Raw genomic sequence first — 141286 nt, forward strand, 5'->3', positions numbered from 1 at the left:
ATGGGACTGACTCCCTGTCAACGTGCTGCAGTTGTGGAGGCCAAAAGAAGAAAAGGCAGGTGTAGGAATGGAAGCTGGGGAGCTGGGACTGAGCTGAGCGTGCCCTTACAGAACAGCCAGCACTTCTCTGCCTGCCTCCTCAGAGGCTGCTGTGTGTTTTGTCTGAAGCCAGTCTCCCACTGGAGCTGCTTGAGAGCAAGCACTGAAGAGCCCCTATTGTAAAAGCCACACAAAAACACAAAGGAGAGAGCCCAGAGTAAAAAATATTTCCCTAATAAAACTGTCAAGGGGAAATGAGAGACTAGAAACCTTTGTACTGCTGAGTAATTAGGAACAGTGACTCCTCTCTCCAAAGCACTTGAGATAAACTGTCTCCTTGGAGAGGAGCATTTGGGGTGAGATGCACACATGGACAAGGGGAGTAGATGACCCAGGGAAGAGTGCCCAGGAGCTGCAGGGGATGGATACGTGGCTTGAACTCCTGCCAAGGAGCTCAGAAATTCCCACTTCCTTGTAGTCTTCCTGATGCTTCTCCCACAATTTCTCCAAATTAGATCACTCCCACACAGCCTACAAGTCAGAGCAGCCAGTGCTGGCCCACCCAGGGCAATGGGGAGGATGCTAAGGATGATGAAGCAGTGTCCACACTCCAGTGGACAAGGGGCAAAGAAAAGTGCCAGGTGATGGTGGGATGTGGTCTCTGAGTTGTGGCCCAGCCTAGGTGGGAAGTGCTCGTGTCACTGTGCTCTGTGCATGCACTCAGCCCAAGCTGGCACACTGGCACCCGTCTGTGGCCTCGCTGCACCTGTAGCATGCTGGATCCTCAGCTGAGGTGTTTCTCTGCCAACAGAGCAGAGCTGACTTTGCCAAAGTCATATTTGCTTTGGCCAGCTGATAGAGCTGTTCCCATGCTTAGCTTTCCACCAGCAAGAAATGAAATGTGGTGTCAGAGCTCCAGGTTATTTCTCAGCTAAACACTGAGAATCTTCCTCCTTCTATGAACTGTCTGGGATTCAGTCTTCCCAGCACTGGACCAGTGCCTGTTTCCCTGCTGCTTCTCCCAGTCCTTTTCCTACCCACACTGCTTTTACCAGAGGGCTGGCTGCTTGTGACAGTGAAGAATGACAGGAGCAGATCACCAAAATTCAATTTCACATCCTCTTTCTGCTCTTACTTCACAGGTCACAGGAAGCCCTACCAAGAAGCTGCCAAACAAGAATCAGGCCTTTCTAGGGAAAATGGTGATGAATTCCAGATCTGGATGGTCTTACAGACACTCAGAATAATTCAGTTCACATTAGGGTTTGCAAAGTGAGTCTGTCCAACAGGCACAGGAACACCTTCAGGCTGATTATTCCTCTTCCTCACTGTAATCAGGAGAAGGCATCTAGCTAATGGAGAAAAATCATGTTTGGTTCAGCTCACAGAGCTGAATGAAAAAGTCTGTGCTCCCTGAAAGCCATTCATGCACCTCATGGCTCAAAAGAAAGACTGTGGTTCTAGCAAGAGGACCCATCCCTTTGAACAAATCACCTGCTGTTTTTAGCCCAGACACTGAGACATAGAAGTGCACCAAATGAAATAACAGATGAAACACAGATGTGGAATCCAAGACAACCAAGAACTGATGGAGTTCAAATGACAGAAATAACCCTAACAGATCAATACCAGACTAGGCAGCCTGGAAGAACGTGTGGTCTCAAACACTTGTCTATCAGACTGAGAGCAGGAGGTACTTTCATTTCAGAAATGGTGAAGTCATTCACATGCCAGCTATAAAACACAACTGCCAGACCCTTGGCATTGTGCAGCTACCTGACAAAGGCATTAAGTTAACTGGACTCATTTGAAGCAAGCCTTTTTATATTTTCAAAACACCAAGTTCTGTGCAAGTATTCAGGCTGCCATGGCAACGTGGTACATTTGTTCCCGAGTGTCATTTCCCATCACAATTGGTTGGGATTTTTCTTCAGAACTTTGCCCAATTTCAAAACTTTGGTTGCTGAGGCAACATCTCTCTTTAAAGGGAAGTGATTGGCTCTGCCTACCTGTGCCAAGGCAAGGGCTCTTCTGTGGAGACCAGCGTGCTATGGCAAGGGCGGAGGTGTTTGGGAGGTTAAAAAGATATCCAGGGAAGCGGGGGGAGAGGAAGGAAGTGTGCTGAGAAGGGCAACACACACCTTCATGTGAGGCAGGTGGGATGGGCTCTGAGTGGGAGGCTCCAGGCTTAGCACAACGAGCTAATGTGCCACATTACATCAGTGAGGAGATTAAATGAGGTCTCGTTGAGAAAACACTTTGCCTTTGATATATCCCGTGAGGATCTTGTGGAGATGCATAGTCCTCACAAGACCTCTGCAAGAAAGGAATTTGTCACTGGGCTCGTTTGACAAAAAAACTGATGGAGGCAGAGAGAGCTTGAATGAACTACTGAAGGTCATGCAGTAAATTAGTGGCTGATACAGGAATAAGCCCCTGGAGGTGTTATGTTTCATTTGTAAGATCATCATTTCTCTGATATTTAACTTATGCTTAAACAGAAACCAGTTTTCCTTCTGCAGAGAAGCACTGCAATCCCTTTTTCTCTCACTAACATGTTACAGTGCTCACCTCTGCTATTTGTCAATGTGTTTGGCTGAAATGCATTGAAGCAGGGATTGCTTTCTTTCCAGATAGCGAGTCAGGGATCCGGACTCTTCCTGACATCCTGCTGCAAAAATGTGATTACTGCCAATGAGCATAACACACCTGGGCAACAGTTTGGGAACCAGGTTAGGGCTGGGAAGTGGGGTTGCCCTGGCACTCTTTACACAAGAGCTCCCTTCCCAGCAGCTCCCACTAGCCCTGTGTTTCCCTTGCCTCCACCAGCACACAGTGGTGCCCTGGGCAGCCTCTCACTGTTCCTTTTGTGCTGCTGTCACCTTCACTTGAGGGAGGCCACAAAAGGGGCCAGAAAAAGCAGAGAAATTAACTAGCAGAGAAGTTACTGTCATTTGGACTGCACAGGTTTCACCTACCTCTTGCTGCTTGCTGTGACCCAGAACAGAACCACTCACATTATTTTTATGTCATAAGCAGGCAGATGCTTTAAACAAATTACCACTTCAATAGGAGCTCTCCAAAGCCCTTGGCTATTGTCATGCCTGTGAGCCAGCACCTTTTCCAGCCTGGAGGTGCACACAGGATGTGCTGCTGAAAAGCAAAGCCAATGAGTAAATATATTGGGTCAGTACCAGCAAAAGCTTGACCAGAGGGCACAACTGATTCATTAGGCCAGCTCTTGCCAAGTCTCCACTTTTCAGCCTGTATCGCAGTGCTCCAGTTCCAGACTGATGGTGACTCTGATGCCTGTGTATGGGTCACTGGAGATTAGGCTTTGATTTCTTTCAATTTCAGCATTTCAGAGCTGACTGCATAAGTAGAGTCAGACACAAACCCACTGCCTGGATCACCACCTGCCTGTTCCAAATCTGGGTCAATGTAGCATTAAAAAGCACAAACAGCCAACACAGCCCTGGCAGGCAGATGCAAAGAAGAAAAGTAAATATGAGAAGTGCTCTCAATGTCAACAAAGAAACATACGGAGACAGGGGGCATCAAGCTTTGTCTTTCTCTTGCATTTAATTGTCCTTGATGCTTCCTTCCCATGGGTATTCAGTTTGAACTGCCTCTTCCAAGCTGATGGAGGAGATCAAAAATGGCCTATGGTGACAGCATGTCTGGCAGAGAACCTCCTTGGAAAAGGTCCCTCCACATCTGGGACATTTTCTTCTGTCCAAGTGACCACAAAAGTAGCCTGAGGAGTGACTCCCATTGTGATAATAATTTTGGGGTTGTCTACGCCCCAAGACTTCTCTTGCCTGTCTGGGCACTGACTGCAGGAATTTTCCCTCACTGGTCCTGGATGTCTCATAGCCTTGGCTGTGAACCCCAACACATGTGTAGCAGCATTTACTGAGGTTATGAGACCCCGAGGCAGAGCATTGCCTCTGCTCTCCCAGGGGTAACACAGAACATCTCTGGGCCACACATGAACCAGGTGAAGAAGTCAGAGGAGGACCTAATAGCTCCTAAAATACTTCAGCACATGGCAGATCTTGAAAAAGACCTCAGGACCTCTTCCCTGCCTGCTGATCCCAGTGTGGGGGGAACAAGTCCTCTCCCATGCTTTAGCATTTGAGAATTGCCTGGGAGTCTCCTATTCCCAAAGACTGGACATTCAGCAGCTGCTGGACAGCCCAGCAAACAAACAAGCAACTTCTGCAAAACGTGTCCATGTGCTACGTGGACGTCAGCCATATTAACCATGAGTGTTGCTCTCCCCTGTGGATACAACAGCTGCCCCTTGAAATAAACAGGAAACCATTTAATCCTCTGAGGAGCAAGAAAGGTGAAGGGGTCACGACTGTAAATTGTGTCTCTGGATTTGGGGCGTGCAGCATGAGCCACAAACAAATAGGTCTTCTGGTTTTTCTCATAGAGAAGGGACTCAAATGCTGGGCTTCTCCTTCTGAGCTGGTTCTCTCACCTAGCATTACCCTTTTCTCCAGTGCAAGAGATGCAACAGCAGAAGCTTCACCCTCTTTGCATGGGATTTATCTATTACTCTAAGCTGCATTTGTACCTGAGTAGGGTACAGTAAAGTGATGTTGGTGCAGAGTGGCAGTAGTGATGTTACTGTGGAAACCGTGATATTTTAATTGCCTGACTCAGGAGAAGCCAGGTAAATCAGACATTGTAGTGCCCCCATTGCAGCAGCTGTGCTGCCAAAAGATCTGGACTGGGCATCAGGTATGTAGGCCTCTGGCACTGAGCAGTTTGTTAGAGCCATGTGGTGCTGGCAAAGCTGTTTTCCTCTGTATCTTTGGTTCTGCCCAGCTCATGCCCTCACCCTTCACCTGCTGGAGCCACATGAATGACAAACCTCCCAGACTGGTGACAGTCTGCACTCCTGGGCACACCACCAAACACCTCCTGGTTACAAAACACAAATAGAAGATAACTGATAATGTATACTGTGCACCTTATTCTGGTGCAAGGGTCCAGGACAGTGATATTACCTATATGCCTGATGAGCTGTCAACTGTTTCTCTAAAAATCTTGTGAATATCTTTAACGTTATGCACTTAGCTCCAGAGTCCTAGTGAAATATTGAAGTTCATCTCTTTGATCTTTTGTGTCAGAGTCTAAAAAGTACCAGGTGCAGTTTGAAACCTGGCAGACTCTATCAAGTGAAGGATTTCTGGAAAGGAAGGATGCCTGGGCATCTGTTTATAGATGCCTATTTAAACTGCAGAGGTGCTGGGTGCTGACGGGCACACAGCATGTGGCCAGCTATGCACAGACCTGCTTCCCACTCAGCAAGCAGTCCATGGGCACTGGGATCAAGGCAAGCAGGATAGTGCTCCTGCATTTGTTCTGAGGGTCCAAAAGGCTTATTAACCAGTGCTGCCTGGCTTTCCTGGCCAGAGATCTGTGGGATTTCTGGCCAAATTACCCACACCCTCGTCTGAGAAAAAGAAAAAACAAAAGCTTTATGAAAAAATAAAAAAGGAGGCAAGATAAGGTGAAGATAAATAATGGGGAGAGGAGGTAGTGAAAAGCATGGTGAAAGCTGAAGGGCAAGGAGAAGAGGAACGGCCAGGAAGCAGCAGATAGTGCAGGGAGTGTTCTCTGAGGAATGTCCCTTGGTGTCCTGTTCCTAACAGGCAGTGCTGAGAGTTGATCCAGGAAGTGATGCTGATGTCCTGCCTGCCTGTGAAGCAGGGAGGCTTTTGCTAAGCACTCTGTAAGGTGGTAAGGTGGCATGGGACAGACCACAATGGCCTGGAAGGGAAATGGGAGGGGATGACCATGCAGATGAGAAGACAGAGCAGGCATGAGGCATGAAGAGGAGGGGAGGAGTAGTAAATGGACTGCCTGGAATTGCTGTGAGAAACCTGGAGCAGAGGTGTCCAGGAAAGAGCAAAGGATGTTACAAAAGAATGGCAAAACATGACAGAGTAGTCACAGATATGGGTACATTGCTGCTGTGGGAGAATGAATGGTTTGGGCTTTTGAAGGAGCCTAGCCCAGAATTAGGGGGTACAGGCTGCTAACCAAACTTAGAGGACTTGAGACTCGGCATGAGAGCCCCACCCAGCAGAGCACTTCACAGGCACCCCAACCCACGACATGTGAACTGTTCCACATGGCAGCCCAGCACTGCTGTACCAGTCTTCCTGGATTTCTTGGTCATTTCTAGCATTGCCCAGAGCAAACCACAGGAATTTCTTTGCCTGCAGGAAAGAAATCCAAAATTTCTAATCCTAACAAGGGCTGGAGAAGCCCGAGAATGTATTAATGTTACTTAAGCCAGCAGGTAAACTCTGCCACTGAGATTGGGCTACCAGTTCTCTCAGGCACTGCATAAAATCATGGTAAGAAGTGATCTGTGCTCCAAAAAGGTTATTATCCAGAACAGACAAGGAGATAAAGTCACTTGCTCAACTAAGTCAGCAGCGGAAAGGGGGAAGGAGTCCCACCTTCATTTGTCTGAGGTTGGTGCTTGCTGGACCAGATGAGATTATGTCTCACATTGCCCATATCAGCATATCCCACTCTCCAGTGTTTATCTCACATCCTTGAGCAATAGCCCTCAGGACTCTGCAGTTCAGTTCTGTTTTACTTTATGGAGGAAGTGACACTCACAACATGCTCAGAGGTTATGTTGCTGCATTGCAACAGCTCTCATCCCACACAGAGATGGAAGAAATCTGAGTGGTGCAGATGTGATGACTCAGCTTTGCTGGATTTTACAGTAGTGGAGCTCCACTGACATTTCACAGAAATATTCTGATGAGCTTCACAGAATCACAAATCCACTAGATTGGAAATGACCTTTGAGATCATCAAGTCTGACCTATGACCTAATACCACCATGTCAACTAGACCATGGCATTAAGCACCATGTCCAGTCTTTCCTTAAACACCCCTCCGGGCAGCCCATTCCAAGCATCTCTTCTGTGAAGAAATTCCTCCTAATGTCCCACCTAAACCTTCCCTGGTGCAGCTTAAGGCTATGTCCTCGGACAACCAAAAAATGCTGGCAAGAGCCCAGTGGACTGGATCTCTTTGGAGTGATCCACTGACACAGCTCAACCCCTCTCATGCAGAATTAGATGTAGTTTACAAGTTCTTTGGGTGCTAATTCATTGGGGCAAGAGGTCTTCTACAGCAGCCCAAGCTTTGACTCAAAGACACCTGATCCTTGTTGGTGCCTGCCCAGTTTGGGGTGATTACATTCATCCAACTGGGCTTCCCAAAGAGACAAGCCAGGGGTAGGGAAGGGGCTTCCTGTGCCAGAGACAGCTCTGAGGTGAGGAAGGGACAGGATCAGGTGAGCAGGCTAGGTAAGGCAATGCTGTGCTGCTCAGATCCAACTGGCTAAGCCTGACTGGTTCTGCTCTCTCTGTTAGTATTTTTAGTCATCTGATCACACTTGGACAGGGACTTTATCCCCAATCTCAGCATGCCAGAACTCCAGATGAGACCAAGACACCTTCACCAGGAGGATGATGGTCCTTTATCAAGTATATCACTGTGCACCTACCCAATTGAGAACTGCTGTTCCTCACACAATTTCCACCTGCAGTGCTGTGCTCAACACAAGTCAGCACTAAGCAGTGAGCTCAAGTTCCAAACAATACCAGTTGTGCACATCCCAGCTCCGCTCTGTGGGATAACACTGCATGCATTAATTGCTAAACGATGTTGTTTCACGTTGTATGTACACTTACATAACCTCATACCATATCATCAACACATTTCTTGGCACAAAGAGATCAATCATTCTGATCCCCAGCACAAAAATCTACCTCAGCTCTTATCATGTCACGAATACAACATTAAAAAATTAGAATTTCCAACCTCCACACCTGCCAACGCCCAGCACAGCTTGATGTTCTTAGAGCTGATGGCTCATTTAAAACCTCTGAATGATACGTGACCACCTCTGGCAGCCAGCAGCAGCCAAAATCCAACTGTGTCCTATTGCTCCAGCACAGAAAAAAAATTGTGATGATGAGGGGGTGTCTGAGGGAAGAAAGGAAGCAAGGAGGGAAGGAGGGAAGGAAGGCACATGAGGGAAACAGAGCCCTTTGCACTGTGTTCCCTTACCCTGTTCCTCTCTCCCCCTGCAGCCCCATCACTGGGTGTTCTTTTCCAGCCTGGCAACAGAGGCTCGATCTCCTCCAGAGGCAGCATTAACAGCAGGCTGTGGGCACTGATCCTGCACTCCCACTCACTTCCCTGTTTGCTGGGTTCTTGTGCACCTCTGAAAGGACCAGACAGATACTGCCTGCACCTTCAGAGCAAGGACAGAGGTACCTGTGGGACAGTGGCAGGGGCTGAGAGACCTGCAGGACCCATTACTACAGCTCTGCAGGGGCCATGGCAGAAAAACAGCCACAACACCATGCTGCTGCCTCAGGCCTGTGCTGACCCTGCCCTGAGAGCCCCTCCTGATGCTGCAGGCTCCTGAGGAGGGCAGGATGCTGTAGACACCTGTAGTTTTGAGAACTTTGGTTTCTAGGGGAGGATGTGGATGTTATTCCCCCATCCACTTTCACTTCTTCCTGGAGATGATCCCCTCCATGGAGCAGCAACATCCCTCTCTTATTTTCCCATCCAGGGAGCACTGTGACAGAAGGTGCCTTTTTTATTCCTGAGGGGAAACAAAGGAGCCCTCTTCTGCCCCAGCATTGCTTGTTGCAAGAAACACTGCAAGGTTCTTGGCACATACAAAAACATGGGGCAATAAAACCACCAGAATGAGACACCTATCCTGGTCTATTCTTTGGGAGTCTAGGCCAGCCTTCTCTTCCTTCTAGCTCTCCACAGAGGCTGTCCCTAACCAAAAAATTGGGGAATGAAGAGCAGAAGGCTGTTTCTCTAATCTACAGCCAGTCTTTCCCATGCCACCACCACCCAGCCCCTCCAGACTTCCAACTCCACAACCACATAAGGAGTGCACCACGTGCCTCTCAAATCCCAGCAGCAGAGGGATGTTGCTGGACCCCCAAGTGCTGCAGTGGGGCCCAGCCCTTGTGTGGCAGTTGCCAGACTGAGTGCACAGCCCAGCCCATTGGGATCCCTTGGTTTTCCCTCTAGAAGGAGGCAGCAGCACAAGCAGGGCCATACTCAGGCATCCTCAAGGCTCTGGTACCCTCTGCTGGCCCTGAATGTTTCTGTTGCTATTGAAACATCTCCTGTGGTTTTTCAGCCTGAAAGCAGACCCAGGCACCAGCCTGCCCACCTCAAGCAGCAGCCCTGCTCACCCAACACTCTGGGGTCTCCAAAGGCCCCCACCACTGTTCTCACAGGCAAGGTGGCCCCAGGCAGCTGAGAGCAGGGACCTACCAGCACCATGCATCTTTGTGAGAAGACTTGAGAGAGCAAGTACTAATTTGCTAGAAATAAGAAAAATCTGCCAAGTTTTTAAAGTGCAAAGTTGTGCTGCAAATGCAGAAGGGTGAGTAGCTGCACAAGGGCACCCTGGGGCAGTGTCCAGGAGAGGCTCCTGGTGTGTGGGACAATCTTCCCCAAGGCCATTGGCATAAAGGAAGAGGTGGCAGGGACTACTTGGAGGACAGCACACAGCTCATGGGAATTATCCTTCATCTCCATCCTCACTGGAGCAAGCAGGGAACTCTGCCCATGCCTCAAGCAAGACTTTCACACAGCCTTTTAACACTGCAGGGTAAAGGGTGTCCCTGCTGCAGCCCTGGAAGAGAGCAAAGAGGGATTAGCAAAGAGCAGGGGACAAACAGCAAATAATTTCCTTCACTGCCAGTGGCTGAGGGGGAAGAAAGCAGCAGACTGCACACAGGAGTGGTGAAGTGCCTCCTGCACTGCTGAGCCCCACTGGACAGCTTGTGCCAACAGGCTGTATGCCTTAATAGACAGACCCTCAGTGAGAAATGAGTTTCTGCCTTCAGGGCTGCTGAGGCTGCACATGAGGCTGGAGCCTGAGTGAGAGTAAGTGCATAAGAGAGGGCAGGCAGGAGGGACACCTTTCTATCCAAAATTCTGCACCTGCTTCAAAGGAGGAAGGAGATCCATCCCCTCTGCCCCTCAGGGGCAAAGATCCCAAGCTACCAATATCAGGTTTTATTTTAATACAAATTAAAAGCTTTCAGAGCTCAAAGAAACACAGAAATGACACAGCAACAGAGCACACGAGGGACACCCTGACCACCACAAACTCTGGTTCAAGATGAAGGCCTGGGGCTTTTTGGCTCCCCAAGGAAAAGCTTCTTTCAGGAGCAGGCCCCAGCTCCCAGGGGCACTCTGCCTGCTCCTGGGCAGGTGTCAGCAGCAGCAGTTCTCTCCTGGAGCCTGGGACAGGGAGGTCACTTGATGCGGTACAGGACCTTGCGCTGCATGCGGTGCTGGATCTCCCCCCGCCGCATCATCAGTTGCAGCACCTTGTAGATGGCGTGTTCTGGGTACTTCTGCAAAGGGGACAGCGGGGAAGATGAGCCAGCACGGAATAGCCAACAGGAGCTCAGCAGGAACCTGCAAGCTCTGCTAAAGCCTGGCTAGGACTCTCTAAAAGGAGGAAGCCCAATAGCCCAAGACACTGATGCTTCCTTCCCCTTTCCCTAATTTAGATCTGACTGCAGCCAGTGTCACAAATCAAACAGTTCTGGTCAAGGGTAGGACCCCAAACCAGCCCCAGCCCTCAGAGCTTTTGCAGAAAATTACCTCAGTATGCTTAAACTCTGCTATCACATTGCACACCATTCCCTACAAACAACTTCTAAAGAAAAACCAAAAGGCTCGCCAGTCCGCTCTTGAGGAGGGGGTTTCATGCCCCCAGCAGCAGCCTGCGGTCCCTGGTTTCACAGCCCAGCCCTCCATGGGGTCCCTGACCCACCTGGCGCATGAAGTCCTGGACAATGCTGTGCTCGGACACCTGGGAGCCGATGGCAAAGCGGCGCTTGAGCTGCTTCTCAATGCGGGACAGCATCTCTTGGTCCTCTTGTGTTGTGAAGCCTTCTGCCCCTGCAGGGAGACACCGAGTGAGCTCTCTGTGCTGCCCAGCTGTCACTCTCCAGGACACAGTGCTCATCTCCAGTGTCTCCCACCACACCTGCACAGCTTACAGACTTTAGGGAACCCATGAACAAGGCTGTGGAGCTCCAACCACAGAACTGAATGCGGACCTGACTGCTGGAGCTTTCTTCAAGCCCTTTGTTCCATGCTGCTGCCCAAGGAAACATTGTCTTCACCCCCACAGAAGAAGATCTTAGAGGATTGATAGGTTTGGGGAACGATGTCCAGCACCAGATTCTGCCCTAGGGACCACAAGGGGACAGACCACCCCCCCTCCCCTGAGCAGCACAGGAGATCCTCAGTGTCATTTGCCTTTGCCCTTCTTGTGAGGCACAGCCCCACAGCCACGATGGCTCCTTGCTGCCCAAAGCATCACTTTGTCTTTGCTCAGGAAGGAGGTCCAGCACCTGCCCCTAATAGCCAGGCCCTGAGAGAGAAGCTCGTCTCTCCCTGCCCTGACAGCCAGGTCCAGCATGTCTCTCCTACCCCCAGCACAGAATATCTCCTCCTCACCTGACAGGTTGCCCGACATGGCTGCATCGAGCGTGGACACATGGAAGAGCCGCAGGGCCTCCTCAACATCTGTCTCGGTGGCAAAGGGCTGGAGCCTCATCTTCGCCAAGGACTCCGCAATGCGCACAATGGCCTCCAGCTGCCTGCAGCCACCAGAGACAAACCCTGATTTCTACTGCAGCTAGAGGGGTGTTTTCTTCCCCCCAACTCCTGCCATCCCCACCTATCCCACTCCATGGACCTCCTGCCTCCCCCCACAGCACTTTCAGGGCTCGGGGCCACACCCTCACACCCCAGCACTGCGACAGCCCCTTCCTGGATTAGCCCAGTACTGCAGCCCTAAGCCCAGAGGCGTGGGGGGCGAGGAGGGGGTGCTGCTCACCGGACAGTGATGGGGATGCTGGAGCGGCGGTCGCTCTCCTGCTCGTGCTGGCGGGTGCCGCTGCGCATCAGGATGTAGCGGTTTTTCAGCTTCTCCGCCGCCCCTGCCGACAGCCGAGGGCCACACTTCCTGCAAGGGGGGACAGGAGCTGGAGGCAGCAGCCAAGGGGAGGGTCCCCTGGGCACCGCTCTCTTTCTTGGGTGCTGCAGCACCACTGCGAGCTCCTCTTGCACTGTTTTCCCAAGGCAGGAGTTAAGAGAAAGGGCACCCACAGTGCCGGGTGGTTTGTCTCCCACCACGGCCTCCCACTACACAGCCCGGACGCTGCCAAAGACACGCCCATCACTCACGTCCGACAGAAGGAGATGAGCTTCTTCAGCTTGTTCAGCTCGATCTCGCCCTCCACGGCCTGGGTCTGCGTCAAGGCACTCACGTGTAAGGCCATCACGTGCTTGGCCAATGTCTGGGAAAGCACAAGGCAGTTAGAGAGCAGGAATGCCCCTGCCTCCTCCTCCTCCCAAAGAAAGGGGCACCGTGAGTTGCAGCTGCACCCACGCAGCTCCACGCACCATGTCTCGCTCCTCATTGTGCTCATCCTTAACAATGAAGATCATGTCAAATCGGGACAGGATGGTGGGCATAAAATCAATGTTGTCCTCGCCCTTGGTATCATCCCAGCGTCCAAAGACAGAGTTGGCAGCCGCCAGAACTGAGCAGCGGGAGTTGAGTGTAGTTGTGATTCCTGCCTGTGAGTGAAGGCAAAAAAAAGGATGGTGTGAAGACCCCCTCCACGTCACAGCAGGTAATTATTCAGTGAAAGGTTGAAAGCCATTTTCAAGGACTCACTGTCAACCACTTGCATTTAAATAAAGCCCCATAAGTAGCACTCAGTTGCTCTGTAATGGTGGGACAGGACCCACATGTCCTTCTGGAAGGGGACTGGCTTCAGCTGACACTTGAGCACTGAGTAATTTCATTTAAAACCTCTTGTCGAGGGCAGAGAAAAGAGGACACCTCACCCCAGGTCTGTGATCTGTGACAAACACTGGGCAGACAGGGCTGAGTCCTTCTGGGCAGCCCTGGCACAAAGCATGGGTTTGCAGGTGCAGCCTGACAGCCATCAGCAAGGAGAAGCCATGAAATTCAGGCTGCCCAAAGCCTCCAGGCAGGGCTGACTAGTCTCAGACCAGCGACACCAGCAACCCTCAATACCACTGTCTAGGCTCTAAAATGGGCAGTTCTGGCAAAAGATGTGTGACCACCGGTTGCTGGGCTCTCAGATTCCCACCTCAGGGCAGCATGCTCAATCCACAGCTCACCTTGGCAATGGAGATGGTCTGCTGCTCCATCGCCTCATGGATGGCCACACGGTCATCCTCCCGCATCTTCACATCCCAGGTGAGAGAAACCAGGCAAGGAGAAAGTCACCATCAGTCACCTCTGCCACACACTGAAGTGACCCCCAACATAAAGGTCTGTGAGGACCTCTGCCCAAGAAGGCAGGATGTAACTGAACTTCCTTGCAGCCCCATCCCCCTGATCTTCCCAAAAGGAAGTGAGGGAGTCTCAGAGGAGTTGCCCTTCCTCCTGCAGCTCTGGGGTCTGCTGGGACAGGCTGGCATTCCAAGGGCTCTCCTTCCCACTCCCACACAGGCAGCCCCACAGGTACCTTGTCGAACTCATCAATGCACACCACTCCTCCGTCTGCCAGCACCATGGCTCCTCCCTCCATGAAGAAATTCCTGGAGACAGGGTCACGGATCACCGAGGCTGTCAAGCCAGCAGCGCTGCTGCCTTTTCCTGAGGTGTACACCTAGTGGCACGTGGAACAAGGAAAAGGACAGTACATCAGCTGCAGTGACACCCAGGAGCCCACTGCTCCAGCTGAGAGGCAAAACATCCCTGGCACCACAAAATTCAGAGCTCCTGGGGGAAGAACCTCCAGGAAAAGCCCTCAGCACATGTAAAAAGCATATGTACTGGGTAAAGAGCAGGCCTATTGCCTCATCCCAAGCCTCAGACTAAGCAGCTGTGACACACCGGAGGGCATGCAGACACAAAACACAGATATTAAGTACAGAAGAGGGAGTGATTCATTGTTTGGTGGGCTGCTGCATTAGCTTTGTTTGCCCCTGGAGGGAACAATACGGTCAGAGGCTGAGTTTAATAGAGACTACAAAAAAACATAGACTACAGCTGAAAACATAATTCTGTGCCTGGGCTCAAGCTGGAGGTCCGTGCCTGAGATGCAGTCAACTTAATTTGTCCTGACCAGCCAGCCCCTCTGCTAATCAAGTCTCAACAATAAACAGCAGCACCGGGCACGTCTTTGGACGTTTGCAAACAGTCTGGCTCACAGCATAATAAAAGGCATGACCTTCTTCACCTTCCCTCCCTCCTTCACCATCCCTTCTAGGTTAGTACCGGAAATGGCAGTTCGTGCCTCTGCCAGCAAGCCTGCTTGTGGATGCACAGGCAGGTGACTGCCATGACCACAGTCTTGTCTCTGGGGCTAGGCAAGGAGCAGAAGAGAGAAAAGGGGTGCACTACAAGTGGGCACCTCAAGCCACGTACCCCAATGGGCGAACACTTCTCAACAAACTTCAGCAGTTGGGATTTGGCCGTGCCAGGGTCCCCCAGCATCAGCAAGTTGATGTCCCCTCTGCGGGTCAGGCCATCCGGGAGCCTGGAGTGATGGGGTTGGGAAGAAGAGAGGGAGGAGGGATGGTGAGCATTTATTTTGATAACAAAACACTGACTTTGGAAACAGAGGCTGATTCTTCCCCACCTCTTGCGGGAGCCTCCAAACAAGAGGCAGGCAATGGCCTTCTTGATGTCAGTGCTGCCGTAGATGGAGGGCGCGATGCTCTTGGCAATGGTCTCGTAGATGTTGGGCATGGCAGCAAGGCGACGAAGTTCCTCCTCTTCTTGAGGGGTCACTGAGCCACTGAAGCTATGTCCTGTACAGGGATGAGGGGAATGATGTTCGCCACAGCAAACAAATAGAGGTCTTAAAGGCAATTGTATCACTCTCCCCACACACACTACAACCAAAATCCCCTCTTGAAAATCATGCCAAGTACCACCAGGTGGGAAGGGTGGAGAGGGCAAGCCTCTGCTAACCCAGCAAGGCAGGCCGTGTCCTTAGAGGCTGATAAGAAAAAGCAAGGATCTTGGGCAAAGCAGCTCTGCAGGAACCAGAGGGAGAATTACAGTCAAGACCACGTTTTAAATACAATCTTAACCATGGACTTCAGCTGGGATCCTCAGGGATGGCTTAGCCCTGAAGGACCCAGGCTGAGACCTCATTTAATCTGACTGAGGAAAAAGCCTTATAGGACATGACTATAGAGAGCCCAGGCCAAGTCAGACACTGGAATGGCTTGAACCTTCTGTTACATAAACAGCAGAGAAGGACGAAGGCTGTGATTTCAAACAGTTCTTGCTGAGGGATCACCTTGTTCAGGAACAGGGTGGGGAATGTCTCCTGACACTGACCAAATGCACACCAAAAGCATCCCTCACCTGAGCCCTCCGTGTCCACCTGGATGCCCACCACACGGATGTAAGCGCTCCGGATGCCCACCCCCACGTTGTAATGGCTTTTGTTCTTGCTCTGTGCAGATTTCTTGATGGAGTAGATCCCCATGATAGTGACTCTGTTCCCTGGGACAACTTTGTCACACAGGTACCTAAGAGGAGACAAGGGACGGCAGAGGATGGTGGTGGGAAATGATGGCACCAGCAGCAGCCAGCAGGGGCAGGGTGGGAAGGCTGTGCCAGTACCTGTCACAGTAGAGCTGCAGGTGCCGGGGCATCTCCCCGTGGGGCACGGCATCTGGAGACTCCTGCAGTTTCAGAACCTGGAAATCCACGCACTTGCACTTATCTGGCATGATAAAGTAAGGGTCCAGAGGGCACCTTGGGCGGCCAGCTTGTTCTCTGCAGAGAGATCAGTCAGGGGAGGCTGTTAGCACTGAGGAACCACCCCTTGGAGCACAACTGTGGAGGGGACAGCAGCGACAGCAGGGGGCACCTTCCAAGCAGTGCCACATCAGCAGCTAAGGGCAGACACAAGGGGCCAGACCAAAGGCCAGCAAGCTCTCCGTCCTGTGTTCTACAAGTGCCAGATGTGTACATGAGAACAAGCCAGAGACAGTGTGACACTTGTCTGAGCACTCTCTCTGCCTCCCACCCCTCCCCTGCTAGCTCTAAGCAGGGGAGATAATTCATTAATTACACAGAAGGTAGCAGCACAGACCCAGTGACATGGCAGGGCATTTGCAACCTCATGCACGAAGCAAATGTTAAGTGGTTTCTGGTGAGAAAGCAATTAGCAATGTGACAAGGCTGACATCCACCTCCCAGTCTATCAAGCCATATCTGCCTAGCTAGATGACAAGTTCTCTGAAACAAAGAGCAGTTCCATGTCCTGCTGCTGTCTCAGAGTGGCACAACTGGGCCTGACTCCATGCAGGGCTTTCAGGTAGGGCAACAGCAGAGAGCAGATGCACTCATGCAGTCAGGGATCAGGAGCGAGGTGCTGTACAGACCATACACATTGGGAAAGATCCCTAGCCCAAACCCCTCTCAAGCTGCATTAGAGTTCAGGGGCAGAAAATAAATACTGGCAGGTATGAGCCCAAAGACACAACCCACCAGGACTGGTTGCCTTGAGAGCTGCAGCATACTGGAAGTCTAATGCTCACAGTTCTCAGAGACTCTAGGAGCTGTAAAGCAGGATAAAAAGGCTAGCAGAAAATCATCCCTAAGGTAACACAAAACAGCCCCCTCAGGAGTGGGAATGTGGAAGCAAGGAGTTTGTTTGGAAAAGAGGAGAGCAATTTAACACAGCATTATGGGACAGCTGGAGGCAGGAATGATCCTTTAGGTACAAGAGGCGAAACTCCCTGTGGATAAAAGCAACTCCCTGGACACAGTCACTCAACACTGCATGCAGCACTGACCGTGCAGGGTCACATACAGCATGACCGGAGGGAGAGCTGGAACTTGGCAGCCAGAACTGCACACTGGCACAGGGGCAGCACAAAGGGTGGAGGCAGAGCAGCACAGATGCTGCTGCCTTGTGGAACAGGGAGCAGATTCCGCAATGCATGGGACGCAGCAGGAGCAGGAAGAGGGAATGCAGTCTTTTCTGGCCCTCCAGCCTGCTGGTGCATGCCCCTGTCAGTCCTTACGTGTTGCACTTCCTGGGCAGAGCGTAGCCCTCCAGGCCCGGGCGCACCGCGATGTTGCTGATGGTGTTGCGGCAGCTGCGGCACTGGATGGTGATTCTGGTGGCCTTGGCTCTCACGGGGGTTGCTGCAATTACAATCCCAGGGATCTTCACAAGGTGGGACATCTGGTCAGACTGAAAAGGGAAAGGCAAAGGGAAGGTGAGGAAACCATCAATGGAAGATGGATGGGAAACTACAAAGCACGAGAGCAAATGACAGAACACCTGTGCAGAGCACCACTAACAGCAATAATGTCCCTGCAGCAGGACCCAGCAATAACAGCCCTCTGCGGTCAGATGCTGGTAAATTAGTGAGAGACCTGTTGTGGTGTTACATTTCAGTTAAATGGTATTCTCTGTCTCACTCCTCAAAAATGTAAGGTTTATTCCAAGCCTGTGATCCTTCCCTGCAGTATCATGTACCTGCAATCCCATTGGCCCAAGGCTTATTCCATGCCTGTTAAGCTGTGGGGGGAGACCAGACTCTCTCTTGGCCCTTTTGTCCCTAGTCTCTCCCTCTCTCCCCCTCCCTCCCCTTTCCCCCCTTCTTCCTCAGAAACCGTGCTGTTCCCAGGGGTGGGACCCCCAATAAACCCTCATCTAATTAGCACCCTCAGAAGCCGTGTGGAGTCTCCTTGCCTGCCTGCTGCTACCAGCTAACATGCGGCTTAGGGGGCCACCCGGGGACTCCCTGGGAACCCTCAAAGGAACAGTAACAACCTGTGTCCTGAGCCATGTGACTGGATCCCCAAAGCTCCCCTGCAATCACACCCACACGCTCCACCTCACCTTCAGGCTGCGGATGTTGGCTGCGTTGGCATCTGACCTCAGCATCACTTGGATGTCTTGGAGAGTCTCCTCCCCTGAGGGACGAGGACGAGTGACCTCATCTGCAACTTCTTTTGCTGCTTCTTCCAACTAGAGAGGGAACAATGGGCTAGCTATCAGTGGGTCTGTTACAGCAGAATATCAGAGCTGCTCTCGTGGAGGTTGCCAGCCTCCATCCTTACCAGCTGCAGGTGCTCTGTTGGCTGCTTGTACAAATAGTCTGCGAGATCTTCATCAAAGCTGGCCAAGTCTTCCATCTCCACCTCCACCCAGTACTGCCCCCGGTTGTAATGCCGCTTGAGCTCATCCCTGGAAGGCAGGAAGCGGCAAAGTTTTGCAGGGCAGAAAGCACCAGTCACCCACAGTGGCCTTAGAACAAGCAGGGACCAGAAAAGGCAGGCTCTGCAGGGAGTCCTTGGTTTGGAAAAGCAAGCAGGGAAAATCAGGTGAGTTCCAGGAGAAGCACAGGGGAAGCTGGGCAACCTTTCACCCAAGCCCATGTTGAAAGGTGACATAAGACCAGGGACAACAGTGCTGCAGTGGCAATGTAAAGTATTTACTGGAGACACGTGACCAGATAAACAAGGAGAAAACTTCTGTGTAGAACAGTAACTACTATACATAAGATGTGGTTTAAAACAAAGGAAGTAATAACAGAACAGACAACATTTTCCTCAAAAATGCCAGGATTAATGAAATTCAGGGGTGAAAGCCTGTTGTAACCCTTGATTATGATGTATCTCCATGTTTTCTCAACATGTGTTGAGCTGTGTCTCCAAATTGCATAAGCAAAAGGCAGCCAAAGGAACTTCACAGAGTTGGAAGGCATATGTGGAGAGTGGTGCACTGATTTGATAGACACAGACAATTCTCCAAACCAGAAAGCACAACGACTTCAAAGACAGACCTTGAATCGCAGAACTAAGTGCAAGCCTGGCAGTGTGGATCCCTCTACTGCTATCTTATCCACTGGCTGGCTGCCTAAAATTTTTTGAGAACACCAGACATCTGCTTTTCTATCAGGTTAAATACAAACATCTCTTAATCCTGAGCTTTTTATGGCCTACGAGAAGAGACAAAACAGCTGTTGGGTTTGTGAGGTGTGCACTGCAGGAGGGAGGTTAAGAGCAGAGTGGATGTGCAGGTGGGGATGGGCAAGGCTTAGAAGGAGAAAAGGGGCCACAGCAGCACCTGTATTTGAAAGTGAAGCCAGTCCGGTCCGTGCCCACCCGGTACTGCCGAAGGAACTCCTTGAACCGCTTCTGCAGCTGCGACTTCCGAACCTGCCCCTCGTCCACGGACGCGTCTCCCCCAAAACTGTCGCTGTAGTAAATACCGGGGTCGTCGAAGCCGGACATCGCGGCCGCTGCTCCGCTGCAGGGCGAGAGCGGTGGCTCAGCCCCAGCCGCCTCCTTCCCCCGCCCCACGGGATCGCCCCTCGCCGAGTGCCCCGCACCGCACCCCACGCACGGGCCGCGCTCTTTCCCCGCAATGCCCAGGGACAACCCCACCCCGACCCCAATCCCGATTCCGACCACGATCCCGATCCCGATCCCGACCCCCTGCCGCTCCGCACTTCTCTCCCCGCCGGAACCTGCTCCCAACTTTTTCGCGGCAAAAGCGGCGCGCGGCGGAAACCGAACCGGGGCGGGGAGCGCGCTGCCGCCGCCGCCGCGCGCTGCGATTGGCCCGCGCGCCGCCCGCCACCGCCGATTGGGCCACAGCCGCCCCCCCTGCCCCGCCCCGAGACGGAGCGCGCGGGTCCGCTGCCGCCGCTGATTGGCCGGAGCACTCCTCCCCCTGCCCGCCTCCAGCGGTGTGGCGCGAAATCTGGGAGCGAAGGGCGGAGGGAGGCGAAATGGCGGGCGGGCCGCACCATTGCCGCGAGGCGCAGAGGGGGAGCGGGCGATACCATTGTGGACCCGGACGGTGCGGGAATACAGTGAATTAATTAGTGCTGCAGGCTCCTGGGACAGCTGGGGCCCGTCAGTGCTTCGGGGCGTCCGGACACGAATCCTCCGGGATGCTTTCCTCCTGGCTATTTGTGAACTTAGGGGAAGGCAGGCAGGTGGCTGGGTGCTCAGTTTGGCCCTTGCAAGGCGCGGTAATGCGCGGCCGAAGTGCAGAGTGAGCTGTGAGGCGCCGTGCTTGGCGACGGAGGGTTCGGCTGCAGCCCCCGGGAAATGAGGAGGGTGGCGTTGCTGCCCAGAAACCAGATGTACTCATAAAGATCATAGACAAGTACAAACAAAGCCTCGGTCTCCATTTCTGCGGACTTGAGGCACAGTCTGGAATCTTCTGTGTGTGACAACAATGGCTGTCAGATCCCAAAGCGCCCTCTCTCTCCTGGCATGAGCAGGGAGGGTAGGATACCAGTCAGAACCCATATTTCCCAACTCTGAGGTTGCACCCAGGCTCTCTGAGGAGTGGAGAGGGGCTGAGTGTGGTACAGTGTGTATGTGAGCTCATGGGCATTTGTTTGTCTCTCTGGGATCTTAGCTTCCTGAGCATGCTTGAGTGAACAAAATGGTTTAGTTGGGGTGCTTTGGAGTGACTCAATAGGTTGAACTTAATTCAAATCGGAACGAACAAGTTCTTGTATTTAAATAGCTATCAAGCCTTGTATTCCTGCTCTTCAAACACCTGACTATCTTTTTCAAGAATAAACTATTTTTTCTGGCAGGTGGATCCAAAGAGAGAACTATTAAAGGACTGGGGAAGGGAGGCAGAGTAGAAAGAGCCTGAGAACTGTCACAGTCCTGTTTTCCCACTGCTCATTCTCAGTGGGACCGGCCTTCTGATTCTTGTTCTTTGAGCAGGTTCAGTGCTGACATTAAAACAGATCAGTAGGAACATGTTTCTTTGGGATTAAGGTCACAGCCAGAAGAGGCAGATCATGGAGACAGGTTGATCACAGAGGCTTTCTGAAATAAAGGGAGGACTCTGCGGTGATAACAGGGCAGTTTTGTCAGTGCCATACCTGAACTGCAGCCTCTCCTGTGCTGGGAGAGCCCCTGGAGCAGGCAGGGCCTGTGGCTGGACACAAACCCAGCCCTCCAGATGTGCCTCAGCAAAAGGCAAGGAGAGCAAGCTGTGTGCATGGGCTACTCCAGTAGTGTTGTGTGTTTGGAGTGCCTTTAGCAAGGCCACGTGTGCCAAGTCCTGGGAGCGAGGGGCTGGTTTGCCACTCGGGCGAGCACCGTGCTTGATGCCTCCCATTGAGCCACCTTGACCAAAACCTAGGGCGTCTTTAACTTTTGGGTGGTGAAAACACACTTGGCAATTCTGATTCACGCTGAAGCTCTTGCAGAGGCAGCCTGGTAACACAGCCCTTTGCTGGAAGCTGGGAGAGCTTCCTGGTTTCAACCACCTGAGGGTCCCATCACCTTTTGCTTGTGATAGAATAGCAACTAGCTCTTATGTACCACTTCCACTCCTTAAAAATACTTTGCATGCTCACTGAATTTCATGCTGTTTCCAGAAACAGAGAGCAGTGTGTAGGAGCCGAAGGAACCTGCCCCAGTGTAGGTTATTGTTAGCACTGAGTGGGAGCAGAGTCTGGCTCTGATGATAGCTCCCACTTCTGTCTATTGTTGTGTCTGTGCAGGCAGCAGCTCCAAAAGACATAAAACCAGGAGGAAGAAAGACACCTCCTTTTTCCCTGGGTAAGGCTTTAATAATAGGAAATACCAGGCCTGAAGACTTTACATTGAAATTTATTATGTGTATAAATTATACAATCAAGAAGAATGGCAGACAAGAATGACACTGTATGCCCAACAACTGTCTTTTGTTTTTCAAAGACAAAAATAATGGAAAAAAGAAATATCAGAGACCTACTAGTGTCATGTAAAACTAACCCATGGGAGCATGTGGCTCCACAGAGAAAGTGATCACAGTATTATCTAGCAGTATAAAAAAACTGACCAGAGCTCCGAGGAGCTCCATCTTTCTGAGGAAAGACAGATGCCAAAGCTGTGTTTCTGATCCTGTTGGGTTTTGTAGGCACTCTGTGAAGCAATGACAATTCTTTTTAGCCTTTTGCACCCTTAGTTTTTGGTGATAAAGTTAGTCTCTGAGAAGAGCTCACACCAAGCACAGGAGAAACTTTGCCTGAACCCCCTTACAGCACTCTTTGATTTCTGGGGAGAAAAGTGTCCTAGTATTAGTGGCAGAACCAAGATCACAGTACCCAGTCAGGGGTAATTTCTCTCACAAGGACTGGGAAAGATGGATTAGTTCAGGGTGAGGGAAGTCACAAAGAGAAGGTGAAGGTCCTGCTTTTTCACATGGCAAACAAGCCCACGGCGACTGTCATGACGAGGCAGCTGAGCGCCACAATCCACCGCACCAGGGAGGTGGTGGCTATCGTGTCTGTGCTCCTCATCTTTGTCTTCTCACTTTCCTTCCCAGCTGCTGGACCTACACCAAATTGGGAGAAAAAGCAAATAAAGACAAGTGAGAAGAGGTTGTGGCAAGAAGCTGCTAAGATGCAGTGTGTGCTTTCCCCAGTGCCAGAGCACACCATGCTGGAGTCATCCAGGGAAGAAGGAGAAAGCCCAGAGCTCAGCTGGGAGAAACAGTGGCAGCAGGCTCTGCTCTCCCAGTGGAGAGAGGAAGCAGCAGACTTGACCTGGGAACCATAAAGGCCCACAGCCCCTCTGCCTGTAGGTGACTGCCAGCCTCTTCCCTTGTCTCCTTACAGGCTTACACATGCACTGCCCAGCTCGATCAAACCCCTGATGTCTGCAGAAGACAGACAAATGCTGAAGCTAGAATTTTAAAAAGCTATAATTTTTTTTGTGTCCTACTTCTCACTGATTTAATTAGTTAAGCATCTAGAGACCTTGAACACTCTTCAGCACTCCAAGCAATTTCTGCAGTACAACTTTAGGATGGGATTCCTCATCTAACACCAATTTTTTCTGAAAATCTTACTTGCATGCATGTATTGGGAAAGGAATGGCAACGTTTCACAGAGAACTTTTAATGCCTTTCCCACAGAAGCTGCTTTAAGCTTCACTATCCAGAGATGCTTAAGGCAAGGTTTGTTTTTTATCTTTGCCATGGAAAAACTGTGGTTCAATCCAGGATGCACTGAAAACAAATCTGTTTTAGTTTCAGAATGGGTAGGCCATAAAGGGTTTTTTATTTGAATGGCATGTCCTCATGGAAACCACTCTGCTCAGTAAACATCTAAGCTCACTCCTCACTCAGGTACAGGCCTGATTGCATTCCACCATCCAGAGCAGTGCTCAGTCTCTGGATGGTGGAAAACCCACCACACTCTCTGCAATGTTTTCAGCAGTACTTCTGGGAGGTAGAAAATGATCAGAGGGAGATACAGTCCAAAAGGACAGGCTGCTGGATAGGACTGCGTCCAGAAGAACCTTCTGTCGGCATCTCAGCACCATGGCTGATCTGCAGCACCCAAAATTGATGCCTTTGCTTCTGTGAACTTAAGGTCAGTTTTCCCCATGGTGAATGAGCCTTGCATTTGTTAAAGCCCTAGAGGTGGAGAGAGGAGTCCCTTTTTGTAAAGCTTCCTTCCTGACACACTTTCTGACAAGCCCACATGTGTTATCCTTGCTCTGCCATGTCTGGAAGAAGTTTTGCATGCAGCAGTGCCTCTCCTTGCAGTACCTGCTGATGGCTGGAGAAGAGATGGGCAAGCACCTCATGCTTGTTTCCCAGTGGCTTTTACAAACAAGGACAGAGGAGAGGAGGAGAAGGAAAGGAAGGAGCCCTGTGAAGCACCTGCCCCTGGAAGTGTCTTACCGTGCTCACGTGATTTGTTGATGTTCCTTGTGCGAAGCAGCTCTGCCTGTGGCTGCACAGGGTGACCATTCTGCTGGCCCTTGGACACCAGCTCCTGCAGCGCCTCGAACACCTGAGGACAAGGAACACTGTCTCATTATGTGGCCTCCTCTTCTTCTTTCACTGGACCACCTGCCCCTTCCCCAGGCACTTAGGAAGACACGAGGCTTCAATCTAAGTCTCCTGGCACATTTTGCATGGAACAAAAGTTGCCTGTGAAATCAACAGGATGTCTTTCAAACTCCTTGTTCTCTTTACAGGTTTTCCCTGAAGCTTTCAGCTAAGGAGAAGGCTATTGCCCACCTTCTGATGGGATGGAAAACAAGGTGCCTGTCCCCTAGTCAGAGTGCACAGTGGATCTGTGTAACTTCACCACAGAGGCAGGATAGATACTATGTAGTAATCCCCACTCCCAGTATTAACCCTCCAGTCTCTTCCATGTGCCACCCTGAATAGTGGCACATGGAAGAGACTGGATTCAAACACTAAGGGAGGGAAAGGAGCTTTTCAGAGACCATTGTTTTATTCAGCTGCCAGGTTGGAGAAGCATGGCCATCCAGCTCTGACCAGCTTGCCCTGATCCACAACTCATAAGCTGTCCAGTGGAAATTCTGGCCTTGTATTTCCCCTGTAGCTATTTTCTTGTTTGAGAGAGGATGTGGGCTGGCAAGGCTAGCTGGTTGTTACTCACCCCTATATTTAACAGGAATGCTTTCTTGGCCTCCTCCATGACTCTTTTCTTAGTGGCAAGGTCCATCTCGAGAGCATTCATGCGGGAACGATAAAGCTGCTTGAACTTGGTGGCATTGGAGACCCCATCAAAGGTGAAGAAAGCCAGCCCTTCCCCAGTGCTGGGCAGCTGGAGGGCCTTCTGGGCAATTTTCTTCAGCACCTGCCCCCCAGACAGGTCTCCCAAATAGCGAGTGTAGGCATGGGCCACCAGGAGCTCTGGCTCGTTCTTGCCTATGTAGTGGAGCCTCTCGACATATTTCTGAGTAGCCTCAGGACAGGGGATCTCTTCCCTCCAGTTTCTGCCATAGAAGTACTTCAGGTCTTCCTCCAGGGCAGCTTTGCGATGCAGCTCCGCCGGAAAATACACAGGGGCATAAACTGGATTGTTCTTGTTACGTTCAATCTCTTCCTCCAGAGCAGAGTAGACAAAGTACAGGGATGCTGTAACCAGCTGAAAGGGAAGAAAGAGGATGAGCTATAGGTGCATCTGTTTGTCATTTTCAAGTCTGTGGGACAAATTGTACTAACAATAAAGGTACTCGTGGGCACACCCACTATGAGTCACAAACATCTGTGATGTTGCAGATTTCCCACGTGGAAAACAGTGCGAGGTACAGGGAGACACTGTTTAGCCCTTCCCTTCTGCTTGAGATAGCCATCAGGTGAGCCCTTTCCAGCAGGTATTAGTCTTACTTGCTCATGAAGTCACTACCTTGCCTTCAAGTTAAAGTCTGGCAGCTTGATGTGATGTCAACTGGAGCCCTATTTAAGCATTCCTGGTCTCTTCCCATTCCCTCAGTCAATAGAGAGGGTATTCCCAAAGGTATCATTTCTGGTACATTGTTCAAATTTGAATGCTCCAAAATGTGGCTTCCCTTTGTGGGGCCTTGTGAGATGATGACACACCCTGGGTATTTTTCAACACATTCATCCTGTCAGCATCCCACCGTCCTGGGAACTGAGGCACCACCACTCTGCTCACTCAGGCATGCAAGCAGGGTTGCCTCCTCAGTTGCCCCAGGGAGACAAGATAAAAGGGATCTGGAAGCACAGCCTGCCTCTGAAAGATGCCTTTGTGAAGGAGTGCTGTGAGGCTGTGTTCTCCCCTCTATTTTGAAACCATTGTTATTGTTGTTTTTCCCAGCTTATGTGATACTTTCTTCTATCTGCCAGCTTTTCCACGTGATCTGAGACAATATAGCTGTGTTCTTTCCTTCCCCAGGCATTCTGTTTTCAGAGGCTGTTACACCTACACCACCCCTTCCTTACCCTGGGACCCCTTGTGAGCAGCAAATGGTAAAAGATTAAGGTGTTGCAGTAGAAGTGAGTCAGGTTTGGGTAGGGGGGATTATGCTGCCCACAGGGGAGAAAGCTGTTTACTTTCTCACAAAGCAGTCAGTTCTGCAGTCAGAGAGTCAGAGAGTTCCTGTTTCAACCTTGCCCCACTGTGCCAGAAAACAGGACTTTGATAAGCACATGGGCAGTGACTGGTTGTGGAAACAAATATCCACCGTCTGGGGAGTCACGTAGCAGGCCAGATATATAGGTCTGCCAAGAAAGTAAACAAAAACAGTTTTTTAAACAGTAACCTGTTACCCAGCTTACCGGAAAAGAAACAAAACACGGGAACATTACCTTCCAAATTAAGCAAAAATGTAGCTCAACTGATTGTTTTCAGAGGCAGGTAGTGGTTTAATGAGAAACATTGCTTTTATACACTTGTTAATTTTTAAGATCCATGTCCCATCTCATTTGCCTGACAGCATGTAAAAATCATCTAAGAAACCAAGTTTTATTCCTGAATGTCTTTTTACAGCTTGCCTGTCTCAAAGATCACTGCCTGTCCAATGCCATATTTCTCACATCAGGAAGTCAGCACCTGAGATTGAATTTACGCTTGGCTAAGTATTCTGAATGTCACCTGTCAGAAATAAGCAGTCTCTTTCTTACTTCCGTGGATTTATTTGCCAAGGAACAATCCAACAACAAAGTAATTAAGCCACAGGTTGAATCGGTAGCTGTTATTTGCAAGTTCATGTGTCACTTCCTATAGCTTTGCAGGAATTTCTGGCCCAGGTGTTTACTTTGGTTTTGCTCTTGGCTTTGTTATGTGGCTCACATCCCAGGAATTGTATCTAGCCAGGTTAGGCTAATATGTGGAAATGTTTCTCTTTTATCTTGAAAAAAAGCAACAGGCTCCTGCTTGTTAGCAGCAGACACAGATTGCTCAAACTCAATCTGATTTTGAGTTATTGTTCATGATCTCAGCTGTGGTATAACTCAGGTGACAATGCAAAGTTCAGTTCCAGCAATGATCCCACATCCTCACTTTCTCACGATCCCATCATTATTTCTAGCCGCAGCTGTCTACAGTGTTGTAAATACAGAATTCTCCCTCTTTTGGGCATTTCAGTTGCTCGAGTATCTGAACACAGTAGTTCTATCTCCATTAACTATGACTGGCAATAATAACATGCAGGTATTTATGAAGCAAGAGAAAAGCAATAGCATTAGTCCCATCAGCCTCTTTGTCCTTTTTCTCCTGTTTCAGCTTGGCTACCCATGGTGATATGCAGAGTCCTTCCCCACCTTCTGCAAGAGGAGCCAGTAAGTCCTCAGGGTGCAGAAGTTTCCTGTTTTTCATAGGAGATGTTGATACATCATGTCCCCATCCTCCTCACCTGTGTGGCCCCATCCTCCCCCCTTTAGTCCCCTGTCAGCCCATCTGATCTATCAGGTGAGGAAATCCCATCCCCAGGCAATGCTGCTATGAAGTACCTTAAACTCCTGGAGTGACACCTGTCCCTTCTGGAAGTTCCTCATGAATGGTGTGTTCTCTGCCTGCTCGTGCACCTCCTTGGTAGCTTCCTTCAGCAGTTCTGACAGGTCTCTGGACATCCTGGGGAAGAACAGTGAAACAGGCATTAGTGCTGTCTCCTCTGACAAAACATCTTTGCTCTCTAAGACAAAAGGGGGAGCCTGGGGCTGGCAGAAAAAGGAGCAGAACATTCCCGAGATGGGAAATGTGAGCAGAACATTCCCGTGGATGGGACTCAGCACCACCGTTCCAAACAGTGTCCCGAGCAAGGAAGACTGACAGACTCCATCCAGAGGAGGAGGCAGCAGCATGCCTTTCCCTGCAGAGCAGGAACAGGAACAGCATTCCTAAAAGCAAGGGGAGAAACACAACACTCCTCTGACAAAACGCTTCCCTCACTCCCGTCCCGCTCTCACCTTTCGGAGCTGTGTGACTGGGAAGTTTCCATTATTTCTCCACGTCGTTTCACTCCTCTGCTTCCCTGCTGTTGCTCGAGCTTTGCTCCTTCCTTTCAGCCCCCAGGCCAGTGAAGCTCTGAGCTGGGCAGCCTGACTCCCACATCCAGCTTTATAGTGCAGGCCACGTGAGCCGGAGCGCTGACCTCAGTGCGAGCACAAACTTCTTGCAACACAGCAGCACTTCCCTCCCAGCCCCGCCGTCAGCCGCTCCTGGCCCGCAGCCCCCTAGAACCAGAAGGAAGTCACCAGATGCATCTTGATAACTAAGCAAAAACAAGAGGACGTCCAGAAACTTCTCTTTTGAGAGTGCCTGGCTCTGTAACCCTTTCAGTGCCTTGCCCGTGGTAGGCAGAGCCCGGATACTGCCAGAGGTGCTCATTGTCCTGGGGACGGCGGGGTTGGATTTACTGAGGAGGGTGGATTTACGGAGCTGATTCCTGGAGCACGGAGGCAGCCTCCTCGCACACACACCGCAGCCTGTGTGCCTTGCACCCTGCCTGGAGAGCTAATGAAGCCCTTACCCTCACCTGCTCTGGCACAGCTCAGGTATAACCATCCCGTCTGCCATAGCTGAGCTCAGGCATGAGCCAGCTCTGGCCTGCAGGTGCCAGACCTGCCCTTGTGCAGCTCCCCCTTGCCCCTGGCAGTGATCCCTGTCACTTTTCAGAGAGCCAACACAGGTGTGCCAGCACCGATGCACAGCGAAACCCATCCCGTGCTCTCTTGCTCATGGAAACAATGGCACCTGATTTGTTTGACAGCTGGCTCCTGTTGTCACCACAGCAGCGTGCAGGGCAATTTAGGAAAATAGCACACCATCTCCTAGATTCCCAGGAGGCTGGGGTAGCTGAAAAGATTTCATACACGACTTGGGGGAACTGAGGAAGTCTGCAGAGACTTTCAAAGGCAAATAATTCCTCTGATTTGGGAATTTGGGAAAAGAGTTGGACATGGTGCTTCTGCCAGTAGCTGTTGCTCTGCTGGATTTTTTTTTTTTTTTAAATAAAGTGGTCAGTGAAGCAGCCAACAGATGAAGCTGGGCCCTTCTTTCCCACCTGTAGCTATGCTGGAAGCTGGGCTAACAGGGACAGGTGATGCACTGGTTGGCTCTGCTTTGGAAAAGCAGACATTTGTGCTCAGCCCAAAAGAGCAGAGCACCTAGAGCCACCATTCCCCTGCTTCCGTGGGTGTGAGAAACTCCCTGGTACAGTGGTGCAGGGGGTGGTGGGGAGGCAGAGCCTGGGTGGAAGGAGAAGGACTGTGGCATTTGCTGTCCCTCTCTGTGGTTGCTGCCATCCAAGCCAGCACCTCGCCTGTCTCCCTGTCACTGCACCCACACCAGCCCCAGCAGGGTTGGGGGCTGTACGTTAAAAAAGCTGTTCTGGAAAAAGTATCCTTCCACACTTCTTTTTTTGACTCCAGCAGACATCTGGCATACAGCGTTCAGGAAGGATTACTCAGCATTTCCATCCTGACTCAGCCAGACTTTTCCTGCCTTGCTTTTGTCTTTTAAAGCAACAGTGCACGCTGGCAAAAGCTGACATGTTCCATTCTTACCCCCATGCCACTGCAGACATCTTGCTTGCTTTTCTGGAAGGTAAAATAAATTTATCAGGATGTCTGAATCTTCAAAGCAAGTGTGACAAAGCCCCAAACATCTCTGAGAGTGCAGAGTCCATGAGTAGAGCAGACATCCCCATGGCCAGTCCCTCCTGAAAACATTGAAACTACAGTTTGCCACAGGAACAGCTCCAAAATGAATGCTTCCCTCTGGCAAAACTCCTTAAAGCTCTCATTTTCTGTCATTTTCAGTGAGTCCTATTCTGACAGGGGAAGCTGGAGCACGAATTGAACTTCTAGTTCTAGTGGAGGGGAGTAAGAAAAATATGGAAATTACATGAGAATAAGAATTATATTATGAGAGTGTATTACTCATTTTGTGAAATACCATGAAAAAAATCCAATCCTCAAGCCCTGCCCCTCCTTTCACCTGGAGCCCTGGCAATGCTCAGTTCTTCCCAGGGACTTTATGGGTGCTTTCAAGCCAATGATTGGTGTGCCCACCTGCCTTCTTCCAAGAAGCTGCATGCTTGGAGGCCCTATAAAAGATATATCCAAAAGTCCTTTTCCCTGTAATCCAGGATTGTGGTATGTCTGAATGAGACTGGGGGGAAGAAAGAGAGGGTCACTAGTCATGTTCCTACCATTCCAGTAGGTTTTCTGGCTTGTAACCATACTGTCCCAGGACATGAAGCAGTACCTCCTCTGGCTCTTGGAGCTTTACCTTCCCCTGGGCAGGTCACAAGAGATGCAGCTCACCTCTGCCAGGAGATTTACAAAGGTGCAGACAAGCAAGCCAAGCCCCATAAGTGATTTATGCTGTCTGATTTCTCTCTAATTTGGGTTTCTTGGGATGGAGCCGTTGTGAGACTCAGCCTAGCTCTCTGGAAAGGCCCAAATGCCCTCCAGCAAGATGGAAGGAGAACTGAAAGTGGGGTGTCATCATCTTTGCAGTTGCTGGCTTGGAGCATTTCTGGCCCCCCCAGTGTTCTGCAGCAGGGGCTTGAATTGCCTCTGCTGTGCTGTTGCTGGTGGGTGGGAGGTCAGTGCCACCGAGTGAGCCAATGTGCCAGCAGGGATTTGAGAGGGACCATCTCTTCCTCAAAGAGACCTCTGAAGTCACCACTTGAGAGCAATGAATGGGGAGAGAGGTGAGTGCTCTTAGTGGAAGGAGCAAACTGGCTCCCAGAGCATGGTGGGCCACATGAAATGAGAGGCCACATCCAGGTCACTAGGAAATTCTGCTTGAATATCACTGAAGTCTCAGAGCTGTGGTCTCCACTGTGCCTGCCAGAAGCCCTGCTGCCTCCTGCCCTTCCAGTGAGCCGTAGCTAGGTGCTGCCAGAGCTACTCACCGTGGGGACACCAGCAAAACTGCCCAGGGGATTTCTAGCAAAGATGAATAAAGTAGCCTCAGGCAAGATATTTGTAAAAATTCTTGCTGGGCTTAAAAGCCTGTCTGCACATCCCATCTCCTGAGAAAATGCTTAGTCACAGGATGGGAGATGAATGGTTAAAAACAACAGAAAGTTATTGAGGGGTCAGTGTTTCCATGTGGAACAGGGAAGTGGGGGATTTTCTCCTCTTTGTACATTAACAGCCTATTTTGCCAGTAGACTTGTGGCCAGAAATGTCTAGTTACACAGGCAGTCACGGGATGCAAAGTCAGCTCTCCCGAGTCCCTTGTGGGTAGCGCTGCTCCGCGCTGGGCTCTGGCAGGCAGCTCCCAGCAGCTCAGCTTGGCTTCTGTGGGGAAACGGGCCTCAGCCAGCTCAGAGGGGCTCATGGGCTCTCTCAAACCGTGACACAGCAAAATGCGGCTGCCTGGTTTGCACTGGGAATGCTGAGTGCAAGCCAGGCAGCTGTATCACCACTCGGTGACCAGGATTTGCTGTGTAATCCTAGGGGGAAAAGGAGTTACAGTAACTGCTTAAAATGACTGGCTGGAGAAAGGAGTCTGTGCTGGAGTGTACGGGGATATCCTGTTGTGTTAATTTGTGTTTACCAAAGGGAGATTACCTCTCCCAGCCCCACCTTGGCAGAACTGACTGTGCTCCCTGCTATCTCAGCATTTAAAAATCCCAGTCTAGATCAAAGATACAGGTGGAGAAAAAGAAGGTCGAGAGTCCAGTGCACTGGACATCCCTATGGAGAGCTCAGGCGCTGCAGCTGTCCATGGGGCTGGCACTGCTGGTACCTTTGGAGGGTTGTATAGACAGGTATGGCTGTGCTAGGCAACCCCCCCACACAGGAACCCTGGAAAACAGCGTGGTGGGAGATGGAGGCACAGGCAAATTTCCCAAGATAAATGAACCAGCATGACAAAACCAGGAAATGCAGATTACAATAAATGTTTTCATAGATGTATGGATATATGTGTGCTGCAGCACATTGGTGTCTCCAGCACACAGCTGTGAGAAAGGAAAGAGCCTGGGCTGTCTGGAAACGGAGCTGGGAGAAGGAGGGAGAATAGAGCAAATGCCCTGCAAGGCATGTGCCTGACCAGAGTCAGGCAGTGACCCTAAGCACACAGCAGGTGATGGGTACACTGGGCTGAAATTTTGGGAGAGGGTGCATAGAGCCCCCCATGCTTCCTAGAGTCTTGGTGGTCATGGGAATCAATCCTGTGTCCAGCTGGGAGTTGCTCTGGCAGCCAAAGGGAGGCGTGGAAGGGAATGGGGCAGAGTTTGCAAATAAAAATCCCATTTGTGCAAATGTTTCAGTCAGTGCTGCTGCCTCCTTTGTTCCAGTGCCACAACTGTGAAAACAAAGTGTGCCCTGACTGCTAGACAGAACAAACGGTGAAACTGTGGATTTGAAAAATCACACATATGCAACAAAAAGGACCTTGTACCACAGTGCTCACACCATTTTCTCATGAGAAGGAGGAACGGGAAGCCAAGTTTTGTACAGAAAGTGAGACCCAAGTCCCCCCTCCCCGCAAGGTTTCCAAGTCACCTCTGCGTGGTTCTCTAGTCCAGGGTACAGGACAAGTGCTGGGCCGCAGGAAGGGGCTGTTTCTGGAGATTTCTCCAGTTGTCCGGAGCACTGGGAGCGGGGCCAGGAGCAGCAGCTGCAATCTGAGCGCAGCGAAGGCACCGCCCCGCACGAACAGCCCGAGGTGCAGCGCCCGGCCGTGACTCAGCAGAGCCCCTCGCACAGCTGGCTCAGCGATCCCGGCTGACCCTGACTCAGCAGCACGGAACGCTTTCCCACGCCGGGAAAGCGTGACTCAGCACCAGCGGGAGCCGGCTGCGGGTTTTGGGGCTCACGCCCTGGCGAAACGTGCGGCATCACTCGCAGCCACAAAGTGTTCCCCTTTCAGCTGTCCTTCCCAGAGCCGCACCGGGTGAGGCAGGAAGGGTTGGAAAAGCTGGTGTTCCAAGCCGAGAAAGCTGCACCCCTCTCTGACCCGGGGACGTGGAGGATTGCGGTGTCCATCTGCTGTGGGACCGGGACAGTCTCCGCTCCGTAGGGGGGAATCAAGGCATAGGAACGCTGGGATGCCAGATGGGCACCCGGCTTTCACCTGTGCTGGTACAAAACAGCAGACCCAGGAACAATGTGTGGGAATGGATCCATTTTAGAGACTGGGATTCAGGATGTGCCAAATTTAGGCGACTTACTCAAGACACACACAGGGTGTCTATGGCCCAGACGGTGCTCCCTCCTTCACTCATTACCAAAGATCACTCCAGGACAGGCAGGCAGGAACTTTACTCCACCGAGCTGCTCTCTGTCTTGAGAGGGTGACAGATACATGCTGACGAAAAGAAATAAGCCAAAGAAGGGTTAGAAAGGGCAGATATTACTTCAAAGACCTTAATTTAGGGCAGAGTGGGCTCAGCATTGGAGAACCCTGTGCACTATGGACCTTATGGACTGCAGCAAAAGAGCTAGAACACCCCCCTTTTTGGGGGGATGCATTCCCTAGCATCCCAGGCACCGAGGAATCAGGGCTTTGGGCTCAGCCCTTCCCCTGTGCAGTGCTGGGCACAGCAGGACCTCGGGGTGGTGGCGGCAGCTCTTTAGCTAGATAATCATTACCAAGGCGACGTGGGATTTGAATTGAAGTGTTCTATTGCCGGGTATGGTCTGGCAGAGGCTGAGAGGGACCAAAGGTACTCTGCAAGTGGTGAGACAGAAGGTGCCTGGTGTGGAGTGAGCCACCCTGATTGCCTGGCTGGAGCTGGTGGTTCATGGTGTGCATGCCAGCACAAAACATTTCCCTGCCCAGGGGCAGCAGGACACTGCTGCCAGATCAACCACACCTTGACTTTTTAAATTTTTATGTTTTTTTTTCTTCTTTTTGGACTAAGACTGCTAAAGAGCTCAGAGAAATTGCCACCTCCTTCTCACTGAGACTGATCTGGCATTTAAGCTTTTTTTTTTTTTTTTGGTCAAGCAGCTAAAAATACCAGTGAAGTGCCTCACAGCAACCTTTCTAAATACAGATTTTCCTACCATTCTGTGCTGGTGAAAGAGACTCCCTAAAGCCGCAGGAAAGCCGTGTCCTTGCCTCACCGTACTGTCAAATTTGCTTCGTACCTGATCCATGCTTTTCTGCCAAGATTGGCCAGGAGAACAAGAGCCTGGATACAGGCACATGTAGCTTTTCTGTGCTGTGAGGGAATTCCTGATGCCCCCAAGAAAATCCCTGCTGCAGAGCCCCCAGGAGTGTCCCTGGCAGGGCTGAGCCCCCAGCCTCTCTGTTGCGCAGTGTAGCAACCCCTGCACCCCCCATCCAAGACCAGACCGCCTGGCAAGGACCAATGTCCAGCCTTGCAGGAAGGCTGATGGAGACAGCACTGCAGCAAACCTGTACTCATGGGGAGTGATCCTGTCAATGGCCATCTTTCTTTCCTTGCTCCTGAGCACTGGAGCACCTACTTTTCCTCTCATTTATTTGTATCATCTTCATCCACCCTTAGCAGCACCAACAGTAATCTAAAGGAAAGGGGAAGTGGCTTTAATCTCATTTTGTGAAGGGAGGGAGAATTTTGTTATTCAAAATAAGCTTTGAGGAAGTTTTGACATGGCAAAGTAACATGAAAGTCCTGTGGAATGGAGAACAACCTTCCCAGTGGACTTGGGACACTTCTGTGCTGCTTTAGTGAGACAATGCTGTGGGAAATCAGGACATATTTTTGTTACGACCCTTTAAAAAAATTCATGTACTATTTGGAGGTTAGTAGTTGGTAAAAGAAAAACATGTCGTTTTTTGCCTGTATGAATGTGATGCTGGCATGCCCAGTATCATGCTACCCAAACATCTTGGAAATTCTCATTAACTTTTAGTGTATATTTAGTTTTTAGAGATGTCAAGCAACTCTGACCCAGTACAAGGAAGTTATGTCTTTCTTCATCTGGCATAGCAACAGCTGTTCTGGGTCATGCAAAATATCTGTCCAGGTCAGGATCCTGTTCCCAGTGTGGTTATTAAAGGATGCCTAAGCAGAGCACAAGCACCCCTTCCCATCCTCTGTGCAGTCACAACGTGTGGGTGAATGCATGTTTTGGAGTGGTCTCTGTGCGTGGCTGCACAGGGCTGATGGCTGCAGCATAATACTAGACTACGGAAAAACTTTGTTTTGTTTCTGTCCCCGGAGGTGGCAGAGCCTTAAGCAGGTCCCTGCCAAGGGAGAGGCTGTCCTCTGCAATCGGGAAGCCCGGGCTGTGTGTGCGAGGGACCACAGCCATCTGGTGGTCAGAGCAAGCAGCGCTGTTCTTTCTAAAACAACATCAGAAAACTTAAAAAGGGAAAGGCATTTAAAAGAATTCCTTACAGTGCTGTCATTTTTTTTCTTTTTTTTCAATTATGCAGCAGTTTTTTCCAATGCGAAGTTCCCAGCCTCTAATAGAATGATCCCTTGCAGAACTAGCAGTGTTTTTACCCCAAGTTCCTTCTCAAAAGAAACCTTGCAAAATTATTCAAGCTATTACTGGTATAATTTATAACAAGTATGACAGTACTAATTTGGAATCTTTCCATGCCTTCATCCTTGAAAAAGAGCTACCTTGTCACTGTTGCATAAATCTCAGAGAAAAGCACTGAGCACCATGGCTGGCTGCATGGTCGAGAGGGGACAGGCTCACCCTGAGATCCACAAGCAGCCCTCTGAATTTTCACCTGTTGGCCATCGATTCAAACTGACTCATTTGGCAGACACCAAAAATGCTTTCCATCTGTTTGTCCCTTGACAGAAATAGCGGCACTCCATTTCTGCTGCACTCAAGTCTTCCTCGGGGACAGCTCCCTCTGGCCTTTGCTAGGTCCTGTGCTGGCTGCTCCGGGAATTAAAGATGAGGGTGAAGATGGGATCTTTGTCCTGAGGTGTGCTCAGGGCATCCCAGAGGCAGTAAGGAGGAGTTTGAACTCCCCATACTCAGGATATTCATTCACTCAGGATGTCTTTGTTTCTCCTTTCAGGGAATTCGCAGGCAGTGCTCTGAGGAAGCTGGAGGCACTGAGAACTTTAAGTGCCAGCTGAGGCATGAACCAGTGTTAGAGCATCACCAGTGTGAACAGGCTGGTACCATCCACAAATGCTGATGGGGCACTAGGAGCCTTTCCTTCCCAGCTGAGGCAGGCAGCCCGAGGCCAGGAAGTGGCCAGAGGGCTTGGCCTTGCTTGTTCTGGAGGCCTTTTTGGCTCCACAGTTACAGAACCAGCCTGTGTTCCATGGTGACCCTGCTCTTGTTTCCTCTCCTGCACATGCTCCAGCAGGGGAAGCTCAGCCCTTTTGCCTTTCTTCAGATGACATTTTCAAATCCACTCAGCTTCCTTTTAAGGATCCCTCCCACAGCTCCCACTCAGCTGAACACTGGAGAGATGGTATAGGGACAACTGAGGGTGTCCTGTGGATACCAGAGGGCCCTTTAGTAGCAAATGTATTTCTTGCATGTCTTTATAAGTGACTTATGGGCTGCAAGGTGGGTATTCAGATCTGGTCACAAGACAGAGAAGGAAAGGAGAGGAGGTGGCTCCCCCTCTTGCTATTTTGAGATGGCCTGTAATCACCTCCCCTCAAGACTGTAGTAAAAAGCAGGGAGCACCCTTAGCTCCCACGCTGTTGTCCTCTCAGCACCAGTGCCCTTGCCTTTTCATGGAGAGGAAATGTGGCTGCATGGTTTCATCCCTCTTCTCCCCACAGCATCCTTCCCTCCCCATACCAGCACTGACAGTACACACCATATCTTTAAGGGAGGCTCAAGCCTTTGCTCCTTTAATGTGCAGTAAAAAAAGACAACTCTCCCACGCTCAACAAGAAATCCCACAAGCAGGAGCCCTGAGCTTGGCACCCTCCTCCCTGGCTTTCATTTACAAGTGGGCAGCATATGCAGTTTGCTCTGAAGGGTTTTTCTCCCCATGTGCAGATGAACTTCTGGCTGCTGCAGGGCTGTTCTACTGGCATGAGATGACTGATGTCTCACTTTCCCTCTGTGCTCACCAGCTGAACAAGCTTCTGCAGCAAGAGCACGTTCCCGCTGGTGTAGCAGTGCTGATGGAAGAGTCTCCTGCTTTAGGGGGATGCAGCTCTGTGACCCTGGCACACACGGCCATCCTGAGGGAGTCTGTAGCATTGGCCTGGCTCAGAGAGACTCCCCAAACCATGGCACAGTGTGATGGAAGGCATCAGTGAAAGGGAGAGAGGGAGGTAGGATCAGACTGGGAGAAAAGTAGCATAATGGAGAATTAAATTAACTGCAAATAGTTTGCTGAAGGCACATCCTACCCCATGGGAGAGAGCCCCTTCAGCCTGGGGTACCGCTTGCAGTCCAGTATGCTGCCAAGGGCTTGGATGACTGGCTGTGATGCAATAGAAACATCTGGGCTGTGGGTAGGCTTCTGGATAAACTGATGGGGAAAGGGAGGAGAGGAAGAGAAGGGGTTGTGAGTGGGAAGGTGTTGCATACCACGAGCACTTGTGCAAGAGAGGTTAGAGCAACAGGGTCCCTCTACCATTAGTGTTTCTCCTCAGCCACCAGTAATGCTTACACATCCCTGTGCTTTCCAGTCTAACACTGGCAGGCAGAGGGCTGGAGATACATTCTAGGGGAGAGGTGAGGAAAAAGGCAGGCAGGAATGATTTCAGCAGCAGACTGCAGCCTCTCCTGTTTCATGGGCAAGATCTCTAACTACCTCACTGGAGAGTAGGATGGGGGAGCTTCTTCCGGAGCTTCTTCTGCTTTGCCCACACTGTACCATAAAAAGAAAAGCCCACTGAACTCCCACATTCTTTAGCAGCTTTGAAACCCCCTTTACAAGTCTATTGGATGATATCCCTAAACACAACAAAGATTATCTGAAGTCTGAAAGCAGCTTAAAAATAAAAACAACTCAAAGGTAAAACAGGAAGAGAATGGAGGAAGGGGACAGAGTCCTTCCTCTGCTGGCCCCTGGTTGGAGGCAAGCTAAACAGCACACACAGCCTCTTGCTCCACAGCACTCCAGTCTATAGCATTCACAAGGCAAACATAGCATCATCTTCATTTGCTTGCTTCCGATGATGGCTGGCAGCAGGAGGGGAGAGGGACGTCCCTGCTGAGGAGCTGGACAAAGTGGGGAGGCGGTCTGCAACTTTTGCTCGCTCTTCCAGAAATTTGTCAAACTCTGAGGGCAAGAGAAGAGCAGAGCATTAGCAAAGAGGGAGGTTTGTGGAAGAGCCAAACAGTTAAAGACGAGGGCTGGCTGGCACATCTCACCTTCACTGGTGACACCTTTTGGATCCTCTGACTCTCCCTAGCAGAGAAAGAGAAGGGCATAGTTAGAAGGAAGATAGGTAAAGGCATCTCACAGGTGTGATTCTTTGCACATGGAGAGACAGGACAGTGTTTCCCCCACTTCCACAGTACAGATGTGTTGGAGTGGCCCTCAGTTCATTAGCTCTGACTCTCAGAAGGCTGATGATACTGTTGTGGTATCCCAAAGCCTGTGTCCCTGGCTTTTCCTTCCCTGGTCCCTCTCAGCAGTCTGTGCCACACATTCAGGCTGTCATACACTGCCTGATGTCCAGCCCTAAAGGCAACTCCAGCAGGACTGCTGGCTCCAGGAAGGCAGCCCCTCACCTACCACATCAGTGGAGAGCCACTTTTCTATGTCTTCCATGAAATTGGCTTGAGGAACTGGTACCTGGGACAGAAAAAAAAAAAGGGCAATGAGGCCAAGAAAATAGAGGATGTTCCAGTAAATCCACTATACAAAAAGAAAGCCCAACTCAGAAGCTCAGCCTCTTGCTCCACTGTTCAGTCAGATCAGGCCCATCCAAATCCAGCTGGTGCCACTGCAAAGCTCTCCCAGCTATCAGTGCCATTGCTTACCTACTTCCTCTGTCCCATCCATGCCCAGACACGCAGTTGCCAGGATACATGCCATTAAAAGCATCTGTGGTTTGGTGGTTGGCTTTGGGATATTAGGACTGGACCAGACTTTGTTTTTTGGTGAAGACCCAGTAGGTGGAAGTTGTCTGCTTGTGTAGGCAGCCAGAGAACACGAAACGTGCATTTCTCTCCACCTTCTCCCTCTACAAACTATTGAGAGTCTGATATCCAAGTCTGCAGTGCTGAAGATATTGTAGGTGCCAGGTCTGAGAGCACAGAAAGGGGGAAAGACATCTGCCAAGAACTGATTTCCTGGTATGATCATGGAGCACAGCAGGATTTGATATCACACCAAACTACTGAAACAGACCCATCAAAGAGGAAGTCATCTACAATTAAATTTTACTTCCAGTAGGGTTGAGGCTAGCTCAGAAGAATTCATGGCCCTGGTCAATTTAAACAACAAAGAGACATATTCCTAGTGGACAGAGGTAACCTTGAAAGAAACAAAGTCTGATTCAAAACCCCAGATCCTTTTCTCCAGTCATGAGCTCCCGAACAAAGCTGAGCAATAAGCAGTCTTTGCTAGAGGCTCCCCAGGCAGAAGAATGAGAGGGTATTTCTGGGAACTTATTTACTAGTTTTCTCATATATATAGCTCCCTTGCCCTCAGGAAACACCAAGACCAAGAAAAAGAGCAACACCGTTGTATCAAAGACAGGCAGATGTCCTCAAACCAGAGAGCAAGAACAGATAGTTATCACAGCTGGCAGATGGATGAATGGGAATGGAAGAGGATGTGTGAGATTACGGAAGTTTCAAAGCAAACTGGCTTTGCCTGCCCAGAGAGGATCTCTTTGGGGTAGAAGTGCATTCAAGCCAACTGTACAGCATGTGGGGAAACTTCCTAGAGCAGACATCAGCCTGGGCTGTGCCCATTACAGGAAGACAGGCTAACAAGCTTCAGACCCAGGAGCTGTCAAAGCCTCTGTGTGCCTGAGGGAATGTAATTGCAGGAATTCCTGCTGCCAAAAGACCAAATTCAAATGCCTGAAAGCTCAATCATTAACTACAGGTGGAAGCCTTCAAGCCTTTGACAGGGTTAAAGTCGAATGTGTATTCCTTCAAACAAGGCACCTTGTGTTAAGGAGGAGAGACTGCAAGGAGAATGAGTGGCAGCAGCCGCCCTCATGATGCCACCAGCTATTGCCTCTGCCTCAGACACCCACCCCAAAACAGGCCATCCTCTAGCTCAGAGTGGCACATGCTGTCTTGGCCTCAGAGCTCCTAGGATTTTCTCCTACACATATATTTACTGAGGAAGGACTGGCACACTGCCTGCTTCCTTCCCAAGCCTAGTCTCCACTACTGACCCAGCCCAGGGTTGCTCCATTTCAGTTAGCAGTATCTGCTGATGTCTGCTGTGCATACTCATGTGCTGTGCCAATGATGCTTCTGTTTCAGCAGCCCCAGCCTCCTCCCTCCCTGCTGGCCCTCCACCACCTCAGATCTCACCATTCCTTGACGAAGCATCCACTTTGTCAGCTGGGCTCCATCACTAGAGGCACCAGATTCCCCCTGGATGACAGAGAGTCTGCATTGCAGTGTGAGGGAGAGGGGAGGCATTGGGGTTGAGGTGAGGGAAAGAATGTACTAGTACTGGTGGCCTACTTCTCTGATTGCAGAGAGAAGGTGTTTAGACTTGGAAATTTGCTGAAGAGGAATAAAACATACATTTCTTCCAGGTGGAAGTTTCCCTGGGGAGGGACATCCTTCAACTGCCTGAGGCAACCCCAGACTTTTCACAGCTCCTCACCTTAGGGCTTTAAAGAAATGAGGTATGCAGCCCAGCTAGGAAATGCAGGTTGGTGGAGACTGGGAGTTATCATCACTTGACTTTTTCCCAACAGACAGCAGCCTTACTTTCTTGGTCAGCCAGGAGGTTACTCCCATTCCTGGTGATGCAGTAAAAGCTGTGGTCACTTACCACTCCTGTGTTCTGCTGCCGGGCATCCAGGGCACCAGCAAGGCCTTTGGTGGCTTGGGGGTCTTCATACTTTACCCTGGAAGCAGAAAGGGAGACAACAGGCTGATGAGATGCCTGAGAGTGAAGAGCAGGAACTCCTAAATGCACATTCAGTTCTGACTGCACAACTTTTCATGCCTTGTCATTCTGCTACCAAGAGCTTCTAGAAAGGTGCACAAAGCCCTTGTTATAAGTGCAGCCTAACAAAACAGACTAATCTACTCACTGGAACATCGTGGGATACAACAGGAAAGCCCTGGCACAGTGACAGAAGGATGACAAGGACTTATATGAAAACCAAGACACAGACTTACAGAGCTAGGTGCATTAACCAAACACTTACCTTCTTTGGGGTGGACTATAAAGAGAAAAAACTAACACAGACTGACCAGAATATTACAGCTATTTCAGAAAGGACTTGAGCAACAAGCCCTCACATACTCACCCATCTTCACAGACACAAACAGCTCAAAACCAGCTCTTTAACTAATACCATGTGAGAAGTGATGGTTGCAGAGGTTCACTAGCTATGCTGGCCATAGGTGAGACTGGATGATCAGAAGAGCCTAGTGTTGCTTCCAAGTCTCCAAACACACCATTACAGCAACCTCTTTCCACACACAGACATGTCTCACCCATAATTTCCCTCATTCCAATCTTGTGTCCCCTCTAGGCTGCTACCGCACATGACAATGCCACACGTCACCGTTTGATCCATGCCGCGTGGGGAAAACTCTCCGTGCTAGGAAAATGAAGCCTTTCACAGAAACTCTCCACAAGTTTCCTCTCCAGCTGCTCCCAGGCCCAATCCCACAGATCCAGCAGACCATCAAGTGGAGCTGTTTTTGTTGAGGGCCAGGGGCTTGGGCCACCGCCTCTCAAACTTCTCAAAGAAGTGCTCATCAGTGAAGGGGCCGCTGTGGACAATGGCATCCAGGATGAAGTACAGCGCTGCTATCATGCCACTGATGAGAAAGAATGGCAGGAAGGGCTTGAAGTGCCTTAAGCACTGCCTCACCGAGACACACATGAAGCATGGGGGGTCAAGAACAAACCCCAGAGGCTTTGCCAGCACGTCCTGTTCAGGAGCTGTAGAGCAATGGGTCTGTTCAAGAGGAGGGAGACACTGAGAGCAGAGGCTCACAGTGAAATGTGAAGCCTGAGCCACTAGAGGTTACCTGGCAGGAGTGCAAGTGCAGGCAGATGAAGGGCAGGGAGGAATAAATAGAAGATGTCTTGTTACTTGTGCAGAGATCATAAGCCTCAGCCTGTTAAGGACTGTGCTACAGCAGAAAGGATACAATTCCACCTCTGTCCAGATCTCCAGCACTGAGCACATACCAGTGGCTCTGGTTTCAGCCCCAATTGGGTGCTGTTGATTCAACTGTTTTTGAGCTGGACTGCCTGTGTCCTCAGGCAGCACAACCCACAGTAAAAGCAGTGGGGAAACCCAGGGAACAAAACACATGAAGTCATGTGTAGGCCATGAGTTTCCTCACCACATTTACCAGAAGCAGTCTGAGGTAGAGGAATGGAAGGACACATCCTTAGGAGACCTTAACTTGACACGTATAAGACACCTTAACTTGCTACTGGCCAGCTGCAGAACAAGGCACTCCAGTGGCTGCAGGAGTGCAGGAGCCACAGGCATTGGAGGGCTGGAGGCAGTGATGGGCCCATGGGCTCTACTGCTTGGTACTCTATGGAGAGCAGTGAATGGCTCTGCCAGGCAAAGCAGTGTGAGATCAGCCACAGTCTCTAAACCCAGGGGATCCAGTCAGCACAGCTCTTGCCAGCTTCTCCAGAACAAGGATTCAGGAATCCACTCTGCAGTGGAGAAGGCCTCTTCAGTTCAGCCAGTACTATGGAGACCCAGCTCTTAGTGCTTTACACTAGGAGGTCTCAAATGCACCATTGAAGAAGAGACATCAGTCCCACTTGCCAACAGGGAAGCTGAGGCACAGAACAGTGCCCTCTTGCAAGCCACAACTGACTGCACTCTTCCTGCACTTCAGCTCTGTCTGCTAGGCTGAATCAGTACTCAGCAATTCCCAAATTCAACATTACCCCAGTCAGGACATGTGAGTTCAGAGGCAGACAAGAAAACTGAGCCAGTCCCACTTCACACCTTCATTCCCAGACACTGAATCTCCCAGAACATGTGGGAGACCAATTCCTTCTCCCCATACCCAGAGGACACCATGAAGGGGAGATGATGGCAGCAGGAAAAAGGACTGGGAGCATGGAGCTCATCCCACAAACACTGTATGTGTGAAGAGTGCATTTCTGTTCCATCCTGCTGTCTCCCAGCAACTGCTGTTGGTCACGGTGTAGCCCCATTTTCCCTGAGCTCTCGTCCTTTGCAAGAAGGCAGAAAGGACAGTGAGCTGCTCCACTCACCCTTTGCGCTGCTCAGCCAGCGAGCTGCCACGGGTCAGGGCAAACATGTCAAAGTCTTCTTCCAGCTTGCCAGAAGTGTCGAGGGAGTGCAGCCCTGCACTCACACTGCTTGAGCCCAGGTCTGCAGGAGAGAGAGCAGGGTGAGCAGGCAGCACAACAGAACAGTAAATGGCAGACTGTGGGCCTAGAGAGTGCTGGATAGAAAACTGTCATCAGAACAGGATAAACTACTCTAGGCCCACTCCTCCATCCTGCTCCTCAGCTGCAGCACAGTCTATGCATGTGTGCAGTCGTGGGTGAAGTAACAGAAGCTATTTCTTTGCCCACTCAGTAGATATTTTTGGCTCAGTTTCAGACAGAGGCAGCAGCATCAATTTACTGATGCTGAAGGCTAGATGTTCCTGACCATCTTAGACAACTCTGGAGGGAATTGCTCCATAACCTCTGGAAGAAAATAACCTGTGTGTCTGGGCAAGCACCTCTGAAACAGATGAGTAGATTTTCATGACTCAGGCATCATCCGAAAAACACCTGACTTGAAAAATACCTTAGCTGGCTTGTCTGTAAAAACAGTCTGGTGCCAATTTCCTGCAACTGCATCCAGGCAGTGCTACATAGGCTGTTGGTATGTCTTGAAGAACTCCCAGGACCCCTTGTGTTTTTTGAGTAAACAACCTGTCAAATCCTGGGTCCTGGGCCCAAGATGCTCATGGCTGCCTTTGCAGCATGGTTTCAGCTGCTCTGCTTCTCCCAGACCTCAGTGGTGAACCTGACACCACACAGCAAGAGAGGCAAGTAGGCAATGCTGCCAGGCATTGCAGAGGGAGCAACTTTATCCCCAGTCTTGCTGAAGGCCAGGTCCTTAGTCACAGACTAATGCTGAGATCCTTTTTAAGTCATGGCCGCCTCCTGCACTATGTGAGGTGAGGATGCCAAGATATATGCTTGAGTGCCTTGGGGCATATACAAGTTTCTTCATGAGTTTATTAGTTGAAAACACATGGCATTTCTCTAGGTTACTCTAGGAATCTGACTAAATAATTTTGGGAGATGATTCAAGGGAAAGGATATTCAAAGCAGCACAGGAGAAAGACTGAGGGGAAAACCACATAGCAACACACTCATTCCAGCCAGCTGAGAGGAAAGGTTGCTGGTGACTTCAGGCTGTTTCAGTGCTGAAGGAGTATTGGGTCCCAGGTCAATCAAGCTGTTCTCTGCCTCATTTGGTGCCTTTGGAAGAAGAAAAAAGAAGATGGTGGAGAGTTTCTGAAGCTTGGATATCCTGACCCTACAATCCTAGCTCACTGATACTGGAGAGGAAAGCCCTTCTGCACCCATTGAAAGATATCAGCTGTGAAGAGGGAGAAGAGGGGCAGTGATCAGAGAACTGGCTAGGAATAGTGTCCCAGGGCAGCATATGCCTGGGTAGCCAGCCTCCCAGGTTCGCTGGATGTCAGTAAGTAGGGTGAATGCTGGTTCAGAGGACAGGGTAGTAGTGCTCAGAGTAGGCTCATATGGGAATTGGAATCTCATAATTCAGTAACTGTAACTGCTGCTGCTCTACTCTTGCTCTTTGGGCAGGACAGGAGAGGTTTGCAGTGGGAAATGGAGTGTCCCATGTACCAGGTGCTCTGGTGCAGCTTGGCTGGGACAGCAAAGCCCACCATTTATAAGTGGGGCAGACTAAACATCCCTCCAAGTCAGCAGGGCACTGCTGGACCTGCAGGATGCAAACCAAGCTGCAAAGAGGGGCAGTTGCTCTGAGTTACCTTAACAGGCTGTCCCGTCCGAAGTCGCTCGAACCTGCAAGAAAGATGACAGGATGTGTTTCAGTAGTGTGGGCTCATTCACCCACAGCCCAAGAGATTTTTTATAAGACTTGTCACAATCTGCCCTTTCCTACCCACTACGAAAGGGGAACTATGGCTCAGGGCTCAATTTCCCCTCAAGATACCCCAGCAAGACCCATATAATTGATGTCTCCTGAGAGGTGACATGAGAAAGCTTCTTAGGATCTTCCACAGTTACTCATAACCAACACCTCTCCTTACACTTCATCTGGGCTGAACTAGCAAAGATGTGTTTGTTGAAATGGGAGAAAAAAAAAAAAAAGCAGTGCTGATGCCATCTGGCCAATTACTTTCTGTCCTCATCTGTCTCAGAGCTAGAAAAGCAGCTCTTTCCATGCAGTTGCCTCCTTCTTTTGGATTATGCCACAGGGACATCTTTATAACCCATCAGGAACTTGCACAGCAGCTTTGAAGGGGCAGGACTTAGTCAGCAAAAATTGAGAACATTTGGCTTTGTTCTCAAAGATGGATGATACAGACTGATACATCTCTAGTATTATACTCTTAGGCAGATCAAAAGGATGGGATAGGTAGCCTTCAAGGGCAGTAAAATCTTGGGGGGAGCAGGGAAGGGAAGGGAGGAGACAGGTGTACCTTTCATGGCGCAGAAACACGTTATTGAGGTTGTCATTGATGAGGAGCAGCTCCTCGGTGAGTTGCTCATGAAGGACACGGGGAATCAGCTCCAGGACTCGCTGCTGCATGGCTCTGCATGTCCGATTCAGCTCCTGTTCAAAGCAGGGCAAGTCACCACCCACAAAGGTCACACTACGGCTGAGCACTCACAAATTTGGAAGTCTGACTGGAACACAGATTCCAGAGGCTACTGAGATCTATCAGGAACTGTTGATGGGCAACAAATATTGGTGTGAGAGGTAAATTGAGTCTGAGCTTTACATGGAATAATTGTATGCTTTTTGTGTAACACATCACCCAGAAAGAAAGGCCCCTGGGGACTACAAGTTCCCTTGTGAAATAATTCCAGCCTTGGCGATGCGATTTTCATCCACCATTGAAACTCTACCGTCCTTGTGTCTCCGTTATCCCTGCACTCCCTGATATGCCCCACACTAAACTGTCCAGTCGTTCCCCACACCTGGCATGCATCGGGCCTCAGCCCATCAAATCATTGCTAAATTGTGCTGCATGTGCCAGCCCTCCACCCTGCCCAGTGTTCCTTACTTGCAGCAGCTCCAGGTCTGAAGGCTCGGCCTGGGATGGCACCAGCTCCGTCAACATCTCCGACATCACCTTTGTATTCCCATTCACCACTTCCAGCTCACTGCGCAGCTTCCCGATCTGCAAAAGCAAAGTGAAGTGACAGCTCTGCCAGGGGAGGCTGGGGACATAGCTGAGGTAGCTCTGAATAGCAGGGAATAGCACCACGTGTGCACACCTGTTCAAGAGCTGGAGGGAACAGCCACCCGGGAGTTCATTTGTCACCACTCATTTTAGCACTCAGGAGCTCCCAGCAGGAACCTCCTCCATGACTTACCATCAAATTCATTTGCTGGTAGCAGATGCCAGGCCCTCACCTGGGATCTCGGCTGCTAGTCTAGCCTTGATTTTTAAATAGCCAGCACAGGCTGCTGGTATGATTCAAATCTCTCCTCAACTAACAGCTCCCATGTGGTAGCCATTTAAATGGTTTAACTTCCAAAGTGGTGTAAGAGAGAGGAAAACAATTCCCATTCAACAGGAGAGCCTCAGCTAAGTGAGCAGTTGAAGCTTTAGTCCTCTGGTTTACAAGTTGCTAATGAGCCTCTTTAGAACAGTTTCTACCTTGTGTTCTGCAAGGGAATGCAAAATACTGACAGCTAGGGGTTTGGTGCTGAACATGGTGCCGTATGAAGTCAGGGTGAGGAAGAAAAAAGAGGATGGGGAAACAAGTGAGGAAGCCCTAGCCTTTGGAAACCACATAGCCAGACAGGGTTGATTCATATAAAGTAAGAAGTGAGGCAAGATAAACAAAGATAATAAGGAGGCATCATGTCTCAGCTCCCCACTTCCCTCTACCTGCAAGCAGCCCTGTCTTAGGGAAACATAACCACTCCAGGGTTGCAGTATCCCAGTTCATTGCTGCGACCACAATGGAGCTCTGGGGAGCTCTCAAAGGACTGTGCTTTAGAGGAACAGCTCCTTGAAGACACAGGCTGGGGCAGGACCAGTACTGCCGTCCCAGAACAGTGTTTGTGAAATAGCTTCAAACACAGGAAGAATCAGCAACATCCTGGGACTTTTGTCCAGCTCACCTGCTCTGGTGTGGGTGTGATAGGCGCATCGCTGGATGTGCCTCTCCCGGGGGGCAGGGTGACAGGGTGGAGGATGGACTCCATCTGCTGAGGGGAGTTGACTGCAGGTGAGGTCTGTCCAGATTGAGAGTTGGAGCTATACACAGTCTACAAAGGTGGGCAAAGTGACAGAGAGAAGGAAATGTTAGACACACACACCTGACAGGACAGCGCAACTAGAGGAGAAATATTGATGGCAGCTCCCCATCTGGTCCCAACAGCTCTTGGCTGTCCTGGAGTTTCTCACATCTCACCACCCAAAAACCCTCTAAATTCAAGACAGAGTTCCTGAAATCCCCTCATTGCTCCAGAATGGCAGCTATCCAACATTCTTCTCTTCAGCAATGCTCCCATACCCTCTGTGGTGTGTGGATAGGTGACAGCATGTCCAGATCAGTCATGGGGAACTCCAGACCCTTCCGTCTCAGGTCTTCATAGACAGCAACGACACCAGTCAAGTCTGGAGAGCTGCGGAAGGCGTCCGCCCAGGACTGGTGAGAAAGAGACAGTACAGCCCATCATCACATACAACAGCATCACGTACAAACACCTAAAGACACTCACTGTCTGCACTGGTGCAGATGCTCACACTTCTTAGCTCACCTGGATGAGGGTCAGCACCTTGTCATGCACTATGGCAGGTGGATTGTTCTTTGGCAGGATTGTTCTCACCAGGACACCTTCTACAAAGTCCTGGCTGGACACAAGGATGTGGAAACGATGGCCACAGTTCTTGACACAGGTCTCCAGAACCTTCAAAGGCAATAAAGCATTAGCTGTAGCCTTCTCTGCCCTCCTGTGTTAGCCTTGTTGGCTTTAGGTACATGAGTCTGTTCAGCATGTGTGCTAAAACCTATGTTCAGCACTCAGCTTTACAGCAGGATATCACAGAGCAGAGAAAGAGCCCTGACCGCTCACCGTCAAAGCCAGCATAACTTCATGGAAGTTCTTATTCCCTACAATTCTCTTCTTAATGGCTCGGAATGCATCTTTGGGCCTGAAGGAGAAATGAGATGAAGATCATCAGAAGGCTGAGGCAAAGCAAAACAGCCACAGGCTCTGGATGCCTTATACTCAGCGGGTGTCCCTCTTCACCATGTTTCCAGGATGGCTTGAAGCAGTGATTGGCAAAACAGCTTTTGCTTGTGGTTCTGCAAGAGGAGTGAGATTGGCTGATCATAGAATCATTTAGGTTGGAAAAGACCTTTTAGGGTCATCGAGTCCAACCATAAACCTAACACTGCGAAATCCACCATTAAGCCACGTCCCTGAGTGCTACTACTGAAATTAGAGGCCTCTGTGCTGATGTCTGCAACAGTTCAAGGTGTTCAGGACACAACAGAGAGCAGAGTAAAAACAATGCTAGAAACACACTCCTGGGGGGGGTAGAGCAAAATCCCATGGCAGAGACACTGAAGAGGAGGAGATCACAGAAAAGCTTGGCATGGGTTACAAACAGGAAGGAGAGACCAGTCTGCAGCAATTCCTGTGTTATTCAAAGAGGAGCTGTTTAACATTTCCCCAGAGAGAAGGAGGCTCAAAAGCTGCAGGGGAGACACACTGGCAAAATCTTTCTGGGATGGGGCAGGTGGGTAAGAGAGCAACAGCAACGCAGGGCCTCATTAACCATTCTCAGAGGGGAGAAACACCATGGTTTCAGACCACTGTGGTCTTAAGAGGGCACAAATGAACCAGGTGCAGAGCACAGGAAGAGAAGCTGAGCTGGAAGAGCAGCAATGCTGGAGGAGAAAAGTGAGGTGGAGACACTGACTCAGTGAGGAGGGCAGAAGTGTATTGGCCTGTGGGGCAGCTTGGTGTCAATGGATGGGCATTAGCAGGGCCATGGGAGAGCCTGTCCAGATGTGTTATCAGGTGCCCAGACCTGAAAGAAGGGGCCACAGCTCAAGCCAGAGAACTGTGGACAGAGACAGGTGTATTTGCACCGCGGGGATAGTGGAAAAGGAGTGGTAACAGATCTGTAAGTAGAGGTGTATGACTTTGTTTCCATACAACTGTGACTGCTGAAAACTGGGCTTGTCAACATCACTGTGGGGTAGGACAGCAGGAGTGAAACCTACATGTTTTATTCCATGTAGCACCTTCTTTTTTACATGCTGCTCTTGACATCTCCACTGTGAGAAGGAGCATTCTCCCTTGAATTCACTGGCAAATCCCCAGCTCCTGAGTTAACAAGTCTGGCAGATTGATGAACATCTCCCTGTAGGGAGAGGGAGACAAGAGTTCCCCCACCCACTTTGTGTGTTTCTGAGTGACTGTACATGAAAACACCTGAGAAGAAACCCAAGAAAGACTGGCACAGTAAGAGAACTGAATAGCAGCCTGAGATTTTCCCCTCTTCTCCCAGTTACTGGCCTTTAGATTTTTACATTCCCAGAGGAGAGAAAGAGAAGGATATGAAGGGGGAATAAATCAAAGTGGAAGAAATGCAAATATGCCTTCTGGAGATGGTAGGCAGCCTGGCTTGAAGAGGGTTGTCTGGGGACCCTGAAGGCCTGTTTGAATGGCTCCTAGCGCTCACTATGATTATAGAGAAGCATCTAATAAAGGCTCTGACAGCTTTGCTGTGTCTCTAGGTCTCCTAGCAGAGTCTTGTCTCAGGGATTGCTGGGAAGCCTAGCTTATTACCGCCACCAGTGCATGCTAGCACTGCAGTCTAGAGATGTGGTGTTACAGGGAATACAGGGACCTGCCGCTGGAGGTGGACCCTTGCCAGCTCCCTTACCCTTCTTCAGTCTCATTAATGATGTCACAGATCTCCATGTTGAGAGCCCAGTCCTCACTCCGCAGGGACCCATCGGTAGCTCTCTCTGGAAAACAGAAACCAAGATGAAGAGCAGCCCTGGCACTCTTAAGTCAAGCTCTCACAAGACCCCAGACCCCAGCTGGCTTCTCCCTGGCTGCCACTACAACATGTAAGGAGGCAAATTCATATGCAAATTCTGGGTCACCAAGTGCTCCCCACTAGCTGTCACCATGGCAGAGCACACTGCTGGGATGATGGGTGCCCAGCTTCACCCATGCCATCAATGCTACTGACACACACACTCTGTGCACTTGGTGTCCTGCACATGAAGTGAAGGAGCTCAGCATTACTTCAGCTTCACAGCCAAGGAAAGGGGGATTATTTGCTTCGTTACTGCAAGGCCAGAAACCGTTGAGTTTGGCCCGCTCACACTGATATGGATCTAATGCCAATAGCTCCAATTCTTGGTATGTACCACATAAGGAGACAAAAGAATCAGCCCCCTTTTTTTTTTGGTACACCAGCTCTATAAAAACAAACAAGCAAACACAGAAAACCAAAGCAGGGTTTCTCTTGTTTAACATTTACACCTCTCCCTGAACTTCTGGCCTCTAGGGAGTGTGGGCAGAAGCAAATTGCAGGCTGAAGTCGAAGCAATATTGTTCCAGCTTTGACTGTGTCCCCTTTAATTAGGAATTCCTCAGTCAGCCTTGATGTTATTTATTCAAGGCAGAGATCTGGGAAATGAGCAGCTATTACTGGGAGCACCAGTGTCTCCACCCTGCAATCATCCATGTCTCAGTCCTAGCCATGCCACTGACTGATGCCTTCAGGGACACCACCAGTAGAGAACGGCCAGCAGGGCCAGAAGCACCCAGGCACTCCTGAGACCACAGGGAAACACAGACACAGCAAATGGCAGGCAGAGGACAAGAACCATCCTTTCCAGCTCTCTCATCCTACAAAACATTTCACTTAGCACTGGGGCAATAGAATTAAAACTGGCCAGACCTGTTCAGCACTTACCAGGTGCTTTTCAGGAGAGCTCAGTCCCAGCAAGATACTTACAGAAATGCCTGCATTTTCAAAACTGCTGTCCCTGCAAAATCTGTGGCTTGCCCTCACTGCTGTGGGTCCTCTACCCCTTTAGAGAGGTCCTTCTCTGTACAGCTGCCTTTTTCTGCTTCTGACCCAGCAGCTAATGATCCCTGTGTAGGAATGAAATTAAATGCCCATTCACACCGTAATGAGATAAGGGAGTAACACAGGAAGAAGATTTTTTAACTCCTGCCTGGGTAAGCACATCCATCATGTCCTGTTTTGGGTCAGGCACAGAGCTATTCACAGCACTGTGCAATGCAGCCTCTTATACACGTGTCCCTCCCACAGACTGCACACCACAGTGTGAAGCTATCTACATCTTATCACAATCCAGCCACCACCTTTTCTATGGCTACAGAATGCATTGATTACACAGTGATTATGCTGATGACATTGTGGCCACAGCCAGATGGAAGAAGGCAGACAGGGAAGGAGAGTGGCAGACTGTTCTTGATGCTCTTAAACCTTTCTAAAGGTTTGGCTATTACTGGAATTACCTTAAGGCTCCTTGATTCAGGTAAACTTCTGTCACTTTGAGTACTAACTTTACATAGGGATCCTGATCTCTGGCAGATCCAAGCTTCCTCAGTGAGGCACAGGAGGAAGGATTGCACTGGGTGATCTGGTGGAGAGTACATCCAGGGCAATAGGCATGTCTGGTGCACCAGGGCATGTACCAGCCAATGGGGGAAACTGTGGTAACACATGAGGGAAAATATTTTCCATTGGGGCTCCTTTGGGATCAGGACACATCACAGAGCTCCAGGTTTCCTCCTGCCCTGGGACACCAGCCATGCTGGCAGGCAGGCTGCAGCTCAGGTTAGTCTGATGGGTTTGGTTCATGTGGTCACAAAGTCCCCCTCACTTGCACTCTCCTTCAGGATCCCCTGCTCATGACACATCATGGTTTGAACAAGCCATAAGTTTCCCTGCACTGTTTGCTGCCACTGGCAATGAATCACGGAAATCCACTACAGGGGTTGCTCTGCTGAAAGTGAAGACTACATCCACTCTTCTCACTGCACATGGAAGGAAAAACCCACAACTTGGGAACAGGGCTGAGCCTGCTTGGAAGCTCTGAGCTACAGAAAAAACCAAAGGACAAAATAAAACCTGCATTTAACCATAAATCCTTGCTGTTCAAATCTCCCCAACCTTCCTTCACATTGTACACAAACATGAATTGAATCTGCAAACACCCTTTCCTCACTTCCCAATGTTTGGTGGCATGCTGTAACCTGGTCCCCACCACCCTTTCCCTCCAAATGCACTAATCCTGCCAAGGTCAAGCAGCAGGTTTGCTTTTCAGAAAGGAATGTAAATAAACCATGTGTGCTCCTTCACCTGCCTAGCCATTTAGGGGAAAACTGGACTTCCTCAGAAGTGACACACCCTGCCCCTGTTACCCCACAATATCATGGCCATCCTGCTACTCTCACCCCAGTTCATACACTCATCAAGGGAGAGCTTCAGGAAAGCAGCAAACCTGCCATAAACACAACACAGGCTCACAAAATGCAAAGCTGGAAAAGCAGTATCAGAGCATATGGAAAAGAGGAATGTGACCCTGAGGCAATTCCAAGGACAAAAGGCTTGAATTTACCCAGTACAAATTAAGGCCTGGCCTAGCTGGCATTGGAAAACTGGAGCTAATGCCCTTCTAATCTTTCTTGCTCTCTTCCAAGCTGTAAGGGACTGTCCAAGCCTAGCAAGATATGGAGTTTTCTCCAAAATCCTGAACTTTGCCCTTCTGTAAAGCCTGCAGAAGGGAAGGAAACAAAGTTTAATTAGTCACATGAAGGATCAGGGTGGCTGGCCCCTTTTCATGAGCTGTAATAAGCACATGAGCTGTCTGCTCTGCACGAAATCTGAGCCTGGGATGCCTGGGGACAGCGGCAAGTCCCTAAAAAGAGCGAGCACAAGAGGCAGGGCACTGCCACACACCCAGCACTCTGCCTGGTGGTCATCAGGCAGCATCTACTTGTGTGTGTTACCAGCTGAGCCTGACCTGCAGCAGAGAATTCCCCTGGCAGAGGTTATCATGAGCCTGCGAATGCCATCCCCCATCCAAGCCCCAAACCAACCAGCTGCTGAATATACAGGAGGCCCTTCATGGGGCCGCTCCAAAGCCACATTGTTTTGGCAGCCAGTCCGGCTCCCCGGGTGTGACAGCATTGGGGTTTGTCTGATTCCAGTCTGCTGCCTCACAAATTGCTCAGATGGACCCAGAACCTCACAGGACTGTGGTATGGGTTGAACCAGAGCATTGGCTCTTTTCCTGCATGGCACTGGATGTGCTCCTGCTGATTGCAGCTAGGTGCTAAAAGCTATTTGGAACCAGCAGATAACAAAGAACTCTGAACACTTGGCATACCTGGCGCAAAGGAGCTGTACACTGCTTTGTGCTATGAGTACATTTCACACGTTTGCTTCTTTTCAAGGTTATTGTGCCTGCACTGGTGGCAGGAAAGAGCGCACTGTGCAGCTGGGGATCCCACTCAGCTGTCCCTGCAGCAGCACACTGGCACTGCAGAAGTGTGGGGAAGTAGAGGAGCCAGGGACAGAAGGTACTGTGCAGGCTCCTCTACAGGAGGAGCCTTTAGAGGAGGCTCCCCACCCCAGACATGAAGAACCCATAACCAGCCAGATGCTGCTCGGAAATCCTTTGCCTGTGATATGCTCTGCCCCTCCTCCAAGTGAAGCCTTCAAAAAGTGTTCCCTGCAGTGCTTCTTGCTGGCTCTAAGTTCCTCAGCAAAACATCAAGCACTTTCTCACCCATTTCAACAGGCATTTGAGGACACCAGCTCAGTTGCATTGCTTTCTGCTTGTCTGAGCAATGCTCAGTTGCATTGCTTTCTCATCTTGCATTGCTTTCTGCTGAACCTAAGCTGTCTCAGTTCATCACATGAGACAGCTTAGGTTCAGCAGAAAGCAATGCAAGATGTCCCTTCTTCAACTTCATTTCAGTTTACAAACTCACAGGCCCAAATCAGTGTTCTGTACAGGCCTGAGGCTTTTACTTCCCTTGAGGGAACTTCAGCACTAGCTCTGTCAGGACTTCACCATTTAGCTGTATCCTTCCCCCAAAGCCTGAGAGGACAGCATTCTAGAGAGACCAGAGATATGGCTCCAAACCTAATTCAAGGATGGTGATGGAGACAGACTGCATGACACAATGGCGTGGGTATGTGTGTCTGTGAACTCCTGCTCCTTTCCTGTGAATCAGCTCAAATTCTCAGGGATCAAGTGACTCTTCAACTGCTGCTTGCCCCTTTTCCTCCAGACAGAGGAGGCACAGAAGACAAGGCAATGCCTTTTTGAGAAGCACAACCTTGCAGGGACCCACAGAGCCGTGCAGGAACACCTGGAAGGTGGGATCCAAAGGCTGCGGGGATTTTTCTGGTATATTGTTTTGCATCTGCCTCCCTTCCTCACCCAGGGGCCTTACTTGCTCCCTCTTTACCGTCTCAACTTTTCCTGGTCCTCATGCTTAAAATAACCCCCATCCATAAAAAACATCTGTGTCATCTCTGTGCTACACCGTTACTTCCATCCCTTGCCTGCTCTCACTCACTGAAATAACCTGCCTGTGTCCCTTTTGGTATTGTCTAATTACTAGTTGTTTTAGACTTCCAGGGTGAGGAGAGAGCATTGGTGGTTTCTTCTCCATTCTCTCACTCAGAGATAATTCACCTCCTTGGAATTAGATTTCCCATTTTGAAAATGGAAAAAAGCTTCTCTTAGCTCCTAGATGGAGGCATACTGGATTTCCCTTTCCAGAGGGGAATCTGAACTATGTTGCTTTATCACTCTTTGGAAATTTTCCCACTGGTGTTTAAAAAAAACCCACCACGCAACAGAAGCAAACACAAAACCCCCAAACAAGTAACTCTGTATTCCTCTTACTTGGGGAGAGATATCACGGTGCAAAAACAGGAGAGGCAACTTTTGTGACTAAATCTCAGAACTGTGAGTAAGAAACTAGAAAACCTACTCCTCTGCAACTGACTCATTCTGTAACAGATCACTGAGATTATCTGAGCACTGCTTTCCCAGTCAGCAAAATAAATGGGTCTTACTAGATTAACATTAATGAAGGACTTTGAGAACATTGCTGCAACGGCCACAGAGGACTTTTTTTTCCCTTAGCCTTCATCTAAAGCTATTTTAGACTTCATAAGCTATATCAAGCATACATGACTTTGCCCAAATAATTTACAAGGACGCAACATTATCTTTCTGCACACAGCCCAGGGCAGCAGCACTGTGCAGGTTTGGTGATCAGGCTCATGGGTTGGACACACAGCTGCCACAGACCTACCAAACGAGTTTGTGGAAGTCATGTTTGCATCCCAAATTAAGCAGGGAAGATAGCATTTATCCACCTCCCCAGGATGCTGATAGGCAATGCTCAAAAGGAGAAAATATTCATATTTTCAATCACCACCTCTTTCAAGTCCTCCAGAGAGTTCCTTTCTCATATGCTGTAATTCCTCCACTTCTTTGGACTCCCATAACCCCATCAACCCCCAGTCAGTAAGAAACTTCTCTGCTTCTCAACTCCTCTAGGACAACAATTTTGAAATATCTTTTCTTTTTTCCTCTTCTTTGCTGTTGGATTGTTGCTTGGGAATCCCTTATTTAATTGAAACAAAGCCTAGAGGTATAACCCACTTATGATCTGGTTACTAAACTGACCAGAAGATCTGTGAAGCAACTTTCAGATTGCCTCTACCCAAACAAAAGGACATATCTAATACACTCACTGAGGGAACAAAGAGCATTCATTCAGGAAAGGGCAGGAGATGGCTTCTCCTGGAACGTGTGATGAAACACATGATGTCCTTCTGGGGGTACGCTGAAGATCATCTGGAGGATTTTGATAACACAGTCTTCCCTGATGATCCTTCCACCACCTGGCTGTAATGGATCTCACCTATCCGTCCCAACACCAGAGTGGCACCTCACAATGTCCCTGACACGCTTTGGGACAGTATTAGGTTAGCTTCTAAAATCATTATAATAAAAGCATTAATTAAAGTAGCTGCTTGCTCTCTTCCCACCCCAGGCACAGCCTCCTTTTCACCCATGCAAGGACACTAAAAAGACTGAATGTGGGACTGGATGTTCACAGCAAATAGCAAAGGTCTGACAGGCAGTGAACAGCAAGAATGAGCAAGTGCATAAACTAACAAGTGGAAAGTTTAAATAGGCATCAACTTCAAGCACAACTTCAAGGTCCTTAGGCAATACAACATGGGAACAGAGTCTTCATACTAAGCATTTTAAGAACTGCATCTCTGTTCTGACACCAGTGTGGCCATTGTTGGTCTTCTTCTCTCTAACTGTGGCATCTCTGCTTCACTTTCTCAGGCCACATCCTTCTCCATGTTCCCCAAGCTGGCCTGAGCACAGGGACGCAGCACACCATGTGCCCGTGGGCCTGCCAGGGTACAGGGAGGGAGGGTGCTGTGTTCATTGCTGGAGCTGGTGCTCTATGCTGTGAGCCACAGCCAGATGGAAGAGCTCGGGCTGCAGGAGCCAGGGCATGGCTCTGCCAGGCACCACCTGTCCCACAGCTCAGTGCAGGGAGGCTCAGGGCGGGCAGCCCCCAGCTGCCCAGTGCTGGAGTCCTTTGCGTAGGGGACACTGGTCCCACTGGGCGAGCCGTGTACCCCAGGGCCAGCCCAGCCTGAGGCTGCTGTCCCCACAGCCCCGCCGTCCCCACAGCCCCGGCTGACCCCGACCCACAGCCCCGCTGTCCCTGTAGCCGTGGCTGACCCCGTCCCACAGCCCCGGGGTCTCGCAGCCGCCCCTCGTGCCACCGCGGGTCACGTGCCCCGTTCCCGCCCGGCCGCGATAGGCTGCCCTGGCTGGAGCCCAGCCAATCAGCAGCTCCCCGAAGCCCCCGATGGGGCGCGGGCGGGAATGGCCTCAAGCCAATCACGGGGTTCGGCGGTGCTGGGGGGCGTGGCGCGGAACACCGGCCTGCGGCCCCTTTAAGTGAGCAAACTTCACCTCACCACCCCGAGACCCCCTCGCGCTCGGATTGGCTGGCGGGGTGCCCGACAGAGCCACCTCGGGCTACGCGCCCGCTATTAGTCGACGGCACCTGTCAGTCAGAGCAGAACTCTCTTCTGATTGGCCAGAGCGCTGCAGGTCCCGCCGCGGAGGCGGGGGCTGGCGTTTCCCCGAGGAAGGGTCCGGCGGACGACCCCGGGGGGCGCAGGGCCGGACAGCCGAGCAGGGGCTCAGGGAGGGTCGGGGGACGCGGGTGCGGCTCTCACCGATGCGCTGCCCCACGGGGGAGCTGAAGGGGTTCCCCAGCAGAAAGTCCATCGCCGCCGCCGCCGCGCCGCGATCAGCTGACGCTGCCGCCGCCGCCGCTCACGTGACCCGCGCGCCGGCCGGGGCGGGCCCCGCCGAGCCCCGCTGTGACGCCACCGGCCGCCGCCCGGACCGGCCCCGCCGTGCCTCTGGCTGAGGGAGGCGCGGAGCGGCCTCGGCTGTCGGGGTAGGGCCGTGTGCAAGCCGACGGGTCCCTGGTCCTGCTCGCCTTTAGCCCCCGGCCGCAAGAACCGAGGGGCTCCTGCCGGCGAGAGCCGCCGCCGCTTTCTGCAACCACACCGAGCTCGTGCAGAACACCCGCGAGCCTGAGCGATGCCCAAACCCCGGAAAGACTGTGGCGATGAGTTTTGAGTTTTCCATAGCTCGGTGTGAGTAGGAAGGACTCCCGATACTGCCGGTACGAGTTAGGAAGAAATTCTTTACTGTGAGGATGGTGAGGCACTGGGACAGGTGGCCGAGAGTTGTGGATGTCCATCCTTGAAAGTCTTCCAGGCCAGGTTGGATAGGGCTTTGAGCAAAATTTTGTGGTTAGTGTCTCTGTAGCAGGGGTGTTGGAAATGATTTAAGGTCCCTTCCTACCCAAACCATCCTGTGACTCTATACAGGGTGGTTGGCATCTTTTGGAACGTGCTCCTGGCCTGAGCAACTGCCCTGCCCAAGCTGAGGCTGCAATCAACCAACACCCACACCTGGAAAATGGGGACGTGTTAATAACCAGCACAAATCCTGCTCTAACGCTGCCACGCCTGACTTCCTGCATCACACACCTGAGTCCCATGTACTGGTGTCACCTGAATGCCAGGAAGCTGAACTGAGGTGAGGCAGCAGGGAAGACAAATGCCCTGGTGTTACCTGCAGTGTTCCATGCTACAGCTCCCTTCTGGGGGGGGTCCCAAGCAGTCAGGAACCTGAGCAATAATTTGGGTGACAGGTGCTGCTGGAAACAGTACAGCTTGCCTGCCAAGTTGAGTGAGTTTAGGAGGGTTAGGATTGGATGTGTTTTGCTGAGGAACAGTAAATACAAGTAACAACAGCTGCAGAAAACAGCGCATGCCAGAAATGAACGACAATACTCCAGAAGTTAAAAAAAAAATTATATTGTAAGTACAGTACAAAAAAGTCTGTGTATAATTGTAATGTAATCTGGACCAAACAGCAAAGAAATAACAAAAATATAAAAACTGCTAAGTCTTGACAAAGTTTCCCTATAGTACCAAGTACCACAAGATACAGATTATACAAAGTGTACAAATTTTAATAAAAATACAATACACCAGGGTGTGTGTTTTTCACTCTTCAAGAGTTTTCAGTTGTACAGAGGACAAAGCTAAGGTTGATCCCCTTCTTTCTTCAAAAGCAGATCTACCCCTTCACCACAATGCTCTCAACTGTGAAGGGCTGGAAAGAGCCGGTTATTTTGTGCTGCTCACAACAGCAGATGCTTTAGTATGGGCCAGGATCTGAAGAGGATTGGGCTGCCTCCCTCCTGGGCTCTTCCTATTTCCAGGCTCATTGGGATTTGTCCTAAGCTGTTAAAACGTGTTCTGGCCTGGTGGTCTGAGAACCTCTGTGCTTCCTCTGCTCAGAAAACCCCTCACTGCACTGAGAAAAGATCTGTAAGAGACAGACTACCTTGTACAGGCACATCTGAGGAATACGTGGCAAAGCGGCATGGGGAGAAAAACCCTCCACACCCCAGAATTTAATTTACTTCTGATTTGGGACTCAGCCACAATGAAGGACAGCTCACTTTCAAATGTCCTAAAAAACAGAAGCTAGACTTGGAAATAAAAAAATGCCTCTTCTCTAATTTTAAAACTTTCTGTTACAGAGCTGATAAGGCCTGAGTCAAATGATATTTCAGTTGTTCTGCCCACCTTCACAAGATAACCTGTTTCTACAAACTCTTAGAATCTTCCTGGTGTTTCTTTACACAATGCCCATGCTTACTACTATACATAGAGTTGATTCCTGCAGAAGTGAGCTAAGACAAACTTGATTCACATTTTTCACACACTGTTGGCTGAGGGAGGAATTTTTGCTTTTAAATTATGTATATATATAAAAATATATACACACACACACACACAGAGAGAAATATACAGGATAAATTAAAATCTGTTACAGATATTGGTAAAAGTTAAATACATGTGATATGAACACCACATACACATACATACACACAGACAAAAGCCTAAACAGGAATCAAGTGTTCTCCTGCTGCTCCTCTTCCAGAGAAGCAGAAAGCCAAACTCCGAGTATGTGGCTGAAAGGAAGGGAAACCGGTCCAATCAACCCACATGTGCCTTACTTGGCCATAACTGCATCAAACTGGCCACTGGTCACTGCCTTGCAGCAGCACAACAGCCCTGCAATAGTGCTGGTGAGAGAGGTGGTGGATGAGCCATTTCACAAAACAGGTGCAAGATGGGCAGAAGCAATCCAAGTTTTTCCCATCTGCTTCTCTACTACTTTCCATCAAAGCAGGCTGACCATGCCATGGAAAAATCAGCAGGAGGTTCATTCTCTCAAGCCAATGCAATGGCTTGATACATTGTTCTAATAATGATTTGAGTCCACAAGGAAAAAAATGAACTTGTCATCTACTTCACTTCAAATACCAGCTCGCAGACCAGCCAGCTGACAGTGACAACTTTCATTTATTACTAACTGAGGCATGGGGGTTGGAGAAAGTGACCAAGAAGAAAAAAACTATCCAGCTTTCTCCTCAAGAAGTGTGTTTAAACAGAAAGAGTTACAAATAGGGCTGGTGAAGAATTCAGTTCTGTTCCCTGGTCCAAAATGTATCATGTCTACCTGCCCACAGAAAATCAGAATACTTTAGTTTAGGCAGGGATAGCAGGAGATCATCTGGTCCATCTCCCTGCTTAAAGCAAGTCCTACTAGAGCAGGCCGCTCGTTCAGTTTTTTAATATCATCGAAGAAGGAGGGTCAAGAATCTCTCTGAGCCACCTGTTTCAAAGACCCCTCTCATGGTGACAGCTTTCTTGTTTATATTGAGAAGTCCATTCTATGTTTGCTTCCCCCACTAAATCTGAATTTAAGGCAAATATCTCAAAAGCTTTCTGAATTCTTCATACAAAATACTTTCAGATTGGAGGACATTTCACCCACCAACACAAAAGGGTTTTCTCAGCTTAACTTCACAACTTTTCATAAAATAAAAGTCAAATAGTTACAATCCTATGTATATACTATACACATATAAAACTTTAAAAGCCTCCACATGGAGCCCCTCGGGAACGTTGGCATATTGCACGTACACAAGTCAGTTACACAGAGGTTGAGTACATCCCAGGATCCTTTCCCATCAAAGTCCAGGCATGATGTAGGCAATGTTGTCTAGTGTGTTTGACTGGGAAAAGAAATTCAGTTGTTTTTAGTGTCAGGTAGTAACTTGAAATCTTTAAAAAATGGCACAGGTGAGGGTACTAAGCACAATCACTTGGGTTACAAGTTATCATAGGATGAGACAACCAAAGCTGCCTATTGATCACCTCTAATAGGGTGTCAGATGGCAAAAAGAAGTGCCCTTCAGTTTTTCTTGGAAAACGTAAGAGAATTCTGAGAGTAGGAATCTTTCTCATGCCTATCAGAAAAAAGAGCCAGCTGTATGTTTTTCAGATGCAGTGTTTCAGTAAGCTCAAACCCGTGGCTGGACAGCTGAAGGAGGCCTTAGGAGCAGCACCTTTAACTGAGAGATGGAGGAGTTGGATCTGCACCAGCTGTGATTCTAGAATTTAGCAATGCCACCTACTGTCTCCAATATGAATTGCAACACAACCGCTGGAGTTTATCCGTGTCTTAGAACACCACTGTTATGCACCTGCCTGTGAAAATCAGATTTATTATCAGCTCCTGAACAGGGTTTTCCAGAAGTGAAGCGTAGCTGCCATAATTCACCTAAAGCTCCATCACTCCTTGTAACAATAAGTTGATCGAGTTTCTAATAAACGCACCACTGCTCATGTGGCGTCACTGCTCTGAATAAACTTGGCAAGCAGGAAGGAAAAAAAGCATCAGGTTTTCCATGGCTTATGATGGGAACACCCCACTGACTCAGCTTTTGTGCATAGAGCCAGTTTGTGGGTGTTCACAGACTAAATTGTCAACTTTTTTCCTGTTGTTGACAGTCCATTCTTGTAATGAACAAATGTTTGGGCAACCCTATTATGACATGTCAATTCATATCCCATTTTTGTTGCCCCCTCTGCCAGATTTGTTTTTAATCTCTTAAGTTTTGCAGACTGTATTTTTTTATTTTTGATCCTCTCCTTTGCTGCTTTATTCATGTCTCCTGTAGGAAGTATGACTCCTGATGGCTGCTGCCATCTTAATCTATGTTCACACCAGGCTACACAGATGCCACAGGCTGTTGCTAAATCAGGGCTCAATATTAAAAGTAGCTTAAAGCAGAAAAGAAGCTGTGGTTATGCAGCTCCTTAAGAGAGAGACTATTTTTCCTTTCTCAGAGAAGGTTTCAGCCACTTGTAAAAGGTCCTAAAACATCACATTAGGAATCCTGAGATCACAAATTGTTTTTTATGCTACTGAAGGAAAACAGCTTGTGTAATAAAGAGCAGCTTGAAGGTGGTTTTATTTTTATGGAAAATTAGAACTTTTGAAAATACTGGTTTACTTTTGATTTAGATTGATTAACTCCATCATAACTAAAACAGGACCTATCCATACTGCAATCAATGCTACAAATATTAGGAGAGTTGCCCGTGGGAGAAAAAAAGGTTGCACAATGTTGTACAACGGTAATATTTAGAGGAATTTCAATAAATATTCTTCTATAAAATCCCATGACCAAGACAAATTTTCTTACTGCACTGGAATTATAGTTATATTACACTGATTAATCAAAAAAAGCTCTATTTGTACTCTACTGTAATTAACAGTGCTAGAAAGAAAATCACCACAAAGAACTCACCAAAACATGCTTTGGGCAGCCATTCAACTCAGGCAGTTGTGTGGTCAGACATGCCAACGGGCCCAAAGCACAGATGATTGAGTCTAGGAGTACTGACAAACTTCCAGAAACAGCCACCATTCCCTGGTATTGTGGGAAGAAAAAAATTGGATAGGGATAAGTAGTGGAAATTGCATTCTTTCTCAACTGTATCCACTCTCATGCAGATACTGTATCTTCAGCTCCTCCAGTCCACTTTCACTATTTACACAATAACAAAATTGTACCTTGTGCTTCACAGCGAGACTGCTGGCTCAAAAACTTTAGATTTCAGTTGGCAACGAACTCGCGCAAGATAAAGGTAGGAATCAACAGAAAACACCACAAAATAGTCAGTTGCATAAAACACTGATTCCACAAATTTTTGTAATATATTTTCTGTGCCATTTTGTATCATCTGTTTGGTAACTACATGAGTCCCAATGACAATAATTGTTTTATCTTTGAAGGTAAAGAAACGCTAAGCCTGTAACAAATGCTTTAGTCAACGATATACTTTCAAGAAAGGGAATTTGTCTGTGTGCTTTTCTGGGCTCTGGTTGTTCCTCCCATGATCTCAAATCAGTCATACCAAAACCAAAATGCAAGACCATTTATTTCACTGTTGATAAAATAAGCAAGCATAGTGGGGTGAGATTATCATGCTACTCATAAAACTCAGTGATATTATTTGAGATAAATATGTTTTCTCCTTTGAGGCTGGGCTGAGTTCTCAGAGTGTACCCCTGTGAATGTGCATTCAACTGTCATTTAACAGCAGGAAACCATTAAAATGTGACATTATGTTACTAAGTAAGTTGAAATAATTGTAGCCCCTATTCAAAGCACTGGCAAGCCAGAAAACTAGAGGGCGTGCAAGAAACTTCTGGGGAAAGGGTGATAGTTTTGTAAAAAGTAGAACAGTAACAGAATCTGACCAGAGACCAACTAAATAATTGCAAGGAAGTACCAAATCCAAGGTGAACATACAGCAAGAATAGACTGAAGAGTTTGCTGAACTACAAATTGGTTTCAAGGACCTAGAGCTGCAAAGCACCCATCTGTCTTTCTTTCATGCCTACTGTTTATTTTCTGTGTCACTGAAAATAAAGAGCGAAGCATCAAAGAAACAGGGCATGCCACTTCTAGTTTCTCTTCCTAACAGAACACCACTGGTTAAACTTTTAAGAAAATAAAATAATCATCCCCTTGAATGCATTGTGTAGATTACAGGATATCACTGTGACATTGCTGGTTACAAGATCACCTCTGTTTCCTGCAGTCTGTGTCCAATGAGGCTCAGAGATTCACCCAGTAACTGTAAATGTGCAGCTACATCAATGGGATCTGTCTCAGGGGCTTTGGCTGGTGAGGAAGGCACCACCACGGTGCTGGTGGGGGATTTTTTGTGTGGAGAAACCACTCCTGTTGGAGAAGCTGGAAAACACACTAATTAAAATTCCATATTCCTTGCTTTCACAAGCCTATTTAGTTACTAAAGTTCAAATCTCATAGGCATGAGATGCTTGAATAGTTCTGTTACCCCAGTCCCACAGTCCCTGGAGTTGAAACTTTTTTTTTACATGTACAGAACCTATCTACCTCAGCTGAATGCAGCTGGGGAGATTTGGTATCAGGGATGCTAAACCAAGAACAACCCACCTTCTCTCTAGCAGCAAACTAATCCCACTTGAACCTCCTTTCTGCCTCTTCTTTTACATTTCAATCCTTAAACTGCCAAAACCAGCACCATTCTACAAATCAGATAAGGAAATTTTAATGAAAAATGCTGGCATCACTCTCACTTTCACAGGAAAGTTGATTTGACTAGTAATTTAAATGTCATGCTTTTAACATGATTTAAATGTCATGTGAGAAAGCAGGTAAGGAGGTGAAGCAAGTAAGGACCTTTATTTTTTATTCTACAGGCAACACTACCTTCCCCAAGGTAAAGAATTTGACTTAAAAAATTTGTCTCGTCTAAGAAAAGAGACAAGACAAACAAAGTGCAACAATTACCTTTCATTTTTGGAGCACCATCTGAAGATGATGCCTTTCTCTTCACAGTGGTGGCCTCTGCTTTATTCTGCTTGTGTTGGAGATATTGAGCTTTCTGTTTCCAGAGCTGTAGTTACCATGGTAAGAAAAGAAAGATTCATAACATTAGGTAATTCTGTTACCTGATGCCAGGACCTGGAGGCAGAGTGTTGTTACATAGCTAGGAGGTGAAGCAATCCCATGAGAACAAAATGAATGCTTTTATATTTGCAAGGGCAAGATTTCCATACTTTCCACCTTTACATGCTTTAAGGATATAGGTAACATATTTCAAGGCATTGTGGCAATGCTGCCACCACATTCTGATCTAAGCACCTAGTTCACAGAAGTCATTTTACAAAAAACATCTCACACAAACACTCACCAACTTATCCTTCTCAGGTAGCTGCTTCCATACTTCTGCCAGTTTTTTACTTAGCTCTCCAAAATCTGGCAGAAAGAAAGAGAGCAGAGAGAAGAAAGAGAAGAGAGAGAGAGAAGAGGAGAGAAGAGAGAGAAGAGAGAGAGAAGAAAAGAGAGAAAGAGAGAAGAGAGACAGAGAGACGGAGACAGAGAGACAGAGAGACAGAGAGACAAGAACAGAGAGAGATAGAGAGAGAAAAGAGAGAAGAGAAGAAAGAGAGAAAGAGAGAAGAGAGAAAGAGAGAAAGAAAGAGAGAGGAAGAGAGAAAGCGGAGAGAAAGAGAGAAGAGAGAGAAGAGAGAGAAGAGAAAAGAGAGAAAGAGAGAAGAGAGAAAGAGAGAAAGAGAGAAAGAAGAAAGAGAAAGAGAGAAAGAAGAAAGAGAGAAGAGAGAAAGAGAGAGAGAGAGAGAGAGAGATAAGAGAAAGAGAGAAAGAGAAAAAAGAAAAGAAGAAGAAAGAAGAAAGAGAAAGAAAGAAAGAAAGAACGAAAGAAAGAAGAAAGAAAGAAGAAAGAAAGAAGAAAAGAAGAAAGAAAGAAAGAAGAATAAAGAAAGAAAGAAAGAAAGAAAGAAAGAAAGCGAGAAAGAAAGAAGAAAGAAGAAAGAAAGAAAGAAAGAAAGAAAGAAAGAAGATGTTTAAAACAATCTGATCATAAAATCCTGGAGAGAATATAGGAAATTTACTGGCCCCTCCACAAACATGTAGGAAGCAAGCCATTCTACAATGGAACTCTCCTGAAAATGTGCATTCCTGTTACTCTTTAAAATTAAAAAAAAAAAAAAAGCTGATAGCAGGAAGATGAAGTCACAGTGTATTTATGGGAAAGTGACAACAATGAAGGTAACTCTTTAAGTAAAGAAAAAGCTAGCAAGTTCTTTACCTAGATTGACAACTTGGTTAAAATAAAATTAAAATACAACAATGAAATCCACTCCTAGTCCCTTTTTTATCTCTTATTCTAAATAACATTGGAAGATTCTTTGCATTATGTCAAAATTAAGAAGTTGGTCTGAAACAGAGACAGTATGTTCTGCTAATTAATCTGACTGGTGTAAAATCAAGAGAAGAGAAGGCTGGATTATTCCTTTACCTATTCCAGGATGCTCAGAAACAATATTGGTACGATATTCCTTACAGAACACTTGATAAGCAGACATGTTTTTCTTCTTTGGCTAGTCAGAAGAAGAAAGGAAACAAAGATTTTTAATTATGATGAGACCTTCTCCAATTTATTAAGAATTTGGCATTTATTAAAGACTTAAAAAAAGATATGGTAGTTAGGTCAGGAAACTTAAAAAGCACTCCTTTACATCTGGCTGGATTTAGTCTTTATGAAAGCACAGGAATCAGCCAGAAACAGTCTTAGTACAAGGCTGATTTTGCAAAACTCAACAAGCTGCTATTCTAAACTCAGGGTCAACATACAACTTTGTTAATGTATTTCAGTTTCAAAACCTGTAATAAAACCTGGTATCTGTTATTCTATTCATAGTACCTATTATAGATCTGTCAAAACAATTAAGTCCTCATGATAATGTTTTGTTCCATTCCTTGCATCCTTACAAAGTACTTCCATTTGGCAGGAAAAGAGACTGTGCAGTACATTGACAGCAAAGGTATTGCAATTGCTGAGCTATGATCAGGGAAAAATTCCAAACCAGAATAGGATAATGGCTGAAGAGATTTGGGCTCTGTCTGTCCATTTCCTCATACAAAGCATTATTTCTCTAGCTGAACATGCACAAGCTGCTTTTCCCCATTTACTTACACAGCTACAGTTATCCCATTTGTAAACTTGCTCACATGCTAGCTACCACTTCTGCTACTCATATCTTTATGCAGTAACCATGGAAAATTAAATGTATAAGTACAGGACAAAACTGGGAAAATGGTAGTCTATTAGAATTTGAATTTAATTTGAATACAGGAGTAAGTGGGTAAATATCTTCAATTTTCAAGTAACAGCTTGATTCCTTTTTACAGGAACTTTGATCACTAGTCCTAAAGTCTGCCTGGGAATAGCTAGAGCCAGTAACATAAGAAAAAGCTGCAGATGTGCTTGGTACGTGACTCACACCGAGCAAAATTAAGTATAACTTTCCCAGAGAACCTCTACTGGTTAAAGACTGTCTGTGCCACAAAGCTGGAAGAGCCAGAAGAACATATATTCCTTCTGCTACAAATAGAAATCACAGTGGCTGACATATTCTTCCAAACATGCTTCAGTTAAACCATTGGTAATTGGTATCAGTTATCCTTTGTTTTAATTTAACATGCCTTTGTAATGGAGTGCCTAATTCACCATTACCCACCTCCCAATTTCTATTTTCCCTTCAAATTTTCCTTACTTTGTCTCTTTCTCTTTCCTTTTCTCGCTCCTTTTCTTTTTCTTTTTCCTTTTCTCTTTCCTTTTCTTTTTCTCTTTCCTTCTCCTTTTCTCTTTCCTTTTCTTTTTCTCTTTCCTTCTCCTTCTCCCTTTCCTTTTCTTTTTCCTTCTCCTTTTCTCTTTCCTTTTCCTTCTCCCATTTCTCAGCCTTGTCCTTCTCCTTGTCTTCCTTTTTCCTCCTCTTCTCACCTTGACCATCTGAGTGAAAAACAGCAGGAGGAGGTGGAGGGACACCATAGGGGGTACTGGCAGGTGGTGGTGACACTCTTATTTCTGCTACCGCCACAGGAGAGTGCCCAGAACTCTTTTTAGACTTGGAGTGCTTCTTCTCTCTGTGTTTCTCCTTGTCCTTTTTTTTCTTACTTTTTTTGGACTTCTTCTTCTTCTTGATTTCCCGGTAGGAGTCATCTATCACCAGCTCTCCAGCCTCCAACTCTCCACCAGAAGAAGAACCAGATTCTGGTGGTGCCTCCATACCTGAAACCTCGTACTCGCTTCCATGGCCCTCTGAATGAAGGGAGGTGTCAACACCAAAACTCTCAGAAGGTGGATGTGAGTCTGGAGGTGGTTTGTGCTTTTTCCGGGAAGACTTCAGGAAGCTCTGAAGATCATGCCCCAGCAGGAATGAGCCTTGCTCATCTCGAGCTGATTTCTTTGAAGATTTCTTTGCAGCTGCTGGTGCTGAAGAGTAGGATAAAGAATCATCATCTGCTGTACTACTTTTTTCTTTTGGTGAAAGGATGAGCTTCATCTTCAAGCCGTCAGGTTCACGAAGAGTAAGTGTCTCTGTGTTCACATAAAGAGGTTTCATTTTTTTGGATTTGTGGGAGCTGTTGTCATCCACTGAGTGCTCCCCACTGCTCCCACTCAGCTTCTTCTTGGGATGCTCCTTTCTGCTTTCAGAGTGGCCAGAGGAAGAATGAGATGATTTTTCAGAGGTCCTCTTTGAAGACTTTGAGCTTGTGGCCAAAGGTGAGTTGACAGCCTTAAGTAAATCCATGGTTGTATCAGCTGAGGATGGGCTAGAAGCTGCTTTTTTCTTCTTCTTTGATGGTAGATCCAAAGGTGAGACACCTGAAAAAGATCAAAAGAAAGTTACATTGAGATGATTTCCTTGAAGATGGCAAAGAAGGGAAGTGAGAATCCTGTGAGCCTTCCAGTTACAGGTGACAGATTTACATCCTGGCTTAAAAAGAACCACAGCCATCTCAGCACAGCCTCACTGATACAATTCAGAGGCTGTGACACCTGAGCTGGTCAAATAATTTAAGGAAGGGAGAGACTGCAGGAAAGTTCTTGAAGTTTTGTGAAACTCCACTTGTGACTTATGAAATAAAATGTTTCGATGAAAATACATCTAACTGAAATTACACCTCAAGTGCAAGGTTTTTGTGACATTTTTAGCCAAGGTGAAACCAATGAGTTGAAAATATGAGCTTTTTCATTCTGGAGACAGATTTTGATGAAAGATGAAATTTCAGCTTGGCTTTCTCCTTCTACTGGGCCAATAATAAATCCTAAATGTGTTAAGCTTCTATGAGCTAAATTGTCATTTTCCAGCCAACTTATTAATTGTGAGAGTAACTGAACCAAAAAGCATTTCTTTTTCAACCTCAGGCATTCTATTTTTTTAAATCCAAAGAAAGTTATACTACCTGTAAGTATAATTGGTTTTCAATGCAATTGGTAAACAAGAAAAACAAATGTCAAATGTGAAGGCGTGAGTTAGAAAATACACTTGTCAATGAAAAAGGGACGGAAGGTCTCTATCCCCTACCATGGCAATCTGTTAAGCCAGACTCTGAAAATATAATTCCCTAATCTTCTGCTGTCTGATGCTGATCAGTGACAGGTTTCTGATTAGCTGTTCTAAGGCAGGTTGATGTATTCTCCTTCTATAAAATGCTACCCACAAAGCTCGATGACACTTTTAAGTTTAAAAGCTTCCTTTCCTTAAAGTCATGATCTGTTAGCTCCTTCTCCTGCTTGATTACTACCTTACCTCTGTAGCAGAACTCATCGGAGGAATGCTTTCTCTTCTTTTTGTGAGCTTCTGTCCCTGGAAAAAACTCACTGTCCTGGAATAAGAAGAAAAAAGCTGCTGTCAAAAAGGAGGGAACTAATATCAGAGTCACATGGACTATTAACAGATAAAAATTTAGAGGAGGTATCAAGGGTTACTTGTATTGTAGTAACATCAAGGATCTGTAGGTATGAACCAGAATCATCTTTCTAGGTGCTAAAAGAAAACCTAGTCTGTCCCCCAGAGCACACAGTGTAGGTTTAAAGTAAGACGAAACACATGTTACAGATAGGTGGGAGAATACAAAAATATCATTACTCAGGATTGGTTTCAGCACAATGGTCACCTAATTGACATAGAGCTTTCTGTAGGCACGGCAACACAACAGGGCTCCAAGAAACTGAAAGACAGATCTCTGCAGGGAGACCCCCAGGTGAGAGGAGCAACACAAAAGAAAAAGCACATTTGCAAAGTATTGAGATATGGGCAATGCAAGCCATCACTTGAAGATCAGCTGCTAAGTTGATAAAAGACAGACATCTACCCTTTAATAAAGCTAAGAAATAACTTCAGATACATAGAATGTCAAGCCTTGAAAACAAAAGAGAGCAGTTCATGCTTACTATGCTGAAAAAGAAGTAACAGGACGTACAAAGAGGTGACAACTAGAATGATGAGACAAAAATATGTCCTTAATATGCCATGCCACCTAATTATTATCTGTGGCTTGATCATTTATGAAACAGAAATTGAAGCTCCTCTAAAGAATTCCAACCGCATGGTAGAAGATTTTAATTTTAAACAAGAACTTGCTTTTGAGATTAAAAAAACCCCCAAATCACTAGATAGCCACCTCTGAGCTACAGCAGAAATTGTAGAGTAAAGCTTTGAAGAGTAAAGCTTTGAAGAAACTTAAGTTGCCACTATGTGATTTCAAGAGTTAAGGCCCCAAAGAAGTAAACAGGGCTAGTCCATTCTTCTCAAGACTTATCGTTTCAGGCTGTCTGCAAAATCAGGAAGACAACAGTGCATCACTTAATATTTTATCCATCCTTTGCTGGCTATTTCTACAACCATAAATGCTATTTTTAAAAAATGTGTGTAAGAAGTTATTCATAGCATTTTCTTACTTGCAAGGTATGTCCCATCAACACAGGGACAACACTTCTACTACCTCATTTTATGATGCCAGAAAAATTGGAATCAGGGATTGATCCCCTCCTTTTCTCCAGAAAAGTTACTGAACAATACAGGACATGATTAGCTGCTCTTGCTGTATTCTACATGCATTTCTAAATTAAAAAAAAAAAAAATTAAAAAAAGGGCAAGAAACCCATCCCATCACTACCTTTATGCATATCCTTACACCTTGAAACCTTTCTCTGAGGGTTTCTACCTGAGTTGCTATCTCGTCTTCCTCTTGCAGAAGATCCTTGTACGAGCGCTTTTTCTCTCGCTGTATCCTGCCAGGTGCCAGCCCGTCGTCAACACTTCGGTGACTCTCTAGGGACTCTGTGATTCATGTAAAGTGGGAAAAAAGGAAGAAATTAAATACCACATTAAGGAATGACAGACAAGGGGACCACTCATAAAATAAGCTAACAGAGAATACTGGCACAGAGTGATGCACAAAACCCAACAAGCACAGAGGCCTGAAAGGTAACAAACAGTCTGTACTGTCTGACCACACGGATGGGGCTTGGTGCTCTAACACAATCATTCCAGAGTTAATCTCTAATGCCTGTATCTTCCTTCCTAAAGACAAGTGGATCTGGAAATGTTTCCATGACTGAATGTGTCATTATCCCTCATCCCCTGTCCCACTGACTTGTCAGGGAGAAGAAAGGCTGCAGTGGCAGAATTCCCAGTCAGGGTGTCTGCAGTAGGAAATACCACCCGTTTCTCTCAAGCTCTATTCCCAGTATTTTACACCTGAAAGTCAAGGGCTTGGGATCCTCCAGGGTAAACTTAAGGGCTCCACAGCACCCTAACTTCTTTCCTACTCTGACTGCATGGCCTGGCAAGGGCTGCAAAGGGCACCCTTTAAAAAATTTATTTGTTTATTCTTTTTGCAAATCCCTCTGAGATTATGAAGCAGTCATACCTTCTTTCTTCTTGATGCCATCATAAGCCATGGTGGTCCTGCAGGAGCCTGTGAATGAGCTGCCACGTCTGGGCTCCTTCCCTCGTTCCCATCTATAGGAAAATGTCTGAGAAACAGAGAATGAAAATAACCCTCCCATAAAGAAGAATCACTATGTAAATGGGGAAACCTTCTCTGAACCAAATAAGGATTCTTTGGAAGACAGTAGGAAAGGAAATCAGTGGTCACTCTTCAGGCTTGATAGATTTGGGTGTTTTAATCAAAATGGATATTGTATTATTTTAAATATAGAAAATACCACCCTTTCTTATATAAAATACCTAAATCACTGAACTAATTTATTTACAAAAATAGAAAGAGGGTGAGAAGACAACTGAGTTTGATTTTCATGACACATAAAACTGCACCCTAACTGTGTCAAAGCCATTTTTTGTCAGGAGCCACTGTAGCAAGGAGTGGGATGTTTAAAGAGATTTCAAACCCTTGAGTCTCAGATGAAGTGAAGGAAAAGAAGGGACCAGGCAGAAGGAATTAAATTACAAAAGAATTTGTTTTTTTTTTACTAGAGGATGACACATTTTATATTAGAGGTGTGTATCCTTCTAATGTGTTTCCCAATGCTACCACTGCAGCCATTCTGAATGCCAGCCTGGGAGAGGGGAAGGAAGAGAGCACTCCTTTTAGCTAGGCCTGCAGCAACCCAACCTCTGCCCCCCAGGTTTCAGGCCTCCTCTAAGTGAGCCACTGGGCCAGCTAGGGGCATACAGCAGGACAGTGCTACTATGGAATGGCCACACTCTGGTTCTCTCAGAGCAAGCAGCTTTTGTTCCTCAGCCAATGACCAGCTCAGCAAGATCAACCTTCTGCTCTTATGGGATTAATCCAATCGCTGCTAGTTGCCTTTGTGTTTGTGTGTACGTGCACATGTGGAAACACCCAGACACAAACACCAGGCAGCCTGCTCATCCCAGCTGCCATGGTAACCTCGCCACACTGAAGCTACATGGGAATACTCTGGGAGCAGGGAACTGGTGCTTGTACATCCCCCATGCAACTCTATTTTATAAACAACTGGCTGAGGCTGACAATGTACAACTCATTCATCCTATAGCAGTTACTTAACTGATACAACAAAGTCACAACTATATCAGGCTTGTGGGTACACAGGAGATGTTTCTGCTTAAATTCATAGGAATACTTGCTATTTCTTCAGGTTTTGGGAAAACACCCCCTGCAGAATGTGGAGACAGTGTTCCAACCATTATATATTGCTGGATTCCACCTACAGACAAGAGCACTGCATATGTACGTGCAGAGAACATTGCACTCAGCAATAAAAAAGAGCATCTTGCCACTTGTGGGCTAGTAATCTTAAACCAGACATTTTCAACTTTTTGTGCTGTTTGTTCGTCAGACAGACTTCAGTGAGAGGACACACGACACCAGAGTATTGTGCTCAGGACAGAAAGGACCTAATAGAGATACTGCTCTGCAAAATAAAGCTGAAGACATTTATTCATGAATGGATGACTTGGAGAGCCTAAGATTTCTTTGTACTTACATGCATACCTTTTAGTCTCTTTTAAAATCTTATCTGCTTGACAAGGAGAAAGCTTGGTAGACGCTGCCCAAAGGTGCTCAAAGCCCAGACCTCCAAACCGGCAAATACAAAACATACCCTTAACTACTCTCATCCTGTAAACCTCAGTTAGGCTCCCCTGCTTCAAACTCCCGGGTTTCAGCAGCGATGGCACAGGCTCAGTGGGGAAGCTCTCCCGGCACGTCTCCCGCTCCTTAGCGCCCATGCCGGCGAGTTGAAGGCCCAGCCTTGCTCTTCTGCAGCCCCGGGGCTCCGCACGGAGCCCCGCTCCTCGGTCCCGCTGCCGGCTAGCTGCGGAGGTGGCTCTCTCACCCCCTGCGCCGCCGGCGCTCCCAGCCGGGGCCGTGAGGGCAGACGGCCCCGGAGTTCCGCGCGCAGCCGAGGGCGCAAGCCCCGGCACCGGCCCCTCCGTGGGCAAGGACCGGCGGCCGGCACGTCCTGCGCATGCGCCCCGACACCCCCCGGAGCCCGGGCCCCGCCGCCACCGCCTCCGTTCAAAGCGGGCTCGTCCGCCCCGCTCCCGCCCGCGCGTCCCCTCACCCGAGCGGGCTCCAGCCTCACGCCAGCCCGCGGCTCCGCCCTTGCAGCAGGCCCGAGCGTGCCCCGACTGCGGAGCCGCCCAGCGGCGGCAAGGCCCGTCGGCGCCAAGCCTCGGCCTCAGGGTGGGGACGGGCCGCGGCCGCCTCACTCGGCCCCGCCGTTTCCCGCCGCGGCGCCGCCCGCGGCCGCCATCTTGGACAGGGAGACAAGGGACCCGCGCCAGCGCCGGCCAGCCGAGCGCCGAGCGCCTCCAACGCGGCACCCGCGGGGCGGGGCGCCGGCTTGCCGAGCGCATCGATGAGCGGCGCGGCGCGTCCCAGCGGGGTCGCGCGACGCACCGGGTACACACGGGGGACATCTGTGCCTGCGCCCGGCCCCGGCTCCGACCCCGCCCCCACCAGTGGAGGTGTGCCCACGTTCACCCTAGCTTGGCACAGCCTCTCTTGGTGTGTGCGGGTGCTGCGCGGTCCCGGCACAGCTTGTCCTTGTCCGTAGGAGGCTGAGCTGGCTGGGCTCGCAGCCCGGGCTGGTGTCGGCCGCTTGTTGCTGCCGCGATGGGTCAGTGGGAAAGGGTGAAATCCTGTTATTAAACAGTTAAAAAGCCAGCACTTCTGTGAAATTAGTCAGACACGCACATGAATGGGGACATCTCCGTCAAGATTGATTCCCCGGGGAGCTGCGTGGGTGCACTGCACAGCTGGGGTAGCGATAAGCGTGACTGAACAGCCCACTCGGGACTACTGCCCGCGAAGGCATCACGCAAGACTCGCACCCGTTCTTACCGATTGCCTAAAGGTGACAGCCAAGAGAAAGGCAAATTGCCCCCAGCACCTTCTAAAGGGCTCATTCATTATTGCAAAGGCTTCAAGACAGAGGTTAAAAAAAGCTCAGGAAACAGCCAGGTCAGGAAAGAGTCCTTTTTCCCACTCGGTTAGCCCTTCTGCAGTCTGAGCTGTTGGGTGGTTTAACAAACCTCATTTCACTTTCACCTTAAATCTCATCATTTCCACTGGTGCAAGAGGTGCCTTTTTATTTAGGTGCTGGCAGACACCCCTGTGACTCTGGCAGAGGCTGCTCACAGTCACATGCTGTCTGCAGGCTGCTGCTCCCAGTGCCTGGGGTTAGCCCTGACCCATCGCAGACGGGCCATTCCCGCCCCTACAGATCCTCCTTCTGGTCCTTCTGATGCTTTTGTGTCCTAAAGAGTACAGAATGATGACGGTAATTATTTGCATTCCAGTAGGGCCTAGAGGAATTTGAAGAGAATAGAGGCCTATGCCTGTTGTGCTGTGTGAAAGTGTAGTTTAGCCAAACTCAGGGGTACAGGCTGTACACCCAGCTCAGTGTCTGCAAGTGCAGCAGCTCCAACGTAACAGGGCCAGCCCCCAGGCTGAGCACAAAGCCTGTTTGATGTTCTCATGCATGTACACCTGTGCTACTGGCGAAAACAAAATCACTCCTTGCCCTCCAGACTGTAACTGAGGGAGGAATCACCGAGGTGGACAAGTGCCTCTGCAAATTTATGACCAGGATTTTGCCAGAGCTGAACCTGACATGATTTACTCCTTTACTTCTGCTTATTGGTGATGTTTCCAGGGGTCCTAGTGGTGAATTCATATCCCATTTGACAGTGCACAGAACAACAAAATCACAGCTCCTGTGTTTTTATACTCTGCAGCTTTCTTGCTTGTACTACAGGCTGTACAAAAACATCTATGGACATAACAGAAACATCAGCTGCTGGGAGCTCCTGGCCTATGGGCCAGGTGGAGGCAGAATGGGAGCAAGTCAGAAGAAGCTGTGAGCATGGTTGGGAGAGGTTACATGCAGCCAAAAGAAACAGGGATTCAGATTGCTTTGAAAATGGAGAGCTTAAATTATCCTGGTATTTGATGATAGCAAGCATTTGGTAATGATAGCTAGTAAATGGGTGGGGATGGTTATCTTTAATATTCTGCACCCTAGAAAGAGAAAGCTTTTGAGCCCCCCTGCAGTTTAATGTTTTTAGTGCTGGATGGTTCATATGTATTAGATTGTGTCAGGACTGTGTGTATATGAGAGAGAATGAATTTGCAGGTGAATTTGCAAAAATGAACATCTAGCAAGATATTTGCACATAAAGCCACTGAAGTACCAATCATTCAGACTTCCCTTGCTGAGATCCATCCAAGTTTCTTTCTTCCCACAGAACAAACATAATAGTAATAATAACAGGAATTGTAATAGTAACAACAATAACATATAGTCCTTCTAGTGCACTTTTCATCAGCGAAGAAATGCTCAGAAAAATTCATTTCAATCATTCCCATTCTTCAGAGCTCATCAAGGGAATCGGCCAGCACAAAACATTGGCATTTATTGGGTGCTTTCAGACAGCTTAGCCTTTTGCTTTTCTAGAAAATCCATGAATCTCTTTAGAGTATATAGCTAGATTAAACAGGTCAGGTGGGGAAAATGTCAGAATGCTGATAGCAAATTTAAGAGAGTCACAACACCTTCAAATTCTTAACACTTGACAGAACTGTTTCTGGAATAGACGAGGTCGTAGCAAGGGAATCAGAAAATCAAACAGTCCCTAATAGCTTTTAAGACCTGAAGTGCAACTTCAGTCAGTCTCAGACTGTTGTGAGAATATTGCTTATTCCTTTTGCTCAGAGCATCTTGCATTCTTTTGCTTACATCCCTGGGAAAGAAACAGCAAAAGGGTACATGGTATGTTCCCTCAGGTGTCCTCTTGGCTGTGAGTTACCTATTGTATAAAACGCTCTTGGCAGTGCAGAACATTTTAGGATGTGTGTATAGTTCCCTGTGCTTAATGCAAGATTAGCTTTGTACTAAGGACTTACTGCCCATGAAGGCACCCAATCTGGCCTTGCTTTCCCCACTTTATTTCCACCATGCATTCTTGTCTGCTTATTTTGTCCTGACTGAACAACAGTCCAAGCTGCTAGATTTAGTAGCTCTCTTTTGTTTCCTTGGGTTTTAGTACTTAGTTTTGTGGTCTGTCAAGTGCAATGAGTGTAAGAGGAATGAGTAATGAGCATGAGTTTACAACCAAGTTATGTACTGAATTAAATTCAGCACTCATCTGTGTGAACAATTATCAATTTTACCTGTCATAGTTTTACAACTCATAAATCTCTTTTCACTCCTTTCAGTTTCTCGTATTTTTTCCCTAGATTCCGACATGATTTGGCATTAACTGGAATGGGACCTGGTTTAAAACCTCTGCTCTCCACCTATGGAAGAAAAGCAGCACACAGGCAGTGCTACTCTTGTAGCACTCATTAGTCTCGTTGCTTGTTTTGCAGGGACAGTATTACTCTTCTCTGTGCACATTACAGCACTTGTGTGCTGCAGCTGTTACCAGCTACCAAGCTGCCCTTAAACAGGAAAAGTGGAGGAAGTGACAATGAGGTTACAAATGACTTTTGGTGCAATGAACCTTGCTTGCTTGCTTGCTTGCCAGTTGCCTCACCCATATAATTTCCTTAGTCTTATGTATAAGCAATGCTGGTGACTCCTCTTTGAATACAAGGACTTGCTTCCTTAGAGAATCAAAACATCAAAAGATTTTTTATGTGCGTTGTTTCAGTGTTGGGGCTTTATTTAAATTACTTCCCATTTGTCTTTGCTTTTTTTGCAGGATGCATTCATTTTCATGCCTCTTCATCTTTCAGTACAGTCATTAATGAAACCACAAAGGTGTGTGCATTCATTTGTAATGTCAATACAGCAGCCTGAATGTTCCCTGGAGCCACAGCTTCTCCCCCTAACTCCTCGTGCTGCTGCACCCTCTGTATTCTTAGAGGGCTAAGGTGAGATGGGAGGTCAGTGTCCATCTGGAAGGGAAATAGTATGGTAAACAACAGTAGGATTTGTGGAGTCTGGAGGGGAAGACCCTGTTCCTGGAAGTAGTTAAGCAAATGGGAAACAACTATACTGGGCTGATGCACAAAAAGGAAAGGCTAAATGCAGGCAATCTGTCAGCATTGAATTTGCCTCTTTTCACTGACTTTGCTGTCTCCCTTCTCACCAGCTGCCAGGGAGGTAGAACTGGTTTAATCTGAGTTTCATGGAGCCATGTAAGGCCTATTGCATTGCTTTCAGCACTGGGATTGTCCTCCATGCCTGTTCCCTGGAGACCTTTCTGGTGACTGCTCACAGCCCTGGTCCCATAAAACAGCAGGCATTCAGCTCTATCTGTATTCTTGGTTTGCATTTTCTTTTTTTTTCCCTTGAATCTGTTAATGCATTTAAATTCCTCCTCTCACACCTTGATTCATTATAGCCGTCTTCCATACAGGTCAGACTGACCTGCTCTTCTCTTTTTAGACATTGGAGCATGATCCTTCACCTTTAGGAAAAAAAAGGCCTGTAATTCTGGGGTGCTTCATTCCTGCAGTTTTTTGTTTATGATAGATCCAGAGCGTTGACATCTGTCCTGTATTGGGTAGCAGAAATCACCATATTACTAATATTTCTCTCCAGATAATGTAGATGGCTCATGGCTATTTCTGTGGACCAAGCCTGCATATTGCCTCTGCTTCTGGCTACAGATGCCATTGCTGGAGATCAGAATTTTTGGGAAAAGCAGGAGATTTCACTATTACCTGAACAGCTCGAAAGTGGCAGTGGAGTTTGCAGAGGCTGGCAACAGGACAGTGCTGCCTGCAAAATTCTTGAGATGCCAGCTGAAGCAATGCCAAGCTTGTGACTGTAGTGTGCCATGGTCTATGGAGCTGCTGCAAAAATATGGGCAAGAGACAATACATGGAAAGGCTCCAGACTCACTGAGGCTGAAGTCACAGTAAAGGCAAGGAAATGTACTGATGTGATGAGAGCTGAGGAATAACAAAAAGTTATGAATTGCAGAGTGGTACGTGTTGGGAGAAGTTTGGGGTGTTGCAGGACATTTTATGTGTTTTACATAACAAGTAATTTTCCATGCTTTCAGGGTCACTGGATAAGACAACATGATCTGGGTCATCAAGTGCTGTTCCCTGCTATTGTAGGCCCACTGTCATTCAATCCTTTATTGTAAGCTGATCAGTCTTTATCCTTGAGGTAATCAAGTCTCATTCCCCCACTATGCTCATTGGGAGACAGTCTCTTTTGTCTGATGGTTAGGAACTATCTCCTAATTGCCAGCTTAAATCTATACATGGTTAGTTTGCATTCATTTGTTCTTGTGCCAACATCTTATTTTAGCTAATATAATTATTGTCTTATGTTGCTGTTATTGCTCAGGAGTATTTATAGAGAGGTGTTGTACCTGCCCTCATTCTCGTTTTGCAAACAGAGTATGTCACTCAAAGGAAAGAAAAACTGTACTGTATGGAAACATCAACCCCTCTTTCTCCAAATATGTAAAAGCAGTTAGCCCTCGGTATAGAGTTAAAGATAGCTGGTCAGGGATACAGTGGCTGTTTTTTGTGATCGCACTACTGTTTGTTTGCAAACTTGGTTACAGAAGCCTCACCTCTCACTGTGCCACAATCTGAAATAAAATTAAGTCAAGCTCACTTTTCTGGGTTACAGGAAAAATTAAAAATAATGACCTGTTGCATTGCAACCTGTTATGAGAGAACTATCTAATGGGCAGTTCTGCAGTCTAGGCCGTGGCTGAGCTCATGCTGGGAAAGATGGAGGAATGAAAGGCCTCTGTAAAATGAATTTTAGCTGTGCTTTGCACCAACCAGAGAGAAGCTTCATAAAGCTGAGCTTTAAATTTTTGTGTGAAGACAGTATTGGTCTAAGTGTAAGTACAAACGTGGGATAAACTTGAAATTAGAACATTTTCTTGTAGTGCACATCTGAAACCTTCAGAAGAAGTTAAGGGTGGTTCCAGATGAATCAGAATGGAAGCTCCTTCAGCTCGTCACTCACTGCACCGTTTTGAAATTTCTTCTTTTCTTTCCTCAATTGCTCTCCAGATGAAGGTTGAGGATCTTCAATATTGTCTGAGGATGCTGAAGCTGTGACAGTCTGAGAAGCTGTTTTGACCATCCTCCCAGTGATTCTCAAATCCTTATAATGTGCCTGGGCTGCCGCGCTGCTGCGTTAAAATCCCTCGACTCCCCTATCCGTGGGGAGGAGGCTGCGCCGGCTAGCAGAGAGCACTGCAGCAGCTAGCAGCGGGGGGCACTACCCTGATGCGCCAGGGGGCGTCTGGGCAGCGCCTTCTGCAGGCTGAGGCAGCTTAGAGGAGAGCGGCGAATGTTTGGGGAAGCTAGGAGAAAAGAGGTCCTTCACCCCGGTACTGCAGTCTAGAGAGTTTATTATCTCCAGGGAAAACTACTGGAGCAAAGGCAAGGAGTAACAAAAAAACAGCGGTATATAAAGGGGGTGGAACATAGGTAAAGATACAATACATTGACCAATGGGGAAAAACTGAGGAGGGGCATTAGACATAACTGACGGGGGTGGCAACAAATGGTACACAAGTCAGGGAGGGGCCCGGGACTCCTGCCCAATCACTCCCAGAGCAAGGGAGAAGCTGCTGGAAAGATGGGCAGGGTTCCGGGAGATTGGCAGAGCTTGGGAGGAGGGGAGAAAGTAACGAAAGGGGTGGTTGTTAAGGGAACAAGGGTGGAGACAAGGGTTTGGCAGCGTGCCCAGACAGGGAGGACACCATTTGAGGGAGAGGGGGAACCAGGACTGAACCATCAACATAAGCATAGGATTGGAACTGGGGAGAAAACATTACAAAATAGGGGGAACAATACAAACACGGGAAATAACTGAGAACCGAACGCGCACCACAACACTGGGCTGTGTACTGATCACTTGCACACAGGGGGGATAAATTGTTCTCCCCAAGAAGTGCTGTCCTAAATGAGGCCCTAAATGAGGCACATGGGTCTGTGTGCCCCTCATTTATTTTGGTGAGAGAAATAGGGAAGAGTTTGGTGGGTTTCAGTCATAATTTCAGAATGGGGAGTGTAAAAAAAAAAAAAAAACAAACCAAAACAACCAACACAAAAACTGTTCCTGTGCAGGATGTAACAGTGTACTTACATAGAGAGAAGTAGAGCGATTGTATCAGTGTATATCCCATTCATAACTCATTTCTTCTCTTAAAAGTACCAGCCAGGGAAGGCTTTTGAGTATTGGTGCTGCACTTGGAGCACAAAAAAATGGGATGTTTTACAGTCCTGGATTCAATCCACGGTTAAATATCTTGGGTAATGGAAGCTTTTACCACATCACTCGAGAGCATTCTATTGTCTGCTAGATTTCATAAGCAAGGAGTTTTCTTTTTTATTTAGTTGAGCTGCTTGCTTTTTCTGAAGAAATAAATGACCAAATAAAAACCAAATCTGAAAACTTCCCCACTGAGTCTATTTCAGTTGTTGCTGTTTTCTTCACATTTTCCTCCTTGAAATGCATTACTTTCCAGTTGAAGGAATCTAAAGAAAAAATGATTATTACCAAGCAATTTGCAAATTAGCACAGCTCAAAACACTCCCACAGCAATGTTCTAGTAAAATAAGTGAGGCTGGGCCAAAACCTCTATATATTTATTTGGATCATTCTATATTTAGATTTAGCAATCCTTTTATTGAGCTAAAATTTAGGACTCTTTAGACACATTTGTCCTGGCAACAGCACTGGTAAATTACAAGCTCTGATAGGTGGGAGGATGAGAACAGTGTCTAAGATCTAACAAGGAGAAAAGTAACAGACATTCTTCCATTTCTATTAAGTGCATTTGCATATTTTTCAGCACATTCAACAAATGAATAGTTATGTGCTTGGACAAAATTAGTGGCTAAAGAAAAGCAAAATGCGCCAAATCTGGTGTGTGGGATATTGCAGTGCTAATATGCAAATTGGTGCTATGTCTTCAGCAGGAGTTTTCAGTTCAATTTAGATCTACTCCAAAGTAGGAGAAGAGTGTGTTTCAGTCAGACAACTGGGAAACTGTGCATGGAAAACTGTGCATGGAAAAACTGTGCATGGAAAAACTCCCATATAAACAAAGATTGAAACATCAGTGAAAAGATGGAGAAGGGATGAAAAATGTACACCATGTGAGGTAGAGTGCAGAAGATGTGACTACTAATCACTGAGGATTTTTTGTGAAACAAGGAGGAAGGAGAGCTTAGTGGAGAGGGAAATGACTGGTAAAATGAAGCTTTGTGCTATGACAAAAGGAGGCAGTGGAAATCCCTGCTTTCAGGTTTCTTGGAGTAGAGAAGTACTATTTTAAACAAGGCTGGAAATTTCTGTGTTAATTCCAGTGTAATTACTGTAGTTGAAAATACACTTTTTATTTAAACGCTTCCATTCTGGAAAGCAGAGCCCTGCCATATTCCAGAACAGAAGGCAAATTTGAATTCTGAAAACCTGTCAAGAAATGCTTATGGGAGACAAATGATCACATAAATGTCAAATGCATAATTTCTTAAATGTTCCTGCTGTGGTCATTGCTAGCAGTCATGTCTCTCAGCACTATCTTTTGGGCTGAACGTGGATCTACACAACCTTATGTTCATTATGTGCTGAAGACATCCAGCACTGTATTTTTCACCGTGTTCCTCTCTTTACTGCAGGTAAGTTCACAGTTTATGTCTGTATTATTCTGCACTGCTAAGCTACTGCTGCCTGCCAAGATTTACAGCATCTTCCCTTATGCTCAAACGGTTATAAAAATCACTAGATGGCAGCAGTGCCATTTCTGGGCTCCTGTTGCCCTGAACTCCTGGTCTCAGCTTGTGCTCTGGGGTGCTCCTTGCAGCCAGTTGCCAGCTTTGCAGGGCATGCAAGGGCAGCTGTACCTACCAAGAAAATGCTTCTTCTTCAGCAAGAGATTTGTGTTCTCCATTTGGTGCCTACACAAAGGCTGGGTTTTAATGGGTGATTTCCTATTTTTTATTTAGATTCCTTATTTTTCTCTGAAATGGCCCAAATTTGTAGCTTGCAGACACTGGTATATATGCATGCTAATAGCTGTGCTGTTACGATATGTTATATGCTGTGTTGTTATGATATGTTATATGCTTCCAAGGTAGTGCAGGGTAACTAACTTAGTTTTGGCTGAGAGCAGAGGATATCCCTGGAACCAACAGAGATTCACTCCATGGCTCAGGTATGAAACTGGATAACAGGAATTTGTTAATGGCATTGTTTGTTGTTGTTGCGCTTTTGCAGTTGGCTTTGCTCAACAGAATGCTAAAAGCAAACTGCGAAGAGGAGAGAAATACACTGGAGAATTAAAAATCAGAATAATTTTGGTCTTGAACAATCCTCAAGTTTCCCAGTTCAGGAAATTCCTGGGAAAAGGAATAATTCCAGTCAGTTCCCCAGCTACAACCATTAGACCCTAAGGCTCCGTAGCATTGTGATGAATGGGTGCACAGCCTGGCTGGTGGTGTCAGTGTTGTTTTGATTGCTTTTCAAAGAAATCTCACCAAACTTAAGCAGACTCCAGGATCCCTTCAGATGTCAGTGTCAAAACCAGGAGAAAATTTCCTCTGGTGGTCACAGTCTGGTCTTTGTGGGTTCAGTAGCTCCTTCCCTGTCTGCTTCAATGACAAGCTGAACTCTGGGGCAGGGACAAGAAGGAAAGGTTATTGTGATTCTTCTGGCTTGCTTTTTTTAAACAGATCCTCCGCCACTCCCCTCCCCCAACCAAAAACCAACACACACTTTTATTCCTCATTTAAAAAGCTCTCTTCAGTGGAGTTTTAGGTCTGGAAATGGACCAAGGCAACTGTGTGCAAATGTACTGGGAAGGACATGGCTCTTGGCTCTTGTCACAGATTTTAAGATCACCTTCACCAAATTCTCACAAAATAAAAAAAGTGCTGCTGTGCTCTGCAAAAAGGCAGATGGGGGTTTCAAAACTGAGGGTCATCAAACATAATTCTGGATAGAGATTCTTTCAAGGTCACCTCCTCTGTAATTTATGAAAGTAATTTTTTTTTAAATTGATAGTGGGGGTTGGTGCATCTGGAAACTCTCACAAGGTTAAGAGCTTAATTCTTATTTCCACAAGTTCCTATTACAATTTGGTGGTGGAAAGAATCCTCCAAACTGGTGCTAATCCATGCATTTTTGAGGCCTTCTTTACACAGCCAGAGTTATGGAAAGGTAAGTAGAAAAGAAAACGAGACCATTTTATGTGTTTGCACGCCCAAATGCACATTTTGGGCTACAAATTTTCACTTTCTCATTCTTCCTCCTATTTCACTTGTTCCATGCTGTCCTTCAGCAGGGGTTGGAATTTTGAAATGGATTTAAAACAAAAACACTTGCTCTGTTTTATTATGAGCATATTTCAAAGGGAAAATGGATTGTATTTTTATTGGACTGAATGCATTCAATTGCAGCAACTTTTATTATTTTCAAGCAAAGTTTTGTTATTCAAACAAAAGCCTAAGTGGTACCTACTATGCCAATTCTAAGCATTTTTCTACAGCTCATTTTTAAATTAGCCTTTAGGATTTACTTGACTAAATCAAGCCTCAGGAAAGAGAAGCTTGCAGGGGGGAAATCACTGCATTAGAGGTGATAAAATGAGAAATGAGAGAGACGAACATCAGTGCAAACTCATCAGCATTAGAATAAACTCAGAAATAGACATTCTACATTTCCATAATGCTGTCAGCTGCCACTACAGAGACAGGGATCTATTACTTATGTTTATACTGCTGCTAACTTAATTTATAGCAATTTATTGTATAAAAGTAGATAGTAACTTGACTGGCTGGGAAAAAAAAAATCCCCTTTGTGCTGAAAATAAAAATGATAATGCACATAATAGATTTCTGAAAGTAATTTGAATGGCCGGTTGAAACACAAGGTGAGTTAGATATATTTTTAGTAAATCTCAGCACGAATTCTCTGCTTTCATATGCACATTTGCAGATGGATCGATAAAGGGCAGACATGGGACATTTACTTTGTAAAACTGGATGGGCCCAGGTTATTCACCACTTGCAGGCTTCTTTATTTTGCTGTGGCTGCATGGGGGGATGAAGCAAGAGCAGGAATGGGCACAATGCCCCCAGGGCTGAAATCAGGTGCCTATTCATGATCAGATTTGTGAGAAAAGTATCTGACACAGCCTTGTCCCAGAAAAAACAGGCAGTTCATGTCATTTCAGTACAAATGGTGGAGAGGGTAAGAAACACCAAGCTTTCCACAGCTTTCAATCTAAGGAAGTATCTGTAAGATATTTTTCCACCAGACACAGGTATGCTCTGATTTTGCTCCAAACCAGCTGACACAAGCCCCAAAACGGAAGGCTCTTGTTAATGCCTGTGCCTCATCTCAGTGTCTCAGCTTGGACTTAGCCCTGTGCTCACCACCATTGCTCCATGTTGGGTCTGGAGCTGATGGCATCTTGTCAGATTGGCTCCAGAGCAAGCTGACATTGGTTTGCAATATCCCATGAAGACAGACCTAGAGGTGATGGGATTTCAGCCCTTTGTTAAAGCCCGTGGCCTGACCCTGTCAGACCTGTCCTCCTGTCCTCAAGCAGTGGTCCTTGGTCTCTTCATTCCCTGAGCAGGAGTCTGGGCCTTCTCTGTAGCAAACAAGCCTCTTGGTGAGAAGCTTGCTCTTCTTAAATACCTTTCAGGCCCCCTTAGAAGGAGTTAATGAGTCTCTAGGGGTGCATAAACCAGAGACAGAAAAGCATGGCTCTAGCAAGTCTAAGGGATATAATCATCAGCCTGCAGGTAAACATGTGCTTAAATGTTTTGCTGATCAGAGACAAACTGCTGAACCGGGGCCTTGGGAGCTGCCTTGCCACCACAGTTACTCCCTTTATGACAAGAAGCTGATCTTCAAACCGAGGTGGAGTGCTTTTCTGTTGCAGCATAACCTGGTTTTGCAGGGAAAAGGAAGGGGAGGATAGGACTGGCAATAGTGTATGGCAATCTGTGCTCAGAATTAAAATATATGGGAGCAAAATTAGAAGTACTGTCACTGCTGTGCAGATACTACCAGGTTTGAATAAAACTGGGGATGAGGTAGTTGAGAACTGAGTTGCATGGGCCAAGCCACAAAAGGAGAAGTGTAACAGAAACAGCCAGGTTTGGCATGTCTGATAAGGACTTTGGTGGAGAGAGGCATGAGGAGTTTGCACAATGTCACCTTTCTTTCTCCAGAGAGTGCTGGTCCAGAAGAATCTTGCATCTCAGGACATTGTCATGAGCAAAAAAGCAGCCCCTATCACATTTGGCACCACAGTGATCCCGCTATCTCAGTGGCATTCCCAGTGGCATACCCAACATTTCCAGGATTAACAGTTGTGTTTGCCCTCAAGTGGATGTCATTTCAGAACTGCAAGGACTCCAATGATAGCCTGTGTTTCTCAGTCCAGCTCTTTCTATGTCTTCCATAATCTGGAGGCCTCCAGTGTGCTTTCCGCTGAGCAGCTGCAGGTTGTCACCACATCCTCACCTCCCACAGCTGTGGAAATTTCTGGGGTTTGTGCTGCTGTGGAGGATCAGCTTGGGAGAGGACAGGCAGAGTGCCCTCACAAACAGCCTTTGCATGGACTCCCTCCAGCATGGCAACTCACCTGGCATACACGGAACATCCAGGGGAGCCCCATCTGAAAGGCCAAGCTCTCAGGCTGGGACCTCCTGCTTTGCCTTTGTCAGTGCCTCAGGGTCAAATCAGTGGTTGAACTACTTTGTTGATGCCTGTGCTTCTTTCAGTTGTGAGCTTTGTACAAATAGTTGTTGACAAAACAAAGCTGGACTATGTTCAAAAGTCAAAATAGTTCTCTCTGCTTCAGGCCCTGGACCCCTTCATTTGTGGCTAGTGGAGGCTTATCCAGCTGCTAGCCACAAACTCTTCCTGCTGCAGGACTATGCTGTATTATATGTCCCTGCTCCACTCAATGGGAAAAGAGGAGCCAAGGGAAGTGCTGAATTTAGAATGGCTTTTGATTTAATGTTTCAAAGCTTTACAAAATAGTCAGGCAGGGGTCTGTGTAGACTCCTCATTCTAACTGAAATTTTAGGTTAAGAAAAACAAGCTGTTGATTCATTTACTCAGGTCTTTAGTTCTGCAAACCAGCAGGGAATTGATTGATAAAAGGTGAGAGTCTAGGACAGTCTGGAAGCTCACATCATGAGTAAGCATACAAAAAGATTTATAAGAATGCAAAAGGATAATGCTTCTGGTCCTTATTGGCTTTTTGCTGCTTAAATACCACAGTAGGTGTCAGAAGATTAATAACTTTGAGGATCTGCCATCTTGCATATCACTGAAAACCTCCTAATGGGATTCGAAGAGCATAGACAAATTTTCTGAAGTTTGGCGTACATCAGCACCTGTTACAGTCTCTCCAAATTCATACAGACAAGCAGACAACACTGGCATGTGCAAGAGCATTTTGGGAAGGAAGGGAAATGTCACAATGTGTGGAAAAAGGTGACAGGTCTAAGACATGGTGCCATATGAAGCAGGATGCCAGGTTGGTTGTTGGAACAGGGAACTAGACAGAGGGTGAAGACTGACACTGAAGTAGTGAGCGCTGAAGTGCGAAGCCACACACGTGTCAAGTTGAAATCTTCTCACTGTATAGGATGTACCAACACAAAAAGAAACATTGCCTATGATTTCAAGCCTGATTGCTGCTCCTTGAGGGTCTCAGCATAACAGTTTATTATCGATGTGAAAGCAAGAGCTTCTAGTTAATTAAAGATTTGAACTTTAAAAGCTTTGATCATAGGGATGATTTGTGCTCTCTTCAGCCCAACTTACTTAACATATAGAATAGCTCATGACAGCATTTTTTGATAGTAAACATTTACAAATCATTTTCTGACCACACATCAGAGAAATTAAAAGTCAGTTAGCAGTGCAATGTAATGCATCCAAATGCAACATACCACACTACTCAGCCACTCTGCAGATTATAAACATCACACATTGCATTTGAATAGCTGCACTGTCAGGTCTCCATGCAGAACTCCATGAGGTTTGCCTTCAGGTGCCATCCTGCTCTGAAAAGCAGGCTCTAAAAAGCTCATTTTGTGGCTCTGTGTTTATTCAATTGATCCAATCCTTGTCAGATCATTGTGTTAAAAGAAATCATAGAATCATAGTGGTTTGTGTTAGAAGGGACCTTAAAGCTGCTCATCTCATTCCAACCTTCCTGCCATGGGCAGGGACACCTTCCACTAGACCAGGTTGTTTAAAGCCCTGTCCAACCTGGCCTTGAACACCTCCAGGGATGGAGCATCCACTGTTTCTCTGGACAGCCTATTCCACTGCCTCACCACCCTCACAGTAATTTATTCCTAGTATCTAAGCTATTTGTACCTATTGTAAATCAAAGGCGACTCCGACGTTGGCGAGGGAGAAAGAATGATGCATCTGACTCCATCATCAGAAGGCTAATGAATTACTTTATTATACTACACTATGTACATTTCATCTAAATTGAATCTGCCAAGCACTCACTCTTGCTCACAACTGCACAGAACTGCACTCATCTCCGATTCTCTTGTGACTGTCCCGTGACAGTCCCACACACACACACTTCTTGGCCCTGATAGACCAAGGGAACAAAACATCCTCACTTTGGGTAAACAATCTCTATATTGCATTCTACTTTAGCACAACACAGGCACAGCAAGTGAGATAAGAATTGTGTTTTCCTTCTTTTCTGCTTGTCTCACAGCTTCTCTCTGTTCAGAGGGCATGTGAATACCATATGTACCCTTTCAATTTACAGACATTAGCCCTTGTCCTACCTCTACATGACCCTGTAAAAAGTCCCTCTTCAGCTCCCTTGTAGCACCCTCTAAGTACTTACAAGTGTGATAAGGTCTTCCCAGAGGCTTTTCTTCTCCAGGCTGAACAACCCCAACTCTCTCAGCCTGTCTTCAGAGGAGCAGTGCTCCATCCCTCTGATCACCTTTGGCCTTCTCTGGACTTGCTCCGACAGGTACATGTTCCTTCTCACACTGGGTGCCCCAGAGCCGGATGCAGCACTCCAGGTGAGATCTCATCAGAGCAGAACAGAGGGGCAGAATCCCTTCCCTTGCCCTGCTGCCACTCTGCTCTTGATGTGGCCCAAGATAAGGTTGGCTTTCTTGGCCTGCAAGTGCACATTGTAATGGAAGAATGCTTCCTTCTATTCAAGGAAGATGTCTTTTTCCTTCTGTTTCTCAGCTCAGGATGGGTTCAGAGAAGAAAGATAGATTGTCCTTCCATGTCAACTCAAAGAGGATAACTGATACATGAAAGATTTCATCTCATGTTTTCCACCATGTTTGGGCAGCCCTTGTTTTCTCACCTGATAGCACTGCTGCTGGAGCATCCATCACAGTATTTGCTTTTTACAGAAGCCAGCTTTACCTTCCCTGCCCAGCATCATTTAGGCTCAGTTGCAATTCAAGGTAAGGCAGATCATAGGTCAGATGTGGTGTGGCCTCCTTCTTTTGGTGTCTGTTCTCAAAGGTCTGTCCACCCTTAGACTCCTGGGGATGGATAAAAAGCACCATCAGACACCAAAGGGTGCACATCTGCTTGTGTGTGCATGAATCAATATCCCTGGCTAACAGATAAGAGGGAAGCCAAATGAAGTGAGACGTGGGGTATTGAACACATCTGTCAGAAACATCTGTCAGAAAAGCTGAGCAGAGTTTCACTGCTGTGCAATGCTCATTCCTTTTCAGTAGTTACTGAATGGGCCTTCTGGGTCTTGTTTAGCTCTCCTAGATAGCTGACTACTACTTATCCTCCTTTCTTTCCTTCCTTTTGTGGAGGTTTTCCTCTTGTTTCAGCAGGCAGGCACAGATGAACTTCTGCTGTCAAGAGAGGACCTTCCAGGAGGCAGGGGACAGAAGGGATCTGGCAGGGGGAAAGGTGCTGTGAGCTGTGAGCTCCAACACAGCACAGAGTCCTTTTTGTGCTGATAAGTTCACCTCAAGGTCTTATGGTTGCGGTATACTCAGGTGTCTCTTCCTTATGGATCCTCTAATCTCTGAGTGCTGAGCTCACTCTTGAATGATTTTTTTTCAGCTGTGCTAGTCCAGCATTCACCACTCAAACAGCTTTTGTTCACTGACTTGTTGGGATGTAAAAGTCTCTCACCCTTTTTGTCCAGCCTGGCTGGACTTACAATCAGCCTCTTCAGAAGCCTCTCATGGGAAGGGAGAAGGACTGGAACCTGATAGTTTTATTAGATTTTTTTTAAAATTAACTTTGTTTCTGTGGGAAAGCAAGGTAACAAGTACTCATCCAGCAAGTTTCCCACCATCTAAGAAGATGACTTATAATACTTATGCATCTGGTTTCTTCTGACGTGCCTGTGGGTCTCATGATCTGCTCTGACAGTCTTCTAGGAAATGCTGATAATGAGCAATCTTGGCTTTTCCCAACATGCTTGTTTGTTTTCTTCCTAATCCACTCTACAGCAAGGACAAGATCTCATGTCGGGTCCTATCTACACTATCTTAACAGAAACAATTACACTTCCTGCTTTAATTAACACTGAACTTGACTTTCCTTTCTAAAATCAGAGGATGAATTTTCCTTACCTGTAAGCTGTGCAGCTTTCTCTGACTTGGAGATCAGACAGGTGCATGACAGGAAGCACCCAGCTTCTTTCAGGTCTCCCACAGGTATCACCATGGGGAGAGACTCTCCCTCGCTTTTTCTGAGAATAAACTGCTCAAATCCCTCCATAATCTCTAAGGGAGAGGAATTAACTCAGACATAAACACTGCCTTCAGATACAAGCTGCTTATCTGAGAGCTGAGCACAGCTTTGCATGGGAGCCCCTTAGGAGGCATTCCATCACAGGCTTCCCTTCCAAAGCAAGCAGTCAAATGGTGAGCCCCCCAGCAAGAGACAGTGATACAGCTTAAACTACCCTACTTAGCCCCCTCAGCATCCTCAAGCAGGTTCCCCAGGCTGTTGGCACTGCTCTGACACAGGGAGTCCCTGACCTTGTTGTGCTGCTCACACCCAGAGGCTTAAAGGCCAGGTGGGGCTGGAGGACTGCTGCCTTTGCCAGCATCCCCAGTTGCATGTGCTTGAGTTTTGGTAGTGGTGCTCCCTGGCCCCCGTGCTGGCTATGCAGTCCATAAATGATGGTCCTTGATGACCTCCGTTGTCCTTGGGCCCTGACAAGGTCTTATCCGGGAGTGGCTGTAGATTAGCAGATTAGTAGTAACAAAGGAAGAGGGAAATCACCTGGGAAGTAACACTCATAAAGCAAAATAGTTATCCTCTCACTCAAGGGCTGTTTAGAGGAAGGTGAGAACAAAAGACAGTTTCTTCCTTTTATATCATTGCAAGAGAAACAGGGAAAACAGAGCCTCTGTTCTGCCTAAGCATCTAGAGGGACAAATGAATGTTGGAGGAGCAGAAGTGGAAATTCTGTCCTTCCCCATCCCTATTCACCAATAAGAATAGAAAAGAGGGAGGGAATTCAGTGCCTGGAGAGGAGACTGCTGGTGGCCCAAAAGGTACTGAAAACCTGCTGGGAGCCTGTAAGAGGCAGGGGAGGAAAGGAGTGAATAGTTGATGATGAGGAGAACTAATGAGACCTGGGTCAAGCCAGTCCAACTGAAATTTTTTCTGTGGTTGGGGCATTTAAAAGGTTTCCTATCCATATGAACTGTCTTGATTCTAATGAGTTGTGCGTTCAGCTAGCAGGCTTTCCATAATTTAGGACATGTAGACTATGTCCTCTACACATACATCCTCTTTTTTTTCTAAGAAACCTTTAATTTATGCCTGGTTTTCCAGTTAAAATCAGCTGAAATTGCCCAGTGAACTCAGGGGAGGGAAGAAAAGAAAGGGAGACAAGACAGAACAGACAGACACATGTGCATTAGCTCATCCACACAAAGCGTAATTGTTTGAATCCCATTTCTATAGAAAATTTCTGATTTTTCAGCAAGTGGAAGACCATGGGAGCCTTGGGGACATGAAGGACTGTGCAAATGGGATGTTCAGTTTTTATTGTCCAACTCCCATCACTTTTCTAGAGAAGGAGAAATGCCACATGATGCCTGAAATCTTCAGCCAGAATCTACCTCCAGCTTCTCCTCTGCAATTATTTTCTCTGTGGAAGAAAATAGTTTCTCTGCTCTCAATCTCTAACTCATGCTTTCTTCTTTTCCTTTTATTTCCCACATAAACATCATGAAGTCAATATTTGAAAAGAGGGAAAGAGGGAGAGATTAATTAAGAAGCTTGTATTCCAGTTTGAGGCTTTCACTGGTAATCAGAAACTGCTTGACTTGTGCTTTCAGGGGTTTGTAATATGAACAAAATCTCCGGATAAGGAGACAGGCTGTAATTAATTTCTCTCTTCAGGACAATTACAGATATAAATAGTAAAACAAAGACAGACAAACATCAGCAGAGCTGCCCACATTGTATGTACTCCATTGTAATGTGGCTCAATAGCAGATTATTTTCTACTCAAGGTCAATGATTCACAGCATGAAAAGAATATGGCACAGGATTTCTAGGAATTCTAGCCTTTGCTAGCACACACCTGATAATCATCACTTCAGCCACTTCTCCAAGTGGAAAAGAAACCAAGCATAGGAAAGAAACCCAGAATAGAAAATAAACTTTTTCTTCTCATCCCATCCCTGCACTATCCTCTCCTCTAGAGAGCTGGCAGCAGAAACCAGTTAAGCTGGGGTAGTTTGAGCATGAGTATTGTGGGCAGCAGGAAGCCTTAGCAAGGAGATGAAAGGGAAGGATTGGCAGAAGCCTCTAGCTGCTTTTCAGCATCTCAGGTTTCATGGGGAAAAAATAAGTGCCCGGCTGCCAGGGCTCTGCAGCAAATTTGGAAAGAAAGAACTGGCCTAATGTTGCAGCACTGAAAAAGTTTGCAGAGAGCTGCAGGAGCAGCTGTGGTGTGTGAATGGAATTGGTTTGTTTTGGTTTGTTTCCTCACACCCATCGCTGACACTTGCAGGGTCTTCAGCAGGGAATGTTCTGTTGCTGCCCAAAGAAGCCTGGGGAGAAGAAGGAGAAAGCTGGGCTCACAGAGGTTCATGTGTTCTCTCAGGCAAGCCAGTGGCCTAGGCAATGTTTTGGGCTGTAAGACAGCAGGGGGAGAAAGGCAGCAGGTAGGGCTGGGGGAGAACATGTCCTTGCTTTCATATCCTGTGAGGATGGGGAGATGGAATGTTTTGGAGGAGGGGCCCTTTGTACAGGCCAGTCCAAAACCAAGGGAAATTACTGATGTAGGATAACAGCCAGCTCTTTCCTAGAGCTCTTCATTAACAGCTATCAATGTTCATGCAAAGCAAGTCCACAGGATCACTGACTGTTTTATAGAGAGGGACAAAGAGGCATGAGAGCACACAGACCAATGCACTCACAATTTCTGCTAGCAGCAGACACTGTGTTTTCCAAGACCCATCTTGAGCCCTACTCCAAAACTACAGATTATTTTAAGGGCAAAAAAACCCCAAAGAGCTAAACTGTGGGCAGCTTCCAAAGCCAGTCGATACCACAGCAACAGAAACTGCTTCTGTTGCTCTCTCCAGTCTTGTCAACAGCAATATCCAGCTCTGTGTGTATGTTAGGAGTAGAAATGAGGGGATAACTCACTTTGAAAGCTTTCTTCTGAGGTTTGTGTAAAGATTTTATCAACTTGTCCTTTCACTGACAATCTGTCTAAAATGAAGGACTTTGCTTTGAAAACAGGAACTCCAGTACCTGCTTTCAAATAAGCAGAAAGCAAGCAATAGTCAAGGACTGGCTGAATAATGCAATAAGCTCCCTTTCAGAGGACAACAGGAAGGCTCAAGCTGATGAGAGGTCAGAAATCATTGTTTGTCAGGTGAAGAAAAATGTAGGAGATATTGAAAGGTCCAGAGAAGGTCAGTGAAGACACAAGTGTCATTGAATTTACAGATGATGAGAGATTGCAGGGACTCTTTAGCCAGAAATGATGACTAGTTGGAGAGAGCCTTGTCTGAGACATCCACAATGATTAAAGATGGAAAGTGAAATTGATTGCTTCTTCCTTTCTCTTATCTTTTTTTTTTTCTTTAAACTCTGTCCTGCAACACAGGAACAAGGGGTCATTCACTGAAATTAAAGGGCAGCAACTTTAGAGCTGATTTTTTTTTTTTTTTAATGCTGCATGTAGTTTATCCATTGAATGTATTGCCCCTCTCCCTGAGGTCATGGATGAAAAGGCTGTGGCTGGATTTTAAAGAGGCTGGACTAATTTCACAACTCTTTACAATATACCTGAGGCAAGGCAAAAAGGGCAGGTATTGGATCATGTGCTTGGGGTTAAACCTGAAAAATCCTGCTCCTAAGGCAAGATGGACATGTCTTTGTCAGAGCATGGCAGGCAGTGGAAATGAGCTTAAGCATGCTCACCCCTTTGCCACACTCTTGTGTGAGGAGTTTCTGCCTCCCTCTGGAAGCACTTGAAGGGAACACGAGGCTCAACTCAGCTTCTCTCATTCCCAGGATGGGATCTTAACAGAGATCCACCTTCTCACCTGCTGTAAGCCATGAATTAGTGCACCCCATGCCTCAGTTCCACCACAGGAGGCTGGTGGTACACAGATGCAGGGTAACAGCAATTCTGCAGCCAAGGAAGAGTCACTGTAGGATGGTAAGTACCTCAAGGCATGGATGGGAGGGAGTTTAATGATGCACATGCTGCTTCGAGAAGCACTTGTGAGAATCAAACATTGTCAGACTGACAAGGTAAGCCTTCTGTCAAAGCCTAGTGCATGGCTTTTGAGTACTCTCCAGAGTAACTGGGTTCAGAGCTGAAGGACAGATTCAACTCTCAAGCTCATTTGGCCTTGTATTTTCTTGAAGAAGATACCAGCCATCATGTTTTGTACTTTGGAAAGAGATGGTTTCCAAAGAGATGATTATTCATTGGCCATGAAACTCCATCTAATAGGGAACAAAGGACAGATAAAGCTGCAAATCTGCTGTGACATGAGTCCCAGGGTGATTCTGCCAAGAATGAAGGACTCTCCATTTCACCACCTGGGCCCTACAGGTAAAATTAGGGCCTTCTGAAGTGCCATAGATGGCTCACACAGAGGAAATAATGGGCTGGGGGTTATTTTGGGGGGCTGGGATACAGTTTTGTTTGCCATTCTGTTTTCAAGGGAAGGTGGTGATGAACATACATGTTGGTTTGAAAAAGGGGTGCCCTCTGGCAAAACACAGATTAGGATTTATTAGTGGATCCTTCTCTGGAAATATCAGTGCTTACCTTCCTGTGTCCTGGAGAGCCAGCAGACATTTCTAGTGTTAAGGGAAATACAAGGCTCTTAATGCCCTTTCCCAGAATTTTCTGAAGTGGGTTACATGTCAGTGCCCCTTGGCCCTTCTCATGCCATTGATTTTCTTTTTCTTTCTTTCCCAACAGGAGCCATGACTAATAGATGAAGTCCTTTTTTGCTCTTCTGTGCCACCAGACATAGTTTTTCCACTTCACCAGTTAAAACAGGATATTGTCATCCTATTGACAATGCTTGTCAGCTCACTAAAATGTTGTATGATGCCCTCCCAGCCAGGACTTTAGCCAGGCAAAGCTGTTATCTTTATGGTTTCCTGAAGAGTTTTAGGGTGAAATCCCCCTTCACCTGCACACTCTTCACACTGTGATCTTATCAGGATAACTTTCTGATTAGTTCCATTAAATAAGTAAACCCTTGTTCTCTTCCCTGTCACTTCACCTGTATCCTGCATGGCCAGCTGGAGAGGATGCTTTAACTAGTGATGGACTGTCTCTCAAACTGACATAGAAGAGCAGAATTCTTGTGATTTTTTTCCAAATCCCCACACAGTGCCCTCCACTGAGATTGCTGTTGATCAGGTGGAGCTCTTTTCCATCTGGGCTACAAACATGCACATATACGCAGAGGAAGGATTATTAATAATGCAGCAGTGATTGTGATGAACCATGATAGGTGGTGACAGAAACTGGGAGATGAATGCATTCAAATCAGCGTGCTTGGCAGGTATGTGAAATATTATTGTGTTAGAGAGAAGACCTTTAGCACTATCATGCCAATACCTCAGGCAAGAGATCCAGAACTGAGGCTGTCAGTCAAATTTGATTTTTCCTAGGTTCCTCTCACCCATCACTGAGGTGTAGGAGTTCCTTTTATCAAGCAATATCAGTGGTGTCTGTCACTAGTTCTTTCCTCTTCCCTTCCTTTTTGGCTCCAGGAGAAAGAGAGCAAAATTAAAACAAGCAAATAGAGAGGAGGAGAACGGGTGCGTCTGTGGGACCTGTGTTACAAAGAGGACTGAACGACCCTACAGGCCATTTAATAGATCTATTCAGGCTTCCACTGCTAAAGCAATCTTTAGATGTGAAATCAGTAAGAAAGATATTCCACTGCAAAGAGAATCACCCTCATGTACACAAATGTGATTACTTTTTGAGATCATGAAGAGAAAATATGAAGTTTTCCAAACAATCCATTGATCAGGCTTATGCTTTTCTTGATACTTTAGACAGGAAAGGATGAAAATATTTCTAGATTTGAACCCTGACTTCATTGTCTGAATTTTATCTCACAGAAGAGCTGTGATAAAATGTCCTGCTGTTTTTTTTTTTCTCTGATCCTTCTTGCAGGAATGTTTCCCCTTTTTCAGCCCTAAGAAATCAAGGCTGAAAAGAAGAATGATGTGGTTGACAGTACCACAGACATATGCAGTGACACACTTGGCAGTATGGGAATGTTGAACTCTTCAGTGAAGGTCACATCAAATGATTTGTAGATGATCCGTGTGCAGTTAAACATGTTTGCACATACTGCTCATCAAACAGTTTTGAATAATGAGGTGCAGGTGCAAAAGTCTTGATGTGTTTGCAGGAGTTTCATAATCAGAAATAAGAGCTTTCTTTAATAATTTGCCATCTTAAGTTGCTCCTGATAGAATAATCAGCGTGCTCTTATGTGCCCTGTGGTTGCACCCTCTGTTCTGCACCTGAATTATAGATAGAGGAGATGCTCTTAGCCTTCCCCATCTAAATGTTTTAACAAGCCAGTTTTCCCAGTCTGCAAAGCAAGTAACCTCAAAAGCAGACTCACTGAATGGTAGGTTGGATCTGAGGAGTTCAGAAGGAAAACCAAAACTGACTTGGATTCAGAGGAGACTGGAGGTCACCAAGGTTTTATGAAATGAGGCCATGGTAGCCAATCCTGTCAGCCCTTGGGTCCTTGTTTCCTCATTTAATACACAGCATTCATGCTCCACCCAGCTCTGTTCTGAGGAGAGATGACTTGGCCCAGGCTGGCTTGCTGTGAACCAGTGGGCTATGCTGATTCCTATCTCCAAAGGCCACATCCAGATGTGTGTGAAGGAGAGGAACCAGTGGCCTGGGTGAGATGGGCACTGCTACTCATCCCAGGGCTGAGTGGACACAGTGACAGCCAATCCCCTGTGATCCATAAGCCTCTGTGTTTGGGGCCGGCGCTTTATTGACTCTTCGGTCGTGGGAAGAAACACTCGCATCTCATGTAGGAGCAGACTGGACTCTGTGGCCTAGAGCTAGGCAGGACTGCTGCCTGGGCAATCCCTTGCGTCCAAGGGACTTTAGACTTTAGGAGTACTTCAGACCAGTTAATACTACCTGTGGTATAGATGCGTCCAGCTTTCCTAACCCTAGAAAATCATGTCAACAACTTTTGACAGGCAAGGGTCAGCAGACATCATGTCCTTCCTGGAGCCAAGGCTGGAAGAATTTTTGGGAGAGATTTACAGGCAGGGATTGACAAAGCATGGCCAGAAATCCTGTTTCTTCATGGGGAGAAGGGACTGTGACTGCAAGAAAAGTTAGTCTGGTCTTTGAATTTGTTCTCCCCCTCACACATACCTTTCTCTGATGGCAATGTGTCCTAAGATAAGAGCACCAGGTGGGTACTGCAGGAGGAACTCTCTGGTTACTTGCATAATTAATGCATTCCAGTGGTGGGGAGTTGAGATGTTTTCATTTGACTTTGGTGCACACTGGCTTACAGAAGGGCATAAAATACTGTTGGAGACTGGGACAACTTGGCAGATTGGCCTCCCAAAGTTGCAGCCTGCAGTCTGAATACAGGGAACACTGACTTTTGGACAGATCATTAAAAGTACTAATATCTGGTCAAATACAGAGATAAAATCCTAAAATAGCTACCTAGGTGCTTTTTTGTTTTGTAATTGGGAATTCAGCAGGGCCAAAGACTGTAAACATGTACATTTCTAGTCAAATCTGCTTATAACCCTTTAAACTGTTGACCAAATTGGACACTAAGTGGGCCTAGCTGCACCTAGACTTCTCTGAGAAGTTTAGATAGCAGGGGGGTCTCACTGAAACTCATGACTCAACAGGAGGGACTGAAAATACTGTAATTAATCCACTGTAATAGATGATAAAGCTATTGTTTAGATACCACATTGGCAATATTTAGATATTGTATTAGTAATAAATCTCATCATAATCTTCCATATAATCACTGCGTCCTACTTCTCAGACCCAGCTGAGAGCTTTCTCTCCACTACTTTGCCACAGGGACTGGTTTGACTCAGACATGAGGATGGGACTATGAGGTGCAATCCATTTACCATCATAGCTGGGGAGCTGGATTACCTGCAGCTCCTGCACTGCCATGCGTCTGTTGTCACCGACATAGTTTATGAAAAATCCTTTACTTAGGAATTTTCCTCTCCTGAGAGCTGAGAAGCCTCAGGAGCAAACTGTAAACAATTCTTATCTGCTGCTGTGGAATGCCACGGGAAAATCTCTGATTGGCCCCGTCGGACTGTTTCCAGTTGAGAGCCTATCACGGGGCACCTGTCCAGTGTTTCGGGCTGAGAAGACTTTTCGTTTACACATTCTTTGCTATTCTTAGGATAGCCTTGGTAGTGAAATCTCTAGCTTCATTCTTTTAGTATAGTTTTTATATCTTATATATCATATCATAATAAATCAAGCCTTCTGATGCATGGAGTCAACTGTCTCGTCTCTTCCCTCATCCTGGGACCCCAGAAAACCATGTAACATATGGTGAACCCGAGTGAATAAGGGGACATCGCCACAGAAGTGGCTTCTAGCCAGAAGCTGAAGAACTGAAGATCCTGAAATTGGACAGAGTTCACAGCCGAGGCTGGCCACAGAGAGAACCTTTTGGAAAGTCTCCGAGACAAGATGTCCGGGTGTCTTCGCGGCACAGAGCAGTCTGCTGAAGCCCAGAGGACACTGTCGCAAGGTACTGTTTACACTGCCCTTCCTAAAAATGCTGCCCTTCGTGCAAGGTGGGCTAAGATGTGGCAGAGAGTGCCTACGGAGGCAGAGGTTCCATTCTCTCCCTCAGAGGAGAAACTTATCGACCTCTGGAGGAGATGGGGTCATGAGGACAGCATTCCTATGCTAACGACACATTTCTATGAGTTTTTCCGGTGGGCAAAACACCATGGTTTTTTCTCTGATGTGCTGTATGCCTTTGACTCATATGTTTGGGAATGCATGGAATTCCTTATCAGAGATCTTTTCTACCGGGCATTCGGCTTTCCTCAGATCTACCCACATTTCAGAACTCTCTTCCCAGTTTTGAAACGGAAAGCTTTAGCATATCAGTGGATTGCAAATGCACGGGGCTTGTCTCCTTTCTCGCTGCAGCTGGAAAAAGGCAAGCCTGTCCGAATCCGCTGCCTGGAAATCTCCAGCCCCCCCGAATCGGCGCGGGGGGGCGACGCTTTGCCCGCGGCAGAAGACAAGTTTTTTTCTGCGACCTTGGAGCAGGAGCCGACCTCCTGCCTCCCCCCCTCACGGGGGAGGTGGGTTGGCTCTGTCACCTGAACCGGGGCCAAGGACCCCGCCCTTGCCCCCCCCAGTGGAGGGGCCAGCCTCTGAAGCCCCTCCCGTGGGTCCGCCTCCGGCGGGGGTGGACCCATCGCCTCCAGCAGAGCTTGTAGGCGGTTCCGGGACGAAAGCACCGCCTCCCGCAGCTTCGCCCGCGTTGCTAGGCGACACACTCAACAGCAGCGACGATCAACGGCAGCCCGTCCCAGAGTCAGGACCTGCAGCCCCTCCCGCGGGCCCACCTCCGGCGGGGGTCGGTCCCACGATGTCTGCGCCGGTCCTACCCACGCCCGACCCTCCAGCAGAGCCCGTGAGTGTTCCGACCGCGGCGACCGCACCCCTGCCGCCCCCCGCGGCTGGCGCGCCGGGGGAGGGAGCAGAAATTGAGAGTCTCCCAGCGGAACCGTCATCGGACCCGACCGCGGCTGCCGCCGCGGCGCCGGCGATCAGCCGGGACCTCCCCCCAAGCTTTTCGGGCTGTCCCGAGGCTGCCCCTGCGAGGGGAGCTGGGACAGGGGAAGGGGGTCCCACCTTGCCCCTCCGTGGGGGGGCTGTGGGTGGACAGCTGATCGCAGGCTCGGCCCGCCTGCTTGCTTTTAATCTCGGTGTTTCTCGCAGGCTGACCCGGGTCTGGTTCGGGGTTTCCCGCTGGGGGTTGGAATGCCTGACTCCCCCTGCGCGCCCTTGCGGCGTGGGGGAGGGGGTTCCTGAGCCGTCTGCCTCCGGTCCCCAGCCCGCAGGGGGTGGTGCCAAGGGGCAGAAAGAGGGAACACCTACTGCATTTGCGATGCAGAGGCAGGAGACACAGTGCAAAGTGAGCATCGCTCATCTGCTGTGGGGACAAAGCACCCCCAGATCTGGGGTGTTGATCCCTGGGAAAGCTTTTCTTCCCCAGCTGCTGGTCTGCGCCGGTTCAGCGGGGATGAAGCGTTCGGTCACTCGGGCTGCCCGGATATCGGCAGCGGAGCGCCGGATTGAGAGAACACAGAGCCCGCTCCGTGGGCTGGGTCTGGGCTGTTTGGCTCGGTTCCCTGGGCCAGGGCCGCCCAGCCAGCGCCTGTTGGGTTTGGGGGCTTTGTTTCCCCCGTCGGGCACTGGACCTCCGTTCTGTGAGCCGGGTCTGGGGTCCCTGTTCCCTCCACGGGGGCCGGGGCCTCCGCAAACGGTGGCTGGTGGACCAGCCTGTTTGGGGTCTCAGTGGACCACTCTCTGCTACAGCTCTTTCAAACAAAAAAAAAAAAAAAAAAATTAAAAAATTAAATAAAAAGGGTTGAAAGAGCTAGCAGCTCAGAAATTTTTGCAAGCCTGTTTCAGGACCAAAAGGGACTTTTCAGCACTTTCAAAGAAGAACATCTTCAGTTTGGACTTCTTCCTGAAACTCAGCTGTTTGGACTTGAAGCAATGAACTTTCCTTGGACTGTTTTTGCATTTTCTTCTATTTTAAGATTGTTTTGGTGATGTGATGGGAATTTGGTGTTTTGCAGGTGAAGGGTTTCCCTGATGGTTCCACACCAGCATTTGATTGATCTTTTGATTGCATTTTCTTTTTAATTTACTAAAATAAGAAGGGTGAGATGTCACCGACATAGTTTATGAAAAATCCTTTACTTAGGAATTTTCCTCTCCTGAGAGCTGAGAAGCCTCAGGAGCAAACTGTAAACAATTCTTATCTGCTGCTGTGGAATGCCACGGGAAAATCTCTGATTGGCCCCGTCGGACTGTTTCCAGTTGAGAGCCTATCACGGGGCACCTGTCCAGTGTTTCGGGCTGAGAAGACTTTTCGTTTACACATTCTTTGCTATTCTTAGGATAGCCTTGGTAGTGAAATCTCTAGCTTCATTCTTTTAGTATAGTTTTTATATCTTATATATCATATCATAATAAATCAAGCCTTCTGATGCATGGAGTCAACTGTCTCGTCTCTTCCCTCATCCTGGGACCCCAGAAAACCTTGTAACACTCTGTCATGGGACAGATCCTCCATTTGAGCTGCGCTTGAATTGTTTTTGAGTCTTGACTCAGAACCACAGGCTGGTGGCTCCTGATCAAAGATCAGAGGTACAGACATGGGGATAGATGTCTTTGTTTGGGTTACTCTAGTGTCTATACCACAACTGGTCAGTAGCTATACAATGATCTAGAGTAGCTGCATCTCTGATGAGGCTCTCTAAGAGCGCAGCAGCTCTTCCCTGGATTGAATCTGTTTTGTTTATAAAGAGAGGACAGCGATCTTTAGGGCTGTTAGCTTGGCATATTACAGGGGTCCTTTATGTTAATGTAATTATAGATATGAAAATCCCCTGAGAAAAATCCAAATAATTCTTAAATTGGCACAGAGACTATACTGGTAAAAGTGGTCAGCCTGCTGGCTGTTGCATTTTAATTACCTTTATGTTCATTTGGTGCCACTGAAGTGAAGCCATTTTCACTGATTAGTACCAAGAACTGAGAGATATGGTATTCCTTTTTGTTTTCTCTTTTTCAAAGTTGTTTTTAATGCTGGTGAGCAGTGCCAAAATTACAGCTCTGCAGGCTGTGGGGTTTTATTCAGCCAGGGAACTAATTCTAGCACAGTATGAGGAAAAGATGCTTTGCTCAGGAATGGGGGCACTGAGAAAGCAGGAATCAGTCAGCTGCACCTCCTCTTTTAGCTGTGCGGTGCATACTCCTAATGCTGGGGATGGAGTGGCAGCTTTGTGAATTTTCACAGCCCTAAATCAGCTACATGAGGCCCATTTTGACTTTCCTGGGAAAAGGCATCATTTTTGGACTAGAGGGAGTAGGTGGAAGGGGATCCTACACTTGTTTAGTGCCTGATTGTGGTAGTGGGGTGTGCATACAGGGAGCAACAGAGTGAAGAGAGTCTGTCTTCTTCTCTCAGAGACAGCATTTGGTTGAGCTCCCTATATCCATGTAGCACATCTCCTTGAGGGTAAGGTTGTGGAAATGCTGCAGCTCAGTTAGCAAGGGTCTGTGCCTGCCTGCATAAGGACTGCTCCTTGTGCCTCGGGCACATTTAGGTTGGAAAAGATCCTTAAGATCATTGAGTCCAGTTATTTACCTAACACTACCAAGCATGCCACTAAACCATGCCCTTACTGCTTGGATGGAAATTGTTGGTGCTGATGTCTCCTTGGTGTACTCCCATGGAGAAGGTGGATGAGCCCTCTTGTACCCCTGCTAAAGGGATTGGCAAAAATCAGGTTGCACAAAGCACAACATAAAAGGTAGGATAACAGTGGTCTCCAGCCACCTGCCATGCACCTGGGCACATTGACACACACAGCTATAGGCTATGGTCCTTTTTGTGCCCTTGTAGGCAGGGGAAAACAGTCAACATCAAGTCTGGGCTGGGCTTCTTGGTTTGCTTAAAGCACAACCAAGCAATGCAGGGTCTTCAGGACAGGCCAAATGTTCCCATGAGGAAAAAGAAATTAACTCCCAATGCTTTTGTACAACATCACTTCCCATTTCCATGAAGCTGCTCAACACATACTAATGAATGGCAAGGGCCTCAGTCACCAGGAATGCCGCTAACAGCCTTGTTGCTTGCATCTCACTCCCTTCTCCCCACCCTGCCACCTGTCTTCCTGGAGCCCTAAGAAAAAAGAGGAGAAAGGTGGATATTTATGAGTGTGTCAGGGATAAACAAAATACAGGTGTGCTTGAAGCCATAGTTTCCCTCTGACATTTTGTTATCATAATTATTATTTCCGTTGCCTTTGGAGGATAATCAACAGTTGTCTCCCCATGAATGTGCTTAGTAAAAATGTCTCAAATGCACACGAGAATCCATTTATTGCTTCTGTGTTGCAGGAAGCTGAAATTACTGCTTAAATAACCTCTCAGTTCAAGTGAAGGTAAATCAATGCCGACCATGGAGAACAAAGAGTGCAGATTTTTCTCTTGCGACCCAAAGCTGCACATGATCACAATTCATCTGATCTTCTCATCTTGCCAAATGAAATTGGAGGTGAATTACCTTTTTCCAGCTGGTATCCCAATGATGTGGACAGAAGCTGCATTATTACAACAGTTTAAGGGATTTTTTCTCTTCCGTTGTCTGCTTGTACATTAAAAAGGGAATAGAAAAAAACATGATGCTGTCCTGTTTAATGTGCTTGTGTACATTGTCTCTTGCTTAAGATTTTCTCTAATGAGTAATTTAAAATCTTATTAAGCATCCGCTTTCTCTGTTAAATATTTCACATGATTATGGACTGAATATTGCTTTCAGCCTTGCATGAGCCATCTTCCTAAGTCTAAGAGGGTATGCAGTGAGAAAGGAGGTCAAGTCCTTGTCTTCTCAGCCGTCCAAATATATGATTGCTTGTATTGCATCTTTATGGCCAACAAAGTGCTAGTGCCTATCAAATCATTTTTGGCAGAACGTGGCAGAAATTGGTCTGGGATGCTGCATTTTCTGGATGCCATTTTTCTACAGTCACGTTCACCTGAGATTTACCTTCTTATGCTCTTTGAAGTCCTGGATTTTTGAACCGTTTGTCCAGCTGTGCAACTTGGCAGACATTTAGCCATGAGTTTCACTATTAAATCTGGAACTGTAAAGAAAGACTTTTCTCCATTTCTGAAAATTTAGTGACTGGAAGGACTTCCATCGTGGTTATTCTGCCAGTTTGATTCCTACATCAGGTCCAGAACAACAGTGAAGAGCAAGTGTAGACAAGACGTCTGCATGTTCCAGGGATATTGTAGCACCCTGGGATTGTCTGTGAATAAATCTCACTTCCAGCTGTTTGCTTTATCTTCATAAGGCTTTCAGACCTTTATAAGGTCGTTCAAGATGCTAAAGAGTCCTTGAATTTGTTAATTCAAATTAATGAGGAGGATGAGGAGTTGAGGAATTTTATCATCTTCCAGACAAGGACCTTTTCTAGAATAGGCATTTTAATTCTACTGCATATTGGCGCAAGAAGTGGAGGGTGAAATTTATGATCTGTCATGTGCATGAGTGAGATTAGTGGACTATAATGATCTCTTCTCTGACTTTAAATTCAATTTCCCTTTTATTTTTAATTAAAGTTGTGTTTCAATGATTTTAGTACTCACTTAAGCAAGGGGTTTAAAATGTGGAATATGGTCATGTGGAGAGGGTCCTGAAAAAAACCCTGGAAAAGTTGTTAAATGAGCAAAAATTTCTTGGTGTGAAGCAGGAATAAGAACTCACTTGTTTGTGACCAAAGAAGGGATCACAGAAGGGTTCCTGCTGCACGTCTTTGGAATATTCTGTCTCTGGTCACCACTGCTCTGACAGCAGAGCAAAGGAAAATTTATAGGACAGAGAGAGCTTTCCAATTTCCACCTCCAGTTCAACAGAAAGAGAAAAGTCAGTTTCCGTGGATACCATCTATATACTTGGACCCTCCCATGCATTTTGAATTAGTAAACCCTATCTCCAGACTGTTGGATGATCTTAATTAAACCAAATTAATTATTTATTCAAATATAATAAGACATGCCAAGACTCTCCAGGGAGGCTGTAAGGGCAATAATGCCTCTTATTAGAAAAACATGTCAGTACCTCACATGAACTGGGTCCATTTTATTTGCATGGGATCCTGTTGTCTGAATTTATTCAGGACTCAATAAATTTCCATTTGCATAAGGTAGGACCCCTCCACCCCTTTCTTGCCATTACCCTCTTCCTACTGTGTGTCGTGGAGCTGCAAATACAGACAGCCATCTCTTTTCCTAAGAAGCTACTGGCAGACCTCACACAAACTTTTAGGATCGTTTATACAGAGAAGAGCCTAGCACTGCCAAGAAGATATTTCTTTTCCATGACACATTGTGAGTGATTCTTGCATAAAATTGCCAAAGCACTTGACAAAGTCATAATCACAAACTAATGATCCATAAGGCAATTGCTGTAATTAGTAGCGTTATTGATATTACCTTACTAGAGTAATTGGGCTCACTTAACCTTTGTTTGCAGCAAGAGAAATTGGGATATTGATGCTGACAAGGACTGGCATCAAGTGGACAATAAACAGTCTGTACAGCAGGTTTTTGCTAACATGCCCTGCAGCCTGGTCTCTGCTGCTCACCACGGCTGTGTGGCTGGCTTGGAGCTGCAGGAATTTGGAGCAGTGCATAGCCCTTTTTTCACTTGAGCCTGCTCTGACCTGTCAAGGCTAGACTGAAAGGTTAGGAGTGCTGTAAGTCCTATGATCAGTGCATTAAGCCTAATGTGTCCATATTCCTCATGGAAAGAGTCATTCTGAGGTATCTGCTGGTGTGCTTGGCCCCATGCACGGAGGTGAGTAGGGAGATGCACCCCTGCAGTGCTCTAGACCTAGAGGTACATCTGCAGGGGATGAGGGGGTGCTCCACATGCCATGCCATCTGCACTGTTCTACAAAAGCTGGGGAGCCCAGTGGTGAGATGTGCTTGTTTTGCCCCAGAATGGAACCAAGCTGACACAAACCACCCATCAGATGGTGAGAGCTCTGGCTGCTGAGAGGCTGGGCTGGATTCAATGTGTTGTCATGGAGCAAAAGGCTGGCTCAGACTTCACTGGGAAAGCAGCAGCCAGAAAGAGAAGTTTGCTCAGACAGCTTGGCTCCAGTGAGGGGCTGAAATGACAGATGACAGATGGATGGTCATGTGGCACAAGGTGCCAGCTACTTTGAGCTGAAGTCCTGCAGTAAAACCTTTGGGGAAATCAACTCTTTCTCTTCTTAATGACTGCAATATATTATATTGTCCTCCCCCTATTTGTTTTAACAGGAAACACCCACCAAACCTGTCCATTTGTGCACAGGCCTCCTCTCTGAAGGCTGGTGATGAGGATGAACACCACCTCTGTTCCCACTGTACATCTCAGGCAGGCTGGGTAATGATGATGTTCCTCTTGGCTTTGTACCTGTACAATTTATAGTAGTAATAATAATAATAATAATAATAATAATAATAATAATAATAATAATAATAATAATAATAATAGTAATAGTAATAGTAATAGTAATAGTAATAGTAATAGTAATAGTAATAGTAATAATATCTGGTGAAAGAAACCATGTCTGTATGGAAATCTTACTTTCCAACCTGAGCTCCATTTTGAAGGCCGCAGTGGGGACAAAGGCAGAAGTGTAGAGAGGGGTTCTTTGTGGAGAGCTGTGTTTCATCTTAGCAAAGCCATCCCTCCTACCAGCTCACCCCAGGGCATGGGCAGGAGCCTCTCTGGCTGCATGGCTGCATCCAGTCTCCCAGAGCCTCACAGGGTTGGGTGAGGGCCAGCCTGATGGCTCTGTTTTCCATGTTGGGCCAGCTACCTTGGTACCATTCCAAAGTTATGTCCTAATTAACCTTGACACAAGCCTTAGCTTTTGAAAAGTCTGCTGAACCTCTGAAAAATTCAATTTTTTTGCTGATAAATTCAGATGAGTTACAGTGTATCAGGGCCAACAAACAATCTCAGTCCCTTAAGTGTACAGGTGGATGCTTAACCATACTTGTCCTCTTCATCATAAGGAAAACCTGCTACGTGCCCAAAACTTAATTTGCTGATCTTAGTAAAATCTATTTCTGCAAGAAAAAAAAAAAAAACCAACAAAACAAACTATAGAAGGGAAATTAGATTGAAAACTGACTCCAGACACCACTTAGTAAGAATTATTTCATGCCAGTATATGTTAAATTCAATATCTATTCCACTCATGCAGTGTAGTTTATTAAAATGAACAGCATCTCAAATATGCATTTCTGCATTCAGTTACCTCAGCTTAGTCATGATGGATCTATTATTGCTGAAGGATACAAATTTCTGTCAACTGTGAGAGAGTTCATGGCCATTTGACGGTGAAAAAAAGGGGGGGAAGTTGAAGGCAAAAAGTGCCTCAACCTAAAAATAGCAGTAAGAACTCACCAGCAGGAGACCCACTTCAGAGCAATATACAGGCTGTCTGTGGCCTTTCTGGTGACAGAGCCTGACTGCCACATCACTGCTAACGTATGATTTACAATGCCCATTTTCCAGGGGAGGGAGGCATTTTTCCATGGCTGTCTCTGGAGGTGCTGGTGCTGAGGTGCTCTCAGCAGCCTTCAAAAGCATCCTAGGTCATGAGGGTTTGGTTTGTTTGAGCCAACAGGTGAGATTCCTCCCCAAACCAAACCACATCTTTATGTTACCAGCCCTGTACCAGCTCTGCCCCAGGATCTGTCAGCAGGCACCTCTCCACCCCATCCCTGACAGCACCTCTGGCTAGGTGTTGTGGTTTGAGAGGAAATGAAGTTTTTTGTGATGGTGTGGGCAAGCCAATCGGTGTTCAGATTTAATATTGGCACCTGGTTTGTCCACTGAGGGCATGGATACGCCTCTGAGAACACAAGGGGTTAAAAGCTGTGATCTTGCAGGGGAACTTCTTTCTTTGAGTTCCGGCTTGGGACTGAGCAGACCCCCCTGCCCAGCCAGAGCTGGGCAGGGGGGGAGGGGAGCCATGTGGCCGGAGAGAGGTAGGCCAGGCCTGGGCCCAAGGGTGGAGGAGAACATTGCAAGGGCTTCGGGCAGCCATCCTCCATTCCCCCCCCCCCCCCCCCGGAGAGAGGGAGAGAGAGACAGAGCCGGTGCCTGTGATAGTGGGCCGGCGTGAAGGAGAAGGGTGGGGGGGTGCCCAGCAGGGCAGCCCGGCGTGGGAGTTGATGAAGTAAACCGACAGAGAGCCTGGGACTTTTAACCCTTCTGAGGAAGATGGGAACCTTGCTAATGCTGATTCCTCCTGAAGTTGATCAGACTGAGAGATGTTGAGAAGAATTCTAGGTGGGAGGAGATGATGGAGTGGCTTTGGGCTGGACTTTTCTTGTATAGCCACAGCAGAACCACTGGTGTTCCTGTGACACAGAGACTGCATTCTAGGGGGAGGCGATGGCTCAGAGCCAGGAGAGTGCGGTGATGTGGAGGTGTGTGAACAGAGATGATGGATGAGGAGGGTGGTGGTGGTGCCCTCCGTCTTCGAAGAAGAGGAAGAAGAAGATGATCTCTGTTCAAGAGACCCCTCGGCCCCAGGGGGTGAAATTTGGGGGGGAAAAGTGTCCCAAAGGGAGAAGGACTGTGCTCTCTCTGGAACTGGACAAAGTATCCTTAAAAAGAAAAACCCTAGAAGCAGCTCTGATCCATGTGCAGTGGTGAGAGCACTGGACATGGAAGGAATGTGGTGCAAGAGGGACTCCTCTCTTCTCGAGGAACTGAGAATTGGTTATCTAAGGGTGGTAATGGAGTTGGAAATTTGGTGGGGGGAGGAGGAAGGATTTGGAAGGTTTTCATCTTGTGTTCTATGTGTTTTGTGTGTTTTCCCTTGTAGCTTTAGGTTAATAAAGTTTTCTCCCTTTTAACCTCAAGTTGGAGCCTGCTTTGCTCTGTCTCTGATCGCATCTCACAGTGGGCACCAGGGAAGGAGGTATTCTCATGGGGGCACTGGCATTGCGCCAGGCTCAAACAATGACACTAGGTCTGCTCCTCCCCTCCCAAAACAAAACTGTCCCCACTTCTCATCCTGACCTCCATGCATCTGTGCAGCACCAGGCACCTGTTCATCCAACTTTTTGTTTCTCACACCATCTGGCTGCTTAAAATGTCCCTATCCCAGAGACAAAATTCAGTGTGCAATGCACTCCGAGGGGCAGCTGTCATAAAATTCTGCAGCAGTAAACAAAATAAGACAGCAAATGAAAAAGAACTAGGCGTGCTGACTGATTTAAATGGGTGATCTTGGCTTCTCTGTCTGCACACATTTTCACTTTTCTAAATTTCTTGCCTCCACCTCAGATGTTTTGCTATATTTAGCTTGATAACTAACTGCATTTCCAGTAGCCTGGCAAAGCATTTTGAGCTAAATGAACATCGAAGATCCTACCAGAAATAGTATGGTTTGATTTTGTGTTACACATAGGCATTTGCCTTCCCGGGGTAAAAAAGCTTAGAACACACATGTGCCTGGTGGTTTTAGAGTGCTGCTTGAGTGCTAATTACATGTGTGAGCTAATGAGTGCTTCCATTTGCTTTAAAGTGGGGGGAAAGATGAGGCTAATGGAGGAAGAGACCTGCTAAAAAAAGTCAGCACAGCAGAGTCTGAAAACATATACAGTGATGTCTGTTAAGTCTGATAAGTCAAAGCTTTCAGCAGTGCCTGCCCTGGCTCACATGATGAGAGACCCACCCTTTCTGGTGCATACTGAACCCCTGACTCCCGAAAATCAAGTGCTTCTCCATGGGTAATAAAAACAAATGTACTCCAAACCATTAGCCATCATGAGAATAGTAGGGAAGGGATGGCTGTCGGGTATTCTGTTACAGCTGGGCAGTGGTACCTGACATCTGCTGCAGCCAGAGATGTGCTGTGTGCTGGAACACACCTCTGTGAATTGACTCACTGAGGCAGCTGGAGCTGTATCCCCATAAATTAGGACTTGCACAAAATGCTGGGTAAGGACATAAATCAGTGGGTCACTACTGCACCAGAGATGTCTTTAAAACGGATCAATATTCTCCAGTGTTAAATCTTCCCAATCAGAGGCAGCCATTTGGAGCTTGGCTTTGTCATTCAAGACTAATTGACAAACCTCTGTGCTCTAATATTATCTCTGTCACCCCACTGAAATGCAATAGTAACACTGGCTTCTATAAATCAGCCAGATCTTAAAAAGGAGAGTTAAATGAGCATCACATTATAAACCACAAAGCACATTCATCACTCTGCTACAAACTATAAATATGACAAGTACATCCATCAATTCAGCACCTTTCTTTCAGGTCTGACTACATGGACGTTAGTGACTTAATGGCTCCAGAAAGCTTTCCCTTCCTAAACACACTGTGGAGCCCAGCCTTTCATTTACTGCAGCTACCAGAAGTGGAGCTCAACTGTCTACAGTTACGTTGCTGTGCTGGGAGCACCTGCAAGGGAAAAATCCACCTCTTCGGAGGCTGCACCTAGTGTGACTCCCTTGGAAACTCATGCTGGTGCTATACTGCTGGTGCTTTCACTGTACAAACTGAGTAAAACAAGGATGTCAGTCTGCTATAGACATGGAGCTACACAGGCTAGAGAACAGTCCAATGGAAAAAGGATAAACAGATCTAGAGATAAGTTTTCAATGATTTGCTGTCAGACTGTAAAGATTTAGTGAGTGGGTGCTTTATAAGACCATGTTTTCATTAAAACAGCTTGGTGGATGGGCTAGGGGATTATTAAATCTGCAGCTGAGGGTGAGCTCTATACACATCTGGAAAGGGCTCTATGCATGTCTGGCAGGCAGGATTTGAAATGCCTTATGGAAAAAGTGACTCTGAAAAATAGTTTATGGTTCAAGGATGAACATCATCAATTGGAAGACTGCTGGGTCCTCTTTTGGACATGCTGTCACCACACTCCAAGAGTTCTGAGGTGACATACAGACAGAGAGCATAGATGGTGGAAAATGTCTTAAGGCAGGGAAGAATGAAAGAACTAGGCTTAACTGAGAGATGACTGAAGAAAGAGTTGACAATAGTTTCTAAAAACACAAAAAGCCTCAGTAAGGAAACAGAGTATTTTTTTTTCCTGACTGCTTTGGTGAGGGTAAGGAATAACGGCCTTACATTGTAAAAATAGACACTTAAGTCTGGAATGAGAACAAAGCTTCCTGACAGCAATGGCAGAAAAAGCAGTGGAGAAAGTTGCCTGCGAAGGCAGTGACATGTCCATCGTGGGAGGCTTTTAAGAGCTGACTGGGCAAACAGCAGATGGTGCCTTGTGGAATTGGGGTGGAAAAGATGTTGTTTGAGCCCTTCCATCCCTGTTTTTAAATTTCTGTGTTTGGCTAGCACCAGGGCTGTTAATCCTGTTTGTCCTACAGGATGTAACAATCCATGCTCTGCCTGCCCAATTTGTCATGTGCAGTTAGATTTTGAAGGAAGCAGAAGTAGCAGTTTCCCACTTGCATCTTTCCTACCTCCTGCTGAAGAATGGGTCCAGACGAGTCGTTGTATCTTCCTTCATTTCTCTTGATCCTTTGGGGTGAACAGCAGTGGAGCCCAGCTTCTCTGAGGAGAACAGATGGACTTCAGAAGCAGTACACATGTAAAACCTCATGGAGGCATTGCCACCAGACTACTGTATGCCCCCAGAAACAGCTTTTAAAAGTCAAATCCCAGGCACTGTTTTTGGGTAGAGCAGCTGACAGCATAAAGACTAGAAGTAAAGTATCTAATCCTCCAAGGAGAGTAAAGCTAACAAACACTATGCTATGCCCAGTGTACAAGGATCCTGCCATAGCTAGATTCTGAGGAAAGGGACTGGTGGTTTGGGTTGTGTTGAAGTATCACTAGAAGAGTTTTGGGAGAAAATTTCAGGACTTCATATTGCTTACTTGCTGTCTGTGGTTGTGAGGATCTGTGCCTGATACTGTGAGGCTGACAGTGTTCTTCCAGATCATCAGGCCTGAGACCCTCTGACACTAGTGCTGACCCCCAGCTCCTCCCCTCTGGTCTGAAGAGTATATTGCTGCCTTTCTGTCTGAGCATCCCCCTCTCACTGCATCCAGCCTCTGTGCCACAGGGCACCAGTGCAGCCGTAACTCCCCACAACGGGGTGAACTGGCAAAGCCAGCAGAAGAACAGCATCTTCCTGGACCTGGCTGGGAAGGGGAGTGGGTCAATCCTGTCTGGCTAGGTCCCACACCCTGCAGCAAATGCAACATTTCAGTGGGCCTTTTTCTACCTTACCCATTAAATATCTTTCGTAGTCACCAGAGAATTTGTCAGCCTGAAAAAAAACAACTCCAAACAAAAATCAGTAGCTTTCTTTCCCTTCCTTCCCCCCCTTCCATGCCAAACTGCTGCCATAGACAGATGCCTGGAGAAGAATAAGAACAGGGCAAGCATATGTGCTGCTCGTTCCAATAAACATCACTTGTTAAAATAATTTAGGTCATGTCAATACACAGAAATCACAGCAGCTGAATTAAGTGGGTGCTGAGAAAGCTAAAGTTTTACTCTGTTTCGTTCAATGTTGCACCTGAAGCCCTGGTAAATTTGTTAGGGCAAATCCCAGGTGGTCATCCCTACCTGGGCTGTGGGCAGTGCTGAAGATAAGGAGTTGGTGATCATGTGAAGTGGAGCTGACTCCAGGGACAGATAGGAATCCTCCCCCTGGGCAGAGAGGGTCTGGGTGGGTCTGGAACCTGTGAGAAAGGTGCTGTTAGTATGTTTCTTGACCTGATGAGCTTGCTCACATGCTGTCCCATTAGCCTCCCTAAAGACTTCAAGCTATGAAAGCACTTCTGGTGCATGTATTTGATGTGCATGTTGGCAGCTTTAAAGCAGGTGGACCTAAGTGCATACTCTAAACTGCCCAGAGATTTAGGGGTAGTGGGCTTACCTAATTAGATCTTTGTCTCTTTTCAAAACAAATCGTGCTAAAGATACACTCAGCATCTTCAGGCAAATACCAGATGCTGAAAATATAAACCAGAATTCTCTCCATGCTTAAGCCCAGCATTTCATGCCAGTTTATTATGGCACACTTATTATCATGATCACCTATTTTTTCCAGATGCCTCTGTGCACCATTTCTCATGACTAAGTTTAGTGACCAGCTGCTAGCACGGTACAGAAGAAAGCATAGATGGTAAAAGTTGATATTCTGGTGGTTTTAATAGGCCAAATTTGAGCAGATGGAACTGGGCATAGGAAATTCTGCTGCTTGAACTCCTCTCCTGCAACACTTCCAGTCTGTGAAGTACAGCACAGAGGTGCAAATCTCCCACAAGCTCCATGTAGGCTTTTAAATAATGCAGAGGGAAGGGAAATTTAAATACAGATGTTGTGGGAAGATATAGATGAAATGGCTACAAGGATTTAGGAAAAGAAAAGGGAGTGTTATGCAGCTGCTATTTTTTCCTAAGACCAGGAGAAGCATGTTGCATCAGGCAGTACCTAAAGAGGAAGGAAGAACGTAAATCCTTCTAAGAGGTGTAACACTCTTTCAGTCTGAAAACCTTGGCTCAAAACAAATCTGAACACAAGAAAAATTAACTTCTAGAGCCAAACTTTATATCTAGCACACAGCTCTTGGGTAAATAATGATACCAAAGCATATTCTTTTCCTTTTAAATAAGGTCCAAATAGTTATTGAGGTCTGTGTTTTAGAAAAAAAAAAAAAAAAACCAAAAACAAACCAAGCTAAGTATATCTTAATTAGTTTCCCTCTTCCCAAAGGAAAAAAATTAAATAAGGTGGTATACTTCTCAATTCACCATGCCAGAAAATACCATCTTTGAATGCTGCAGCTGCTATAGATGTGTCACTTTTTAACATAACTGAGCCTGGATTAACATGCTTTGACAGGATATCATAACCTGGTGTGGCATGTTAAGAAGAAAAAGTTATCCTTTTGGACTGGGCTTTAGATCACATAATATTGACATAGCAAAAGTACTGGGGAAAGAAAAGAAACCCTTACAAGTGGATTGTAGGAATTATATGAAGTCATTTGTCAGGTGGTGTAATCTGATGCTCCCAAAGGTCAATGCTGTGTTTTTCAGCAGTGTTGAAACTCCTGTCAGTATTCAGTCATTGCTATTCCTGAAGTGTGACAGCTGAGGATCCTTGAATAATTAAACTAGATAAAATCTAGCCGGTATCGAATGATTTCTTTGGTTTTTATTGCTGCTATAGGTATTTCACAGCAATTATAAGATGATCAGTTTTCTGGATGGCCACAAAGTTGTGTAATTAACAGTGATGCCAGAGGTCTCATCTGGCTTCAGCCATCCAAAGACTGTGCATGTAGTGAGTATTTGGTGACTGATTGACTTTTCTGGTGGGATGTCACCTAGGCAAGGTTCTCCATCTTCAGCTGGGCTGGAAACATTTTTAGAATCTTTGTTGTACCCTTGAGGAAAATAGAAACATGAGTTCTTTGGCCTTCTATGGTCCAAATCTTTGATCTACTGAGAGGCCTTCATCATTTCACCTACATTGTGATCCTGTGAAACAAGCTATCCTCAGTTTACAGCTGGGATGTCTCAGGCAGAAAGCAAGTCATGTGGCATGGCCAAGGCTTCCTGGGAAGCCAGTGGTGGGATTTGGAAGCAAGAAGACATCCTCCCATCGCATGTGATGCAAATAAAGGCCCGTTGGTCATTAACTGGAGCTTATTGCAGCAGATGGCACTGCTCCACCAGGAGCCTACTGCAAAGCCAGCGGTGACATTGGAAAGGCTCCTACTCACAGATGGGCTCTTGGCCAGTTCTCTGTGCTCTGCCGCCAAACGTTTGGATTTTCTTGCATTTTACGATTTCCTCTCTCTTCACTTACCCCCATGAAGGGCTTGGCTGAATACAGCAATAAGGAAGCAAGGAGGGTCAAGTTTATAAATGACTGTGGGAAGTTTGGTTTCCATGGCTGCCAGCAATTACTGTGCACACTCAGATGAGTGGAGATTACAGCCCAGGGCTGCTATTTTGTGTGCTGGAAAGACACAATAACAAATGACAAACTTAATTCACTGCTGCAGCAGGGAGGAGGCATCTCACTCTGTGAGCCTGGGGCTTATCTTACAGGAGAAGCAGCTCTAAGTGGATTTCTCTTTTTTTTTTTTTTTTTTTTTTTTTTTTTCTGGCTCTGCTGATGCCAGCTAATGCATATTCTTCAGTCAGTAGCATCATTTCACCTCAGAGATCTTAAGCCTTTTAGTCAGCCACCCTTTCTATTTCTGGACCTGGGAAATGTTAATCAAATAAGAAAATTTAGCCCCCAGAGTGGGCTTAGCGGTCAGCCTTATTTTTAATTTCTTTTTTCCACCAAAGGATCTGATGAGCTTTTTTCTAATTGAAATACAAAGTAAATAGTTTCTTGGCCAAGATGCAGGGTGGCAGCTTGCATTCCACAGGGGCTGGGAGCTCACCTCTCTCCACAACATTTCCACATGCTGCCTACTGTCAATACAAATGCCAGGGACCTTATTTATAAGCCTACAAGTCCACACTATGAAGCCATTTATTACTGTTAGCAATCAATTAATAGTGCACAGCCATCTGCCCTAGCTCCATTTGGTATCATGGCTTAAACCACAGCACAGGATGTGCACTTAGGTTGTGCATGGTGCACATTGGTATTCCCAGCAGGAAGGTTCTGTGAGAGCCTCTCTGGTTATTTTGAGCCTTTTCTGATGCCTCTGAGGCAAAGGAAGCCCTCTGGGGCAAAAGAGAGACTTTGCAGTCTGTTCAGTGCTGAGCAGACTCAATAATAAAATGTATAGAGCTATAGAGTGAGCTGGCACTGAGGTAGTGCTTTTCAGCTGTTATCTCAGTTGTTGTTGCAATGTCCTGACAAGCAGACAAGTAATGTTCCTTACTTATAGGTACAGGAGATAAATACTCAGAGTAGAGTTATTCATCAAGGACCAGCTCCAGAGCAGGTATCACTCAGCAAGTAGCTACCCCACAAAAATCAATAGTACTTTTGCTATTGATGATTTCCTCTCTGTTGGATGCCAAAAGATGTTGGTCAGATCACCCCCACAGCCATCACCCTGGTAAACTGAGCAGTTTGGCTCTTGGAGTCATGCCTAGAAAGGCAGGTTTGCAAATCCCAGGGATATTGTCCTCGATCTTCTCTGAGCATCTCCATTTCAGTAAACTGTTTCTTGAACTGAGCAGTCTGGGTCCCTGGTGTGATTGCAAGTTTCAAAGAAAAGGTGAAATTATCTTCTTACTGGCTGCACAGGTGGCCCTGATCAGGTGCTCTAGCAGACCTTTTGTTGACAGTATTACACTGGATATTTATGTATGACTAATTGGGGTTCACAACTCATTTTTGAAGGCATTCCTCTCTGTTCCCTGTCCCGTAGGTATCACCTACATTTTCTTCGTTATGCTTACTTCACGTTGAACTCAACCGAAACACATATAGTTCTACCATACTTGCTCCTCCAAGATCACCAAGAAATGACAAAGTTTTTTGCATCAGTGACATCTTCTCACAATATTTTAGTCTTCCAATCTCAGTATGACAGATTTGAGTTAGAGATTTCAGTAGACCACAGGTATGAAAGTAAAATACCATCATGCAACACACCTCACCTTGTGGGACCCAATCCATTAGACAATTGCCATGATGACAGCTTTCTGGTTTCTGTCATATTTTCAGAGTCAGTCACTTTACTTCATGTACTACATACTCTGTTGGCTTTGTATTGTTCTAGGATTTTAATCCAGCTAGTGTGTGGCACCAAGTTGAACGCTTTGGAAAATCTTAATTTTTTTTTGCCATCAACACTACTGACTTCATCAAGTAAACTTGTAATCACAGCAAAGAAAGATATTAAGTTCATTTGACAGGGTCTGTTTTCCATAAGCACCTGCTGATGGGCATGAATTATATTTCCCCTATTAGCTGCTCCATTATTTTACCTGGGATCGATGTCAGCTTGACAAGCCTATAATTACCTGGGTCGTCTCCTTTACCCTTTTAAAATATTAGCACAACACAAGATTTCTGTCAGTCCTGTGGAAATTCCCTGCTGCTTCAGGAGTTATGGAAAATTACCCTTTGCAGTACAGAGAGCTGTAGCCAAACAGCACAGGGCAGGACAAGGCTAGCTTCTCTCACTGCCTGCCACCTGCCGTACTCAGAAGGTGTCCCCCAACCTCCCTGGTGTCATGACATTCAGTCAGGAATGTTGCCCTGATTCCTTGAGCACAGGACCCACTTTCTTCCCAGCATCACTACACAACACCTTTCTTCTGCTCCATACCACGGTCCCGTTCTTCACTGTGTGGGGTTTTGGGACCAGAGCTGGGGTCTCTGGTAGAGCCATGCTCCTGGGAAGTGCATCCCAGCAGTGGGTGGCAAAGCTGAGGATTTCCTCATTGCTGTGGCTGGGCTGCTGGGACACAGGAAGTGATACTGTGTCTGGCAGCTCTGCCTCCTGTCTGGGGAGCAACCCTGAACAAGAGGTTCCCCCTTGGATGATGAGTTTCCTGGCAGGCAAAATGGGGGTGACTGTTTCTTGGCAGAGAGCTTTGCAGTCTGTATTATATTCTTTGTCTTTGGATGTTCTGTACCTGTGAATTATTTTTTCTTTCTGCTGTCCTTTCTTTTCCCCTGCCTTCTCCACAATCTCTTCTCTGCTTCTGCCTGCTTCTTAACCCTTGTCTTTGTCTGGGCTTCTGCTGCTGTTATCATACCCAGGCAGGGTCTGGCTAGAACAAATGCATATGCACGTAGGCACAAGAATCCACAGCCTACTGGACCACATGATGAGTGCTGTGTCTTTCATGCTCTGGAGCTGTTCTTGTGTGTGTAGGCTGCAATTTTAACCAATGTCAAGGTCCCCTGGGTGAGAGAGAGACAGACATATTTTAATAGATAACTAAAAATTGGCTTGAATAGCTATAACTTCTATATAGCTATAACTGTAAGGAGGCAAGCAGATTTATGTACGGGAAGAGTTCATAATCAATAATATCAGTAATATCATAGAGCAAATACACAAGCTCCTGCTCTCTCCAATTATGTGAGCACAAAGATCAGTCAGCACATACACATAGAACAAGGAGATATGGAAAAGGACTGTCCATGTCAGGCTGGGCTGGATGTAAACCATATTTTAGTAGCTGATTCTTTTTAAGGTGTGTTTTCAGCACTGTACCATCTCATCCCAAAGTAAAGAAATTTTGATTGCAAAGTTCTCATGGATTTCTCATGTTAACCTTCTTCAATTTTTTCTCTGGTCTTCTGACAAAAAATGGATCGGGCATGCGTAGCAAAAAACTCAAGGGTTACTGGTCTTTGCTTCCAAAAGTGGTCAGAGTTAGGCAATGAGGAAGGGTAAAAGAAAGTTATAGACCAAGAAATTAGGAAGGAAATACATAAGTGCAGAATGTTTCCTCATGGGTAGGAGGGAGTGATCATCTTGTCAGGTCAAAGAGTTGGAAGACACAGGGAACTCACTCAAATTTATGAGGACCCATGTAAGATGCTAAGCACGACTTGCATTTGGATATTAGTTTGTAGGAAGTGATGTTTCTCATCCTAACACAGGCTCCATGAAACAGTAATAAGGAAATGTTAAGGACTGGAACCAACTTAGGGTTATTTTATTAGTGTATGTTGTTATCAGGGAAAACTTAGCACTGGAGATCCTGTTACACACCACTGCTTCCTAGTCATTACTGCAAGCTCATGAGAGGAGTGCATTTCCTTCCTGGGGGATTCCAGATAATTGTTGATTTGGAGAGTGAAGATGAATGGCAATGCTGAACCATGCGTGTACACACACACACACAAAATGTCAGACTTCACTCCCAATGTTTTAATGTAGATGCTTCAAGAAGAGATCAAGTCATTGATTTCTCTTCCCAGGATGAACCTTAAAGAATAGGTAGGCACTGACACACAATTTGTTTCTCTCTTTCTGATAGTAAATAAATGAAGCAGCACTGAGAGTAGAGCTGAAGCCGCTCACTGACCATAAAGCACCCCCTAGCACACAGTGCCCTGCAGAGAAGGGGGTGTTGTAGCATTAACTCTTACTTGGTCGCAGGAAAACGAGCCTGAGCAGAAACTGGGGCCACTTAGTAACTTCTCCCAGTCTGAGCTGAGGGCTCTGGTGTTCAATGAAAACATTGGAAGGCAGGAAAGTCTTAAAACTTGGCACACCTGATACACCTGTCCTTATTTGCATTGCTTAGAGAGGAAGGAACCACTTGTAAAGTTTAATCTAAAGGTTACTTAACTTATTTGTAGCTCTCCATGTAGAGCAGACCCCAGGAAAAGTTTCTGTAGGCACAGAGATGGGTAAAAAGGCTACAACAGTTTATCCATGCAAACTCTGGGAGCACAGGCAAGTGAATTGTAGCTTAGTCTGTAGCTTACTGTGTAGCTCAGTGACTTTATGGAGGTCACCTGGGACAAGAAATTTTATTTCCTTTCTGGACTGAGCAATGAATACCTGAGTCCAATCTGCTATGGCAGCTCAGCTGATGAGTAGTAATTTCATTTCTGGTGGCCACTCTGCCACAGACATATTGCAGATATATACTGCTCATCCCACCACTCTTTTAAAGGACAGGGAATCAGAACGTGTGAAAGTAAGAGGGGAAGAAGAAGTTTTTGTTGGTACCCACAAGCCCTGTGGCAGTGGGGTACTGGCTCATCCGTGGTTCTTCACTGGGAGAGGGAGCAGTTTTTTTCCTTCTCAGATTAAAGAAGGAAAAAAACTACACAGGAGCAGTTGCTCAGTCCAAAGAAGATTATCTGATTTTAAGAACTGCTGAGAAGTAAGCCATTTTTTTTTCCTATGACATTGTTTCATTCTCTGTATTTAACCTCCACTTATGGGCATCAAAGCAGCAATGACCTCCTTCTGTCACTAGCACCTCCCAACATGTCCAGGGACCACTTTAGCTTTCAATGAAAGGGAAATCAGCTCTAAGTACTCTCCAGGAAGGCCCCAAGAAATGTTGCCAAGGCTACACAGCTACTGGTGTCCAAACCAGCCAAATTCTGTCTGGTAAGCAGTGACCCCTGCAGCACAGACATGTCCAGATGGGTAGGGCCCATCAGGGAACTCCTGCTGGAGGAATATTCACATATGCTGCAGTATCTGGCTGCAGGACTGTGTGTAACCCTAATTGTGCCAGTGGTTCTTGTAAAATGCACAGACAAAGGCCTGTCCTCCATTTCTCAAGTCCAGTACAGGCCATTTAGCACTTGCAGAGTGTGTTCAAAACATGATGACCACGTCTGACAATGTAGTCCTGCGTGTTGAAATCTGCAGAAGCCTGGAATTTCCTGCAGCCCCACCATGGGAGAGCAGCTGTGATTCCTGCTGGTCCATCACAGCCAGCAACCTCTTTAGGGACCCTGTAATGACAGGACAAGGAAGGAGGAAGGCTCTCTCACTGCCTTATTGCAAACAGCAAAGAAAGACTGAAAAATTGTGAAAAATCATTTGACAGTTTGTCTTTAATTACAGAGCATCAGCCCTGTGCATTGACTGGACTAAACAGAGTGGTCCCTCTGGAGTACAAATGTCTCCTGCTCTCCATGCTTTTTGTCTGGGAGCTAGAAGGGATGACAGTAAGTCATCAAGAAATAGCATGTTCTCACAGACCCAGAGGTGCCTTAATTTCCATAATAATATTGTTTTCTTCTAAATTATTAATAGTCTTCCTAGATGAATATAGTCTTTAAAAATGTATTAAGCAGAGCTGTTCTGCCCTGAAAGAAAGAATAATAGTAAAACTTCTTCTTACAGCTGCCTGAAGGTTTTATCCCACAGTGAGATGTTTGAAGGAGAAAGAATAACCTAACAAATAAGGCATTGGATAGAAACTTCAGGAGCCTCAGTGCTGTCCTTGACTGTGCCATGGGTGTCCACTGTCACCTCTGTCCATACCTGTGGTGCAGAACAAGATGAATTTGTCTGGCGTGTGCTTTCTTTTAAGGCTTTCATTTTCTTGCTTTTGACTCTGCAGAGGAGGCAGTGGTCCAAGGGATTGGTGTCACATGGGGAATTCAGCTGCTGTTGAAATTCATATAGTAATGTAAAGAAACATTGGTGCTGGTTAAGAGAGGGTCTGGGAAATACATGTAACTGCATTTGGGAGGTGGGTGTTTCTAGATATTTTTCAGGTGATCTTGGCTGTCATCAGTCTCTAAGATAATATTCTAGTGCTGTCATAAAATTAAGCTCTGAAGGTAAAAAATCATTGTCTCCCTGCTGTAATCTCAGACCCGTTCATGTATGCTTTGAGATAGAGGATACCAATGGCAGCCCTCTCCCTTAATATTCCCTACTTGTCCTTTAATGCCAAGATCCATGTGAGGCATCAGAGAGCCAGCACAAAGGTTATCCTAAAGGGAATTCTGTGCTGGCATTATTTTTTATACCAGCCAGTAACATAGTAGATAGCTCCCAGACTGTCTGCATGGTTCAGGTAGAGAAAGTAGGAAAAGAGTTTAAACATTTACCCCAGAGAGCACAAGGGCCAGGAGCAGAGCAGGAGCAGCACTTGGATGAACCTGTGTGCATGCACTCCCCTGTGCTGGCTGTTCAGCAGTGCAGTTTGTACCCTTAGGACACAAGGGGAGCAGAATCCCCCACCAGGATTGTTTAAACTTTGCAAAACTCATCTATTCCAAATGACTGCCCAAAGTAATCATTTACATGCAACCAAGTATTGTCTCAGAAGTAATTTACTACTGATTACTCCTATAAAGTGCATGCTACTTGTAGCAGCTGCACAGCATTACATGATAATCAGCCCTAGGCTTCAGAGGGGAGAGCTAAGCGGCTTGGCACAATCCAGCCCCTCTTGCCAGTGAGAAATAATCTGATTATTTTGTAAGATCATCGTTTTTCCTCTGCAGAAAGTTCTGATCACCTGTTACTCCCAAGGACATCCATCATCCCAGCATGTGTGCAGCAGGCCACTAGATGGAAGTGTTTGCTCAGTAAGCTGAGATGACAAGCTAAATAAAAGAGGAGAAAGTCCTGCATATCCTGGTTTGCTTTCTCTTTAGGAACACCTGCAGTAGCAGCCCAGCTTCAGACTTAGTGAAAGAAACCATTGGAGAGGGTCCACCATCATTTTAATGATGCATTGTCTTATGATTGGCTGTTGAATTAAAAAAAAAAAAAAAAAAAAAAAAAGAGAAATTACAACTTAAATTGAGGCTAAATACCAGATTGAAGCAGTCCCATAATAAGGAATCCAGTTCTGCAGAGCTCCTGCGGAGCTCAGTAGTGAAAAATACAACTGTTTCTTTAAGTGCCTTAAAAATATAGAAGCAACCAGCCCTAGCTTCTTGATTTTAGTGACTACCTGTGGAATTTCTGCCCTGCTGTGTCTTCCTGGTACCTCTTTAGGCCCTATTTTGCTGCAACCCCGAAATTGTGCGGAAAATGAGCTGTTGTCTGATGAGCCGGCAGTTTGGCTGGAGAAGAGTTGGCACAGGATGGAAGAGCTGCAGGGATGTGATGCCTCCCTGACCCCCAGCCGTCCTGAGATGAAGGGGGTGACCTGGGGGTGGCTGCTGCCTTTGGTGTTGCAAGGGACGCCTCAGGGATCTCCTCAGGGAGGCTGAGCGTGCGGCCACGGCCTGCCCGGCCCCTCGGGGTGACATGTCGCTGGCACAGGAGGGACTCGCAGGCAGTGTGGCAGCCTGGCTGCTGCCCTCTAAGACGCTCTAAGAGTGCTGCCAAACTGTGGAGATTTCTTCCTCCGGGATTACTGAGAACGATAGAGGCTTCTTGCTTCTCTGAGCGTGTGTACGAGGGGGGCAGCTGGAGTTTCTTCAGAGCCGAGCGGGCAGATTTACCTGTAGGTGGAGGCGTTCCTGCACGGGAAGCTGGTGCTTTACCTCTGTGTTTACTCTCCCGACTGTTGCCACTTAATTGAAGAGCTCCAGCAGCAATAAATATTTCGGTGTGCGATGCGCTGTGAGCTGCCCGGCGCACAGGAGGGGCTCCCAGGGCTGTTCTGGGCCCGGCGCGTCCCTCAGCGCCGCACGGCTCCTCCCCATCGCCGCCGTGCCCCGGAGCATGGCGAGCTGCGGCCTAAACGGGCCCGAGGAACTCTCCAAAGGTGGGATTCGTCTGGGGACACAGCTAGGGATCCTGCAGGGTTACAGCTCTGTAAACCCTCCCCTGCAACCCACTAAAGTAGAGGGCTGGATCCTGAGGGTTAAACAACGGGTTTCTGGCAAGAGGATATCATTGCATGCTTGAGAGAAGATGGGGATGATGAAAATAAATGAATGCACTTAATAGTACTTGTCTTGGAATTGCAAGAAGTGTGAGTTAAGGGGACAAACTATGCAGTCCCAATCATATGAACCTTAGCACTCATGCAAGTAGGAATTTATTGGGTTACTCTGTGGCATTCAGGGACAAGCTCACTGCTTTTACTGCCTTAAGGGCCGTTGCCTTTTGGGCAGCTCTTTCAAGAGAGTCTTTTGGGGGACTGACCTGGCCCTGTCACTGCAATGTCCCAGACGCCCAGGAACTGAAGCTAAGCCAGGAGGTCAGGGCAGCCAGTTTTAGGAGACTGTAGCTTCTTCTCAGAGCTGATTTACTGTGCTATTTCATGCAACAGAGAGGTGGTGGGTTGGGATATGGCTAGCTGTCTAATTGGTGACACTGCTGGATAGTATTTTGGCTTGCTGCTTGTTTCTCTTCTCTACATGCTCCTGTAAGTCAAAGCAAACCTTAGGTTAGCCCCTTCAGTTTACATGTTAGGAAACACTCATTAATACATACTAATATGCCCCTTTCAAAAAAATTATTTTTCCCCATGTTTTTTGTATTTTCATAGTGTGGTCCTCGGTGGATTAATTCCTTCTTAGGAATGAATAGAAGCCAGTGCTGGAGGCTGCACAAAAGAAGTGCCTGTCTCTCCACACCGTCTTCTGTGCTTCTCCACAGACCATCTGTTGAAGTACAGAAGTGCCAGACCTCCCACTTGCCATGTTGAAAGATGCTGCTGCTGGGGCCATCATGATCTGGTTCATAATAGTAGAGTGAAGTACCCCTTTTATTTCCCACTCTCCCTGCGTCAGCGTCCCCAAGAAAGATAAGTTGCTGGTGCACCAGAACTGGTGGCCTGCAGTACTTCCCTAGTGTTGGTTTTATTTTACAGGGTGCTGTAGTCACTGAAAAAGGGATAGCTGCTACCAGCAGAGCAGCCTCTGCTCTAAGTGGGGAACAGTCCAGGAACAAAGAGACCTGTTGTGCTCCTGTAGTGGCTTCATCAGAGACTCATCACTGAGGGCCTCGTGGATGGAACTTTGTCCAAAGAGCAGAGTCCTGCCAAAGATACATGTGGCCCAGCCAGTGATTTATTCCAGCTGAAGTTACACCCCAAATGCATGTGTTTATTGTGCTTTTTCTGCTCCCCCAAAGCAAATTCCCCTGTTTTCTGAAACAGCAGGATTAATACTTATTGCTTGCTAACCACTTTCCATGTTCAGAGCACTATACAAATATTAACTAATGAATCTCATCATGACATAATTAAATCTTATTTTACAGTGATTTAATGTTATCTTACGCTTTATACAATATTGTAATTACAAAGATAGGGGAAAAAAAGCCTAATAGATCTAAGAGTGAGAATGATTGACAGTATTATGGTTTCTTCCCCCCCCCCCCCTTCCTTATATCCAATGATTGGAGAATCTGGTGGAGTTTTCTGAAGGCCAGGACTTGTGTGCAAATCAGTTCAGAAGATGAGCAGATACCAAACCCTGTGATGGTTTGTTTTTTTTTTTAAGAATCTTTTCAATGCTAATCTTTTACCAAATTTCTGAGACATCAACAGCAGTCTCAGCCCAGTCGAGCCTGGCTTTCTCTCCGAAGGAGCCAAAACTAAATGCAGACAGCAAAGGGTACTCCTTCCCCTGACCCTGACTCCTGAGGAGGACCTGCCACATACTTCTGCAGCTCCTGGCCCTACACTCCTTCACCTCACAGAAGTCCTGGAAAGATGGGTGCCAGGGGTTCCCTGTAAGGAAGTGTGGATCAGGACACTCAGACACCCTAGGTGCTGCTGTGTGGGGTGGCCTGGTGACAGTGCCCATCCATGTGAGGTGACCAAAGGAGCATGTGTTTGCAGAGTCCCTCCTGCCTGCTGCTCCGCAGGCTAGGGCTAGGAGAAAGGTGGGAGAAGGATAGAGAAGATGGTGCATCAGAGGGAAGGACAGGCTGTAACATGGGATCACCCTCTTACAGACTGCTCCACGATATGTGCTGTCTGTCATAAAGACAACTGTTGACTATGAGGGGTTATGAAACTGCTTTCCAAAGGTAACGATTTCCTTCCTTATCTCTCCTGCCTTGTTTGCCAGGAATAAAGCTCTTCTGAAACTCCCCTCAGGACACAAAGCAATCTATGTTGGCACAGAGCAGGCAGGGCAAATTGCTGTTGCCAGGGCAGAGTATTTGCTCTGAAGTGCCCTGCATATGAAATACAGAGATGGGCTACAAGCTCTTCTCACCAGGACAGCAAAGCTGAGGGCTGCTTGCAAGTAAAGCAGCTCCACCAGGCCAGGGGGCCAGGCTTTGCTTAGCACAGGACACAAGGAAGAGAATACCTGACTCTAGAAAACCATCTGGATAGCCAGAAAACTGCTCTGCCATGCTCTAACTAGAGAGCATTCAGCACTCCCAGGAGAGTAAGGGGTTCCTGGGATGCTGAGGGTCAGTGTGACTTCCACTGCCAGAGCTTCTAGAGACACACAAGTCTGTTCTGGCAGCTGTTTTGTGATGGGCAAAAAGATACATCAGCAGATCAGGCATGTGGTGGGCAGTGTTTGCCACAAAGGTGAAATAAGGACACACACACATGCTTGTGCAATAGGACCAAGGCAGTGTATGACAGGAATGTTGATAAGAGGAAAAGCTCTAGAAGGGAGGATGAAGAGGATGCTGAATGTGATCAAATGGGAGTAAAAGCAAGAAAGTGGTGAGGAAATGATCCAAAAAATTGTTCATGCAAAACCCAAGTCTAAGATTTCACTGAGGAACAGGTGATAAGTAGCAAACAGGGGAAGCAGGCAGACAAACCCTGGATGGCTTTCTGCTTCATGGGGGCTCAGCCCTCCTCTGCAGGGTGTGCTGACAGCTGTGGTAAGTGGTCAGCCTCCATCCCTGGTGCACTCCAGGCGTGGCTGGTGAAGGCAGCAGGAGACAGTGCCATTGGATCTGTTCCGAAAGCAGAAGAGGTCCAGATGCATTGGAGTAACCTCCAGAGGAACAGAGTGGGAGTAAAAGGAGCCTGTGGTAGTGCAGCTGCCCTGATGCTAGGAGCAGACCAAACCTCATTCAGGGCTTGGGTATCCCTACGTGCCATAGGTTTGGTTAGGGTTCCTGCTGTGCTGACGAAGGTGCAGTGGCAATGTTCCTAGGAGGTGTAAAAAGGGGTGAAGGTGATTGCAGTGCTATCCAAGATGCTGAATCAAGATTTCTCTCTCTATCTAAGAGCAAAGTCCATGAAATTCTTGACATTTTTGGCATGCCTGTTGTGACAGTGGTTTAGTGTTGGCAAAACTTTTGTTAGCCAGTTAACCCTGGTGGTTTGTTTGTTTTTAAACTACAAATAGCTATAACTGTTAATATCTGCTCCTGCTTGCCACAGACAGCCTAGGTGCAGCCCAGGTGCCGTGTCCTCCCATGGCAGAACATTTGCTGCAGGAGGGGTGCATTGGGCATGCTTAGAGCCACTTTAAGCACCTTTTCCATAGCCCGTAAGCCCCTCACATGTGCCTCCAGGAACTCTCCTGATGTCTTTGTGTGGCTTCCCACTAGCACTACTGCACAGCATGGCCGGGAGGGTGTCTGAGCTCCAGCATCCTCCAGCTTTGTGTTGGGCTGTGTGTGAGCAGTGAATCTGCGTGCAATAGTGACCTGGAGGTGGTCCTCCAGATGTGCTGTGGACACAGCTGGAACACCAGCTGTGTAAGCAGTCTGTGGCACAGGCAGAAAGCATGCCTCATGCAAGTCATGAGCTTGCTGCATTTAAGACGATTTGAGTCTGTCCCTAACGCAGCAGCACAAGCACAACCATTCATGCTAATCTCTTGTCAGGAGGTGAGTTTGAGTTGTTGCACTGAGTTAATGGGGAAGCAGTGATTGCATGGGGAAGAGATGCCACCCGAGTCTGTAGGTACAGGGACTTAGAGAGGAAGGCTGTCCTCCCTCTCACCTGGGCTGTGGGCTTTCTCCCTGGGTCCCCCTTCCCTCCTCAGCAAAAGCTCTGCATGATTATGAAACTGTGGCAGCAGACAAAAAACACTGACTGAGGGAGAGAAGCATAGTGGGCAGTCACATAATCCCTTGTAGATTTTCCCCAGTGAGAGTGTGGCTATCAAAGAGCGTTAAAAGTTGCCACAGGCTGTTTGTGGGTTGCAGAGCAGGGATCATTTTGGGTAAGACCAACATTGTTTACCTGCTAGGGATCATTCTGTAATGCCTAATGAAGGAAGGGTAGGAGCTCCTGCATGGATTAGCTGCAGCTCCTCTGTTAACCTGTTCTATCCCACAGAGATGATAAATAATCAAGAACATCAGTGCATAAACATGCTGCCTTTGCTCTCCCCAGGTCTATTCCAGTGGAGCAAGCATTGTGTATTCCACACCAAGCTAATCATGGGGAGGAAATTTGCTGCAGACTGGAATCTCATCAAAGCAAACAACAGCAATCTCAATGAATTGCAGCAACCCAAGTGTCTGCTTTAATCACTCACTCATGTGTTTCCTTTAGTAAAACAAAAGAAAACACAACACATGTAAACTTGATTGCTCTTAAATGAGCAGTTTAATCCTGGCATGGCTCTTGGTTCTCTACAAAAGGAAGGGGATTGACTTTACAGAAAGGCTTTGAGATGCAGCAGCATTGGTGTGTGTGTGTTGCATGGTGAGGGTAAAAAGATAATAAGCAAGGGAGGGTAGTGATGCTGGATTTTACCAGATTTTTATTCTGGTGTCAGATTAAGAAAATTCATACTGTAAGCAGAATGGACTGGACTAGTGCTTTGAAAATCAGGGAGTGTGTTACTGAGTGCCACAGTGAATGGCACATTTACAGGCCTTGGGTAATGCTGAGGGGTCACCAACCTTTTCCTTCTGGAAGTAACAATTAAGGCTGCTACAGAGAGAGAGAGATTTAGAAACAACAGAAGCTGCTGCCCAAGACAATCTGCCAGATTTGGGTTAGCTCCTCAGGCCAAGGAGAGGTTGCACCACAAGTACTCCTTTAGACTAGTTAGACTTTGCTACCTGCTCTTTCAGTAGAAAGAGGAAGATTTCTACTTAAACAGAACTTACACTTTTTTCCCCATGGAACTTTGTTTGGTTTTCATGCACTTATGGTGGTGGTGTACTTCAGCTCATTTTAGGAATAAATGCACAAAGCCATTCCATCACCCTCTCCTCCTCTTGCAGCAAAAATCCAGAGCATCTCCATTTTAAGCAAGTAGAAGCTGGACTTTTCTTTCAACAGTGTGTAATCGATCCATACATTATTTCATTCGCTGTTTTGTCTCACTTAACTATCCTTTCTCACTTTCCACAACCCTGAAAATTATTTGGTTTGATTCAGGATTGTGTTAATAGATTTACCCCAGGGCACTGGCATTGACTGTAGTGGCATAATGCCTGATTTACATCCTGTGTGAGATCAGAACAAAGCATGCCACCTCTAATCCTGAATCATTTTCTCACTTTCATATTGTAATATTGATCTGTTCATTGCAAAGTAGTCTCGGCATTCATCTTGTTATCAGATTCTTACAGGAGCACAAGGCTATGTTCAGTCAATGATTTCTCAATAAATGCTCTATTTTTAAGCAAAAAATAAAACACCACCCAAAAGCAAACAAAAAGAGTTAATCCTTAGACTTGACTACAAAACAAAGCTGAGTTAATAAACTGTAAAATGGAGTGGAGCAATGGGGCCAGTTTTCCCTGTATTCATGTTGGTTTTAATTAGGGATTTACCCTGGGATAAAGCCCTGAACTCAGCAGAACTTGCTGCACACTAAGATGTTACTGAGCTATAAAGAGGCCTGCCTTCTCACCATGAAGCTCACGGTGCAGATGAGCGCTCGTGTCCCTTGGCCACTTGCATTAGGGAATGAGGAATGTGGATTTAGGGAGAGTGGGTGGTGTGTTGGTCCATCCAAAGGAATACTCCCTTAATTAACCTGAAGCCCTAAGAATCCCACTAGCTTCAAAAAAGTTTTTTCCAGGTTTATGCAATTTGAATGTCATAGAAACCCTCTCCAAGTAGCTGAAGCAGCGCAGTGCAGGTGTTGAGAGTCCTGTTAGAGGCAGCTGGCAGGAAGGAGCTTGGTATCACTTCTGCTGTTGAGCAATCTGCATTGAAACATGGGAATGAACCCACCCCCACTCCCAACCATATCAGGATTGATGCCCAGTACACAGCAAGTTTAATGTCCTTGTAGCTTCTCTCTCATTTTCACTTCTGGGTTTTCTTGTGTTTTTAATCAATGCAGTATTTCATCTTAGCCACACTCCATTACATTTCCTAAATGTTAATCCTTGCAGGTCTAGCATTCCTCATAGCAGGTGGTGAATCAGCTTGTTTATTGCTAAACCTTTGGAAGAAGGTGAAATAACCATTGAAGATATTTATGATTAAATATGGTTTTAGCAGGATGGGACATAGTAGCTGCGTTTACAGTAGTGAACAAAACAGTGCCCAGAAACACCCCTTGATGTTGGCTGTTATTTGCTGTCCTGTTGGAGCCTTCTCAGGCAAGCTGCTGGCTTGTGCCAGCTCATGTTTGCCCATGGGATTTCTGGGCATGGTTTGGGAACTGGATCGTTTCATAGACCCTTCCCCAGTGACAGTTTGCACACAGCTGCCTTCCTCTGAGTGCTGGGCAGAGCACTGGGCAGCCCCAGGCCGCTCCATGGACTTGGCCTAGGGAGTGTGACCAAGAAGGGCAGCGGAACTGGTGAAGGTTTACGAGGAGCAGCTGAGGGAGCTGTGTTGGTTTAGCCTGGAGAAAAGACTCAAGGGGGAATCTTGTAAGTCTCTGCAATTACCTGAAAGGAGGTTGTAGCCAGTCAGTCTTTTCTCCCAGCTGACAAGTGACAGGAGAAGAGGAAATCGCCTCAAGTTGTGCCAGGGAATGTTTAGATTAGGTGCTAGGAAATCTTCCGGGGAAGAAATGCACCAGACAGTAATGGACAGAAATGGATCCTTCAGCTCTAAGGCTGTTACAAGAGTGTTAAAAAGATCTTAACTGTGTTGAAAGATGTTATTGCACAACAAGAAACTGGTGCTTAGTTCTTCTTGGTCACCCCATGCCTGCTCCCCCCAAAGTCCAGCTCCACCCATGTCACTCTTGAGATGGGAAACCTCGTGACAACATGGTGGTAGCAGCTATAAAGCTGAAAGAAGTAGAAACCTAATCCTGGCCTGTTGGTCCTGTGCATAACTCCCAGCATAAATAAGCATGCAGGTCCCCAGCTATTCACCACATCTTTTTTCCCATGAAATCTGCTAGAGCAGTAAAGAAACAAGTGCAGAAAGAAAAACAGTTTTTATAAATAACTTAAGAGAATTTATCACATTTGGCTGGTCTAAATTTCATCAAAGTTTCCATGCTCCTTATAGGGAAGGGTTAAGACCTCTAAGAAATAATTTTGGGGTCTTAAATAAGGTGTGAAAACAGTCAGCATGAAGTACCAACTGCCAAGAAGTATTTAACTCATATGCCTATGGCCAGGTGTTGCCACCAATTCTCACTCTGTCACATATCTCTCAGCTCCACCCCAGGCTCTGAGATGACCTCTGAGATGGCCAAGGCAGTCACAGCAAGTCATTTAGCAAGTCACATCCCTATCTCAAGCAAAAGAGCTGAATGAACAGAGGCCTTTGTTGCACCAGCCCCTTGTGCCAGCATGCCTGGCTGGTCAGGGCAGCAGGCAAACCTCAGAGCCAAAACCTGCCCAGAACTGCAGGGACTATCATTTCCATAGCTTCAGAGTGAGTGAAACTGATTTCATGCTGCATTACCTTTTAACATGCTGCAGATGTAATTTGAAATACCTGTGCCATTCATTTTGCACTCCACTCCACGCACGTGATGTAAAGTAGGTTATTTTGCTGATGGTTTTGAGGAACACCATGGTCATAGCAGTGCTCCCATTTGAGCAGCACCTAGTGAAGAGTGTACAATATATAATCAAATAGCCTTGGCAATCACTTTTCATTAGTGGGAGTAAATGCTTGGCACTGCATCAATCTTCTGCTCCCTCTCCTCTTCCTCTAGGAGAGCCAAGTCATTTTAAAGACACATTAAATTGCCAGAAGACTCCCAGAGAAAGCCAGTCAGCTTGCTGCTCGTTTGGATAAAGTTAATTACAGCAAAGATTAAAATCTGCGGTTCTTGATTGGTATTGTTGAGACTTACAGAATCACATTGTCCTCGGGGAGCTGCCTGCCAGCTCTCCTGTCTCCCTCTCTCTCCCTGTGTGTGCCTTTTCTTTGTTGTTCTCCGTGATGGTTTTGTCAGCTTCACTGAGGTGTACCTGACCAGGGGATGTGATGGGGGTGTGATGCCTGGTGCTGGTACCTCACACTACTGACTGAGAGAGGTGTGGAGGTGCCCAGCCTTCATCACCATCAGCATTGAATCTTTTCTTGGTTGCTGCCTTGAGTTAGGACAAGGGGGTTTTCCAAGCAGAGAGAGGAAGTGGGACTGAAGGTAGTGCATGGAAGTGGAAGGAAGGGCAGACTCCACAGACATCTAGTGTTACTTACGAGGCCCCCCCTGAATATGTGGCTTCTGGCCAGGCTCATGACCACTCTGGATGAGCAGTGTAGCTTCCACTGGGGTTCTTGGTTTTTTTTGTTTATTATGGTACCTAACACCTGCCCTTCTCCAGCCAAGGTTTCCATTCATAAAAACAAAATCAATAACAAATGGTAATCAGAAGGATTTGTGATGCCAGAGAATGCTGAGGTCTGACACGTGGGCTAGCTGTGTATGCTCTGTCACTGTTGCTTTTGTATCTCTCTCAGGTGGGATTAAAGCATTTTGGGGAAGGAGAGCTTGCTCTGTGCTTACATGGTGTCCTTAGCCCTTTCCTGGACTTCAATGTGCTTTTGGAGATGACTGGTATGAGAGGTGTCAGAAAGGTGAAAGCAATACAGTGCTACAGAGACATATGGAGGGCCCTGCATGTGTGTCTAGTGCTGCACCCTAGCAACTTCTAGATAAGCCACAGAAGGTGAATTTCCTCTGCTTTAGAGGAATAGTATTTCAATACCTTTATAAAAGATCACAAAAAAAAAAATCACTGTTTATCAAGTGGAGAATACAAGAACACAGTCACAAAAGTATTTTGGCTTAGTTGGGCAAAAGAGGGTTAATGACTGGTTTTCATGGAGCAGCAAGAAAAATTATTTTTAGAGAATACATAAAACTTTTAAAATTTTGGACTAGAATTTTCTGAAAAATTAATAGCTGGGAATGTCCCTTAAAACCGGGGTTGACTGGTTTAGGACCATATGGGATTTGGCATCCCACCTACAGAGAGGATGATGGGTCTTATGAAGCCAGTGTGAATCAGTGTGCTGACACGTATATAACATATCTGGAGGTTTAACATATTTTGGAAAAACAAGTTAGAAGTATATTCTTGACTTAGTACATCTATTGCCCTAAGTGCCATTCTTCTTATTGAAGAGTATTGCATGGAGGTCCTATGTACAGATTAGCTGCCTGCGGGCTCCTTATTTCTTCATTTCCCTCAGCCATATTTAAACTGACTTTTTTGACTTTGTCTTCCATGCCATGAAGACAAAGTCTATGCTTCAGTGTTCATGTCTACAAGAGTGGGGCTGCTCAGTAGGTCCAGGTGGTAAGAAGGCAAGAAGGAGGACACAATACTAAATGCAGAATCACTTTCATGCTGCCTAAAGCCATGCTTGTTCTTTGATGGGTAAGAATACATGAGGGGATACAGAGTATTTGTTTGACATGTGTCTCCAACCAGTAGATAATGGAAGAGCTGCTCAGAATCACTGCGCTGTAGGTTTTCGAAGGGAAAAGTGATGTCTAAATATCTTAAGGAGAGAGAGCATCACAAGATTCTTTTTATAGAGGACTTAAAGAAACCAGCATGAAAGCAAGTAGTTAGACTAAAAGCAGGTGCCTCTGCCAACTGCTTTGCTCCTTTCTCCTTGAAATTCCATTCAGAGACTTAAAAACCACTGCTGATATTTTGCAGGACATCTCCACTCCACTTCTCACTGAGCCTGGACCTTCCTTGTGCATTAGGATATGCAAAAATAAACTGACACCCCAAAAATGGCACCTTGAGCAGCTTCCAGGCACTTGAGGTGCTGTATCCTGACATAGCAACTTTAAGCTGTGTGTACTGGAGGGAGGAAACAACTAGGCAGTGATGAAAGGCTGTTGGAATAGGGAGTGATTGCTGACTCAGAAGTTGTTTTGTGCATGCAGGGACAGAGGTGGCAGCCAGAAATGCTACCTGAACTTGAGTGAGTGGCCACACCAGGCCTGGCCTTGAGGAGCATTGGTTTTGCTGTGTCTGTCTATTTTGTTGTAGGTATTTGACTTCTAGCAACTAATTCTCTAGAGACTCCTACACTTCTTACTCTGACTGAAAGTCTTCCTGGAGTAAAGCCACTTAATAAAGCTCTGTCCTGGCTGCTTTGCTCTTTTCTCTGAGGGTTCGTGCCCTGAGTGGACTGAAAGCAGTTATCCACCTCACCAAGTCCCTCTCAGAGACAGCCTGTCCACTATGGCCAGCATCCTGGCTAGCACATTTGTCTTGCTCCTGCTTTGCTGGAGATGACCCAGTATCTGCCCACAGAAGGAATCTAGACTGTGCCTTGTCTTCTCCAGGTAAGATAACCCACACAGGCATCAACATGTTGGGCTTTTGGTAAGCTTGGAGTCAAGAGGGTCCTGGGTACCTACATCTTCCTCTTAAGTTCAGGTGTGGCCTCAAGGTCTTGAAAATCGTCCTGGGCTTATAGAATTTGGCCTGAAAAGGAGCTCTTCCCTAGTCAATAAAACTGGCTTCTGAGTGGGAGTTCTTCACACTGTGCTTCCTCTTTTCCCTGTGCAAGAAGTGAAGATGATAATAAAATGTGAACATCAAACCTTGCTTTGTGGAGTTCTTTGATCCACAGATGGAAGGTTATATAAATGCAAAGCACTATCATTATTTATAAGAACACACAGTCAACAGCTCCTTGCAATCTGGTGCAGTGGAAATAAACAGGAAGGCACAAATTTAGCATGAGGACTGCTGGATCTAATAAGATGCAAAGACAGGCTGGCAAGATGTGAGTTTGTTTGAACACATGATGCTGTTTTACCAGCATCAGTAACTGACACATTAAAATTATGAAAAATTAATGAAAAAGACTCACAGGTGATGAAAACTGGTCTGACCCCTAGTGCAGCAATCTCTGGGAGTTTGCCTCAGTTTAATTTCCCTCACTATCAAAGCCTTTCTTCCAAAGAAATGTATGTTTTAGAAGCAGACTGCTTTCCTTCCAGGTATAAATTAATGTGGTTAAAATTACTACCTTAAACTAGTGCTGACTTAAAGTGCTGGGTATTATGTTTACTTGTGATAGGAATGCATTTTAACTAATAGCAAGCTGTCAGCTTCAGAAACTGAAATCCAGGAGTTATGCTTAAGAGGAACAGGTGGGAAGACAGATGCTCCTCTTCTGCTAGAAATGAAAGAGCAAATTCCTGAGCTTCTGCCTGGCTTTAGGAAGCAGCTTTCCCTCTGTCTGTCTGGTGCTGTGGGATCCCTCTTTTCCCTGTTTTGACCAATTTTTTGCTTCCAGTGAGTAGGAGCAGTACAGGAAGGGAAATACAAGCTCTCTGGCAATGTGCTTCAGCTTTTCCTTGGGGAGATGCCAACCTGGAGGAAGGGGAACTCACCAAAAGCTTGCTCACCTTTTGGTTCCCTTGGGGCTCAGATGCTGCTCAGCTTTCTCGTACCTGGGGATTGGTAATTTGGTGCAGACACTCTGGGGGGGAGGCTCTGGGTCCCCTCACTGACTTTGCTTTGGGCACTGTGAGATCCCTGTCAGGCAACAGGGAAGGTGCTGCTGCCCACAGTGTTGTGTAGCCCATCCTCTCTCCCTGCTCTCTGCTCCAGACAGAACTGCTCAGGGAGGTGCCGGCTGAGGGCTTCCTCTCCTTGCAGTGCTCTTCCTAAGCTCCAAATCAGATGCAAACATGGTTTGACCAGTGTTTGCTGGGGGATAGGGAGTTTCATGGGCTGGGTTTGGAGATGCAAGGTGGGTTTTGGTGGCTGCTGTGAACTGACCTGCTTAGGGGTCAGCGCCATGATGGCGTTTTACAGCGCCATCATGCCAAGCCCATTTGGACTGGTACTGCCTGGAGAGACGAGGTGAAACAGAGGCAAGGACAGCAACAGCATGGCAGTATTTCAGCATCTGGCTCCAGTCCCCCTCAGTCCCCCCCACACAGGGACTTGAGGCAGCAGGTCAAAGTATGTGGTTTTCATAGCACATCTTTGCTTAGGACTGGGAGACAGGTAAGGGACCTGGGGTAAGAGAGACCTGCCCAGGCTTACTGACTGCCTGTTGCACACAGGCAGGCAATGACCATCTTATTTCAAAATCTTGTTCCCTCATGCTGTGCGAAACCCTGCTGTCCGCAGACTTTTCTGAGAAGCTGCATTACTCCCTCCTGGCACAGGGATTTACTTGTGCTGAGCTCAGCAGGGCCAGGCTACCAGCCATGCTCACTGCCACTGAGGGTCTGGCTGGAGCTCAGCCTGGGAGGAGAGATGCTTTTGCCTGCCTCCTCCATCCCTCCAAACGGAGGTGCAGGAATGAGCTTTCATGCTGGGCTCTCACAGGTGTGAGAAAAAGTAGGAAGTTCAGCAAATTTGTAACTCTGCCTGCTGCTATCAACACTAAGATTGGGGATGTGTCCAGAGACAGACTGAACATCAGATTTGCTCCAGGAATGACACAGATACAGAATAAGGTATTCTCAGGATTTCTGCTGGTCAGAGTGACCCCAAGATGTGTTAGAGAGTTTCTTTTTCCCAGCCCAGCAGCTGAAGAAGGAGTCAGGATTCTTCTGTTCTCATTCTCAAGGTTGTTTATTATTTCTTATCTATAACATTCTTTCTCTGACCTGCCGAGGTCTGTCTGGCAGGTCGGGTTGAGGCACACTGACCTCCCTCAAAGGTGGTGTTGTCTTTTATACTGAAAACTATGAGTACATTGTTTACAATAACTTTCCAATACCTATCACGTATATCAGACAGTGATTTTCTACCTTAAACCAATCCAAAAGTGCCGGCATCACCCAGAACACTGAGGCTAGGAAAAAGAAGGAAGAAGAACAAGGTATGCCCAAATTCCTCCATCTTGGGACCCCGAGCCCCCATTCTAAAAACCCCAAAATTCTACTTTTCACCCTGTGATAAACTATCACTCTACTTAAACTTTTGTGGCTTGTAATTCCTCATATAAGGTTGGTAATTTTTTTGATGGGTCAAAATCAAAGTCACAGGTGTCTTGGGCTCTGTGCCAAGGTCTCTGAGCCCCCTGGCAGGGGCTTGAGCCATCCAGGACAGCCAGAGGAATGTCCTGAGTTCCAACAAGATATTTCCCAGAATACCTCATTCCAAGAGTACTTGGTCTCAGGGTGTTCAAAGGACTTTTGACCAGTCCCATATATTTTCTATGCCATGGCCAGTCATAAAGGGGATGTGAAATGACATGCTTGGTTAATACTTTTGGACTGTGCTTGAGCTGGATGGATACTACAGGTTTTGTGAAGTGGTGATTTTGTCTTTCATGGAAGTGTATGCTGTCTGGATTTTGTGTTGTGCTCTGGAGGAATGAGTTGGTTGTATATCCAAAGGGGAGACACTTGCCTAGTGCTTTGATGCACAGCATTTTGGACATATATTATGTGCAAAAAACCTTGTCTGACTTTTTATGCTCTTTCTTTCTCTCTTCATCTGTGCCTCCTGTTCAGTGAATAAGTACTGATACTTTTCCAGAGTATGGAACTAGCTGCCAGTACTCCTCAGAGTTTCTCATATGTGCTTTACACTGCACACATGCTGTATTTCCTATGAAGGTGTTCTTGCTTCTTAAATTCCTTTGCATAGGCACATAAATACTATAATTTCAGTGAAACATGAGCTCTTACCTCTCATGGCCTTCTGGATGCCTTCCAAAGTCATTGTTCCAGTTAACTTCTCTAATTCCCTCAACAGGTAATGGAGCCACCTTGCTTGGGCTGGGAAAGGACACTGCCAGCTATAGCAGCAGTGTGGATATGTCTCTGTGTGTACAACTGCCAAAAGGTCCTCCCTCATCCAGAACTGGATGCCTGCAGTGGCAGAAACCAGAGCAGGGGGCTGTGTGCCTGCTTTGGTTGAGGGACATCCTGGGCTCTACCTATTACGTATTGGCCCCACTATCCATAATCCTTTTCCCAGCTCAATGTTCTCAAACAACCACACAGCTTTTCAAAAGGAGAGAGGATATATAACTCAATGGGCAAATTCACAAATATCTCTGCTGGTCTATGAGGGCTGTGATGTGACTAGAAAGCACACAAAGAGGGAGTATCCCAACCCTCTCCTGCTGTTATGTTTTTGTTTGCTGTTCAGCTGGACTGAAATCTGGAAACACTGTTAAGCAGAGGAGGGTGGAAATATCATGGAAGTTAATTCCACATTCCACTGGGCATCAGCTCATGGAGAAGCACCTGTGCAAAGTGGAATCCATCATGCTTTTGCCTGCTTGCTTGCTCATTCTTGCCAACAAGCAGCAAGCTGAATTGAGCAGTATATGTGCTCTGAATTGTTTTTCATTGCCAGTAAGCAGGTCCAGAAATAGAGAGGACTGGGAAAAGGTGCAATATATCTTCACATCCTCTGGAATATACAACAGCTGAATATGTAGCAGGGTAAGCAAATGCATGGAACAACTTTTGTATTGTTGTTCTTACATCTGGATAAACTACTTTATCATATGCTAAGGGCAGAGTTGTAGACACACAGCATCAGCTGTAACAACTTGTGCTGGGGTTAGCTAAGCCAGAACACTCCTCCAGAAACATGTTCTGGGCAATTTCCTCTGGAGTCCAGGAACCTCCACAAAACATTTCTGCAGTAGGATGACAACTGGGATGAAGGTTGCTAATACTGGCACGGTCTGAAGAGAGATGCATTTTAACTGCTGCAGTATTATGTAACTGCTTTTGTCAGGAAGGATGAATCTCAGTTCTGGTGAAATCAGTGTCTTTGCTACGGACAGTGTCACAACTGTCCATAGTGTCAATTCAGAGGAATGACCTTTTTCATCTGTTGGAAAGTGAGACCCTTGTTTAGCGGTGGTAGGGGCAGGGAAGAGGGGCAGCCTGCCCCTACCCAATGGGGACGACAACAGCACATCTCTGTTAGGCAGTGGTTGCCTTCTCTTTGTAGCCATCTGTTACCCCGTTCAGAGGGGTCCCAAGATGAGGGAAGAGACGACAAAGTTGACTCCATGTATCAGAAGGCTTGATTTATTATTATATGATATATAATATATAAAAACTATACTAAAAGAATAGAGAGAAGGATTTCACTACTAAGCTATGCTAAGAATAGAAAAGGAATGTGTAAACTGAGGTCTTCTCAGACTGAGACCAGCCGGACAGGTGTCCTGTGATAGGCTCTTAATTGGAAACAGTCTGACGGGGCCAATCACAGACCTCGCCTGTTGCATTCCACAGCAGCAGATAAGAATTGTTTACATTTTATTCCTGAGGCTTCTCAGCTCTCAGGAGAGGAAAAATCCTAAGTAAAGGATTTTTCATAAAACATGTCGGTGACATCTCACCCTTTTTATATTAAAAAGCAATTAAAAAGAAAAATGTTTGCAATTTCATCTGCTGGACCAAGCAGAGGAAAGAACAAACATCTGAGAGGCATTTTTTGTTATGTTTTGCCAATCAAAATATCAATCAAATGCTGGTGTGGAACCATCAGGGAAATTCTTCACCTGCAGAACACCAAATTCCCATCACATCACCAAAACAATCTTAAAATAGAAGAAAATGCAAAAACAGTCCAAGGAAAGTTCATTGCTTCAAGTCCAAACAGCTGAGTTTCAGGAAAAAGTCCAAACTGAAGATGTTCTTCTTTGACAGTGTGGAAAGTCCCTTTTGTCCTGAAACAGGCTTGCAAAAACCTTTGAGCTGCTAGCTCTTTCAACCCTTTTTATTTAACGTTTATATATATATATATATATTTTTTTTTTTTTTTTTGAAAGAGCTGTAGCAGAGAGTGGTCCACAGAGACCCCAAACAGGCTGGTCCACCAGCCACCGTTTGCGGAGGCCCCAGCCCCCGTGGAGGGAACAGGGACCCCAGACCCGGCTCACAGAATGGAGGTCCAGGGCCCGACGGGGGAAGCAAAGCCCCCAAACCCAACAGGTGCTGGCTGGGCGGCCCTGGCCCAGGGAACCGAGCCAAACGGCCCAGACCCGGCTCGCGAAGCGGGCTCTGTGTTCTCTCAATCCGGCGCTCCGCTGCCGATATCCGGGCAGCCCGAGTGACCGAACGCTTCATCCCCGCTGAACCGGTGCAGACCAGCAGCTGGGGAAGAAAAGCTTTCCAAGGGATCAACACCCCAGATCTGGGGGTGCTTTGTCCCCACAGCAGATGAGCGATGCTCACTTTGCACTGTGTCTCCTGCCTCTGCAACGCAAATGCAGAAGGTGTTCCCTCTTTCTGCCCCTCGACACCACCCCCTGCGGGCTGGGGACCAGAGGCAGACGGCTCAGGAACCCCCTCCCCCACGCCGCAAGGGCGCGCAGGGGGAGTCAGGCATTCCAACCCCCAGCGGGAAACCCCAAACCAGACCCGGGTCAGCCCGCGAAAAACACCGAGATTGAAAGCAAGCAGGCGGGCTGAGCCTGCGATCAGCTGTCCACCCACAGCCCCCTCACGGAGGGGCAAGCCGGAATCCCCTTCCCCTATCCCAGCTCCCCTCGCAGGGGCAGCCTCGGGACAGCCCGAAAAGCTCGGGGGGGGGTCCAGACTGATCGCAGGGGCCGCGGTGCCACCGCGGGCGGCTCCGATGACAGTTCCACTGGGTGACTCTCAATTTCCGCTCCCTCCCCTGGCGCGCCAGCTGGAGGCGATGCCGCCGCGGGGGTCGGTGGGGGCTGCAAAGCCGGAGGGAGCGCATTCCCCACCGGGCTGAGGACAGCCGCCGCGTCTTCTCCGGGTACCGGAAGCTGCAGCGCAGTCGCAGACAGCGACACCGGCGGAGCCGACACGGAAGACGGCGGCCCAGCCATGGGGGGCGTGGTCGCCAGCTCTTGGTGATCGCTTTCGAGGGCGTTGCCTAGTAACTCGGGTGAAGCCGCGGGAGGTGGTACTTTCGCCCCGGAAACGCCGACAAGCTCTGCTGGAGGCGATGGGTCCACCCCCGCCGGAGGCGGACCCATGGGAGGGGCTGCAGGGGCCGGCCCCTCCTCCAGCGCGGGCAGCGGCTCACGCCGCGGAGCCAATTCACCTCCCCCCTGAGGGCAGCGAGGGGGGGCAAGCGGTTCCGTCGGCGCGTGATCCAAGGTCGCAGAAAAAAACTTCTCTTCTGCTGCGGGCAAAGCTTCGCCCCCCCCGCGCCGATTCGGGGGGGCTGGAGACTTCCAGGCAGCGGATTCGGACACGCTTGCCTTCTTCCAGCTCCAGCGAGAAGGGAGACATGCCCCGCGCATCCGCAATCCACTGATATGCCGATGCCTTCCGTCTCAAGACCGGGAAGAGAGTTCTAAAACATGGATATATCTGAGGGAAACCGAGTGCCCGGTAAAAAAGATCTCAGATAATGAATTCCATGCATTCCCAAACATATGAATCAAAGGCATACAGCACATCAGAGAAAAAACCATGGTGTTTTGCCCACCGGAAAAACTCATAGAAATGTGTCGTTAGCATAGGAATGCTGTCGTCCCGACCCCATCTCCTCCAGAGGCCGATAAGTTTCTCCTCTGAGGGAGAGAATGGAACGTCTGCCTCCGTAGGCACTCTGGTCCACATCCGAATCTGCTTCACACGAAGGGCAGCATTTTTAGGAAGGTAACTGTAAACAGTACCTTGTGACAGCATCCTCTGGGCGTCAGCAGACTGCATTGTGCTGCGAAGACTCCCGGACGTCTTGTCTCGGAGACTTTTCAAAGGTTCTCTCTGTGGCCAGCCTTGGCTGTGAACTCTGCCCAATATCAGGATCTCTGGTTCTTCAGCTTCTGGCTAGAAGCCACTTCTGTGGCGATGTCC

At 47.1% G+C, this 141286-nt stretch overlaps 4 protein-coding genes and 1 long non-coding RNA gene across 12 annotated transcripts; 1 reads left to right on the plus strand and 4 right to left on the minus strand.

Annotated features, from left to right (window-relative positions):
• Positions 1-10134: 10134 nt before the first annotated feature.
• Positions 10135-19736, minus strand: MCM5 (minichromosome maintenance complex component 5). 3 transcript variants are annotated; one of them, XM_050970234.1, is made up of 17 exons: positions 19633-19736; positions 19248-19430; positions 18239-18365; positions 18018-18146; positions 17191-17363; positions 15779-15934; positions 15518-15684; positions 14781-14952; positions 14567-14678; positions 13662-13805; positions 13312-13377; positions 12562-12738; positions 12343-12455; positions 11993-12121; positions 11611-11753; positions 10919-11046; positions 10135-10493 (listed from the first exon to the last, which is right to left on the minus strand). In XM_050970234.1, exons 2-17 carry the CDS (start codon positions 19412-19414, stop codon positions 10392-10394), a joined length of 2205 nt encoding a protein of 734 aa, XP_050826191.1. In that variant the 5' UTR covers positions 19415-19430; positions 19633-19736; the 3' UTR covers positions 10135-10391. The 3 variants fall into 3 exon arrangements, with proteins under 3 accessions (XP_050826191.1, XP_050826193.1, XP_050826190.1); XM_050970236.1 differs by having other exon boundaries at positions 19651-19715; XM_050970233.1 differs by having other exon boundaries at positions 19616-19714.
• A 2020-nt stretch (positions 19737-21756) lies between these two features.
• Positions 21757-28044, minus strand: HMOX1 (heme oxygenase 1). The gene is made up of 5 exons (XM_009086437.4): positions 27840-28044; positions 27384-27504; positions 24565-25056; positions 23835-23946; positions 21757-22478 (listed from the first exon to the last, which is right to left on the minus strand). Exons 1-5 carry the CDS (start codon positions 27869-27871, stop codon positions 22342-22344), a joined length of 894 nt encoding a protein of 297 aa, XP_009084685.2. The 5' UTR covers positions 27872-28044; the 3' UTR covers positions 21757-22341.
• An 8593-nt stretch (positions 28045-36637) lies between these two features.
• On the minus strand, positions 36638-57609 carry TOM1 (target of myb1 membrane trafficking protein). 2 transcript variants are annotated; one of them, XM_009086434.4, is made up of 16 exons: positions 57483-57609; positions 50073-50157; positions 48248-48326; positions 47933-48082; positions 47686-47820; positions 47291-47437; positions 46221-46337; positions 45633-45766; positions 44958-44991; positions 44310-44418; positions 43189-43309; positions 40750-40825; positions 40278-40340; positions 38515-38574; positions 38148-38184; positions 36638-38055 (listed from the first exon to the last, which is right to left on the minus strand). In XM_009086434.4, exons 1-16 carry the CDS (start codon positions 57532-57534, stop codon positions 37907-37909), a joined length of 1548 nt encoding a protein of 515 aa, XP_009084682.1. In that variant the 5' UTR covers positions 57535-57609; the 3' UTR covers positions 36638-37906. The 2 variants fall into 2 exon arrangements, with proteins under 2 accessions (XP_009084682.1, XP_009084683.1); XM_009086435.4 differs by lacking the exon at positions 40278-40340.
• On the plus strand, positions 57610-59703 carry LOC108961536 (uncharacterized). Its single transcript, XR_001989851.3, has 2 exons — positions 57610-57940; positions 58149-59703. It is a non-coding gene; the product is annotated as an uncharacterized LOC108961536 (long non-coding RNA).
• Positions 58625-73774, minus strand: HMGXB4 (HMG-box containing 4). Of its 5 annotated transcripts, none has more exons than XM_050970229.1 (11): positions 73632-73774; positions 71492-71597; positions 70784-70899; positions 69367-69442; positions 67327-68438; positions 66069-66150; positions 64941-65005; positions 64538-64643; positions 63786-63955; positions 62501-62623; positions 58625-60919 (listed from the first exon to the last, which is right to left on the minus strand). In XM_050970229.1, exons 2-11 carry the CDS (start codon positions 71520-71522, stop codon positions 60875-60877), a joined length of 1926 nt encoding a protein of 641 aa, XP_050826186.1. In that variant the 5' UTR covers positions 71523-71597; positions 73632-73774; the 3' UTR covers positions 58625-60874. The 5 variants fall into 5 exon arrangements, with proteins under 5 accessions (XP_050826186.1, XP_050826188.1, XP_050826187.1 ...); XM_050970231.1 differs by lacking the exon at positions 73632-73774 and adding an exon at positions 73170-73535; XM_050970230.1 differs by lacking the exon at positions 73632-73774 and adding an exon at positions 73061-73535.
• Positions 73775-141286: the final 67512 nt, after the last annotated feature.

Source organism: Serinus canaria, chromosome 1A (genome assembly GCF_022539315.1).
Source record: "Serinus canaria isolate serCan28SL12 chromosome 1A, serCan2020, whole genome shotgun sequence".
NCBI classification, from domain to species: Eukaryota; Metazoa; Chordata; class Aves; order Passeriformes; family Fringillidae; genus Serinus; species Serinus canaria.

What these genes read in the sequence shown, in the direction of transcription:
- HMOX1 (XM_009086437.4), bottom strand. Translation starts at nt 27,871, where the DNA reads ATGGAAACTTCCCAGTCACACAGCTCCGAAAG. An exon ending in CATTCCTGTTAAATATAGGG is followed by an intron (nt 23,947 to 24,564) that starts GTGAGTAACAAC and finishes CCTTGTCCTCAG; the next exon opens with GTGTTCGAGGCGCTGCAGGA. An exon ending in CAACAAATCACGTGAGCACG is followed by an intron (nt 22,479 to 23,834) that starts GTAAGACACTTC and finishes AATTTGGTGTAG; the next exon opens with GTCCAGCAGCTGGGAAGGAA.
- TOM1 (XM_009086434.4), bottom strand. Translation starts at nt 57,534, where the DNA reads ATGGACTTTCTGCTGGGGAACCCCTTCAGCTCCCCCGTGGGGCAGCGC. An exon ending in AAGTTATGCTGGCTTTGACG is followed by an intron (nt 48,083 to 48,247) that starts GTGAGCGGTCAG and finishes TTGCCTTTGAAG; the next exon opens with GTTCTGGAGACCTGTGTCAA. An exon ending in CTGGCTGAGCAGCGCAAAGG is followed by an intron (nt 40,826 to 43,188) that starts GTGAGTGGAGCA and finishes TTCTGCTTCCAG; the next exon opens with GGTAAAGTATGAAGACCCCC.
- HMGXB4 (XM_050970228.1), bottom strand. Translation starts at nt 71,630, where the DNA reads ATGGGAGGGTTATTTTCATTCTCTGTTTCTCAGACATTTTCCTATAGA. An exon ending in TACCTGAGAAGGATAAGTTG is followed by an intron (nt 64,644 to 64,940) that starts GTGAGTGTTTGT and finishes TGGTAACTACAG; the next exon opens with CTCTGGAAACAGAAAGCTCA. An exon ending in ACAGACTGCAGGAAACAGAG is followed by an intron (nt 62,624 to 63,785) that starts GTGATCTTGTAA and finishes CCACAATACCAG; the next exon opens with GGAATGGTGGCTGTTTCTGG.
- MCM5 (XM_050970234.1), bottom strand. Translation starts at nt 19,414, where the DNA reads ATGTCCGGCTTCGACGACCCCGGTATTTACTACAGCGACAGTTTTGGG. An exon ending in GGTGGACACGGAGGGCTCAG is followed by an intron (nt 14,953 to 15,517) that starts GTGAGGGATGCT and finishes ATCCCTGTACAG; the next exon opens with GACATAGCTTCAGTGGCTCA. An exon ending in TTTGGAGGCTCCCGCAAGAG is followed by an intron (nt 14,679 to 14,780) that starts GTGGGGAAGAAT and finishes CCATCACTCCAG; the next exon opens with GCTCCCGGATGGCCTGACCC.